The sequence below is a fragment of the Arachis ipaensis genome, chromosome B7, assembly GCF_059453495.1.
Source record: "Arachis ipaensis isolate K30076 ecotype BB chromosome B7, ASM5945349v1, whole genome shotgun sequence".
Classification (NCBI taxonomy): domain Eukaryota; kingdom Viridiplantae; phylum Streptophyta; class Magnoliopsida; order Fabales; family Fabaceae; genus Arachis; species Arachis ipaensis.
The window spans coordinates 6,629,838-6,773,497 of NC_142442.1; the positions used below are offsets into that span (position 1 = coordinate 6,629,838).

General features: G+C 33.8%; 14 protein-coding genes and 1 long non-coding RNA gene across 18 annotated transcripts; all 15 read right to left on the reverse strand.

Annotated features, from left to right (window-relative positions):
* Positions 1-6,593: 6,593 nt before the first annotated feature.
* Positions 6,594-10,370, reverse strand: LOC107606731 (receptor-like protein 6). 2 transcript variants are annotated; one of them, XR_015892264.1, is made up of 2 exons: positions 7,268-10,370; positions 6,594-6,664 (listed from the first exon to the last, which is right to left on the reverse strand). XR_015892264.1 is itself a non-coding variant. In XM_016308760.3 (1 exon), exon 1 carries the CDS (start codon positions 10,325-10,327, stop codon positions 7,334-7,336), a length of 2,994 nt encoding a protein of 997 aa, XP_016164246.1. In that variant the 5' UTR covers positions 10,328-10,370; the 3' UTR covers positions 6,982-7,333. The 2 variants fall into 2 exon arrangements, 1 of the variants encoding a protein (XP_016164246.1); XM_016308760.3 differs by lacking the exon at positions 6,594-6,664 and having other exon boundaries at positions 6,982-10,370.
* A 6,077-nt stretch (positions 10,371-16,447) lies between these two features.
* On the reverse strand, positions 16,448-19,745 carry LOC107608690 (receptor-like protein 6). The gene has a single exon (XM_021107160.2). The coding sequence runs from the start codon at positions 19,666-19,668 to the stop codon at positions 16,666-16,668; it is 3,003 nt and encodes a 1,000-aa protein (XP_020962819.2). The 5' UTR covers positions 19,669-19,745; the 3' UTR covers positions 16,448-16,665.
* A 2,422-nt stretch (positions 19,746-22,167) lies between these two features.
* Positions 22,168-23,733, reverse strand: LOC148550245 (uncharacterized). The gene is made up of 3 exons (XM_088494385.1): positions 23,458-23,733; positions 22,659-23,384; positions 22,168-22,440 (listed from the first exon to the last, which is right to left on the reverse strand). The coding sequence occupies exons 1-3, from the start codon at positions 23,731-23,733 to the stop codon at positions 22,168-22,170; spliced, it is 1,275 nt and encodes a 424-aa protein (XP_088350511.1).
* A 6,548-nt stretch (positions 23,734-30,281) lies between these two features.
* LOC107608693 (uncharacterized) lies at positions 30,282-31,632 on the reverse strand. The gene is made up of 2 exons (XR_015892057.1): positions 31,470-31,632; positions 30,282-30,716 (listed from the first exon to the last, which is right to left on the reverse strand). It is a non-coding gene; the product is annotated as an uncharacterized LOC107608693 (long non-coding RNA).
* A 3,712-nt stretch (positions 31,633-35,344) lies between these two features.
* LOC148550246 (receptor-like protein 7) lies at positions 35,345-38,388 on the reverse strand. Its single transcript, XM_088493839.1, has one exon. It carries the CDS (start codon positions 38,382-38,384, stop codon positions 35,565-35,567), a length of 2,820 nt encoding a protein of 939 aa, XP_088349965.1. The 5' UTR covers positions 38,385-38,388; the 3' UTR covers positions 35,345-35,564.
* Positions 38,389-39,220: 832 nt separating this feature from the next.
* LOC107608692 (Ubiquitin fusion degradation UFD1 family protein) lies at positions 39,221-42,477 on the reverse strand. The gene is made up of 3 exons (XM_016310399.3): positions 42,085-42,477; positions 39,920-41,224; positions 39,221-39,744 (listed from the first exon to the last, which is right to left on the reverse strand). The coding sequence occupies exons 1-3, from the start codon at positions 42,265-42,267 to the stop codon at positions 39,517-39,519; spliced, it is 1,716 nt and encodes a 571-aa protein (XP_016165885.1). The 5' UTR covers positions 42,268-42,477; the 3' UTR covers positions 39,221-39,516.
* A 1,016-nt stretch (positions 42,478-43,493) lies between these two features.
* LOC107606729 (UPF0481 protein At3g47200-like) lies at positions 43,494-47,105 on the reverse strand. Its single transcript, XM_016308758.3, has 3 exons — positions 46,396-47,105; positions 45,108-45,518; positions 43,494-44,199 (listed from the first exon to the last, which is right to left on the reverse strand). The coding sequence occupies exons 1-3, from the start codon at positions 46,969-46,971 to the stop codon at positions 43,765-43,767; spliced, it is 1,422 nt and encodes a 473-aa protein (XP_016164244.1). The 5' UTR covers positions 46,972-47,105; the 3' UTR covers positions 43,494-43,764.
* A 1,312-nt stretch (positions 47,106-48,417) lies between these two features.
* Positions 48,418-52,565, reverse strand: LOC107608707 (lysM domain receptor-like kinase 3). Its single transcript, XM_088493097.1, has 13 exons — positions 51,983-52,565; positions 51,823-51,870; positions 51,482-51,515; positions 51,393-51,397; positions 51,123-51,278; positions 50,754-50,947; positions 50,548-50,637; positions 50,374-50,467; positions 50,090-50,241; positions 49,881-49,975; positions 49,641-49,782; positions 49,004-49,102; positions 48,418-48,676 (listed from the first exon to the last, which is right to left on the reverse strand). The coding sequence occupies exons 1-13, from the start codon at positions 52,563-52,565 to the stop codon at positions 48,476-48,478; spliced, it is 1,893 nt and encodes a 630-aa protein (XP_088349223.1). The 3' UTR covers positions 48,418-48,475.
* A 1,842-nt stretch (positions 52,566-54,407) lies between these two features.
* On the reverse strand, positions 54,408-61,001 carry LOC107606728 (chitin elicitor receptor kinase 1-like). The gene is made up of 6 exons (XM_088494386.1): positions 60,982-61,001; positions 60,333-60,642; positions 55,965-56,067; positions 54,883-55,398; positions 54,722-54,740; positions 54,408-54,480 (listed from the first exon to the last, which is right to left on the reverse strand). The coding sequence occupies exons 1-6, from the start codon at positions 60,999-61,001 to the stop codon at positions 54,408-54,410; spliced, it is 1,041 nt and encodes a 346-aa protein (XP_088350512.1).
* Positions 61,002-73,055: 12,054 nt separating this feature from the next.
* Positions 73,056-74,417, reverse strand: LOC107608706 (lysM domain receptor-like kinase 3). Of its 2 annotated transcripts, XM_016310412.3 has the most exons (4): positions 73,785-74,417; positions 73,622-73,669; positions 73,269-73,308; positions 73,056-73,187 (listed from the first exon to the last, which is right to left on the reverse strand). In XM_016310412.3, exons 1-4 carry the CDS (start codon positions 74,365-74,367, stop codon positions 73,169-73,171), a joined length of 690 nt encoding a protein of 229 aa, XP_016165898.1. In that variant the 5' UTR covers positions 74,368-74,417; the 3' UTR covers positions 73,056-73,168. The 2 variants fall into 2 exon arrangements, with proteins under 2 accessions (XP_016165898.1, XP_020962823.2); XM_021107164.2 differs by having other exon boundaries at positions 73,169-73,308.
* Positions 74,418-75,736: 1,319 nt separating this feature from the next.
* Positions 75,737-79,257, reverse strand: LOC107608703 (lysM domain receptor-like kinase 3). The gene is made up of 12 exons (XM_088493098.1): positions 78,557-79,257; positions 78,149-78,182; positions 78,015-78,022; positions 77,733-77,894; positions 77,501-77,649; positions 77,293-77,382; positions 77,067-77,160; positions 76,841-76,992; positions 76,640-76,734; positions 76,400-76,526; positions 76,182-76,280; positions 75,737-76,099 (listed from the first exon to the last, which is right to left on the reverse strand). The coding sequence occupies exons 1-12, from the start codon at positions 79,194-79,196 to the stop codon at positions 75,977-75,979; spliced, it is 1,773 nt and encodes a 590-aa protein (XP_088349224.1). The 5' UTR covers positions 79,197-79,257; the 3' UTR covers positions 75,737-75,976.
* Positions 79,258-82,407: 3,150 nt separating this feature from the next.
* On the reverse strand, positions 82,408-86,834 carry LOC107608702 (chitin elicitor receptor kinase 1). Its single transcript, XM_016310405.3, has 13 exons — positions 86,503-86,834; positions 85,954-86,310; positions 85,318-85,351; positions 85,221-85,228; positions 84,922-85,074; positions 84,442-84,596; positions 84,190-84,279; positions 83,847-83,940; positions 83,594-83,745; positions 83,408-83,502; positions 83,159-83,285; positions 82,913-83,011; positions 82,408-82,760 (listed from the first exon to the last, which is right to left on the reverse strand). Exons 1-13 carry the CDS (start codon positions 86,810-86,812, stop codon positions 82,596-82,598), a joined length of 1,839 nt encoding a protein of 612 aa, XP_016165891.2. The 5' UTR covers positions 86,813-86,834; the 3' UTR covers positions 82,408-82,595.
* Positions 86,835-98,203: 11,369 nt separating this feature from the next.
* Positions 98,204-101,392, reverse strand: LOC107608704 (chitin elicitor receptor kinase 1-like). Its single transcript, XM_088494388.1, has 11 exons — positions 100,742-101,392; positions 100,542-100,575; positions 100,172-100,398; positions 99,913-100,043; positions 99,710-99,799; positions 99,484-99,577; positions 99,262-99,413; positions 99,065-99,159; positions 98,826-98,952; positions 98,482-98,580; positions 98,204-98,401 (listed from the first exon to the last, which is right to left on the reverse strand). The coding sequence occupies exons 1-11, from the start codon at positions 101,373-101,375 to the stop codon at positions 98,240-98,242; spliced, it is 1,845 nt and encodes a 614-aa protein (XP_088350514.1). The 5' UTR covers positions 101,376-101,392; the 3' UTR covers positions 98,204-98,239.
* A 3,009-nt stretch (positions 101,393-104,401) lies between these two features.
* LOC107608708 (lysM domain receptor-like kinase 3) lies at positions 104,402-108,285 on the reverse strand. The gene is made up of 12 exons (XM_088493442.1): positions 108,036-108,285; positions 107,595-107,951; positions 107,245-107,278; positions 106,842-106,999; positions 106,371-106,525; positions 106,111-106,200; positions 105,798-105,891; positions 105,537-105,688; positions 105,352-105,446; positions 105,105-105,231; positions 104,861-104,959; positions 104,402-104,566 (listed from the first exon to the last, which is right to left on the reverse strand). The coding sequence occupies exons 1-12, from the start codon at positions 108,283-108,285 to the stop codon at positions 104,402-104,404; spliced, it is 1,776 nt and encodes a 591-aa protein (XP_088349568.1).
* A 7,805-nt stretch (positions 108,286-116,090) lies between these two features.
* On the reverse strand, positions 116,091-120,132 carry LOC107608701 (lysM domain receptor-like kinase 3). Of its 2 annotated transcripts, XM_016310404.3 has the most exons (12): positions 119,207-120,132; positions 118,754-118,787; positions 118,650-118,657; positions 118,380-118,541; positions 118,113-118,303; positions 117,791-117,880; positions 117,604-117,697; positions 117,375-117,526; positions 117,187-117,281; positions 116,842-116,980; positions 116,477-116,575; positions 116,091-116,384 (listed from the first exon to the last, which is right to left on the reverse strand). In XM_016310404.3, the coding sequence occupies exons 1-12, from the start codon at positions 119,859-119,861 to the stop codon at positions 116,220-116,222; spliced, it is 1,884 nt and encodes a 627-aa protein (XP_016165890.1). In that variant the 5' UTR covers positions 119,862-120,132; the 3' UTR covers positions 116,091-116,219. The 2 variants fall into 2 exon arrangements, with proteins under 2 accessions (XP_016165890.1, XP_088349786.1); XM_088493660.1 differs by lacking the exon at positions 118,650-118,657 and having other exon boundaries at positions 118,380-118,575; positions 118,771-118,787; positions 119,207-120,002.
* Positions 120,133-143,660: the final 23,528 nt, after the last annotated feature.

The window sequence follows — 143,660 nt, forward strand, 5'->3', positions numbered from 1 at the left end:
ACCCTCCGTTGGTGGCGGGAAAGAGTACCCGAGTTTGAAACTTAGATGAGAAATAAAACCTTAGAATTTGTAAACTGGTAGGAGAAGTACAAAAACAGAAATGAGGGCAAGGGTGCGACCTTTGTAGGTTGGTCTAGGTGTAGTACCGTCGCAAGTTGGCGGCGTTCCATGTTCTCGGGACTTCGTCGCCGTTGAGCCGTTCGAGTTTGTACGCTCCTTTTCCGATTACAGCCTTGATTTTGTATGGTCCTTCCCAGTTGGGGGTGAGCTTCCCTTCTCCCGGAGTCGGGGGACCGATGTCGTTTCGTCGTAAGACGAGGTCGTCGGCCGCGAATGCTCGCCGGATGACTCCGTGATTGTATCTCAGGCTGATTCTTTGCTTTAGGGCTAGCTCCCTGAGATGGGTTATGCTTCTTGTTTCGTCAATGAGGTCTCGTTCTGCTTCTTCGTCGTTTTCTCCGACCGTTTTCCTGGGGCTTGGGTGTCCGATCTCTACCGGGATGACCGCCTCGACCCCGTATGTTAGTCGGAAAGGTGTTTCTCCCGTTGTCGTTTGAGGTGTGGTTCGGTATGACCATAGGACCGACCCGAGTTCGTCGGCCCAAAGCCCTTTGGCTTCGTCGAGCCGCTTTTTAAGTCCTTTGACGATTATTTTGTTTGCGGATTCCACCTGTCCGTTTGTCTGGGGGTGTTCTACCGAGCTGAAACGGTGGGATACACGTAGCCCCTCTAAAAATTCTCTGAATTTTTTGTCGGTGAATTGGGTTCCGTTGTCCGAGATAACGATCTCGGGGATCCCGTATCGGGTGATGATCTGACGCCAGAGGAATTTTCGGCATTGGGTTGCTGTTATGGAGGACAGGGGTTCGGCTTCGATCCATTTAGTGTAGTAGTCTATGGCGACGATGAGGTATCTAAGTTGGCCGGGTGCCGGAGGGAAGGGTCCGACGAGGTCGATGCCCCAAGTGCTGAACGGCCGCTCTGCCGATATGGTGCTGAGCTGGTGCGGTGCGGCTTGGTGGATATTGGCGTGTCTTTGGCATTTGTCGCAGTTTTTAACTATTTGTATGGAATCCCGGATCACCGTGGGCCAGAAGTAGCCTGCTCTGATGACTTTTTGGGCTAAAGTCTTGCCTCCGACGTGGTGACCGCAGCAGCCTTCGTGGATTTCACGAAGTATGTACTCCGTGTTCTCGGGTTCGATGCATTTGAGCAGGGGTTGCGAGAATCCGCGTTTGTATAGCTGTCCTGCGACAATGGTATAGTTGGCGGCTTCCCTTTTTATTCGTTTTTCCTCTTTGGGGTCTGGTGGCAGTGTTCCATCGAGGAGGTATTGCAGGATCGGGTAGGTCCAAGATCCCTGGTTTAAGATTGTCAGGTGAGCGTTGGTCGTTGTTGACACGGAGGGTGTCTTAACGACTTCCTGGATTAACGATTTGTTACTGTGTCCGGGTTTGGTACTGGCTAGCTTGGAGAGTAGGTCAGCTCTGGCATTTCGTTCCCTAGGGACGTGCTGTATGGTGACGTGTTCGAATCCTTCTTTTAGTTTGTTAACCTTGGCGAGGTATTGTTGGAGTAGGGGATCTCGTGTCTGGTAGTCTCCGTTAATTTGGGAACTGACTACCTGTGAATCGGTATTTACTTCTAGGACTTTTGCTCCGACTTCTCGTGCTAAGGATAGGCCCGCCAAGAGGGCCTCATATTCTGCTTGGTTGTTTGATACTGGAAATTCATATCGTACCGACTGTTCGATCGTGATTCCGTCTTGATTTTCGAGTATGACTCCGGCGCCTCCGTAGGTGGAGTTTGATGAGCCGTCGACATGTAGTTTCCATGATTCGGGGGTGAGCTTTCCCGGGGTCATCTCGGCGATGAAGTCGGCCATAGCTTGTGCTTTGATCGCATTTTGGGGTTTGAATTTGATCTGGAATTGAGATAGTTCGATGGACAACGCTAGCATTCTTCCCGCTAGGTCGGGTTTCTGTAACACCTGTTTGACCGCCTGGTCGGTTCGAACTGTCACGGGATGAGCTTGGAAGTATTGTCGTAGGCGTCGGGAGGCTGTAAGGAGTGTGAAAGCTAGCTTTTCTAAGCGTGAGTAGCGAGCTTCCGTATCTTGTAGGACTTTGCTTATGAAGTATATGGGTTTTTGTTCCTTTTTATCGTTTTCGCGGACGAGTGCTGCTGCGAGTGCTTCTTCCGATATGGAGAGGTATAAGTAAAGTGTTTCCCCTGTTTGGGGTTTGGCGAGGATTGGTGGTTCCGCTAGGACACTCTTGAAGTGTTGGAATGCTTCTTCACATTCCGTCTCCCATTTGAAAGGGGCTCCTTTTTTCATTAGTTTGAAGAAAGGGGTCGCTTTTTGGGCCGAAGCCCCGAGAAAGCGCGATAAAGCCGTCAGTCGGCCGGTAAGCTTTTGGATGTCTTTAAGGTTTTTGGGGCTCGTCATCTCGAGGACGGCGCGACATTTCTCTGGGTTTGCTTCAACTCCGCGTTGCGTGATCATGAAGCCGAGGAACTTCCCTGCCTCCATCCCGAAGGCACATTTTGCCGGGTTGAGTCGCATTTGGTGCTTTCGTAGGGTATTCATTATGACCTTGAGGTCGTCGGTTAGTTGTTCGCCGGATTCGGTCTTGGCGAGCATGTCGTCTATGTAGACTTCTAATTTGTTACCGGACAGGTCTCGAAATATCTTGTTGACCAGTCTTTGATAGGTTGCTCCAGCATTTTTCAAACCGAAGGGCATTACTGTGTAGCAGTACGTCCCGTCTGGGGTGATGAAAGCTGTTTTCTCTTCGTCTGGTCGGTGCATCGGAATCTGGTTGTATCCGGAATATGCGTCCATGAAGCTGAGGTATCGGTGACCGGATGCAGCGTCTACCAGTCCGTCGATGTTTTGTAGGGGGAAGGCATCCTTCGGGCAAGCTTTGTTGAGGTCCGTGTAGTCGACGCACATTCGCCATTTCCCGTTAGATTTTTTCACTAGTACGACGTTGGCTAGCCAGGTCGTGTAGGGGAGTTCCCGGATGAAGTTGGCCTCAAGTAGGGCTTTAACTTGTTTTTTGACTTCCGTGGCTCGGTCTGGCGACATTTTTCTTCTCCTTTGTGCTACTGGTTTAGCTTTGGGGTCCACGGCTAGACGGTGAGACATTAGGTCGGGTTTTATTCCCGGCATGTCGGCTGGTGTGAATGCAAACAGGTCTCTATTTTGTTTCAGGAGTTGAGAGAGCTCCTCTTTGAGGTCGTATGGGAGGTTCCTGTTAATGAAGGTGTATTCATCCTTGGTTGGCCCTATTTGTAGTTTTTTCATATCCCCTTCCGGCTCTGGCCTGGGTTGGCCGTCTTGTCGGGCATCCAGATCGGCTAGGAATACTCCAGCCGCATCTCGGGATTTCTTTCTTAGGGCTAGGCTGGTGTTGTCGCATTCGGCTGCGACTTCTCGGTCCCCGTGGATTGTGCCGACGGAGCCGTCGTCGGTTCTGAATTTCATAAGGAGGTATTTGGTAAAGATGACTGCGGAGAAGTCATTGATTGTTTTCCTTCCGAGGATCACGTTATAGGCTGTGGAGTCTTTTAGGACTACGAATTCAGATAGGATTGTCTTCTTCTGGCTGCTCGTTCCTATGGTGATGGGAAGTGTGATTGAGCCATCTGGTTTGAGGAAGTTGTCTCCGAGTCCCGTGACGCCGTGGCGGTGTGTTTGGAGGTTGTCGTTGTGGAGTCCGAGTTTATCGAAGGCTCCTCGAAAAAGGATGTTTGAGTCTGCTCCGGTGTCTACTAGTATCTTTCGTACAAGTCCTGTTCCGATTCTAGCCGAGATGACGAAGGGGGCATCCTCGGCTGAGGTGCCGTGCTGGCAGTCCTCTGGTAAGAACGTTATCGTATTGTCGGTTGCGGAGATTGGGGCTTGGTTCCTTACAGCCATTACCTTGAGGTCCTTTTTCATTGTTAGCTTTGACTTGCTTGATACGTCCTTGCCTGTGATGATGTTTACTATGATGGTCGGGTCTTCCTCTGGGCTTTCCCTGGGGGGTTGCTTTTGGGTTCTCGGGTTACGTCCTTCTCTCTCCGATGACCTGTCTCTCTCCGCGCGTCTCGGTTCTCTGATGATTTTGGCAAATTCTGGGAGTTTGCCGTCTCGTATGGCTTGTTCAAGGGCGTCTTTAAGGTCGAAACAATCTTGTGTTTTGTGACCGTAACCTCGGTGGTATTCGCAGTAGAGGGTTTTGTTGCCTCCTGTCCTTTCTTTGAGTTGTCGGGCTTTCGGAATGATGCCTCGATCTGCTATTTGGTGGTATATCTCGGTAATTGGTGCTGTCAGGGGCGTGTAATTAGAGAATTTGCCTATTCTCGGTGGTTGGCTAGTCGGCTTGGGGTGGTCCCGTTGATTCTCTTTGGGTGTTGGGTTTTGGTGAGAAGCCGAATTGCCGCGCTGGGTGTTGCCGTGCTGCCGCTTGTTGGCGGCGACGACCTGGCTGACTTCTTCGTCGTTGATGTAGTCTTTGGTGATGTTCTGGATCTCGTGCATGGTCCATACCGGTCTGGTGGTGAGGTGTTTGCGAAAATCTTCGTTCATTAGCCCATTGGTCAGGCAAAGGCTTGCGACGGAATCCGTGAGTCCGTCAACCGTTAGGCATTCGTCGTTGAAGCGGTCGAGGTATTTTCTTGTGGATTCTTCTTGTTTTTGCGTGACCCCTAGTAAGCTGATGGGGTGTTTGGTTTTAGTGATCCTAGTAGTGAACTGGGCCATGAACTTTCGTGTAATATCGTGGAAGCTGGCTATGGACCCGTTTGGGAGGGCGTTGAACCATTTGATCGCTGGCCCGGCGAGGGTTACCGGGAAGGCCCTGCATCGGACCGCATCGGCCGCTCCTTCTAGGTTCATTTTGGCCTCAAAAGCCGTTAGGTGTTCTTGGGGATCCTTAGTTCCATCGTATTTTATATCGGTAGGTTTGTCGAAGCCTTTGGGGAGTTTTGCTCTTAGGATTGTTTCTGTGAAGGGTGTAGCTCCCATTATTATATGGTCGTTTCTCGTGCGTTTGGTGTTTCGGTCCCTCCGATCTTCGTCTGAGTAGTGTTGGTAACTCAGATCTCGAGAAGCGCTGCGGTTATGTTTCTTGTTGTATCGCCGTTCTGGCGATTTCTCGTGTCTGTGGTCGCGTGAGGAGCTGCGACCGTCTTTTCTGTCGTGCCGTCGGGTTGGCGACCTACCGCGGCGAGATCTTGATCTGGAGGTTGCATGGCTTCCGTGTTCGTTGTTGTGTTTTCCTTTATTGGTTATCTTGCCTTCGAGTTCCTGAACCCGGAGGCAGAGATCCTGGATGATCTGCGCTGCTTTGTCGCTGGCTTTCTCAGGATGTCGTTGGTCCGTGACGTTGTGATCGTTCGCGTTTTGGATAGTACTCGCTATTCTCGCTTGGTTTGTGACTTCACGGTGCTCGGGGGTTGGATTAATCGGTTGAGAGTCATCCTGACTTGAGGGGATTTCCTCTAGGACGTCCCCCATTGGGCGCAGTTGGCGCAGGGTCCCCACAGACGGCGCCAATGTACGAGATGTCTCCGGTACGGATTTGAAGGGTGGATTGGGAACCCGCGGGCAAGGCTGGAGCCGGATTGCTTGACTGGAGCGATGGGGGGTGGTACCTGCAAAGACACTCCGACGCTCAAGTCAGAATGGATCTGAGAGGTATGAGGTATGTGGAATGGATGATACCTGAGGGGACTTGGGTCCTCCTTATATAGGTGGTGGCCTGTTATCTTATCTTATCTTGTTTGATTAGGATAAGAGAGATATTTGAATTCGGAAGTTGGTTAGGAACCGTGAAGGGCCGGTTCAGGACCTTCGGGTCGAAACGGGTTGTCCCCGGATAACCGGGTATGCGGGATCCGTGGGTCGGATCCGTAACAGATCATATGATGTTATTATTTAAATTTTTTAGGTTTTATGTCAAATCTGAATTTTTAGTGCGTTTGTCCAAAAAAGGGAACTAAGTTATTTTTTGTACCATCTACATAAAGTGAGCTTATTCGAAAACAACATTTTAACCCATTTGGCAAATTTAAAATTCTAAAAGGATCGTGTGTTGTACATTTTGGTATGATTGACGTTTGAATATACGAGTATATATTCTCTAATACATTAGTAAGCTATATAATAACTCAAGCAAGCTATGACAAATTATTTCAAATCAAAACAAAGCAACAGATCAATATATAATAGTTTTCTTATATTTAATTCATAAGTTGAAATAATATATAGGTGACTCATGTATAGTCTATTCATTAATAGAGATGGCATATTTTGGATGAGGGATCTTGCATTAGAATATTAGATAGAGCATGCTAAAAACATTTTTACAAAAAGCACACAAAATGAGTTATAAAAATTAAGCTGGCAATATATATGATGTATTCTATTAAGAATTTGCACATGAAAAATGATTTGGAACAGATTCTCCATAACCATAGAGATAGTTCAAATCATCATTCCGTACATATATTGAGTGCACACAATTTTATATATCCAAACTCCAAAGACCAAAGATCATGGCAACCCGTAGCAAAACAGAAAATTTATGAGTCACAATCTGAGTTACTATTTCTTTGCATTTCTATTTTGCCACTCTTGTGATGTCCCTCTCAAGTTCAAATTCAGCAGCAGAGACTGTGAACACCATAAAAATGAATTAGCCATTTTCATGATAACTTTGGAAGCATAAAAGATGCGCATGATTTTTTTATATTAGAAAAAAATAAAAGCATCTGCAATGCACTTCACAATTTAACTATAATATTTACATTTCACTCAATTCCGCTGTTCATAAAGGAAATTTTTTTACTTTTCATAGTCCAATTTCTTTTCATATTATTTTTACCAAATGCGGTAAGATGTATACCAACATCTTTCTCAAGAGTGTTTCGATTATTTTAAATTGATTTATAGTTTAAAGTATATTAATAAAAGCACAGAACCAGTTAAGAATGAAAAACATGCTTTCATGAGTTAATTATCTTTAATATCAATATCACTCACATAATAACATAAACCACTCATATAACATAATTATACATTTTTCTCTCACTCTCGACACACGCTACAAAAACAGAGGAATAGAGTTTCTTTACTGAATAACTCAATTCATTTCATTCTTAGCATTCATTTCATTACAAGAGTGGTGGTACATCTTGATGAAGCTGTAATGATGTATGCATGGATAAATCACAAACTTGATAACTAACACACATTATTGCACAAACAGAAAATTACCATGACAGAGAAAAGAAGGAAAAACATGATGCTTTACATGGCCTCTGATTTCCTGTGCATGTTTTGTTAAGTATAGCCACAAATAAGTCTGGCAAGCCACAAGGGTTTAGCAGTCTTGATGAACAACTTTCCAAGGAACATTCCAAATACCACTCCGCATCCATATCCCACTGCAACTGACTTCCACCCAAATAATGATTCTTTTGCCTCAGTAAACACTGAAGGTGGTTGTTCTTCATCATTGCCGCATGACTTTGACAAAGGGAATCCACAAAGCATTGGATTATCTTTGTAGGAATCATTTTGGAATGTATTGAACTGTTCTCCTGTTGGTATCATTCCCTCCAATTGATTTTTAGAAAGGTTCAAGACAGATAGAAAATTCAAATTTGTCAAAGCCTTAGGAATCTCACCTTTCAATTGGTTCCATGAGAGGTCTAACCATTCCAAATTCGTCAAATTACATAAAGTTTGTGGAATGATACCACTAATTTTGTTGTGTGAAAGATTAAGCCCTTTGAGAGAATTCAATTCTCCAAGAATTTGTGGGATTTTTCCTTCAAACAAGTTATTTGACAAGTCTATGGTTGTGAAAATAGTTAATATCCTTGATATTTCTATCATTTGACCTTTCATAATGATCACAACAGAGTCATTATATGGTACAATGGTCGTACTAGCATTGGTACCCATATACTCCAAACCGCCAGTTTGAGTATTATCATTCCGAGTCATCATTCCTTGAAACTCTTGAAAGTAATGCATTGGCAAAGGGCCACTAAACTTGTTATTAGACACATCAAAAATTCTCAACTTTGGAAATGGGTGCTTCTTACTCAAACAAGTGATGGTACCATAAAATTTGTTATTTCGTAAACTGAGTACCTGTAGTTCCTGAAGAGCTTCTAGCCTACTGGGAAATACATCTTCTATGTTATTGTCACCAAGGTCTAGAACTTGCAGTTTTGTGCAATGAGCCAACGATTGTGGTATTGGTCCCTCGAATTGGTTGCCATTCAACTTTATAGTCTCAAAATCATTATTCTTGGAGAAGTTTCCAGGAATGCTTCCATAAAAGTTGTTGATTTGCAAATCCAAAACCAGGAGCGAAGGAAAGGATCCCAAACATTGTGGAATATTGCCAGTCAAATTGTTGTGAGACAGGATTAGCACATTGAGGGAGCTTGCATTGCATATTGTTGAAGAAATGCCTCCTGTGAAGTTGTTGTTTGAAACTGAAAAGTAATAGGTGCCATTTGGTGGAATTGGAAGATCTCCCTGCAGCTTGTTGAAACTGAGGTCAATAAAGTCCGCTCTCTTCCATTTGTACAAGAGATTGTCATTAAACCATTTGGGAATCACCCCATCAATTTGGTTATCAGAAAGGTCTAGTTCATGCAGATCTTGAATGCTTCCTAGGAATCTAGGAAATTTTGTAATCTTACACGAGGATAAACGAAACATAGTAAGGTTAGGTAAAAAATAGTCAACATTGTCGTCAAGGTTAATAGAGAGAAAATTATTGTGAGATAGATCAAGAAAATGTAAAGATTTGAGCTTTGAAAGTTGGTGAAAATCTACATGACCACTCAAATTAACTGAAGATAAATACAAACCGGTGAGATTTTCAAATTTAAATATTGAATTTGGAAAAGTACCTTGGAGTTTATTACTAGAGAATGCCAAATAAATCATAGAATAAGTCGAGAATTCTCCTATCTGTCCTACGAGGTTGTTGTGCCCAAGATTTAGATTTATCAATGAAGGCGAAGAATAGCACCAATTTGGAATGGTCCCATTTAATAAATTATTATCCAAAAATAGGGACTTTATTTTTGAGAGTTTTGTATCTTTACTTGGAATTGGGCCTTCTAAGCTATTATATGACAATTGTAAACCATAAAGTTGGGATAGACGAAAAAGTGACGGTGGTAGTTGGCCTCCTAGACTGTTAGAATCAAGTGACAAAGATTCTAATTTGGTGAGGTTGTGGAACACATCTGGGATATGACCATTGAAATTATTAGCACTAAGATCTAAGACGGTGAGATGTTTGAGGTTTGAAAGCAAAGATGGGATTTCACCATGAAGTGTGTTTTCTGCAAGGCCCAACTCAGTTAGTTGAGTGAGGTTCCACAAAGAAAGAGGTACCAATCCATCAAATTGGCAAGACTCTAGCCTTAGTTGGTTAAGAGACTTCAAATGGGAAATGGAATCAGGTATTTCTTCCGAGAAAGCTGTCCAAGAGAGGTCCAAGATCCTTAGAGGAGTGCTCCAATTGGACTTTGGAAGTTCACCTTTCAGCTCTTCATTGCCAATCAAACTTAGTTCTTCAAGATTAGTTAAACCAAGTATACGAGTTGGAAATTTTCCATGCAATCTAGTCTCATCAAGACTCAGGATCAACAAAGAGGATGACAAATTCATTAGCAAAGACAATGATGCATCTCTGATAGAAGACATGTCTACGCCATCTAGAACCAGCTCTTCCAAGTTAGTGGTGTTACCAATGAGTTTGTTCCATGTGGATTCATCAAGTGCCAGGTCATCATTATACGAGAGATGAAGTGAGAGTAATTTAGACAAGTGTGAGATTGTGGACGGAATATAACTGCCAAATGATGAGGATGATAGATTGAGATGGGTGAGACTCACAAGATTACCAATTCCAGAATATATTGGAGAGTTGGAGAAGTAATTGAAGGCAAGGTTGAGTTGTTGAAGATGCGTGAGATGGAAGAGTGTGCTGTTGGGATGAAACTGGCCTTCAAGCATGCTGCAACTCAGGTCAAGCCCAATCACGTGACCTGATGTGGTGTCGCACGTGACACCGTCCCACTCGCAACAATCCGTACCATTGTTCCACGACGCTGTCTTGTTGGAATAAGAAGAGGAGCACGCCCAATGATTGTACGATGAAGGTTTGATGGCAAATGAGTTCTTGAATTGGAGCAGGTTTGAGTTGTCATGGTGGTTGCATAGTGGCAACACCGATGAACAAGTGGAAGATGAAGTATGAAGAAGAAGAAGAAGAAGCAACGAGAGAGTAAAACACCTCATTATTATGATGTCACAATAATAATGTCTAGATTTTTAATGTATATGTAAGGACTCAACTGATGTAACTTGGATCTTTGATGTTCAGAATTAGGTTACCCTATATTTATCTTACGGGCATATATATATATATATATATATATATATAATCAACTTTTAATATAAAATATATGTTGAAATATGAAATATACAAATATTTATACATAAATATACATGGTATTATGGTAACTGTGTGATTGATTTTAGTGACTACTTTTAACATATAAATAAATTTTTTATTATTATATTATACTATCTTCATGACAACTTGAAATAAATCACTGATCACTCACTCAAATGCTGTTTGTTAACAAATTATATCATACACTTTAGTCCATAAACAAAAAGTTCACATTACAGATCATGAAGCTAAATAAGTAATAAGTCATTATATTCTTCTATGATATGCATGACTACATAGAAGTCTGACAAGTCAGACCACAAGGGTTTCTTTTTTTTTTTTGGTGACTAGACCACAAGGGTTTCTTTAATTCCCAGTCAAGACTCAAGATAATATTTTGATTTTTGAAATATTATTCTGGACACTAATTTTCCACAAAGCGCGTTGAATAAGTTATGTCATAATTAGGGAAAGTTGCATGATATGGACTACGGAGCATGAGGAAGCAACAAGCTAATTAAGAGTGATAACCAATGCCTATGGACTATTTCAGGTTAATTAAACAACATTTTAAAAATTGGTTAGGAGTATTTGTAAGGAAGGAAGAAAGAAAAAAGTGGTTAATTAGATTTTTTTTTTTCTGTTTTCTGAAATACATGGATGAAAAAAATAACAAATTATTCAGGAATAAAAAAGAAAATAGATTCTGTCAATTTTTTTTTTTTTATAATTGAGAGAGTAAAGTGATCTTTTACCATTATTTTTATAAGTAGGATTAAAATTAAATATAAAAAAAGTAATAAAAGGCTAAAAATCACACTTTACATTCTCAATTTTTTTAAACAATAGAGAGGATCCATTCCCATCAAAAAGTAAGGATAACGGATGTTATTGAAAAATTGTTTATGAATTATACATAATAAAATAGTGTTGAACCTAATAATTATTGATGACAATACAAAAAATAACTGTGGATTGAGTTCTTTTTTTTATTTGTAAGATTTTTTGTACGTTAACTTTGTACTTTGTGGGTCCACCTTATTGTATTGAGTTCTTTTACTTTAAAAAAATAATAATTAATATAAAATAATATTTTTATTTTTAATTTTTTCAATTTCTTTCAAATTTTCTATCACACTTATCTTAATCAAAGTAACAAATTTTTTTCATGGATACTCAACAAGTGAGAGTTGGACCACCAATAACATGCCAATTGAACAAATTAAAGACTCTTCAGACGTAGTGATAAGAAGAGTTGAACTCTTGAACATGTCTAACTCTTTCTTACCATCTAATTAAAATTTTAAAAGGTGAACACCCAACCCGGTCTTTGTTCTTTTTTTTTATGGACATCACAACCCTTGTCTAAAAAAAAAAAGAGACAAATCGGTCTCTGTCCCATACTTTCATGAGACGTCCCAGTCTTTCCGTTATTTTCCTTGATCAAAACAGACAAAAATTACCTACGTGTTAGTTAACGTTGCTGAGTTGGAGGTTATCACTCTATTAAATTCCACGTTAGCCGTTAGGGAATGGACATGAGTCGATCTATCTCCCTTTAGAGACATAAAACTACATCGTTTATTGGGTTTGAGACATTGCGTTTCGATTAAATAAGGAAACGTGACATTGGGGTTTCCATATAAGCCCCCTGTGTTACTATGGTAATTACTAGAAAATCCTAGTAGAGCAAGAGTCGTCCCCTTGAAGTGATCGTTGACCTCTCAAAGTTGGAGCGACGTGCTGACAGTGTTACTGACAAGGTTGCTGAAAGACCTCCACATATTGTTGCTGACAGTGGTTGGATAGTGTGGTTGACGGAGCTTGGTTTTCTAAAGGGGACGACTCTTGTCACAAACTCCATGCAATCTCTGTCCAGACTTCAACCAAATACCATCTCAAGTTGTATTATTCCAATGCGATTATCTTTTGTAATCATTTACAATGCACCACATCCATCAAATACCATTTCAAGTTGTATTCATTGATTCGGGTTCTAATTATATGCAACTAAGCATCCAACGAAGGGGCAGTAAACTCTATTTTATCGAATGATGGTTGAATTTACTCACATATTATGACTAATTTAATGAAATGTGGGTAAAGTTAGTTTTCTTGGGAGGAGCTCAATTTTTTATTGAGGAATTGTTTTCACGAAATTTTGTAGGCCAAGTTCAAGTTCCATCCCCTCCATACTTTCTACGTTTTCTCGGAAATCTTCGAAGTGAAACACATAATGAGATTGAATTTCCTCAATTTAAGTTCAATTTTGGGGAATTCGCGTCAAACTCGTAGATGCAATTTCAATGAATGGTAATATATTCAAATTTTCTTATTTTAAGCTTTTCGTAATTAAAATAATTTTATAACATATTGTGATTTTTTTTTTAAATTACCAGCTTTCTTTTGCATCAATGCAATGCCATTGAGGGGAATAAAGGTCAGTTTAGTTTCTCGGTGCAGTTATATACCTTGCCGCATTGCATGGATAGCGGATGATGAAGTTTATTTAATACAGGGATGGTCTGAATTTGCATGAATTCTAAATATTTGAACTTATGATGTTGTTTCAGTTGGTTGTCGTTACGAGAATAACTTTAATCTATACGTGTCTAAGTACTATAATAGATTAAATATTATTTAAGTAATTTAGTTCTAATATTGGTATTTAATTAAATTAGTTTAGAGAAATTTAAACTATTGCTTCAATTTATATATCACGGCTATTCTTCTTAGATATATTATTTTTAAAATTTTTAATATAAAATTTCTTTTTTTTCCTAATTTTTAAGTTTATTTTTTTCTTAGATATATGTATCATCTTTTTTTTTTTTTTGTATTTCAAATTAGTAATATAATTATTAAGAGTAGTATAATTTATCAATAGATTAGAATGATAAAAGTTTAATTATATTGTGTGGATATAAGATTAATTAATTAAGATTAAAGCGTGGTAAAAGAAAAAGAATCAAAATACATGATTTTCTTTTCTTACTAACATATGAAGATACGTGAAAAAAAAAAAAAATTAAAACATCACTATTTAAAAAAAATTGTTAATCATGCGTATGAATAGGGATTGCTGGAGAACATACAATTATACATGGATATAAAAAATAAAATATTATTAGAAGATTGTAGAATAAAAAATAATCATATATACATATATATAAAATAAAATAATCATATCAAAAAAATAATTATTAATATATATGATTTAAATATTTTATGTATAATTAATATATATGTATGCATAAACAAAAAAATATTTAAAATTATTTAACAAAATTAATATATACGTATGCATAAATAAAGAAAATACTGTAATTTACGAAGATTACATATACGATAATATTAATAATAAAGAATAAAAAAATTATTAAATGATGGTAGGCTAAAAAAAAGTAATTATAATTAAAAAATAATTAATATATGCGACTTAAATATATTTGTGTATAATTAATATATATGTATAAACTAAATAAGAAAATATTTAAAATTATTTAACAAAATAAATATATTCTAAAAATAAGAAAACTATTAACTAAACAATTAATATATGCATATATATAAATAAAAATTACTATAATTTATGAAGATTATTACGCTTATAATGGTATTAATGGAATAATAAAATCATTGAATGATTGTAGACTCAAAGAAAAATATTCATAATTAGAAAATAAAAAAGTAATTAACAAATGTGATAATTATAAGTTTGGAAAATAAAGATAAGAATTATAAAGTTATAAAAAGTCTCATCCAAATTTGGTAAGAGTAAGACGGCTTTCATAGAAATGGTTCTAATAAATGATAAGGTTAGTTGATTATTTTTTATGATTTTTTTAAGTAATGTTAGGTCCAGTTTATAAATATTTTTAATAATTTTATAAATGTTAATAGCTTTTATATTTAATTTGTTTTACAGTGTGATAAAACTTATTATTCAATCAAGAGTTATTTGGCAAAGATATTTGAGAATGAAGTAATCGAGGAGAGGATCTATGTCTTCTCAAATTTTGTGATTGAGGAATCAAGCAGAATTTATCTTCCAACTGTACACGTGTGTAGAATAACTTTTAAGAAGGAGTCACGTATAGAACAGCCTAACTTATTTGGTACGTAGTTAATTTGTATTAACCTACACAATTTTTTTTAATTTTAATTTTTGTCAAGATGTAAATGGTCTCTCTGTAGATATGATACATAATAGAGTTCAATATATAGCGTCGTTTGATTCATATAGTCAACCCCACTTAGTGAGACAAGGCTTTATTGTTGCTGCCAAAAAATTATATAATAGCATCATTTTATCGATAACATAAATTTTAACATTTAATTTATGCAAATGTTTGAAATTGTATTATGATTTTTTTAAAGGTATATTTTTTATTAATATATTGTTTGTTTTATAGTTTAGTATAAAATAAATTGATAAAATCTCTTTAATTTATAAGTAATTTATTATATTATTTATTTATTTGTCTTTAATTTGATATTTTTAATTTATTCTTTTTTTTAATTAGATATTATTGGTCCCTTGATCGAAAAATGAGAGCTTATATCATGGTCAAAAACAGAGAGAAGTGGCCATTACATTGTGGTCGATAATCTTTAGGATTTGCAGTATGTGAAATTTTAATATTTCACAACGAGATTTTATTTGTAACAATTTTCTATTCATATACAAAAATTTTTATCCTTTTCATGAGATATTACTACTTATTTCTCGCTCTTAATTTTCACTTTTATTTAAAAATGAGAAAAAAATAAAGTGTACACTGTAGGATCAATTTGCAACCCAATTATTTAATTATCTACGTAATCACTAAGCAACCAAATACATACTTATTTCTCCAATTTGCAAAAATTAACAAATGCACTGGTAACTATATTGGTTTACCCTTTTATTTAAATATTTGTTAATGTTATATCTATAATTATATTAGGACAATTTACGTTTTTAAATTGTTTCAACCCCAATTTTACGTAAATACATTGTTTCAAAAACAGATACGTAAATACATTGTTTCACTATTTTATATAAACCGCTACTGCCAGTAGTGGTTTACAATTGCACAGAAACCGCTAGTACCAGTCGCGGATTATGTGTATTTTTGGTTGGTCATAAACCGCTGCTGCCAGCAGCGGTTTATGTAGGTTGGTGTGCGTGCGTAAACCGCTGGTGCCTATAGCGGTTTACGTTTAGTATGTGTCAATAGACTCCCTATATAAACCATGGAGGGGCCAAATGTAGAGAGGTAGAGTTTTATTCACAAATGGATGTGGAGGATAGTATTAAAAAAATACAATACTCAAAGTATTAAATTATATAAATCAAGACTATTTTTTTTATTCTCATCTCTTTTACAATTTATAAATAATAAAATAATTTTTTTAGCCAAAAATTTACTAAATCATATATTTTTCTCCTTAACAATCACTTCATTCTCTTTTATTTATATCAACCATACAAGAGATACTAGAAGAGTTTGAAACATTGGTTGTGTTCTTTGCTGCTGATTTGCATTTGAGATTTAGCTAAATGAATTTTTTTATTTGTGCAACTTTGTTGTTTTATGCCAAAAAATAAAAACTATTTGTATTTTATAGTTGATTGATTGGATAAATAATAGTGATAGCATCATAATTTTGATGAATAAAATAAAAATATAAATATGCATGTAATAATTTTTTATTTATATTTATTATTAAAATGAAACTAAATAGCAAATCAAAGAGGGAGTATTCACAGAGTACTAAAATATATAAACTAAGACTAATTTTTTTTATCTTCATCCCTTCTAAAATTCATGAATAATAAAATAATATTTTAGTAAAAAATAGTGAATTTTTTTATTTGATTTGCTATTTTTAGTGAAAAAATTCACTATTTTTTACTAAAAATAAATTATTTTATCATTAGGATCAAGTAGCTTTAGGATCAAGTAGGAGGAATAGAGTTTCTTTACTAAATAACTCAATTCATTTCATTCTTGGCATTCATTTCAATGCAAGAGTGGTGGTACATCTTGATGAAGCTATAATGATGTATGCATGGATAAATTACAAGCTTGATATCTAACACACTTTATTCCACAAACGTGAAAATTCCCATGACAGAGAAAAGAAGGAAAAACATGATGCTTTGCATGGCCTCTGATCTCCTGTGCAGGTTTTGTTAAGTATAGCGACAAAGAAGTCTGGCAAGCCACAAGGGTTTCGCAGTCTTGATGAACAACTTTCCAAGGAACATTCCAAATACCACTCCGCATCCATATCCCACTGTAACTGACTTCCACCCAAATAATGATTCTGTTGCCTCAGTAAACACTGAAGGTGGTTGTTCTTCATCATTGCCGCATGACTTTGACAAAGGGAATCCACAAAGCATTGGATTATTTTTGTAGGAATCATTTTGGAATGTATTGAACTGTTTTCCCGTTGGTATCATTCCCTCCAATTGATTTTTAGAAAGGTTCAAGACAGATAGAAAATTCAAATTTATCAAAGCCATAGGAATCTCACCTTTCAATTGGTTCCGTGAGAGGTCTAACCATTCCAAACTTGTCAAATTTCCCAAAGTTTGTGGAATGATACCACTGATTTTGTTGTGTGAAAGGTTAAGCCCTTTGAGAGAATTCAATTCTCCAAGAATTTGTGGGATTTTTCCTTCAAATAAGTTATTTGACAAGTCTATGGTTGTGAAGATAGTTAATATCCTTGACATTTCTATCATTTCACCTTTCATAATGATCACAACAGAGTCATTATATGGTACACTGGTCGTATTAGCAACAGTGCTCATATACTCCAAACCACCAGTTTGAGTATTATCATTCCGAGCCATCATTCCTTGAAACTCTTGAAAGTATTGCATTGGCAAAGGGCCACTAAACTTGTTATTAGACACATCAAAAATTCTCAACTTTGGAAATGGGTGCTTCATACTCAAACAAGTAATGGTACCATAAAATTTGTTATTTCGTAAACTGAGTACCTGTAATTCCTGAAGAGCTTCTAGCCTACTGGGAAATACATCTTGTATGTTATTGTCACTCAGGTCTAGAACTTCCAGATTTGTGCAATGAGCCAACGATTGTGGTATTGGTCCCTCTAATTGGTTGCCATTCAACTTTATAGTCTCAAAAGCATTCTTCTTGGAGAAGTTTCCAGGTATGCTTCCATAAAAGTTGTTGATTTGCAAATCCAAAACCTGGAGCAAAGGAATGGTTCCTAAACATTGCGGAATCTTGCCATTCAAATTGTTGTGAGACAGGATTAGCATATTGAGGGAGCTTGCATTGCATATTGTTGAAGAAATGCCTCCTGTAAAGTTGTTCTTTGAAACAGAGAAATAATAAGTGCCATATGATGGAATTGGAATATTTCCTTGCAGCCTGTTGAAACTGAGGTCAATGAACTCCATGTTCTTCCATTTGTACAAGAGCTTATCATTAAACCATTTGGGAATCACCCCTTCAATTTGGTTATCAGAAAGGTCTAGTACTTTTAGATCTTGAATGCTTCCTAGGAATCTAGGAAATTTTGTAATCTTACACGAGGATAAACGAAACCTAGTAAGGTTAGGTAAAAAATAGTCAACATTGTCGTCAAGGTTAATAGAGAGAAAATTATTGTGAGATAGATCAAGAGAAAGTAAAGATTTGAGCTTTGAAAGTTGGCGAAAATCTACATGACCACTCAAATTAACTGAAGATAAATCCAAAGTGTTAAGATTTTTCAATTTAAATATTGAATTTGGAAAACTACCTTGAAATTTGTTATTAGAGAGAACCAACGAATTCAGAGAATAAGTCGAGAATTCCCCTATCAGTCCTACGAGGTTGTTGTGCCCAAGATCTAGATTTGTCAATGAAGGCGAAGAATAACACCAATTTGGAATTGTCCCATTTAATAAATTATTACCCAAAAATAGGTACTTTATTTTTGAGAGTTTAGTATCTTTACCTGGGATTGGGCCTTCTAAGCTATTATATGACAAATCTAAAACAGAAAGTTGGGTTAGACGAAACAATGATGGCGGTACTTGACCTCCTAGACTGTTAAAAGAAAGTAGCAAGGTATCTAATTTAGTGAAGTTGTCGAACACATCTGGGATGTGACCACTGAACGTATTATCACTAAGAGCTAAGTAGGTGAGATGTTTGAGGTTTGAAAGCAAAGATGGAATCTCACCATGAAGTCTATTTCCTGAAAGGTCCAAGTCTGTTAGTTGAGTGAGGTTCCACAAAGACACAGGAATTAATCCATCAAATCGGCAAAACTGTAGCCGTAGTTGGTTAAGAGACTTCAGGTGGCCTATGGAATCAGGTATTTCTCCTGAGAATACTGTGTAAGAGAGATCCAAGATGGTTAGAGGAGTGCTCCAATTGGACTTTGGAAGTTCACCTTTCAGCTCTTCATTCAGTAACAAACTTAGTTCTTCAAGATTAGGAAAACCAAGTACGCCAGTTGGAAATTTTCCATGCAATCCAGTGTCAGAAAGTGTCAAGGACAGCAAAGAGGATGAGAAATTCATGAGCAAAGACAATGAAGTTTCTCTAAGGGAAGACATGTCTACGTAATCTAGAAGTAGCTCATTCAAGTTAGTGGTGTTACCAATGAGTTTGCTCCATGTGGATTCATCAAGTGTCAGTTCATCATTATACGAGAAATCAAGCGAGAGTAATTTAGACAAGTGTGAGATTGTGGACGGAATATCACCACCCAATGCTGAAGTGGATAGATTGAGATGGGTGAGACTCACAAGATTACCGATTCCGGGATATATTGGAGAGTCGGAGAAGTGATTGAAGGCAAGGTTGAGTTGTTGAAGATGCGTCAGATGGAAGAGTGTGCTGTTCGGATGAAACTCACCTTGAAGCATGCTGCAACTCAGGTCAAGCCCAATCACGTGACCTGATGTGGTGTCGCACGTGACACCATCCCACTCGCAACAATCCGTACCATTGTTCCACGACGCTGTCTTGTTGCTGTTGGAATAAGAAGAGGAGCACGCCCAATCATTGTACGATGAAGGTTTGATGGCAAATGAGTTCTTGAATTGGAGTAGGTTTGAGTTGTCATGGCGGTTGCATAGTGGCAACACCGATGAACAAGTGGAAGATGGAGTATCAACAAGAAGAAGAAGAAGCAACGTGAGAGTAAAACACCTCATCATTATGATGTCACAATAATAATGTTTAGATTTTTAATGTATATGCATGTGAGTGGTGCATGGCATCCAATGCAACTCATCAATGCAAATTTATATACATCAGCCAGCACGTGGAATATGCTTGAAACATAGTTTGATCGTGTAGTGTGTGGTACTGGCTATTCGCATTTTTCCACAACGTGTGTACGCTCCAGTTTGATCTTAAGGGCATACATGATCTATATATATATATATATATATATATATTTCAAAGATCAGATCGTGTGTACGCTCCAGTTGATAACTTTACATGGCCGAAATCGTAAATTTTGTTATGCATGATCTATTATGTATTTGTAAGCTAAAACACAGGGTAATAATAATGCAAATCGCCTGAAATCAAAACAAAAGCAACTCTTTAATGAGTTTTATTATGAAAAACTATGCTTCATGAAATATAAAATAGGAAATGTTTGGTAACGAAAGAAAATTAGCAAAAAACAGTCATAACTTGTCTTATTTAGTATTTATTAATTGTTGCAATTAATGAATGTTAAATAAGACAAATTCTGGCTGTATTTTTTGTCTACCTAGCATTACCCATATAAAATATATTTATACATAAATAAACATAGTGAGTATTGACTAATTTTAATGACTAATTTTATACAAATAATATTCTTGTTTTTGTTTATTATATTATACTATCTTCATTACAACTTGAAATAAATCACTGATCACTCACTCATATATGCTGTTCGTTACCAAATTATATCAAACGTACACTTTAGTCCATAAACAACGAAGTTTACATCACAGAACATGAAGCTAATAAGTAATAAGTCATTATATTCTTCTATTATATGCATGGCTACATAGAAGTCTCGCAAGCCAGACCACAAGGGTTTCGTTAATTCCCAGTCAAAATAATACTTTGATTTGAAATATTTGTTTGATTCGATAGTATATTATTCTTGACACTGATTTTCTACAAAGCGCGTTGAATAACAAGTTATGTCATAATCAGGGAAAGTTGCATGATATGGACTATGGAGAATGAAGAAGCAACAAGCGTGATAACCAATGCCTATGGACTATTACAGGTCAATTAAAAAATATTTTGAGAGTTAGTCAGAACTTCCTGCAAAAAAGGAAGAAAGAAAAATATGGTTAATTAGATTTTTGTGTGTTATCTGAAATATATAAATAAAAAGAAATAACAGATTATTCAAGAATAAAAAAAGTATAGTAGATGTGTTATTGAAAGGTTGTTTATGAGTTATACATAATAGAATAATGTTAAATTCAATGATTATTGATGACAATGTAAAAAATGATTATAAATTATTTTTTTTATTTATAAGACTTATTTGTATGTTAGTTTTGTATTTTATTATTCTATGTTATTGTGTTGAGCTCTTTTTATTTAAAAAAAGATGATAACTAATATAAAATAATATTTTTAATTTTAATTTTTTCAATTCCTTTAAAATTTTCTATCACACTTACCTTAATCAAAGTAACAAATCTTTTTCATGGATGCTCAACAAGTGAGAGTTGGACCACCAACAATAACATGCCAATTGAACAAAGACTCTTCAGACATAGTGATAAGAATAGTTGAACACTTGAACATCTCCAACTCTTTCTCACCATCTAATTAAAATTTTAAAACACATTTTCTGTAACTAAAATTCTTACCACAAAGAAGAAGAAGAATCATGCATATAGTGTCATATACAATAATCTTACGATGTTTTCAGTCAAAGTGTCATTCCTACTAAAAATCTAAAAAATATATACATATCAACTGAGAATTAGTTCTATTTACAGTCCAATTTCATTTCATATATATTACCAAATGCGATAAGATGTAGACGAACATCTTTTTTGAAAGTGCTCCGATTATTTTAGATTAATTTAAAAATTAAAATACATTAAATAAAAGCGCATAAAATTAGTTAACCATAATAAGTTGACAACATGATACTTCTTATTAAAAATTTCCACACGAATCATATATAATATAATATGCTAGCAAAGTTTAAAGATCCATAATTTCATGTGATTTAAATCGAAAATAACATAGTAGAATTTAAATCTAGTTTACATAAAACGAACTTAAGCCATGATAATTTCTTAAAAATTGAAAATAACATTCTAACCCATTTGGCACATAAAATTTGTAAAATATATATATATATATATATATATACCAAGGTGAGGGCAAAATTTGCGGCCACATGTCGAATACAGAATGCATGGTATGCAACATGGGTAGCCAACTTCCACCGGGAGTCTCAAGTGCAGTCTTGATACTGTTGTACCTATCTGATATCACCAGGATACCCGGTTGCGAAGTCACGTGCTGGCGGAGATGGGATAGAAAAAACAACCAGGACTCCGCATTCTCACCCTCCACGAGTGCAAATGTAACAGACACGATGTTGGAGTTCCCGTCTTGTGCAATCGCAACGAGTAACGTACCCCCGTATTTATCTTACAAGTGGGTCCCGTCAATACTCACCAACAGCTTGCAATGTCGGAATGCCTCAATACATGGTGGAAACGTCCAGAAAAGCTGGTGAAAATAGGCTTGCGAGCCGTCCACCTGCCCCCCACTAGAACAGGACTCGTCCTCAGCACTGCAACACTACCAGGCATCGTCAGCTGCACTCCTAAGATCCATCGCAACAGCTCGTTGTATGACTCATCCCAATCTCCGTAAATATGGGAGAAGGCCTTCTGCTTGGCCAACCAAACCCTCCTATAAGTCGGCCTGAACCCAAAGTGTGCCTACGTCGCATTCAGCCATAGTAGCTAGAATCTCGATTTAACTCTTAAAATCTTCCGATATTACAATTTTAAATGAGTTTATCGATTTTACGAAATTTATACTAAGTCTGACGATTTTACGATTTAAATCTTGTTAAGATTTTACATTTTACGTTTTTTATTTATTTTTTCGATTTCACGTAAAATCTCGATTTTCTCTACCTTGCATTCAGCAGTACCTTGATGCAGACGGATGCATCAGCTCTAACCTTTGGCATGATGAAGACCGAGATCACATGATAATCAAGACTCCTGTAATCGTTCGAGATCGATGTCGCGAGACAAGTATGAGATCCGTTGTACCGTTTTACCTCCCAAATACCCTTGCACTGCCGGAGACTTAGCCTAATCAACCATGTGCACCCGTTCCCAAATTCAGAACACTTTCCAACGTACCTGCGATAATCGGACTCCACCACTTTGTACCATACCCCACGTCGGATGCTATGCGTCTTCACGCTTAACACAGCCTCCTCTTTATCTTGAAACTGCTGACCAACCTGAAACTCTGTAAGACCTCCAATACCCTGGATATCTCTAGCACCAAATCCAGTGGATTCCGCAGTAACCGCCTCCTGTCTCATGGCATCCAAGTTCAAAGATGAAAAGTGCAGAGGGTACTGTTGAGTCCCAGAGCTAGAACCACCGCTAACCCCAGCTGGATTACTCGCTGTGATGTCATCGCCACTGTCATTAGCAATGAGGTCAGGCTCCACATCATCATCCAGCAATGCATCACCCATCCCAGCCGGTGCCCCACACTGTAAAGAAATTGGCACCCTCTCCACGATACCAACCTCTCCGCCACCACTGCAGTTGAGATCAACGGCGAACAACGGAGACGCGACAGGCTCGTCCCGAGGTGCATTCACGGGTATTCCGATTCGAACCTCCCGAGTTAGATACTACATCAACCAACTTTGCCAACAGGTCAGGTGTCCTGACCTCGGGAAGCTGCCGACGACAATGGAACAGGACCTGCAAATCCTCATCACTCCCTATAATGAAAGAATCGTACTTCACGTCATCTCTAAACACTGAGATCGGAATGCGATAGAATAACTTCTGAACCCGTTTCACGCCTTGTAGCTCAAGTTTCTGTATTATAGAATTCAAGAAGTCATCGAATCTCGTCGTAGGTCTCATAAAAATACTCAGAGGATCTTTATCAGTGAATTTTACACCAGAGCGTATTTTTCTCTTAATCGACCCTCTATAATGCACCAACACTACAAAGCTCTTCTCATTAGCCATTTCGTCTCACTCAAATGAACTCAATTCACGTTCACACTATATTTATACACGTTTAGGGCTTCCTAATTCGAAACAGCCAATTTAGAATTATATATACATAATTCGAATCAGCCAGATTCGAACTGCCTATCGAATTGCTTACGATATAATTCGAATCAGGGTGATTCGAACTGCCCATGCATAATTCGAATCAGTTCAGTTCGAACTACCTAGCATGCATACTCCCTCATAATTCGAACAACATTGATTCGAATTACTACTGTTTTTAGTTCGAGTGAGATTAATTCGAATTACATAGAGACATGCTTTTGGTTGATCCATATCTCATTACTCGGTTTGGCTGAATCATGTAATATCTCATCTAAATTGACTTAATACTGCAATTTGTCCATTTTTTTAATTCTCCAAATTTTTTAATCCATTCAGTCAAAGAATAAAACATAAAAAATTAAAAACAAATGATAAAAAAAATAAAAAAAAAGACATAGTATGATCTTATCAGAAGAAAAATATGTCAGTAGAAAATTAAATATTTTGGTTCAAATATTAAATCTCTAATATATAATTTTACAAAAAACTAATATTTTTTTTCTTTCTTCTGTAATAATTAATTTAGGGTGATGTATATCCAAGCTAAGAAAGTTGAACATAGTCATTCATTTTTCACCTTTCATATGAAGTCACCGGAACGAGAAATTAGACTTTTTTTTTTTTTTGAGCATTTTTTTAACACTTACTAATTTCTTTTGGCAATAATGGATTTAGGAATGAGGTGATTTGAGAAAATAAAAAAGATGCAAAATAAAATTATTTTTAAAATTCTTGTAATTCGTAAAAATAGTTTTAGCAGTACAATTAACTTATTTGTTTTTTTTTAATTAAAGTTACAGAAATAGTTAATATTAACTACAATGACTTAATGTAATTCTCCTATAACAATCAAACATGTCATAGAAGATATCTAATTTTTTATTTATGAGAGAATTGGCTAGAAAATTTGCATCAGATTTTTTGAAATACTTACAAAAATAATATTCATTCTTTATAACGATAAAAATATTCTCAAAATATTATAAACACAATAAAAATAATAAAAAAATAATTTTTATAAGTAACAAGTAACTTTTATATTTGGTAAATTGTTTATGTATTTAATTTAAAATTTTGTAGGAATATTTAAATAAGTATTTAAAAAATATGTACAAAATTAGATAAAAATTCGATTTCTAGAATTTTTTAATTTTTTAAAAGTATTATTTGTTATTGATAAAAAAAAGTCTTTTTAGCGTAAAATTATTATTTTTTAATAATAAAATTGTCCTTTTTTTTTTAAATTGTATTTGTAAAAAAATTATATCAAAATTTAATTTTAAAAATATTTAGATATTTTCATCGTATTTTCAATATTTTAAAAAAAATATCGTTATAAAAAATTAGGGTTATTTTTGTCGGTGTTTCAAAAATTTCATACGTTTTTGGTCATTTATCCTAGACACATTTGAGATTTAGAAAAGAAATAATATAATTTAAAAAAAATTTAAATGCAGTTATTTTTATGTGAAGTTGAGAGTAATTAAATGATAATTTAGTCAAATCTGTTAAATTATTTAATGACTTTTAACTATTCACTTCACACGAAGTTAACTGCACTTAAAATTTTACCTATAATTTATTAGATGAGAAAGTTTAAAAGGCAGCACTTTTATTAAAATCTAGTCAGTATTTATTTGAGTGTATAATCTCACATCATTAAAAATACTAATGATGAGTAAGGGTAGTAAGTAATTGGTGGGTTCACTAATAATGACATTAACCGGATGCTGCATTAAATCTCCAAAAACGGCATCAACCATTTCATCATCATCATGTTCAGCAGCCCCTTAATCGGTACGAATTAAACATGAGGCAGGAAAAGATCAGATCCACTCAAGACTTTTATACTTCAACACAGTAGTTGGGTAAAAACCAAAACTAAATTAAAGCAATGACCCATAGGTACATAACTATTTATAGATGAGAAATAATCTCTCGGATTTTCCAATTTAAATTTTGTAACAACTAATTTATGCTGTAATATGTTTGAGTGTACGAAGAAACATATCCAGCTATTGATTTACTTCTACCTTTCCGCTTAAATCCATGATTAATCAACCTAAGTTACTGTATTAATCAACTTGATTACCCATCACCCTATTTAACTCAGTAAGAACAACAAAGTAAGTAAGATTGATAAGTTACAAGTTACGTTATTCACGCCAACATGAGATGGAATAAAGGGAGAATTCACCGACAACATTATTATCTTCGCAATAAACAGTATCGCTTCCTACTCGTGATTCAGTTAAATGGAAAATTAGTGGATTTTTCTTTCTCCTTTTTTCTGTGACTAGAATCTGCTCCTAATAAGGGCATGCATATACACGTTGGATTTATATTTTCATCAGGAACATATACATAACATTTTAAACGTCTACCTACCTAGCTAAGTTAGTTAGATAAAATTAGTAATCAACAAGATACATATATAAGCCAATTAAATTAATGCGTTTCTTTTTATTCGATAAACATTACAAAACTTACATCAATTTGTATTTGAAATTGCTGAAACTCAGAAATAATACATCATTGAAAATAAGAGACCAAATTTATTCATTAATTAATCATAATAATCAAGGCTAGGCTCTTTCCCTCCATCCATAGAACCCTATTATTATTAAGGTTACTATTTAATGTATTGAAAACTTCAACAAGTGGCTTAATTAGTTTCTCGTGGGAGCTTAATTATTGTGTGGTGGCCTGGCCGGAGATCAAGGTTTGTTTAAGGGTTCAAATTAAAGTATCACATCCAATATTGTACGTACTTAGCATTTATACCTACCCTTATTAATTAACAACGCTTCTTCCACTCACACCTGCATATAATACATACTTAGCATATATATTATATCGGTTCCGCTACGTTACCAACAGCATATTTGCCAACTTCTGCCAACTCTTATTTATAATTGTGTTTCATAGAAGTGTGTTCATGGATGTGTCTAATAAAAATGTCTTTTTTATAGCTGTATTTAATAGAAGTGTCTTTATAGATATATTTTCTGGATGTGTCTCTTTATATATGTATTTAAAATATATTAATTATTAGACACATCCACGAACACACTTCCATAAAACACAATTATAAATAAGAGTTGGCAGAAGTTGGCAGATAATATGTTGGTACCCTATACTTTTCCATATTATATATATCATAATATTTTTTTTTTAATTTTCACATCAAATAAAGAAATATTAATTAAAGTATTTATTTAAAAAACTAAGATATTATTAGATAACTATATATAAGTAATTATACATCTAATAGAAACTCTTACGCTGATTGTGTGCTAGTATTCGAGTAGCTAGAGTTGAAGAAGGAAGGAAGATTAGGGAAGCCAAAAGCAAAAGTGCAACAAAAAAGGGCTTCATCATCTTATGACTATTAGGAATATAATTAATCAGTGAATGATAATACAATATAATAGAACAGTATTAGTGTCATAATATTATTTTTTAAAAAAAAATTGATAAAAAAATATATAAATAGTTATATTTCAAACAATTAAAAAATACTTAAAGAATACACTTTTATCTTGGACTGCTAGCAGTTCACGGGTTGCTAGAGTTGAAGAGGGTAGGACTCTAGCAGAGGGTAGGAAGGTCATGGAAGCCAAAAGTAAGAATGAAATGAAAATGGCCTTCACGGTGATTAATGGAAACTACTATTGTACTGTATTTTTTTTTTTTTTTTTGTGACTACTACTATTGTAGTGTATATGTTGTCATTTATATTCTCTATTCAATTTCTTTTTGTATAAATAGGGTGAACGCGCATTCATATCGAATTGGATACGATTAAAATTTTGTTTTGATCCGCACTAAAATTATTAGATTGCGTCAAATGGGATCTAATATTCACAATTTTTTAACTTAAATTTGCATATTGCAATCGAATTGGATATCGGATATATCTACAAAATATATAAATATTTTAAAAAGATTATTTTTATTAAAAATTAACAAAATACTATTCTTCTATTCTTTTAAATATGTTTACTCTTAAAATATTATTAAACATATTTTTTAAATAACAAAAATAAAATAAAATAATATATATAATAATTATTAGTTGAAATAAAATATAAAAAAAATATTTATTTATTTATTTTTGTAAATTCGCAAATATGCGGATACGTACATAAAATTCATAATCCAATTCTATTAGTGTGCAGATTGAATTTAATTCGATAATCTTGTAGATAAAATTAATATCATAATTTTCAAATTAAATTTAAATAAATACTGCAGATATACGAATTGGATCAATTAAAAAACACTCATGTTGATGGCTATACATGCAATGCTGTTGTGTATTTATATTGTCCGAAAACCGTGTATGAAGAGGGAAGGGAAGAGATTCAGTTATCCAGCCATGTAGATGTTAAAGTCTAAATAAACATAATAAATAAAAGAAAAAGTATAAATAAATAATTTTTAAAGTCTAAATAAACATAATAAATAAAAGAAAAAGTATAAATAAATAATTTTTAATTAGTTAATATCAAATAATTATAATTAATAATTATTTATTTTGTAATTTTAAAAAAAATAAAATTTAAATAATTATTAATTAATAACAATTTAAAAAATTAGAATTATTAATTGTTATTGATAAATTAAGGTTCTATTTGGTTAATGTATATGATGAGACATAGACATAAAGACACAGACGCTAAAAATATGGACATAAAATATTTGTGTTTATATATTGAGTTTGGCAAAAATTAAAGAACAAGACACACATATTTAAAAAAAAAATTGAGTTATCCTTCGACAAATTTTACTACTATTACTGTATATCTATTATTCCAATTCCAAACACTACATATCTTACCATTAATTGAATTTTATTTCTTCTAATATTTTTTATTTTTTTAATATCATCTTAAATTATTATTCAAAAATTAAATATATAATTTTTTAAAAAAAATAAAAAATTAAAGCTCAGGATTTATCAAAGATTGATCAAAATTTAAATAAATAAAAAATTAAATATACAATGTTTTTTTTAGAAAATAAAAAGATAAATTTGATTGTAGAATCTAAAAGAAGAAGAGAAAAAAGAAAGATTTGAAAAGATAAGAGGACAAATTTTAAAAATTTAATAAAGATAAAAGAGTAAAAAATTAGTATCTCATAAATTGTGTCTCAGTATCTCACCAAATTAAAAGTACATAAATTTAGTATCTTTTGTGTCTCACCAAATCAAACAGACATATGTCATCGTGTCTATATTTCTTCAACCAAACACTACCTGACTGATAATTAAATGATTGGGTATTGATTATCTAACTTGAATTCATAAATAAATTAGAACTTAGAAGACTTGTTCAGTAACATACGTGATAGTAGTGAATGATGACATTTTAAGGATAGTGTAGGCTTGGGATTGGACGAAATTTAAACTATATTAATTATTTGAATAATTTTAGAGACATTCACATTATTATTGCTTGCCAACACTGAAATTCTTATACTAATAATCAAACTTTTTATTTCCATTCAGAAATTGAAGTTTCTCTTATTTCCTAGTGATGGTTAAATGGCTGTGATTATTCTCCGGAGTTTTATACTGTACAATAATAATCATTTCTTATTTTTGTGAATCACCATATACGAAACAAAATGATGAGTCACTTTTATAGAAAAAAATTATTATTTATATATTAAAAATAACCACTAAAATTAGTTACTAATATATTTTTATATAAATATATATAATTTATTTTATTTTTAATATTTATTTATATTACAACATATATATATTTTATACAAATAGTTGATTTTAATGTACACATAATATAGTTGTTTATAAAAAGATAATATTCCATGATTTACTTTAATTTTCACCAGATCTGGGTGATTTAATATTTTCGTAATACTAATAACTAAATCACACTACTCACATAATTTTGTTATGTTAGGGTGCGACAGAACTATATATATATAATTGAAACTCAGTGAAAGTTTTTTTTTTAATATTATATTATTTTATATTTATACCGTGTGGAATTTGAAGGTATGATACATATCTGTTACGACAATATTTTATATTTATATTAAAAAGTATATTGACATTGAAATATATATATATATATATATATATATATATATATATATATATATATATATGCTATTTTTAGTAATTTCATATATAGAAGAAGAAAGAATTATTGCAATAATGTAAATGGGACTACCCGGACTAGCTAGCATCAATTTTCTACGACAATTATTCCTTTTTAAGTGATCATCATTTAAGAATTGAAATCTAACTAGCTAGTTGCAGAAAGTAATGCTCTTGGTTTTACGTACCAATTTAAAAGTAAAATTTTGGAACAAATGTAATTTTATTTTATGAATATTTGATGATGACGTAGTTATATATGCTCCAAAGAAAAAAGGAAATCTAATATAAGTAGCAGAAAGTAGCGGTTTTATTTCACAAGCCCTGAAAATTGAAGCAGGCCAATATATGGTTTTATTTCATAAGCACTATTACAACAAACTCAAAGCTGAACGCATATATCAGCACTCTTCCACAGAAATAAAAAACGTACATTGAGTTCGATTATTCTACTGGCTAGTAAAACAAAAACATACACATAATTATATGAATTATTATTGCTTCTTCTTTGACCTCAATTAATTAATGAAGTGTTAGATAATGCTTAATTATTTGGTGGCTGGGGGGCGGCAAGGTTCACCCTGGTATGGATTATTAGCGCTGCATCGTTTATAGGAAGGAACAGGAGTAGGGTTTACAAAAGGACTAGAATGTCCTCCTCCACCTCCTCTTCCCATTCCTTCTGGATAAGCATGTCCTCTTCCATTTGGATTAAGAGCTGTTCTTCCTCCTATTCTATATGCTTCTTTCTCATCACCACCTGCATATTATATATAAGTAATTAACAAAAATTATAAGCGATTAACAATTTTTTTCTCTTTTTTTTTTTATTTTTTTTATAATGGAAGCGTTCATTCTCTAGCATTTTCTAATAACATCATTAATAATTTTTGTTTCGGGCATATTAAGTTTTAATAAAATAAATTAATAAATTGATTTTTGGTTATTTTAGAATATTAGATAAATTATTTTTATTTGTTAAAATTTTATTTGTTACTTTTTAAAAAATGTTAAAAATTAATTTAAGCATATAATACATACTTAGCATATCATATATATATATATATATATATATATATATATATATATATAAAATCATAAGCATTTTTTAGATTTTCACATCAAATAAAAACATATTAATTAAATTATTTATTTAAAAATTTAAGATAGAGAAAAGGAAAAATAGGTCTCTGACATCTTGTCCTGCGGATATTTTCGTCCCTGACCATTGAAAAATACTTTTAAGTCCCTAACCTTCACAAAACTTGGACAAATCAGTTCCTCCGTCCAAATGCCTCCGTCAGGGACTGATCCATCCAAATACCTCCGTTAGGGACTGATCCGTCCAAATTTTGTGAAGGTAAGGAACTTAAAAGTATTTTTCAATGGTTAGAGACGAAAATGTCCGCGGAGCAAAAGGTTAGGGACCTATTTGTCCTTTTCTCTTTAAGATATTAGATAACTATATATATATATATATATATATAATTGTACATCTAATAGAAACTCTTACGCTGATTGTGTGCTAGTATTCGAGCAGCTAAAGTTGAAGAAGGAAGGAAGATTAGGGAAGCCAAAAGCAAAAATGCAACAAAAAAGGGCTTCATCATCTTATGATTATTAGGAATATAATCAGTGAATGAGAGTATAATATGATAGAACAGTTTTGGTTTTGCATAGAGCCACACAATAATCATGTATTTATAGTCACAAAGGTTTGAAGAGTCAAGTAAGACGCCTAGCAAATTAAAAGAAAAAGGTTTCAAGATATGGGTTGGAAAAGTAGATAATGTCCCTAAGAAACTAAAGCAGCAGCACATGCGTCCTACTCAAATTATTGTATCTTTTGATGAAATTATTAAGTGGCAAGTTGACTTGACTAAAAAGATACTTTAGTTAATTTATTCACCTTTTAGTATAATTGGACTCTCCAATTGGGATATTAATCGAGTGACCACAATAACTAACAGAATATTATAAAATTGTTTTTAACTCTTTTTTTTTAATTTACAGTTTAAAATTATAATTTAAAATTTAGAAAATGAGTTTAGAATTTAAAATAAAAATAATTTACTGAATTTACAAAACATTTAATTTCTTAGTTTAACTCTTGTCCTTAATTATTTAGGAACGAATAGAGGAAATTATTACTTCCGTCCAAATGAAATTTTAATCCCAAATTGTTAGATAAAATCATTAATTAAGGATATTTGATTTTTGTCCTGTATTGGCTTGTGATTGAATGATATCATTTGAAGAATTTTCTTAGCTGCTTCTTATGTCATTTTTCTACTTGCGGAATGTTTTTAGTAAGATTTTAAGATAATAATTTTTGATAAAGTAATAATAATATTTTTTAATAAAAATAATATTTTTAAATTATATTATATATAAAAAATTTAATATATAATAAGTTATTTAATAGACAAAATTAAATATTTATATTTAAAAACATTTTAAATGTCTTTATCTAAGTCACGTAATTTAATTTATACCAAATTTAGATAATTTAATTTTTGTAATACTAATAACTAAGTCACACTACTCACAGAATTTTATTATGTTAGAGTGCGACAAGGTAATACAACACAACACTATAAATTAAAATTCAATGAAAGATTTTTTAATCTTATATTATTTTATATTTATACCTTGTGGAATTTGATGGTACGATACAAATATGTTACGACAAAGTGGTCAAATTTGATGGCAAAATGTAGCAGGACTACTATCAATATCAAAACATAGACTCGTATGTATTTAGAAGACTTGATAAAGTACAGCAACATTTATATTAAAAAGTGTATTAACAAATACCAATTAATATAACTAAATTAAATTAATTTAATAATTAATTTATTAGTCTGTTTAAATAAATATAAAAAATTTAAATTATTTTAGTATACTGTATATGAAATGAAAAAAAATGAATATTACAAAAGGAATATATGACAAAAAAAAGAAAAAACAAAACAGAAAGAAAGAAAGAAAAGAAAAACAAGGGAAACGACAAGACTGTGTTCTCATTGATCGGCCATTGGCTTATAAATAAAATGCCAAGGGCGAAGACTTGAAATAAGACCACTAATTATTTGCTTTAGCTATTATATTATGAATTTTTTTTACTTTAAATGAAATTCACGTGTCATCTCTTGCTAAAACATAAAATCCAAAAGGAAATTCATTGACTCATTATTTAAAGAATTTTCTTCTTCTTATGTCATTTTCTGCTATATTTTGAAATCTGACAGCAAAATACATTAGTCAATAAGACACAGATAAACTGTGTAACATGAACATTTAATTAAACTCATCGTCAAGAGAGTTTTATTATTGACAGATTACTATATAAATTAATAATGAAAGCTGCTTCATCACTCCGATCCACCACGAGTGATAAAAGCCAATTTATTTGTCTTCATAGATATGTGTACGTAGTAAATACTCATGTAGAGATATTTTTATGTAAAATTAATAATTGTTAAACGATAATTTAATTAAATTTATTAAATTATTTAATAATTTTTTATTATCAATTTTATATTAAAACAACTCCACGTGAATAATCATTTTATATCAAATGACAACCATATCTTCAAATTAAATGTCACAGCACAATTATGTTGATTAATTCAACAAAAAGAACTTCTTAAGTGCTTCGAGATCAAAATAAATTATAATGCGTGACATCATTTATAAGACTTATATTTTCTGTTATAATTCATGAGTTACATCTTAATCAGAATTACTGTTAATTTTCTTATTAAAATGAGCTTAATCGAAAATAACATTCTAGCTCATTTGGCAAATTTAAAATTCGTAAAAGGATCCTGTGTGTACATTCTATCAACTTCAGTTTCGATTTCTTTTTAAAATTGTAAATTTTGGTATGAAATTGCTGGCGAGGGTAATGAAATCATCCGTGAGGCGAGCTAATGGAGTCCTCAATTAGTTAGGAGCTCTTTCTTTTTTTGCCCCATGTCGTCATTGGGAGGCAAAACAAAAAGAAAGAAAGAGAAGGATGAGGTTTTTCTCGCTTTTGGCATAATACCCCATAGGCTGAGAAGCAAAAGGAGGAATCCGTCCGAGGAGGGCTCGCGTCTGATTAACTAGTTGGTGAGGCAATAGTTTACCAAGGCAATGATCAATAGTTGGAATGATCTTACCTTATTATTTTCTTAAAAAATAAACAAAATTTTCGTAAATAGTAGATATTTCTAAATAAAAAAGTATGTCCTAAGATTTAGTTTTTAATCCGCATATTTTTACCCTTTGTAATTCTTCCTCAGCCAGGTGACATTTGAATATATGAGTATATATTATCTAATACATTAATAAGCTATATAATAACTCAAGCAAGCAATGACAAATTATTTTAAATCAAAACAAAAGCAACAAATCAATATATAATAGGTTTTCTTATCTTTAATTCACAAGAAGTTGAAATAATAGATGACACATGCATAGTCTATTCTCTTCATTAATAGAGATGGCACATTTTTGGATGAGGGATCTTGCATTAGATAGTGCATGCTAAAAACATATTTCGATAAAAAGCACACAAAATGAGTTATAAAAATTAACTTGATAATATGTGTGAACAAAAGCACACAAAATGAGTTATAAAAATCAAGTTGATAATATATATGATGCATTCTATTAAGAATTTGCACATGAAAAATAATTTGGAACAGAAAACAGATTCTCCATAACCATAGGGATAACTCAAATCATCATTCCGTACATATTTTATATATCCAGGGTCCAAACTCCAGAGACCAAAGATCATGGCAACCGTAGCAAAACAGAAAGTTTATGATTCACAATCTGAATTACTATTTCTTTGCATTTTTATTTTGTCACTCGTTTGAAATTCCTCTCAAATTCAAATTCACCATGAACACCATGAAAATGAATGAGCCGTTTTGACGAACAACAATCTGTATATAAAAATTGAGATTACTTTAATGAGAATTAATGTTATGGTGCATAACACCTTTTAACTAAGAATAAAGAATGTGTATGATTTTTGTACAATAGATTCGACTATGTCATGTGTACACCAAAATCAGCGACCAAAATAAAATACATGTTAGAATACAAATACACATCGAAAATAAACTAAACCACACATGTATTTATATTGAAATACATTGGTAGTTGATTTTAGTGTACAAATTGTATTTTTTGTTGAAAAAAAATAATAGCATCTGCAATGCACTTCACAAATTTAACTATAATATTTACATTTCATGAATCATGAAAAACACACTTTCATGAGTTAATTATCTTCAATATCAATATCACTCGCATAAACCACTCATATAACATAATTATACATTTTTCTCTCACTCTCAGGACACTCGCTACAAAAACAGAGAAATAGAGTTTCTTTAGTAAATAACTCAATTCATTTCATTCTTGGCATTCATTTCATTGCAAGAGTGGTGGTACATCTTGATGAAGCTATAATGATGTAAGCATGGATAAATCACAAGCTTGATATCTAACACATTTTATTCCACAAACAGAAAATTCACATGACAGAAAAAAAAGAAGGAAAAAACATGATGCTTTGCATGGCCTCTGATCTTCTGTGCATGTTTTGTTAAGTATAGCCACAAATAAGTCTGGCAAGCCACAAGGGTTTCGCAGTCTTTATAAACAAGCTTCCAAGGAAGGTCCCAAACACCACTCCACATGCATATCCCACTACTACTGACTTCCACCCAAATAATGATTCTTTTGCCTCAGCAAATACTGAAGGTGCTTGTTCTTCACCATTACCGCATGACTTTGACAAAGGGAATTCACAAAGCATTGGGTTTCCTCTGTAGGAATCATTTTGAAATGTATTGAACTGTTTTCCTGTTGGTATCACTCCCTCCAACTGGTTTTTCGAAAGGTTCAAGACAGATAGAAAATTCAAATTTGTCAAAGACATAGGTATTTCACCTTTCAGTCGGTTCCATGAGAGGTCTAACCATTCTAAACTTGTCAAATTACCTAAAGTTTGTGGAATGTTACCACTGATTTTGTTGTGAGAAAGGTTAAGCCCTTTGAGAAAATTCAATTCTCCTAGAATTTGTGGAATTTTTCCTTCAAACAAGTTATTTGACAAGTCTATAGTTGTGAAAATAGTTAATATCCTTGACATTTCTCTCTCTTGACCTTTCATAATGATCACAACAGAGTCATTATATGGTACACTGGTCGTATTAGCATGGGTGCTCATATACTCCAAACTATCAGCTTGAGTATTATCATTCAGAGTCGTCATCATTCCTTGAAACTCTTGAAAGTATTGCATTGGCAAAGGGCCACTAAATTTGTTATTAGACACATCAAAAATTTTCAACTTTGGAAATGGATGCTTCATACTCAAACTAGTGATGGTACCATGAAATTTGTTATTTCGCAAACTGAGTACCTGTAGTTCCTGAAGAGCTTCTAGCCGACTGGGAAATACATCTTCTATGTTATTGTCACCAAGGTCTAGAACTTGCAGTTTTGTGCAATGAGCCAACGATTGTGGTACTGGTCCCTTTAATTGGTTTCCATTCAACTTTATAGTCTCAAAAGCATTATTCTTGGAGAAGTTTCCAGGTATGCTTCCATAAAAGTTGTTGATTTGCAAATCCAAAACCTGGAGCAAAGGAAAGGATCCGAAACATTGTGGAATATTGCCAGTCAAATTGTTGTGAGACAGGATTAGCATATTGAGGAAGCTTGCATTGCATATTGTTGAGGAAATGCCTCCTGTGAAGTTGTTCTTTGAAACTGAAAAATAATAGGTGCCATATGATGGAATTGGAATATTTCCTTGCAGCCTGTTGAGACTGAGATCAATGAACTGCATGTGCTTCCATTTGTACAAGAGCTTGTCATTAAACCATTTGGGAATCACCCCTTCAATTTGGTTATCGGAAAGGTCTAGTACATATAGATCTTGAATGCTTTCTAGGAACTTAGGAAATTTTGTAATCTTACACGAAGATAAACCTACTACAGTAAGGTTAGGTAAAAAATAGTCAACATTGTCGTCAAGGTTAATAGAGAGAAAAGCATTGTGAGATAGATCAAGAAAATCTAAAGATTTGAGCTTTGAAAATTGGTGAAAATCTATATGACCACTCAAATTAGCTGAAGATAAATCCAAAGTGGTAAGATTTTTAAAATTAAATATTGAATTTGGAAAACTACCTTGAAGTTTATTATTAGACAAAACCAAATAATTCATAGAATAAGTCGAGAATTCTCCTATCGGTCCTACGAGGTGGTTATGCCCAAGATCTAGAAATGTCAATGAAGGCAAAGAATAACACCAATTTGGAATTGTCCCATTTAATGAATTATTATACAAAATTAGGGACGTTAGTTTTGAGAGTTTAGTATCCTTACTTGGAATTGGGCCTTCTAAGCTATTCGATGACAAATCTAGAACATTAAGTTGGGATAGACGAAAAAGTGATGGTGGCAGCTGGCCTCCTAGACTGTTAAGGCCAAGTAACAAAATTTCTAATTTGGTGAGGTTGGCGAACACATCTGGGATGTGACCACTGAAACTGTTAGAACTAAGATCTAAGTAGGTGAGATGTTTGAGGTTTGAAAGTAAAGATGGAATTTCACCATGAAGTCTGTTTCCTAAAAGTTCCAAATGAGTTAGTTGAGTGAGATTCCAAAAAGACACAGGAATTAATCCATCAATTTGGCAATTCCGTAGCCGTAGTTGGTTAAGAGAATTCAAGTGGCCTATGGAATCAGGTATTTTTCTGATAGAAGACATGTCTACGCCATCTAGAATCAGCTCTTCCAAGTTAGTGGTGTTACCAATGAGTTTGCTCCATGTTGATTCATCAAGTCTCAGTTCATCATTACACGACGCGAGATCAAGCGAGAGTAATTTAGACAAGCGAGAGATCGTGGAGGGAATATGATTGCCAAATGATGAGCATGATAGATTGAGATGCGTGAGACTCACAAGATCACCAATTCCGGGATGTATTGGAGAGTCAGAGAAGTCATTGGCGGCAAGGTTGAGTTGTTGAAGATGCGTGAGTTGGAAGAGTGTGCTGTTGGGACGAAACTCGCCTTGGAGCATGCTGCAACTCAGGTCAAGCCCAATCACGTGTCCTGACGTAGTGTCGCACGTGACACCATCCCACTCGCAACAATCCGTACCATTCTTCCACGACGCTATCTTGTTGTAACAAGAGGAAAGCCCCGGCCAACCTTTGTACAATGAAGTGTTAATGGAAAATGAGTTCTTGAATTGGAGCAAGTTTGAGTTGTCATGGTGGTTGCATAGTGGCAACACCGATGAGCAACTGGAAGATGGATTATGAAGAAGAAGAAGAAGCAACAAGAGAATATAACACCTCATCATTATGTTTAGAAAACTATATTTGTGTATAAGTGTGTGGCGCATGGCATTCAATAATGCAACTCATGAATGCAAGTTTATATACATCAGCCAGCGCGTGGAATATTCTTCAAACTTAGTTTCTAGTGTAATGTGTGGAGTGTGGTACTTACTAGGTACTCGCAGTCGCAGAGGGAAGACACAAGATTTTTCCACAAAGCGCGTTGAATAACAACTTTTGTCATAATCGGGAAAAGTTGCATGATATGGACTAAGGAGAATGAAGACCCAACAAGCTAATAATTAAAAGTCATAACCAATGCAAAAAGATGTTTTTATTTTCAATTTTCTTCAATTCTTTTCAATTTTTCTATCACACTTATCTTAATTAATCAAAGTAACAAATCTTTTTCGTGGATGCTCAACAAGTGAGAGTTGGACCACCAATAACATAACATGCCAATTGAAAAAAGATTCTTCAGACTTAGTGCTAAGAAGAGTTGAACACTTGAACAACTCCAACTCTTTCTCACCATCTAATTAAAACTTTAAAACATATTTTCTGTAACTAAAATTCTTACCACAAAGAACTAAAGAAGAAGAAGAATCATGCATATGGTGTCATATACAATAATCTTACGATGTTTTCAGTCAAAGTGTCATTCCTACTAGAAGTCTAAAATTATATATAATATATATCATATCAACTGAGAATATATTTTCACAGGCCAATTCAATTTCATAATATTTCTTTATCAAATGCAATAAGATGTAGACTAACATTTTTTCAGGAAGTGCTTAGATTATTTTTTGATTCATTTAAATTTCAAAATAATATTAAATAAATGCACAGAAATGTATTATAATAAGTTGACAATATATATGATGCATTCTATCAAGAATTTGCACATGAAAAATAATTGCACTACGCATGAGGTTCTGTAAAAGTGTCTTGTAAAAGAATTTGGAAGACATTCTCCATAACCATAGATATAGCTCAAATCATCATTCCGTACAATTGAGTGCAAACAATTTTATATATCCAGAGACCAAAGATTATGGCAACCCATAGCAAACTAGAAAGTTTGTGAGTCACAATCTGAGTTACTGTTTCTTTCCATTTCTATTTTGCCACTCAAATGATATCCCTCCCAAGTTCAAATGCAGCAGCAGGGACTCTGAACAACATAAGAATGAATTAGCCTTTTTGATGAACAGCAATTTGGTGTATGTCCATGTCCTTCAGCATCACTGCACGCCCACACGAGTCGCAGGGGGCTGTCCTCGACCCACAAACGCTCTCATGCTCAGACAATCCTCTTAATCTATCACGCGCATCAATGGCAGAATTTCCAGCTTGTACCATATCACCACAAAACCGACATGAAATTAACCGCAAGGGGCAAACTGAAGCTTGGTGCTCAACCTAACAAAAATGTAAAAACATATTTATCAGATAAATTTAAATAAGACGAAGGCATTTGTGATTTGGCACTGCTTTTATAAATAAACATCATATCTAAGCCAATTACAATAGTAATACATTCGTAAGGGCAAAAGGGTATCAAAAGAGAACAATGTGAAGAAGGGAATTAACTTACCATTTGCTGTTTCTCAAGGATTATTCCACAAGGGCAGTGAAGTGGCTCATGAAAAACTTTCATGTGTTTTTCCAATTCTACCTGCTGGAAAGCTTGACCACACCTATCACAGTGAATATGGTTCTTGGACTCTTCCATTCTAAGAACAACTCCACAGCCTGCATGCTGACAGACAACATTGTGCCTGCTACAGTATGCTTCATGCAGCGCGATAGTTCTAGAAGGTATATAATGTTTGCAATTCCTACATTGTTCGGTATCCGTCCCAGCAGATGACATGGAAGATGATGATGCTTGCTGACCCACTTTTTGATTGAAGTCGTCCTGAATTGTGACTGATATATTATACTTAGTCATCCCCTTAAAGCCATAAATACCTATGCTGTAACTCCCTGCTCCTAACTTTTTATCTTTAGAAGTAAGAATCAACGTTTTGGAACCAATATCATGGGAAGACCACTCATGTTGATGCCGTGTAGGGAATATGAGAGGATGTCTAGAAATGAATAGATCAGTATCTCCTCCATCTATTTCTGATTCCAATTTTATCTCTACACTAGAACTCCCACTAGAGATTTTCTCCCATGTGCCATTGTCGATTGAGAATTTGTAATAGACAAACTTTCCTTCATCTACAGTTCCACTTTGTGATGACCCAATCACAAGTGGCAGTAGAACATGCTGATCTATGTTGTCTGAGGTTGTAAAAGGATCAACTATGTCCACTTCAATATCTGTTTCTAAAACAGATACACTTTTGGAAGGTTTCAATTCAAGCACCCTTAATTTGTATACAAGTTCTCCATAGTTTACGGTTAAAATGTCGCCTTGGGAAAGGGTTGCATGCTGCCGAAGACTTGTTTCAAGGATAGCCTTATGATTTGGCAAATCTGAAAATCCAACTCTTTCAGGTTGAAGTTTCGCATAAGTCCCTTTCGGAAGCCAAACATAGCGGACTTCAACTAATGGAGATTTTACCATGCCTTCAGAAAACAAATTACTCCATACATGAGGAGGAAGACCCACTGAACCTTCTTCTGCAGTGAATTCCAAAACTCCGGAATGGGTTGTCCCTTGCTTCTCTTTATCGATATCTTCAATGCTTGAAGAGCCTTCAGTGTGAACTAATGACAACTGGAAGTACATGGGCCCCTTGTCCAGAGCACCCTGATCAGACAATTCTGTGAAGCAAGATGGAGGCAGTTTTATCTTATCTCCATTACCTTGACAAGGCACAGCTTCCAGCAAACGGTAAAACACAATTCCCCTCCCAGCAATAAGGCTTTCTTGCATCTGTTGATCAGCCTGAATTAAGAAACACAAATGAAGAGAAATCACATATTCAGTATTTGATTACAGACGTAAAATAAACAGATATAAAAATAGCAACTGCAGGAAAAGAAAATATTGCACAAGGCATGGTAAACATTCCTATATCATAAGCTCATAACTTCTTAATGAACATAACTACATTATAACAATGAAATGTGAAATTGAATGTACACGAAAAGAAGTACAGAAGTAAAAAAGCACGGAACATTAAATTACATAGACATCGAAAAACAAACAATGAGGTTCCTTCACCACCAGTGTGTTCAGTCAGATAATATCATACTAGAGCAAGATCCAACATCTCCTGATCCTAGCAAAAGGGCGAGAAGAATAAACTTGAAAAGGCAACAACAAAAAAGAAACACTACAATCAAATTTCCATCATAGAGTTGAACCAAATTGTCACTAGTAACTAACTATTAAACTAATAGCAATATCAAAATCCTATACTGGTACATTGCACTTCATGAATCATGATAACTCCATTCCTTGTAAAAAATAACACACAAAAGATAACACCCATCTCCGATGTCCTAAAGCCTAATTCTCCCATAACAGACCCAATATCGAAAACTTTAGCTCACCAAGGTGAGTGCAAAAGGGATACATAACATCAATTTCAAGATTCAATCAATCCATACAAGCCTTTTTAGGGAACAATAAAAAATCATAAATCTCTAATCTTCAACTAGGCTATTCATTCTCAAGGTCAAGGACACAATTATTGAAATTTAACTAAATTACAAAACTAAAGATAAAATTAAGCAACAACATAATTGGATACCAAAAGAAAATTAAAGGGGAAAAAAAGGGGTTTGGGGGAAAAGAGGTACCTTGAGTTGAGCTTCAGCTGCATCGATACGACGAGATCGCTGAGCGGCTTCGATGGCTTCCCTCTGCTTGTGTGCTTCTTCTTTGGCTTTCTTTTCCCTGAGAAGCTTCAACCTGGCTCTCTCTTTCCTCTCCTTCTGCTCTTTCTCGAGCTTCTCTCTGGCTCTTCGCAGCTCAAAATCCATCTCTGTGTTTCTAGTTGTTCTTGGTGAATGATGAATCCGTGTAGATGAAGAAACGAAGGAGCTTTTGATGGTTTTTGTGAATCCAAGAATTTGGCATGCACGATCACGAAGCTGTGTTTGTCTCTCCTTTATATTGTTGTTGGTTTCGTTCAAAGTATTTGGGTGGTTTATTTATTTATTTTTATTTTATTATTTTTGCAGTGGTTGGTTGGTTGAATGGGTGGGTTTAATACTTTAATAAGAAGGGGGCTTGTATTCTAGAAGGATCTGGGCCTTTCACATGAGCCCAAGCCTACTACTACTTTTGCTGTAAGAGTTGAATTGTGATTTTGCTTCACACCAAATAGTTTCTTTATTTTTTTTAATGAATTTTGAGCGTTGGTTAATTTCTTGAATTCATTTTGCTGTTAAATAGATAAACGTGTATATACTCAGAAAGTCACCAAAAAAAATAAATAAATAAATACTCAGAAAATGTGATTAAGCGGGTAATAGTAAAACTCGTCCTTCTTTAATTTAATCAAGTTCATTTTTATGTATTGTATATAAAAGAATTAAATTTTTTAAAATAAAAAAAATAAATAATTTTATTATTATACTCTTAACTAACATGTATGTATCTTTACAATTTATTTTAAACTCAAAAAGATTAAGTTGATTAAGCCGCTAGATGTGAAAAATAAGTGATGATAATATAATGTGCTTGTTTGGGTGTTATTTTTGAAAAAAAAAAATTTTAATGTTAATTTCTTAAAAAAAATTTTATAAAAATAAAAGTCATTTTATGTTTGGATATCTCATATAAAAAGATATTTTTATTTATTAATTATGTTTGAGTAAAATAAGATTAAAGTATTTTTTGTTCATTTATTATGTGAAAATATCTTTTTTTTAAGAAAAAAAATTCTTTTAAAAAAAGATATAAATTGTAGTTTCTCAAAATTAGATATTTTTTTATTTTTTTAATATTTTTATTTTTACTATTAAAAATTTACCAAACACATTAAAAAAATATTTTTTCATTAAAAAAATTTTTTTTTATCGATTTAATGACGCCCAAATAAACACCATATATAATAGTTAATGTGAGATTTTAAACTCAAATTTTTGGGGGAAATAATAATATTATTATTTATCTTCTTAATAAATATTCTTAAACCATTAAATGTTTTTCTTAGGTAAAAAGTGGGTTTTATACTACTTCAAGACATTATTGTAAGTATCTATTTATTTTATTTCATTTAATTAGATTAAGTAAATAAATTTTCAGATGTACAAAATTATATACAATACAAACTTCCTTCTTTTCCTGTTCTTATTATTATTCCAAAAGAACATACAGTAGTGTTCATTAAAATAAAGTGATCTACCTCTACGACATGCATCACTGCATTAATTAATGAAACAATATCACACAAGTAATTAATAATAAGGAGAAAACATGAAAAAATAAAATAAAAAACAAGATTATTTACATGAATTAATGGAGAACATTCACTAGGGAGTAAAGTAGTAGTCTGGATAAGAGCTTAGCCTTGGTAGCCTAGGCGGCTTAGTAGCTGGTGGGGAGCCATCACCATTGTTACTTTGGTAAAAATCAAGAATAGCATACACTGTCTGAACAATGGTGAGTGCAAATAGGAGAATGGCGGCAACAAGTGAGATCATAGCCCAGGGGTTTCGGAAGTAGGTGTGGATGAGATTGGCGCGCCACTTGTTCCATGGCTTCTTGCAGTAGTTGCTCAAGCTCATCTGCACCACATCCAGAACCCCTTGGCGGTCCGCAGTGATGTCCTTGGACAGCGAGTTGAAGAGCTTCGCCACGTCCTTGTGACACCCTAAGGCATTCACTAGGATCCCTCTCCTGTGGAGCAAGGCAACGTCTATCTCATCGTCAATTATAGTGTCAATGAAGAACACATATGATGTTACCTGACGAATTTTAATATATAATTCAACGGTTAGATTCAGACATTTTATTACAAAATATCTAACATTTTTTTTTGAAATTCAGATGAAGTCAACTTCACGTAAAGTTGATAATCGACAGTCATTAGATAAAAATTTAGTTAAATCATTCAAATTATTTAACGGCTCTTAGTCTACGTTTGTTTCCGAGAACAAGATAGGACAAGACAATGAAAACAAGACAAGACAAGACATTGATAAAAAGAGACATAAAATTTTGTGTTCTTGTATTCTGTTTAGTGATAAACTAGAACAAATTATGAAAATTCAATTTATTCTTATTTTTTTTCATTCAAAAAATTTGAGATGAAAAATATAATAATAAAAAATATAATTATAAAAATTAACAAAAAAAATAAAAGAAAAATAAAAAATAAATTGTGTCATTTGTTAATGTCTCCGTGTCCTTCCTGTCAGGATGGACACAAAATACATTAATTCCATGTCTCCTTTGCCAAACACAATTTTGTGTCCTGTAAACAAACGCATCCTTAGCTATTAACTTCACGTGAAGTTAACTGCGACTAAATTTTTATTTTTTTTAAGATAAAAATAAACTACTCTTTAATTATTAAAGAATATTTTCATCAAATAAATTAAAAAATAACTTATTTTAATCCTATAAAAAAATACTAAATAATAGGCAGATTATTAAAAATAATTTTTAAAATTGTCCTTAAAAAATGCACATTTTGTAAATAAAAAAGAGAAAAAGTGTAATTTAAATATTCTTAAGGATAAAAAGTGAGATTTTTTTATATATATATCGCTCAATTATACAAAATTTAATAACTAATAAAAATTAATTTTATATTAAAATTTTAGGGTTTAATATAACTTGAAAATTTTAAAATAAATATAAAATATATTACCTCGTTGCCTGCTCCAACATGGAGTCGCTCGAACGCCATGAGATTAAGGAACATGGGTTCGGTGGTGTCGTCGACCACCATGGTCGGCAGTCGAAGTATGCCGCGGTCGAAAGAAACGTCTTGAAGGCTGTGACTGCTTGATTTCCTAAACCAAATGCCGGCTTCATGGAGCTCGGTGGCAGAACGGATGATCTCATCGGTGGTGCTGTACTCGGAGTCCGCCGTGAACCACCTGTAGCAGCAGTTTCTATGGGTTGTGGATTTTACAATACGTGTTGGGTGGGTTGGTCCTTGCATGACAAGGCCCTTTCTGTATACGTCCAATGCATGCATGCATTTTCCCATTTTACCCCTTATAGTTGTCGTTGGAGACAGGAATCTTAGGATTTGCTTGTTCAATAATTCATCATCCTGTCACATGCATTATATATTATCAATTCTACCTAGTTAATTTAATTTATCATCAACTTTCTTGCAGAGAAGAAAAGGGATAATTCCTTTGGATATATTATATCATAATTTTTTTTAACTTCATTTTTTAATTTACTTTTTATATATTATGAATATTAAAAAAATTTATATAAACAACTAATGTGTATGTATTATTATATTAGAAAAAAATAATTTTTAAAGTTATTCCTTGCAAAGTTATTTAAATGTATGAATCATGTAAAATTTTTTAACTATTAATATATCAAAATTAAATTTTTATTTTATTTAAAAAATGAAATTTAAAAGCATGCATGATTGTAAAAATTACTAACTACCAAGAATCACGCACATACCCAAGAATGTATAGTATATATATGACATATTATTCTACAAAGAATTATTACTTATTAATTACTTTTCTAATATTTCATTTATTTATTAATTACTTAATAATTATTACTGAAGCTAAAGAGATAGATAATCAGCTTGAAGAGCTACTTGATACTTTTGAAGTGAATTAGTAAAATGTGAAAACTCAGGTGAAGTCGATTTTACATAAAATTGATATTTAAGAGTTATAGATGAAAATTTAGTCAAATCAGTTAAATCATCTAATGGCTCTCAAATATCAACTTCACGTAAAGTTGACTGCACCTGAGTTTAATTCCGCCTTACCAAAAACCTTTGGTAAAAGTTTAATTTTTTTTTTATTTTTGTTGGGGGTAAAAATTAATTAACTAATACGCCTATATAATATACATAAAGAGTAGTAATTCATTTGAGTTATATATGGCAAAAAGCAGAATCTAAATAAATTGAGAATCATATATATATATATATGCTAAATATCAATTACCTGGGGTTCGCCATCACTCTCAATCTCAATCAAGGTATGAAGAACCAACATAGGCAATTGATTCTCAAGCATAAGCATGTCACGCTTGATATATGGCATGACATACAATTTCCCATGTTCACTAAACACAGGATCATTCTCAGCATAATCACTTGGAACACAATCATTAGCTCTAAGAATTTCCAACATGAAACACCCATCAACAATCATCAACTGAAGGAACATATTCTTGTCTTCATCCCATATTGGATCAAGTGGCCTATAAGAATCCTTCAACTCTTGAACCACTTGGTCCATTCTTTGGAACACCAATTCAATGGACTTGTTGCATCTCTTGAGGTAATGGATTAGGGCACGGTGCTTGTGTTCTTCCATGGAATTCAAATGATCCTTGCCTTTGTGGTAAGGACCAAATGACACTGCTTGTGGCTCGTAGGCCTTCTTGTTAAGCTCGGTTACACTTTGGGGAATTTTGTAAATTGATGGCCTCTTCCATTGTTCCTTCTCATCACATATTGAAGGACCATTGCCTTTGAGTTCTTCATTGATTTGCACCACCCATTTTGTTTCTTCCATGTTGGTGTGTATGTTTGTTAGATATGACAATAGAGGAACTAATGAATGACATATATACGTGATTTTATAGTGAAATTAAAGTGTACGTTGAATTATATATTTCGAAAAATATTGAAAGTGGAAAGTTTGCATGTATCAAATAAAGATCCAGAGGATATATTAATGGCGTTTTTCCTTAAAATAATTTGCTTATTAAAAAGAAGTTGGAGTTTATTAAATTATATTCCTTCCTTATTATTAGAAGCTTCTTGTAAGTAGTTTACAAATCTACACTTCTCTATGGGAAGAAAAGAATATCAAAGCTTGTATCATCACTTGCCCCCTAAAAGTAGTTGAGGCTATTAAAGTATTAATAATATTACTGAATTAGAAGAACAGGAATCATGCATGGTTGCGACATTGATATAAAAGGAACATGGTTTTAGTACTGACGAAGTAAAGGGGCTTGAATGGTCACATGGTGAAACTTTCATAATGTGGTGCCCGTTGGATTCCATTAATTGACACATGCATGTGACGTAAAAATTAAACAGAATTAAGGTAAAAACTTAGGTAGGTACAGATTAAACAACTTTACATGAAGTTGATAATTGAGAATCGTTAGACAAAGATTTAGTCAAATTATTCAAATTATTTAACGACTTTTAACTATCAATTTCACGTGAAGTTGTATTTTCACCCAGAATTAATTAGTTATTGAAGCCTAAGAAGACTATTAGCAAAACCTAACTTTGATAGGGTAAAAAATATATATACAACTAGGTTTGGATGTTTTAGCAATTTTTATATGTGGTATTATTGTATTGGATTTACCATTCATTTGTTGAAAACAAAATCAAATACGAATTATTTGCTAAATGGGGAATAAATCATCGGATTTTTGTTTTTATTAATTTTAAAATGTTATTAATTAGGGATGTAATAATTTACATGCTTCGATCTACATTAATTGAGTTTGGGATTAAACAATGTAACATCTTCAACTTACTTAATTATTGTTAGGACCTATCCACTATATATGGGCCTATTTTGTGTTTAAACTTATTGATTAATTACTTAGTAGAACTGTAAAAGTTTTTAGATTTATTTAAGGGTAAATGCTATGCTGTTTAAAAAGTGGTGCTTATTTATTAAAAAAGGTTAAAAATCAATATTTAATTTAAAAGATATAAAAATAAATCATTTTTAAAAAATCAAAATTTATCACAAAAAATAAGTTAGGCAAAAGTTAGACAACAATTGATAGACACCATAGAATTCACCTTAAAATACTTAATCAATGTAGTAACAAATTAACAATAATGATTTATTTAAAGCATGTGGCATTATTGCATTAATCAACCGAAGTATTTGTTTCGTAAATTAGTAAACAAAAGTAGGCAATATAATTTAGGTACAAAACTCTAAAGCAAATAGTTAATTAATTAAGAAATAAAAACGAAAAAGGTTTCTTAGTTTTCTCCGAGTCCGCATACAACTCTAACTGTACACACCAAATCATGATTCATCTGACTGACAATTGATCTATGAGAGTTCGATTTTCATAGGAATTATCATCATCATCATCATCATCATCATCATTATCATCACAATCCTCAATGGATGTTGATGATGCGAGTAGTGTCATAAGAGCCACAACCACAGATCTCATACTAGGGCGTAGTAGTGGATTATCTCTTGTGCATGCTCTCCCAAGTTCCGCAACCTGCATGCAAATCAAACTCTCACTTAAACTCAACTTTCTATAATGTATGTATTAGTCCTAACATTTGAATTAAAAATTAATTTTATCTTTAAAAACATCTTATTTTTAGTCTAAATATTTTACTTCGTCATATTAAATTTTAACCAAAATATTAGGAACTAAGATAATATTTTATCCTAAAAAAATAATTAACTTAATATTTAATTCCATAAATAGTAACATTATACTTGTAATAATTTCTCATGCACATGTAACTTATGCAAAACCATTTAATTTTTAATATAGAAGTGAAATTATTGTGTGTGAGAGAGAGAAGTGGTTCCACACCTTGAGAACTGAGTCAATTGGATAGTTCTCACCAAGCCTAGGATCCACCAATTTTCGAATGGCTTTTGAAGGATCACTCTTATTAAGTGCTTCCTCAAACTGCAAAAAAAAAACATACTTGCCATCAAGGGGTAGTAACTTGGTTTAAGAGTATAATTTAATTGCATTCTATATTTGCTTTGCTATAAGAAAAAGTCTAGGGAGCCAATTATAGTATAGGTCAACTAAATCAACTTTCTTTTATTTTTTATTTTAAAATTCGAAAAATTAGAGTATTAGGGTTATTTTTTGTTTTGTTTTACAGTAGACTTATTTTTCAACTAATTAATTAGAGTTGGCTTCATCTCTAATTGGTTTTCTGGTTTTCAAGCAGAATTGTTACTATAAAATATGAACAAATTTCAATTAAGGAATCAGTTCTACTAGAAAACCAACTAGAAAGGTAGCTGATTAGAGCCAACTAGTTGAAAAACAAAAAATCTGTTATAAAAAAGAAAAAACAACCTTCTACTACTCTAATTTTTTGAATTTCAAAATTAAAAATACAAAAAATTAGCTTGAGTTAGCTTAAATTGTAGTTAGCTCCCTAAACTTTTTCTTAAGAAGTATATGTATCTATTATATATTCTAAACTCACCAAAGTTACAAGGCCCTTTGATGATTCAGCAACGGTTTCACCTGTCTTCAGAACAGCATTCTTGGCTGAAATCAATTCATAAAGTACAACTCCAAAAGCATATACATCTACTTTTGGAGAAACATCTCCATATTGTGCATATCTGTGAGAAAAGATTATATTTGAGAATTCTTAGATGATTTGACTAAACTACTTAATATAATACATATTTTTTAAGATAATTAACAACCAAGTTCTTACTCTGGAGGCATGTATCCAAATGTTCCCACAAGACGAGTATGAAGTGATAAAGAGCTTCCAACTTCCCTAAGTTTAGTTAGCCCAAAATCTGCAACCTGATGAATTTCCAAAACCTTATTAGACAGTTTTAAAATATTAGTCTCATCAGAAAAAAGAAAAAAAAAATTGCAAAATAATGATTATTGCCAAGAAAATTACAATAAACTAACCTTTCCACGAAAGTCTTTATCTATTAATATGTTAGCAGGTTTCACATCACGGTGGATATAAACAGGAACAGTGTGTTCATGTATATATTCAAGTCCTCTTGCTGAATCCAGAGCAATTTGCACCCTTGTTGACCATGCCAAAGGTTCTCTCTCTGAAATCATGTTACCAACATTGTTACTAGTATGATAACAAAGATTAAATGTTGAATTTGGATCATAAACATGCTTAATTTTTGGTACATAATGTAATGTGTTATGACATGAAAATATGAAAGTAATCTCACCTGTACCATGCAAATATTGGCCTAAGTTTCCATTTTCAATGTATTCATACACAAGGAAAAGAGATCCCTCGACGCAATATCCAATCAAACGCACCTAAATTGTTCATAGAGTCAAGTTGAGATTCACTGAATGCCATGGAAAGTTGAACTTTTGATGTAGAAGAAAGTAGTTACCAGATTCAAGTGATGAACATGTGTTAAGACCTTCAACTCTGAAAGAAACTCTGTTGATGCTTGAACATCCATCTTCTTAATTGCTGCTTTCTGCATAGAATAAAATTATGCAGATAAAGAACTAAATGGTTAAAGATAATTTATTTTTCCTTTTAATTCTGGAAGATTATATAACATTGTTAAAGATATAATTGGCTTGTTCTTACTTGGCCTCTCAATTCTGCAAAATAGACAGCTCCGAATCCACCCTGACCAATTTTGTTATCAGAGCTGAAGTTATTTGTAGCCTTGGCTAGTTCTTGATAAGAGAATTCCATTGATTTTGCCGCCATAATCGCCGGAAGGCCAGAAGCACTAGCAGCTGTGGATCCTGAAGTTTCATATTCACCACTGCTAGATGCTTTACAAGGATAAGGAAGAAAGAAATAAAAGGTGTTATTATTATGAATTCATGATCACAACATAATTAATTCATTGAACATTTTAACATTGTGTCACAGTTAATATAACTTAATCAACTAGAAAGAAACAAATAGTAGAATAAGAAGCCTAGAATTTCAATAAAATATAGTTACCAACTTGGGTTGAACTTGATATAAAATCTTCTGTTGGCAATTTAATTTTTTCTTCTTCCTTCTTCTGGAAATATCTAACACAAGCACAAATTAATAATAGCAGAACCCCACTTGTTCCAGCTATAGATATTCCAACAGCAACACCCTTAGCTAGACCTGTTTATATATAAAAATAATAAAAAAAATTAATAATTTAAGCTCAGTGGCAATGATTTCTTCTGTTATAGTCATTAATATAGCCAACTTTCTTTGAAGTTCAGAGAGCTAGACCTGTTCTGCAAGAAGAAAAAGAAAAATGAGAGTTAAAAAGGATAGAAACCAAACATGAAGCAAGCAATTCAATGCTATAAGGCACCAACCTAGGATACAAGGGAACATAGACTCCATTTTGATCTGCAAAGTTGAGGAAGAATAAAATGTTAAGCAAATGAAATGCACACAAATTCATACCAACTACTTTGAATAAAATTAAGCAACTAATGAAAAGAATAATTTTTATTTGAAGAACACAAAACATAAAGGATCCCCGATCCCCTATAAGAGGCACCATGATCCGAAATGTTAAGCCTATCGAATCGTCAAACTGACACAAATCAAATAAAACTAACATGTAGCATCTTAATTAAAACCTTACATAATTCACTAATCCTTCAATTTCATCATAATTCACCAAATACTTTGAACTATATAAATAGCATACCTCTTCCTGGAATGAAAACTATCCCTCTAGTTTGGTTGAAGTTCACACCTGTGCTTGAAACAGAAATGGAAAGGCATATGAAACAAATGCAGATAAATTACAACTATGTGATTTCCCTAATACATATTCTAATCACCAAGATTACAAGATTTATAGCTACCTGGATTATAACCCTGAAGCAACTTAGGATCAAGTTTAGTCTGATTTGCAATTTGCAGCAAAGTATTACCTTCACTAAGAGGGAATGTAACAAACAAACCATAATCCTTTGAAACATTGCTGTTCCCACAAGAACAATTGACTGTGACATTAACCTTAGCATTAACAGGTACATGATTAGGATCATAGTTGTTGAACCTTTGCAAAATCTCAACTGTGGTAAGATCAGAATATCTCATGTTTGCAATGAGATCATAGGTGTCACCTTCAATAGCTGAGTATTCAAACACATGCCCCAAGAACTCACCATTGATGCAATCACAAGGGAATGGAATATTGATTCTGGTGAAGGATACTGGTAGATTATTGGGCATTTTGTCCTTATTGTAGCTAATGATAACATTAGAGTTTGGCACAACATTTGAATGCATAAAGGATGCAATGCTACCAAGCATAACTTTAGGGTATACAAAGTATGAAGCTATAGCTAAATCACAACCCTTTAAACACTTTGATTCTAAATTGATGAAACAAGAACACTCCAATAACAAAAAGAACAAAAGAAAACTTTTCTTTAGCTTCATTTTGTTAAGGAGATTGATACCAATATCGAAAGAAAATAAAAAGTGTTGGATGATTCTTATAATTGGAAATCACAATTTGTTCAATTTTAATTATTTCATTTCCTCTATTTGAAGAAAGTGATGTTACATTTTTTTTTTCACTCCTAAGTTATAGCCAGTAGAATTTTATGCAGAGAGTGACCCAAAAGTCAACACATATTGGCTCTTAGGTGCATGCAAAAATATACTATTAATTCATAATTAGTTTTTGTAGTTGAATTGCATACCCTTTATTGAGGCCATGTTTGGTGTATTAGAATAATTAGAAGAAGAGTGTATAGAACAAATTCTACTATAGAATCATGTAGATTGCAAATGTTGGATTATTCAAATGAAATGATCTGCATCCAAGATGCCAAGCTTGTCGGGTAATGTGAAACTTCTTAGCATAATGTGTCCTTCATGGTTCTAACAAAAGCTTACTTTAATTTTTGAGGCACGCCTGTACTAATAATTAATGGCCTGGTGCTACTATATTTCATTGACTTCACCCTCTCATTATTATGATCAAAATAAATAAATAAAAATCTATGATATTTGGACATTTTAGTTTATTTCATTATTGACTTTAAATTATTTTATATACCTGATGAGTTTGATTGAATAAGCATGCTTAGAAGTTAGCAGACCAAAACTAAGTAAATAGGGATACAAAAATGGCCCATGAATGGTGGTCTATGTCTCATGGAGATTTGATTTGGTAGTTTTATTGGGATCACAGTACAGTTGGCTGCTCATTGCTTTCAACTCTCATGTCTCAATCTAAAAGGTGGAAACTCAGGTGCAGTGACTTCACGTAAAGTTGATAGCTAGGAGTCATTAGATGACAATTTAGCCAAACCTGTCAAATCATTTCTTAGCTATCAACTTCACATGAAATTAACTACACCTGAGTTACAAACACAAACTTTTCAAATAATCTTTAAAAATTACTCTTTCATGTAATCATTAACTTATGAGGGTATTGATTGTGATTGCCACGATCAAATAATCCATTTTACAAATAAAACTAGCAATCATCTCTCTGCCAAGATGAAGTGATGATAAAATAATATAGCCAAAGTTTTCTTGCTAAATTATTTGTTGCATGATCAACTAAATTGATAGAAAATTCAAAATTGCAAATGAAATGTATATATTAAGATTAGTTATTTGATTACTTTCTAACTTTTCATTTAATTTGACTAATTATTATTGAAGGATACTTTTGTAAAATGAAATAAAAAGTACCTTATTTTAATCTTGTAAAAAAAGGAAGTGTAGGTCATCTAAGTATCTCTTAAGATGAACAATGTCTTTCAAAGTTGTGAGGAAAATAAAAAAAGACTATCTGTTTATAAGTGTCATATCCAATTACCAAATGCAATATTTGAGAAGCTAACCATAGATGATGTATATAACTCTGTTTCGCAACACGGATTGCTTGTTCAACAAGACCATGAATAAATGAGACAAAAATTGATAGATATATGAGAAATGCAACAGTTGGTGTGAATCTTCCCAAATTAGATTTTGTTTTGCAACAGAAAGAATGATAATGTGACATTTGCCTCATCCTGCATTATTAGTCCTATCTTGCAGACATTATAGACTCACAAGAGCATGATTTTCAACTTCATAGAAGCAATCCCAATTCTCAATGGCTGAACATAGTGTCCCAAGAGCAAGCACAATGGAACAAATAATTAAGTAAAAGACTAAATGGCAGAATCAAACTCTTGTCTTCTTCCATGGCTCCTGGAAATATTTTCTTCCTCCTGCAATATCTAACATAAATACAACATGCTAATAACAGAACTGGTCCTACACTCCTGCAGATATTCCGGCAATAACCCCGCCTCGCAGACCTACTGTGAAGATTGAAGAACAATATATCCTTACCCTGGATCTGGTATTGATATCAAGCTCATGTGTAATCAATTCTCAAAATAGTACTACTTTCTGCTCAGAGAAAATGTCATACCTCTAGTGCTGAAAAGTAAAACAAAAACACACTCATCAAGATTAGCACTAGCAGATTATTAGAGAAGAAAAAAGGTTATTCATCTTCCTGTTCAAATAGCATAGACAGAGTTAGGTTAAATAAAAATAAAACAAAATACCTTGGGTAAAAAGGCACATAGTTACCATTTACATCTGGAAAGTGAAAGGGAAAAAAATTATGAGATTAATTTCAAGGATTAAAGTTCTTTGGATTATTGTCTCCGTAGCATTACTCAAAACAATAAACCAACACTAATTAAGTACCCTATTGAACATCATGAATAAGAACTGATACCTTTCCCAGGAACATAAACAAGGCAACTCCCTTGGCTGAAATTCACACCAGGACTGTATCTCAGCAGCAACAAAGGATCAAGCTTTGTCTGGTTTGCAATTGACTCCAGGGGATCCTCAGGCCTAAGAGGGTATGTGATGAACAAACCATAATCCTTGCTAACATATCTGTCCCCACAGGAACAGTTAACTGTGACATTAACTGTTCCGGTCTCAGGAATTTCATATATTGAATAGCTGTTAAAGGATCTCAACCACTCAGCAGTGACCAAGTTGGAAAAATTCTTCTTGGCAATGGATTCATAGGTGTCACCACTCGAAACCGAATATTGGAATTTGTAGCCAAGAAACTCACCATTGATGCATTCACAAGGGAATGGAACGTTAACCCTTGTGTAGTCTTTGCCATTTTTGTTGTAGTTAGCAATATCTTGTGGCCTTGTAACAAACCGTGATTTAAAAAGTGTTGCAATATGTGTGAGGTTAGAACCTGTGTGAGGATGGTAAGAAGCAAAAGCTAGAGTTTAATTTTGATGCACTTACAATCACATTCGTTCTTTTGGATGAGCATTTACGCCGTCAATGTGAAATATAGTTATTTTTACGGTGAAAACTCAGGTGAAGTCGACTTTACGTGAAGTTGATATTTGAGAGCCGTTAAATGAAAATTTAGTCAAATCAGTCAAATTATCTAACGGCTCTCAGATATCAACTTCACATGAAGTCGACTTCACCTGAATTTCCACCTATCTATCTATTCTTAATATATAAAAGTAGGTACATAGGTTTACCCACATTGCTTTTAAGTTATTTCTCTTCTTCTACTAACGCCATGTCAGCACCAACATTTACTTGGCAAAATTTTAGAATCCACCACTCAAATCTTGCCAAATTAACTTTTATTTTCACATAAAAAAAACACAAAAAACAACTAAAAAACACAATAAAAACCAACAAATTAACTTTTTTCAAATTAATCCTTATTTCTAAAACAACAAAAACACAAATTAACATTTACCCCAACAAAAAGCTCTCAAAATCAAAGAGCTTATTATCTTTCTCAAACCCTCACCCTCTTAGCACCTCTCCGTACCAAGATTCTATTTCCTCCGTCCTCTTCCGGTCCCATGAGCCATTGTTTTTCCTCAAAACAAATTGTACATCGCGATTTCCATCTCCAGCGGAGCTGCATTGCATAAATTGCAGAAACCAGGGCAAACTCCATTCCTCCTTTTGCGGTTTTCCTGCCAGAGCTCAATTCTGGGTCTCAGACCAACGTCACTGATGAGTTTGGAAAACTCCTATTTAATTTTGATGATGAACAAACATTATTGAAATATTTAATTACAAAATTATTAATTTGATCTTAAATCATATTTGCTTAACTAATAATTTTGTTGTGCAGATTTTGAGATGGGCCGAAAATGAAATTTTGGTTTAAGCCCAATTGTGTCAATCAATAAGCCTTGCTATATGTTTCTCATGCTATGAGGCTGAAATATTAATTGGGCCAGAATAAATATTATTGCTGCAAGCCCAAACGAATACTTTCTTATGTGCTCTATGCTTGATCCGAAAAATATACATCAGGAAAGCAAATGTTACTAATTGGGCCAGAATAAAACTCAATGTTACAAAGCCCAATCTTATTGTTGATGAATGTTTCCAAACTTGGTTCGAAACCAAGATGAAGAGAAAGCAAAAATGCTTTCAACGGATCCAAGCACTTCACCATGTGATGGATTCCAAAATTCATTATATTGTCATTTAATGCATGGGAACTATGAGAGAGAAAGTTACAGCTGAATTGATTGATGGCCATAGTGCTACACGCCACTCTAAGCTAGGGAAGTAAAAGCAAACTTTTACCAACTAATTGGTTTATTACATTTGAATTACTTTTCTTTCAAGTTGTTTATTCTCTCTCATCTCCTTCTTCTTTTCGGTCAATATCCAGAAAATAAAGGAAGCCATGGAAGCTACATGGAGCTACCGAAATGAAGCTGCATGCATCAAGACCATCAAGCTAATGATGGCAAGAAAACATACTAAAATAAAAATGAGCTGTGGCTGAGATTTTCACCAAATATGGTTAGATTTGGTGAAGTAATCTTGAGCTCTTCATGCTCAAAAATGGACAATGAAGATTCGGCCAGCAAGGGAGATTCTTGGAGGATGGCTTGTCTTTGATTCTGCTCAACCACCACAGGAAGTAGCTAGAGTGGCGAAGTGATGGTAGAGGCAGAGATTGAAGCAGATAAAGTCATCATCATCATGAAGCATCAAGGGCCAGAAATCCATCTTGGAGAGCAAGCCAAGGATGGAGAGCTCAGATTGATGAAGGGTGATGATTAAGAAAGGACTAGAGGTAATTGCATGTTGGGTTTTGCATGGTTATCTCTTCTCTCTCTATGTGGCCGAACCGGTTCTGTTTGTTGAAGGAGGAAGAAGTTGGTTCGGTTGTTGGCTTCAATAAGTGGAGGCTTCCCTCTTCTATAATAAGAGTGAACAACTACTGTTTGAACCAAGGAGTTAGAAGTAAGCAGTGAGAGTGCAAGGCATAGGATTCTCAGAGCTACCTAAGCTTACAGATTTTCTTCTCCTTCAATGTATTATGTTTAGTATTTTTCTGTTTAATTTTGTCATGTCTTGAGTCTCATGGAAAAAGGCAAACAGTGAGGTTTGTATGAAAAAGCCATAGAGCGAAAAAAGGCAGAGAGTGCAAAATTAAAAGAAAAAGCCATAGATGTCTTAGAGTTCCTTTGTTCATCTATGTTGTGTTTCATGATTTTGTGGGAATCCCCTTGTAAGTTGGGTTAGCACTTTACAGTTTGTAATCAGGTTGATTATAGTGAAATTCCATCATAATTGTGATGGAGACTGGATGTAGGCTGCACTGCACTTAGCAGCTGAACCAGGATATATCTGGGTGTAGTTTTTCTCTCTTCTCTACTCCATTTCTGTTTCTACTGCACAGGAGCAAAAACGAGAAATATCTCGTGCCAAGTGACGAGACAAAACTAAAAGTCTCGTAGCTAAGGACGAGAAAAAAAGAAAAAGTCTCGTGTCCAGTAACGAGATAAAAAGACAAAAAGTTTCCTGAATTGGTCTCACAAGTCAGCAAGGGTTATCAAGCAAAAAAGGGGCTAAGATTCAACCCCCCCTTCTCTTAGCTACTGAAACCATCAGTCACCATTCGGCGCCACCAACGTAGAAAATTTGTCCCAGGTATCTTCCTAAAAATTTTCAACTTTGTCGTTTACTCTTCTCATTGTTCAATATCATTTTCAATAGTCCTATTTATTTGTTATAAATAATAACATTTTAACTGTGAACTCATTGCAAGTAGCACAAGTTTATGTATTCCTCTTTTGTAAACGGTTCTGTCCAACAGTCACAACCAAAATTAATGTGCATTTAAAATTATTGCTCCCTATATACTATCGATTGTAATATTTCATCATCAAATTATAAATTATTATTTTACATGTGGAATACTTCTTCCACAATTTACATTTACGTGTTCCTCTTTTTCAAATTGTTATTCCACATGTGCAGTATTACTTCCACAATTTACTTAGAATGGATTATCATTCTTTGATCATGTCTTATTCTCTTTGTTGTAGAAGGATTTGAAGTGGTAATGACAGGCCGGAAGAGTTAATACCAAAAATTGCTAGATGAAAATCAACCAATCACTATTTAGTAAAATCTTTTAAAAAAATTAAAACAAAAAACTCTTATCTATTATTATTCAATTGAAACATCAAGTACTAATTAAATGCAATAAATATACATTAAAAGTGTCATAATAATAATAATTATAAAAAATTTTAGTTACAAATATCCAAATTCTACAACTTATACATATTAAGACTCTTACTACTCTTCATTTCTTAATCTCTTATACTAATTGTCAAAAATTCTTTAAATTTAATATAACATTTTTATATGTTTTTCATTCTCATTCATTTATTTTTTTCATTATTTACAAACAAAAAAATCGCAAGAAAAGACAAAGTGTAACCATTAATGTAAATTGAAAAAAAAATGCAGTTTTGTATAATTCTAATATAAATAACCTATGTCTTTTTAAAAATAAATAAATTCAAAATCTATTTATAATATGTTTTCTAAAATATTTTTAATATAATATTTATTAAAATATACTATATAATATAAATAATCTACTTCTTTACGTATTGCGCGGATCTCACTCTAATTTTTACTACATTATGTAATTTCTGCATGTGTAAAACTACTTTACATTGACAGCGTATTAAAATTAAATTCTAATTCATAATCTAAACATTTTAGAAGTAGACTTTATACACTTTCAGCCTTACATATGATTGAAGTTGACCCATATCATTGGTTAGCTTCAATTAATTAATTAAATATTTAATCAAAAGTTAATAATTTTAGAAAATTTCTTGTTGCATTGTGCTTAACTGCTTCTATGCATGGTAGTACAAATTAATTGACACGTGTAGAGACCGGGTAAACTCCATCAATATACCGTTTTCTTCTAAGTCAATGGTTTATTTACTCAAACGTTACTTATATACAAAGAGAAATTTTTATGCCTACCAATATTTAACTTGTCATCAATGCAGATCCATTGCATTTTAAAAAGCTGTTACAAGGAAATAAATATATGTAACCTAACAAATGTTTAATTGAAGTGACTCAATTATTCTCCATAAAGAATTGAATATTCCAATATGCACAAGTGTTTGTTAATAAACCACAAAGAACCATGCAGCAAGCTTTTGACAAATGGAATGGATGCTATATTTTGAGAACATCGATAGTTCATCAGTGCTATAATAAATTGATAGACATTCCCCCCAAACAAAACCAACCCCCTTCTTTATCCTTTATCTCGACAGGTTAAAAATTAATCTATCTAAAAATTTATCATTAGTTAATATATATGTTGTTGCATATACTAGGCAAACAAAACAACCCCCCCTCTTTATCTCCTACCTCGACGTTGTAAATATGAGTTTCGTTTAAGAATTTGCCATTAACCAATATGTTGTTGCACACACTAAGCGGGATTAAACCCCTAATACTTATTTAAGCAGACAAGTGAGCTAACTACTTAAACAATCCAAGTAGTTTAAATTGATAGACATTTAAAATGTGTTAATAGAGTGTTTCTTCCTTAAAGAGCTTTAGAATAAAAGTTTAATTATTCTGCAGGTCCCTATAGTTTCACCGAATTTTCAATTAGGTCCCTATACTATTTTTCTTTTCAGTTTAGTCCCTATACGTTAATTTTTTTTCCAATTAAGTCCCTGCCGTGAGAATAACGTTTAAGATAACAGAATATTCTTAGTAAAAAACGAATATTCTTGTCATTTGGTTGGAGTAGCTAGCGGAAGAAATATTAATTTTTCAAAAATACCAAAAGCACCCCTTACATTTTATCCCAAGAAAAAAAACCCTAAGTTGCTCTCTAGAGATCGCGTCCTCTGCCGTCTCCTGCGTCGGTCCGTCGTCGTCATCCGTCTCTGGCGTCATCTGCAATAGACGCTTGGTGGTCTGCTGTCCGTCGCCTCCTTCTCTGCGCTGGTCTGCTCTGCTTTGTTCTATTCGGAGGTCTTCTGCGCCATTTGCCCATCCAAGCTGTCGCCGTCCCTGGCGGTGCTTCGCCTCGCTTGACGTCACTGTGCCGCACGGAGTCGAGCTTCGTAGCGCCTGGCCTCCCGTCTCCGCGTTGTGCCTCTGCTCGATCTCCCTGTACTCGAACTGTCTGTAAATAGGTGACAAAAAAAGTCTCTTTTTTCAGTTTTAAAACTTGATGTTTATGCTAATTTTTTTTTAATATATATGGCATTGGTTGAAATCTATTTGTTAAATTGATTTTTAGATTGTTTTGATATAATGGTTTATTTAGGGTTTACAATATGGATATTTATGTACAATAATTTTTTTAATTGGTGAATTGACATATAAATTAATTTTGCTGATGATGAATTTGGTTTATTCTTGATTGTTGATTGTTGTTGCTGTGATGATGCTATTTTATTAGGATTCTATTTCTGTTTTTTTTAATGTAGTGATGGGGATTCAGATTTTACCATAGACATACATCATGGTGGCAAGTTTCATGATATAGAGTATGGGTTAGAATATTTGGGGGGAAGGGTGTTGGAAGATATGCATTTTCAGCTCGACGAATGGAGTTTGCAAGAAATAGTTAGTGAGCTGCAGAAGTTAGGGTGCAAAAGATATGCTAAGATATGATACTGTGAACCAAGATGTTAATTGAGCTCGGGTCTTAGAGAGTTGATGAGTGATGGAGATGCCATAAGAATTGGTACATTATTAGTGTCACAAATTGTTAAGCATTGCTCGGTGTATGTTGTTGATGGTTGCAAGGAAGGTAATGGTGTTGAGATATGTTCGAATGATAAGGATTATGTGCCAACTGAAGCTGAGTACAGTGGCAGTGGTTTCGTAGAAGTAGAAGTTGAAGGTGAATCAGAGGCATCTAGTGAGGAGGATATATTTGATGATAGTGTTGATGATGGAGATCACAAGGATCATTTTGGATTTGATGTTGAAGATGAAAATGATGGGGGAGTTTCAAATGCCTTTGGGGGATTTGATGGCCCGTTAAATCAACATGACAATATTCAAGCTACTGGTGTTGATGCTGCTGTGAATGATGCCGCTGTTAGGGAGGATGTTGAAGTTGGAGAAATTTTTGAGGGTTGTGAAACTGAAGATATTGATAGTTATGAGGGAGATTCGGATGATATAATTAAGAAGAGAAGATATCCTAAATATAATGAGGCTGAGATGAGCAGGGAATATGAGTTTAAGGTGGGGTTGGAGTTCAAGTCACTTGGTCAGTTTAAGGATGCTATTAGACAGCATGCTTTGTTGAATGGAAGGGACATTAGGTATATCAAGAATGATAAGGTTAGATATAGAGTGGGCTGCAGAAGAAAGAAAGAGAAGTGTAGGTGGATGGCATTTGCATCCAAAGTTAGTAGTTCCGATTGCTTTTGGCTGAAGATCCTTAATGAAAAGCACACTTGTGGATGAAATTACAGCGGTATGCTTGCATCAAGTAGTTGGGTGTCTTAGAAGATTGTTACCAGTATTAATAGGGGAGAGGAGATGAAAATTGCAACAATAATTCAGACCATTCAGGATAAATACATGGATAATATTCTAGTCACAAAGGCTTATTGGGCGAGGGAAGAAGTACATGGCAGGACTATTCTGCATATTTGGTGTGAGGAGGAGTGGGCTAAAGTTAGGAGTAAGGAAGCAAACAAGGGCACCTAGTCTACATATAGATTTAACTAATGACTTAGGTATGATTAAATTTATAGTTAGGGTTGTTGGGATTGCTATTAAATAGTATATGTTGTGATGAATTGTGTTTCTGTGACCAATATTTATTATGTAGATAGGACCACTATTTTAATATTTTGGGATTAAGTTGGACCACTTTTAATTGTTGCACTTCTTGAACCTTTATTTTGGATTAGGTGTGTAACATATTATATGACCACTTATTTTGTGATATTTGTGTACGTATGGTTTACAGGAACACTTATTTAATGGAAATCCTAGATATGTGGCATATTATATAGCCACTTTTTTCTGCAACTTGCTGACCAATTATGGAACTTTAAATATTCACATTGATAAAGTTTCTTTCCAACTATGATTTTATTGTTATACACACACAAAATATATCAAAATGCAAAATTTATTCAAACTAAACATAATTAGCTTTAATTGGATTGAAGCCATAGAATCTCTTACATTAGAATTTCATAACAAAGATAACTTTAAACTCTTACAAACCACATTCCAATTATTAAGACTAGCAAAAACATAAATAGCACATATTGCATTTTACATTGAATTTTTATATTGTCATTGATGCTCGACTTCTTGTACGGTTTAGAATTTCACAAATAAAATTTCGTTGCAAGTATAGTTCTAAACCAACAAAGAATCCTCACATGCAAAAATATTGGTTGTCACAAGTACAAACCCTGATAAAATAACCGAAGTATTTAAACATCGGGTCGTCTCACAAGAAATTGCAATGAAGTGATCAATTATTGGCTATGAAAATGCAAGGGGGTTTGATTTGATAAAAAGGGCAAGAAAAATAAATGACAAGAAAAGTAAAGAGAGCAATTAAAGAAAGCAATTAATAAAGAGAGACATTCATGACAAGGGTTGATATCATAGACTTTCCATCCTAGTCACTAATAATAATAATTAACAAGAGTTTATCTTATTTCGTCATCCCCAATGTTGGAAGAAGGTGTAAGTTATCTTTCATGAGAGAAAGTCAAACAAAACTAGTTAATCTCAATCCAAAATCCTAATCAACTCACTAATTAAATTAGCAAGAGATTCGAGTCAATGGAAATAATATTAACTAACAACTCTAGATCACCAATCTAAATTGGGTATTAATGACTCAAGATTGCCCAATGTCTCTTTTCAAACCAAGAATGCTCAAAAAACTACTCTAACATCCTTCCAAGCATTTTGTCAAACACTTGGAAGGCAAAAAGGAAAGCATAATAAATTGTAAGGAAGAATAAAATCTAACAACTACCAATTGCAAGAAATTAAGATCAACACTCGAATCAACAATAAAAGAACATCAAACATTAAATTGCATTAAAAGAGATCCAAATCCAACAAGAGTTCATTAACATAAAAGAGGCATAAAAAGGAAATTAACATGAAAACTAAGAGAATCAAAGTATAGAAGCATGGAATTGTAAAGAAAACAAGATGAGAACAATAATCAAAACCTAGATTTAAGATGGAAATAATCCTAAGAACCCTAATTTTAGAGAGAAGAGGGAGTTTCTCTCTCTAGAAACTAAACTACATGATGCCAAGCTACAACTAAGTGCTCCCCTTTGCTCAAGCTTGAATTCTGCATGAAATACCCTAAAAAACGAGTTGGATTTGGGTCTGGGCAGCTCAGAAATTGCCCCCAACGATTTCACTTTAAGTGGGTCACGTGCCGAGTATCACGCGTACGCGTGGCTTGCAAATCTTCAATGCACGCGTGCGCGTTGCCCTCAATTCTCCAAATGCTCATTTCTTCATGAATTCTCCCTTTTGTATACTTTTCTCTTCAATTCTTCTATCCAATACTTGCCCTATAAACCTGAATTCACTCAACAAACATATCAAGGCATCGAATGGAATTAAAGTGAATTAAAATCACCAATTTAAGGGCCTAAAAAGCATGTTTTTACACTTAAGCAAAAATTAAGGGAGAAATACAAAACCATGCTATTTCATTGAATAAATATGAGAAAAGTTGATAAAATTCCCTAAATTAAGCACAAGATAAACCACAAAATTGGGGTTTATCAGTCATCCAATCTCCCAACTTGTTCTTGGAAAATATTGAACTCATCACATAATCTACCCACACAAGCATCTATTTCTCTGGCTTTAACAATCAATCTCTCCATCTCCACGTTTAGTCTCTCTATCTTTCTTTTTTATGCATCTAATTTTCACATTTCATCCTCTAACTTAGCATAATTTTGTGTTCCAACAACTCCAATAGCAGCAGCAGACACGTTACTTCTTGCACCAACTTCATCAACCCACTCAAATTTTGCATCTTCTGTTAGGGTAAGAAATAAATCTTCTATTAGGATTCTTTGTTGTTCCTGAAATTTGAAGACTCAGAGTGTCACCATAAAAACAGTGAACCCTCTTTTCCTTTTCCTTTGGCCACCTATTCTTTGCACCGTCATCATCCTCAATCCACTCAAAAAAGTTGCATTTTGGTATCTTCCTACAAGTAACATACCTCCTACCATGGTCAAAAACGGCTGACGAATGGCAGACGGTTACTGCCTCTCCACAGAAACACAGGTGTCTTCTTTCCTTCGGGTTGGAGCTCCTGGAAACACAGCTTCCTGAAGAGAGAATGAATGAGGTTCCTTGACTTTGAGCCATAAGTTTGTGGAAGATGAAAACTAGAAATGGAAAACGGGGAAGAAGATAAACCTCAGATAACTCAGAAATATGGAGTATTTATAGGTGGAAGATAGGGGTAAATAAGTCATTTCACAATTCATTAACATTTTTTTGAACGTTAAACGTTAACAGGGACTTAATTGAAAAAAAATAACGTACAAGGACCCAATTGAAAAGAAAAAAGTATAGGGACCTAATTGAAAATTCGGTAAAATTATAGGGACCTGCAGAGTAATTAAACCTAGAATAAAAAAACTTTCAAAGAGAAAACAGAGAAGAGAGAAGAAGAACTTTGTATTAATTGATTGATTGATACCTTGTTGTGGTTGTTAAATTGATAAGGTATTAACTGGAATTGAACTTGAGAGTTGTTGAAGGATTGAAATTTAAATGCCAAATCGTTTTCTTAAAAATCTAATTTTCTAAAATGATGAAGTAACTTTATAACTGAATAAATAATTCTACAGTGAACAAAATTGTAATGGGATGAATGTTGGATAAACTAGAGTGAGTCTAGTTGATAGAGTTTAATTTTAAAAAGAATTCTATTATTTGTGAAATTAGTTGTGAATTTTTGAAGTTGGACTGCTAAATATGTTTTTCTACATCACTTTAAAATAGGGTAGCAACTTTGAAGGGTTATAACTAATTCCACACTAATCGGAATCGCATAGGATAAAGTTTGGGATGAACATGGGAATGTCTAGGACTAGGATGAAAAGTTGGAAGGTGATTCGTTAAGCATATGATTTATGGTGAATTTTTGAAGTTTGGTGGTCAAGAATCTGTTTGCTATAGAAAATCTGAGTGACACAGCAACTTGTTTGCCTTGCTGCGAATTTTACAAGCTGAATTTTGGAGAAAAACTATGATGAATCTAGTTTATTGCGAATTTTACAAGCTGAATTTTGGAGAAAAACTATGATGAATCTAGTTTATTGCTCTAAATTTTCAGTTTTTTAGGAGATAAGAATTGGAAGATATAAATTTTTTAAAATCAATGGTTTAAGCTGGAATTGAATCTCCTAGAATTGAATAGCTATTGAGTTGCAACTAAGGTATAATTGTTTCTAGGTGAGTCAAGGGTTTTCAAACCAAAATTTAGGTTCGTTGAAGTCTTGTGGTGAGAGTTATGCAATTCGTAAGCAACTATGGTCGCTGGTCAAGTGAGAGAACATAAGATGAGAAGACATCACATCCAACTCAAAACTTTAAAGTGTCAAGTTAATGGGTCTCTCATCTTATAAACTCCTCACTCTTCTTTGCTTTCTTAGATGTGGGACTAACTTTAACACTCCTCACACTTGCAACACTAACAATCTCCCCTTCAAGTGTGAGCCTCCACATCAAGCATCCCGCATCAACTCCCCTCTAGCTCCTCCACCACCATGAGTATTCGTCCATCACACCACCGCAAAACACCGCGGGACACGCCGCCCGGACCACCTTTGCCGGGAAGACTTTCGATGCTTCACCTTGAATACTCCTTAAATCAGACCGATTAAACCATCGGCTCTGATACCACTTTGTTGGGTCACCGTGGAGAGCTGTCGACCACCGGAGAGATTTCGGGGAGGAATCAAGCGAGAGAACATAAGATGAGAAGACATCACATCCAACTCAAAACCTTAAAGTGTCAAGTTAATGGGTCTCTCATCTTATAAACTCCTCATTTTTCTTTGCTTTCTTAGATGTAGGACTAACTTTAACACTCCTCACACTTGCAACACTAACAAAAAAAACATAGGTGAGTCTAGTTGAACTGTATTAATTTTGAAGGTTATTGGATTTGAATTGGATTTTATATGGGATTTTGAAATCTGAGTACCGCTGCTGTTTCTTCTGATTTTTGGTAGAACATGGTAGTTTTTTGTAAAATTATATAAAATTCAATTTAAATTAGATTGGGTCAGGACTAAAAATTAATGAGATATGGTTGTATCTAGTGTTATAATGTGAAGTTTAAGATGATTCCGTTAATTGTAGAATTTAGTACAAATTTTTGAATAAAGGCTGTCTTAATAATTTTTTGATATAGTTTTAAAAGTGTGGCAACATTTTGAAAATTTGTAATAAATTTTACAAGACTCGAATTCATGTAGGATCAAAACTAAAACAAAGCTTAATATCCTTAGGATATCTATATTAAAGAAACAAGTTAATACGTAACCGTTACACGGCATATGAGAACCTTGTAAAGGAACAAAGTGTGGTGCTGCCGAAAAATAGAAAAGTCATGATTTTCTTTTTATTTCTAGAGTTAGAGTGGTCAGAAAAATATGATCTTTAGTTTTTAAAAATCTTATTCCGAGACATTCGCGTGGATATAAAATTTGCATAATTCGAAGTCGTTTACTATTTTTAAGATAGAAGAGAAGTTGAGATGACATGGCTGTTTTGGTAATAAACTTAAGTATGAAACTTGAGAAGGGAATTTAATATTATTTCTAGATAGTTAAAGTTAATAGAAGTTGTGTTGAATATTTAATTGAATATTTGAAAGAATTTGAATGCTTGTAAACTAAATATTTTGATGTTATGACTAAAAAATAGATGATTGAAAAAATGAGTTGAGATTTAAAAGATTGTTTGCTATAGATCAGAGGAAAGAAACTAGAATGATTTTTACAGAAAATAAAAATGAAATTTGAACGATATTTGGGCTTTCGGGTTGGGCCGGAAAAAGGATCATGACGGGGATGCCCGTAGAACAAGAAAGAAAACGAAGCACAAACAATGAACAACGAAAAATTATTGATTGATCATCTGCTGTCCGAGACAGATAGATATATGGTGGTGCGTTCACTGAGAACGCTTTCCAGGAATACACGGCCATGAAGAGCTACACTTGTAAGCTGAGACAAAGATCGCTTACAGTAGATCAGATATCAATACATATACGGTTAGAGTGCCGCACCTGTAAGGCAGAGATTGTTTACAGTAAATATGTGTGCATACGTAGGCTAGAGAAAGTCGCCCTGTAAAACAGGGGTGCTTACAATGGGTATGCCAACTGGAAAACCATATTCGGACTTGAAGCTGGATAACGGCAGGAGCAGGTATGTAACCGACAAGTGAGCTCATGACTTGTATTAGGGTTAGACATGCATCATACTTATTTGCGCATGTTTCTTTGTTATGCATTTGTATGACTTGTTTGAGTGTGCTTGTATTGTTGTGTTGTGTTATTTGTATATGCCTTGCTGTTTGATTTATGTGTGCATTATTTGTATACCTGTATTATGTGTTTTGCTTATGTATGCGTTTTACTTTTATACTATAGTGAGACCCGCGCGATGTGCGAAATGGTAAATTAATAATAGTATATAGTATATTTTAAAAATATTATATTGTTTAAAAATTAATTAAAATATATACAAACTAATATTAAATTTGATGTATTTTTTATTTAAAATATTTTATAATACAAAACTTTTTTATATTAAAGTTGTATAGAGCTATATCTTCATTTGTTATTTTTATTTTCGTATTTGTTTTAATTGGCGGACTTAGTCTTGTTATATGATGTTTGTCCTTTTTTATTTTTTGTTGTTGTTGGAGTTGTTTCTTTCTTCTTCCTATCATATGTTTTTGTGGAGACATATTTTTTCTGAACTGGTAATTTTTTGTATATATTTTCTTATTTGTTATCTTTTTTGTCTATTCTATCTTTGTATATATATTCTTCATTTGAATTTTGAAGATGTGTCTTAGATTCGTTTAGTTTTCTTTCTCCTTAATTTTTTGATTATTATGTCATATAGGTTGTTTTTTCTTTGTGACTGTATGTCATCTAAGTTTGATGAAATTAATGTGGTGAAGTTAATTCCTATAATTAATGAAAAATATAGCAATATAAATAATGTTTTGAATAAATAAAATTTTTGTTATATTACCTATTTTATTTGTTGTAATAAAAGTTGAGTTTTGGTATTTTTTTTTTTGTTGGAATAAATGTCTTTTGTAATAGTGTACTGTTTAAAGCATAATTAAAATTATTTACTTTGTAATTGTGTATATACATGCACTACAATGAAGTTGATCAAGCCTTTGACTAATTGAGTCCTTATAATTAGTTGTGCCTAATAATTTTTTTGCTTCTCTATCAAATAGCACAAAAGTTATTATAGCACTTTGATCTAAAACCTTTATTTTAATTTTGAATTTATAATAATTATTGAGTTAGTAATTTATAATTTGATGAAATTTTGTATGATAGGTATAATTTGATAAATTTGATGAAATTTTTTATAATTTGAATTTGTAATATTTTTTTATGTTGTAACACAAAATTTCATTTTTTTGTATTTTTTGTGAGTTTTTCCTTTAACATCTACTTATTCTTTTTTTTCTAGTGTATACAGTTTTTTAATGATATTTATAATAGCAAGAATAAAAATTTTTAAAATATTTATTGTGTATGTACATATAATATATTAAATAAGCTATTTTTAATAAGAATAATTTAAATGACATAAAGTAAAAATACATGTTAATAATATTTTTTATGTTGTAGCACAAAAATTTTATTTTTTGTATTTTTTATTAGTTTTTCTTTGACATCTATTTATTCTTTTTCTCCTAGTGCATACAGTTTTTAATGATATCTATAATAGTAAGATTAAAAATTTTTAGAATATGTATTTGTTTGTGTGTATAACTATATATATATATATATATATATATATATATATATATATATATATATATAATAAATTATTTCTTAATAAAAATAATTTAAATAGCATAAAATAAAAATATTTGTTAATTTTTTTTAACTTACTCTATCAGACAATGTTTCAAGTGGTACAAACTCAAAATATGATGAAAAATTATTAAAATTAATTCTTTGATTTAAATAACATATTTAAATAAGTATAATTATAAAGATCTTAAAATATAATTATATATAAAGTATTATAAAATAATAAAAAAATATGAACAGTAAAAGTAGTAACAGTATTTTTTTCATAAATTTATTTTAAAAATACAATAAATATTTGTATTTTGTATCTAATTATCTAATAGAATCATTTTTAAATAAATATGTTTTTTTTTTCATTTGTTGGCATAAATACTTCTCGTAGGCGAACCACGAATTGTAAAATGAAGTAATAGCAGTAAGAGTCTTATGTATGATATATAAATATATTAAATAGTATGAAATTTGAATAGTTTGTAACTTAAAATTTGTTGTGATAATATTATTATGACAATTTCAATGTAGTTGTTTATTGTATTTAATTAATTAATTGTGAGAGTTATAATTTTATTTTTTTTTAATTTTTAATTTTCTAAAACTTGATTGTTTGATTTCTAGACTTTGCCAAGTAAGCAAGCCGTAGTATCATTAGGAAAATAAATATGGCTTAAATTTAATGTATAATAAAGATTTTGGTATCAACTTTTATATAATAAAAATAGGCAAAGGATTCGATGGTCCCAAAACGTTTGGACCATTAAATGGTCCTATAACAAAACATATTTTTTAAATTTTTTAATAACTGCTAAATAGTCCTTATTTAATTTTAATTATAAATTAGTCTTTTATATATTATTTAATTATAAAATCTATTTTTTATTTTATAAATTATTTTTTTATTATTCATCTATAATGTTTATTGAGAATAAAAAATTACAACAATAATAAATTAATTCTTCCATTAATTCTAATAAATATTTTGCAATGATCATAATTTTATCATTGATCCAATTACATACGTATTGGGTTGGAAAAATCGTGTTTGTTAGAAATTCAATCGATTGGATGCACAAACCAATCGATTGAATTTCGCGAGGCATGTGGGGTTTTTCTTATTCAATCGATTGGTCATATTATCCAATCGATTGAAATCATCAAAGCAATCTAGGTTTAGTTAATTCAATCGATTGGTTCTGTTACCCCTCACTAAATTATTATTTTCGATAACCACATTTCTCAACTTTAATTCCCCAAATACGAGTTTTTTTTATGCAAAACAAGTTCGTTGCACTATAATTTTTATAGAGTTCGCCTAACGCCCAACGAACTTCACTCCAAATTCTATAAAAAATGGCTAACTCAAATTCTTAAACTTCATAGACAACGGCAACCATTATCATCGTCCAGAGTACATAGGAGTACACAAGAATATTGGAGAAATATTTTTTTTTAATTTATAATGAGAAAAAATTCTTGTTAAATATGGCTTATTCCCGTCTACGAAGCACTGACACTTCACTGAGTTATCGTGTCCACGCGTCGGACACATTTCGGACACGACACTCACCGACACTTGTCCGACACGCGTGTCTGCTGTGTCCAACCGTGTCTTAATAAAAAATAAAAAATTCTTCTCCGAAAACGCCTGGACACACCTAAATACCATCACGTGTCCGCGTGTCCAGTCTTATTCTTAACATATATTCTTAAAATAAATTTAGATATAGTATATATTATTATTTATTAAAACAAAAAATATTTTAAATAATTGATATAATTAAAATAAGACATTAAAAATAATTAAAAATTTTAATTTATATTTTAATATCAATAAAATATCAAAATATCATTACAATTTATTTAAAAAATACTTTATATTTTATATATATGCGTGTCCCCGTGTCATGTAAGATTTTAAAATTCGCGTGTCGGCGTGTCCTGTGTCGTGTCGTGTCCCGTGTCCATGTCAGTGTCCGTGCATCATAGATGTATCTGTGTATTTCTGGAAACGATGATAATGATTGCCATTAATGTTAAAAAAGTCATGCTTATTGTCTGTGTATTTTTGTGTGCTCCTATGTAGTGGACTATGATAATAGCTTAAAAATTCGAGTTTTGTTGATTTTGAAAAAAATTCGAGTGAAGTTTCCTCTATAAAAAAATATAGAGTGCGGCTAACTCGCCCTAAATTAAAAAAAAAAATCAGTAAATTAAACTTGAAAGATGGAGTATTGGAAAATAATATTTTGTAAATGATATTTTTTTTAACAGATCTTTTATAAAAGTAGAAATGATTTTAGTGTTATAGGACGTAGTGTACTAAAAATTTTTTCATTGGTAAATTTTTAAGATATCATGTACATATACGGATGCTGAGATGGATGAGCAATATCATGAGCACGATAACATTAACCAACAAGAAGAGCTAATATATGACCAAGATATGATGGATAAACAATATGAATCCGAACAAGATTTTGGAGATGAATTCACTGAGGGAATAACAGAACCAAGATTGCTTTGATGATTTCAATAGGGTAATATAACCAATTGATTGAATAAAAAAACCCCACATACCTTGCAAAATTCAAATCAATTCCAATCGATTGAAGTTTGGGAAGCCTGAATTTCAATCGATTGGTTTGTGCATCAAATAAATTGAATTTCTAACAAACACAATTTTTTCAACCCAATACATATGTAATTGGATCAATGATAAAATTATGATCGATTACGATTGCAAAATATTTATTAGGATTAATAGAAGATCTAATTTATTATTGTTTTAATTTTTTATTCTCAATAAACATGATAAATAAATGATAAAAAAATAATTTATAAAATAAAAAATAGATTTTATAATTAAATAATATATAAAAGACTAATTTATAATTAAAATTAAATAAGAACTACTTAACAGTTATTAAAAAATTTAAAAAACATGTTTTGTTATATAACCATTCAATGGTCCAAATTCTGGGACCATCGAATCCTTTGCATTGAAAGTTGATGTAAATCGGAATGTATTTGAAGAAATATAACTTGAAGAAGATAGCCAATTTTTTACGTAAAATTCAAAGGATTTTAAAAATTTAATAAAAATAACTATTATTAAGACAGATTAACTATTTGTATTTTTTTTTTTCCCTTACTTTTATGACATTTTCATTCTCTATTGAGAATGAGTAGTTTTGTTCTCACCCCAAATTTCCCAACCCTTTTAGAGACACAAACATAAAAAATTAAAAACTCATTACGAAGTTGCGGAACGAGAGAATAGAGTTCTTTACTAAAACAGTTGTATTTTAATTTGTAGAACTTATTTTTCCCGCGCCTTATTACTTGAATATAAAATCTTCTGTTGGTAATTTAATTTTTTCTCCTTCCTTCTTGAAATATCTAACACAAGCACAAATTAATAATAGCAGAACCCCACTTGTTCCAGCTATAGATATTCCAACAGCAACACCCTTAGCTAGACCTGTTTATATATAAAAATGATTAAAAAAAAATTAATTTAAGGTGAGTGGCAATGATTTCTTGTGTTATAGTCATCAATATAGCCAGCTTTCTTTGAAGTTCAGAGAGCTAGACCTGTTCTGCAAGAAGAAAAAGGAAAATGAGAGTTAAAAAGGATAGAAACCAAACATGAAGCAAGCAATTCAATGCAAGGTACCAACCTAGTACTTGGATACAGGGGAACATAGACTCCATTTTGATCTGCAAAATTGAGGAAGAATAAAATGTTAGGCAAATGAAATGCACACAAATTCATACCAACTACTTTGAATAAAATTAAGCAACTAATGAAAAGAATAATTTTTATTTAAAGCATACAAAACATAAAGGATCCCTGATCTCCTATAAGAGGCACCATGATCCGAAATGTTAAGCCTATCGAATCGTCAAACTGACACAAACCAAATAAAACTAACATGTAGCATCTTAATTAAAACCTTACATAATTCAGTAATCCTTCAATTTCATCATAATTCACCAAATACTTTGAACTATATATATATATATAGCATACCTCTTGCTGGAATGAAAACTATCCCTCTAGTTTGGCTGAAGTTGACACCTGTGTTTGAAACAAAGAAATGGAAAGGCATATGAAACAAATGCAGATAAATTAAAACTATGTGATTTCCTTAAATACATATTCTAATCACCAAGACTACAAGATTTATAGCTACCTGGATTATAACTCTGCAGCAACTTAGGATCAAGTTTAGTCTGATTTGCAATTTGCAGCAAAGTATTACCTACCCTAAGAGGGAATGTAACAAACAAACCATAATCCTTTGAAACATGGCTGTTCCCACAAGAACAATTGACCGTGACATTAACCTTAGCATTAACAGGTACATGATTAGGATCATAGTTGTTGAACCTTTGCAAAATTTCAACTGTGGTAAGATCAGAATATCTCATTTTTGCAATGAGATCATAGGTGTCACCTTCAATAGCTGAGTACTCAAACACATGCCCCAAGAACTCACCATTGATGCAATCACAAGGGAATGGAATATTGATTCTGGAGAAAGATACTGGTAGATTATTGGGCATTTTGTCCTTATTGTAGCTAATGATAACATTAGAATTTGCCACAACATTTGAATGCATAAAGGATGCAATGCTACCAAGCTTAACTCTAGGGTATACAAAGTATGAAGCTATAGCTAAATCACAACCCTTTAAACACTCTGATTCTAAATTGATGAAACAAGAACACTCCAATAACAAAAAGAACAAAAGAAAACTTTTCTTTAGCTTCATTTTGTTAAGGAGATTGATACCAATATAGAAAGAAAATAAAAAGTGTTGGATGATTCTTATAATTGGAAACCACAATTTGATCAATTTTGATTATTTCATTTCCTCTATTTGAAGAAAGTGATGCTACATTTTTTTTTTCACTCCTAAGTTATAGCCAGTAGAATTTTATACAGAGTGTGACTCAAAAGTCAACACATATTGGCTCTTAGGTGCATGCAAAAATATACTATTAATTCATAATTGGATTTTGTAGTTGAATTGCATACCCTTTATTGAGGCCATGTTTGGTGTATTAGAATAATTAGAAGAAGAGTGTATAGAACAAATTCTAGTATGGAATCATGTAGATTGCAAATGTTGGATTATTCAAATGAAATGATCTGCATCCAAGATACCAAGCTTGTCGGGTAATGTGAAACTTCTTAGAATAATGTGTCCTTTCATGGTTCATGGTTCAAACAAAAACCTACTTTAATTTTTGAGGCACGCCTGTACTAAATTAATGGCCTAGTGCTGGTATATTTCATTGACTTCACCCTCTCATTATTATTATCAAAATAAATAAATAAAAATCTATGATATTTGGATTTTTTTAGTTTATTTCATTATTGACTTTAAATTATTTTATATACCTGATGAGTTTGATTGAATAAGCATGCTTAGAAGCTAGAAGACCAAAACTAAGTAAATAGAGATACAAAAATGGCCCATGAACGGTGGTCTATGTCTCATGGAGATTTGATTTGGTAGTTTTATTGGGATCATGATACAGTTGGCTGCTCATTGCTTTCAACTCTCATGTCTCAATCTAAAAAGGTGAAAACTCAGGTGCAGTTGACTTCACGTGAAGTTGATAGCTAAGAGCTGTTAGATGACAATTTAGTCAAACATGTCAAATCATTTCTTAGCTATCAACTTCACATGAAGTTAACTACACCTGAATTTCCACAAATACAAACTTTTCAAATAATCTTTAAAAATTACTCTTTCATGTAATCATTAACTTATGAAGGTATTGATTGTGATTGCCACGATCAAATAATCCATTTTACGATAAAATAATATACCCAAAGTTTTCTTGCTAAATTATTTGTTGCATGATCAACTAAATTGATAGAAAATTGCAAATGAAATGTATGTATTAAGATTAGTTATTTGATTACTTTCTAACTGTTCATTTAATTTGACTAATTATTATTCAAGGATGCTTTTGTAAAATGAAATAAAAAGTACCTTATGTTAATCTTGTAAAAAAAGGAAGTGTAGGTCATCTAAGTATCTCTTAAGATGAGCAATGTCTTTCAAAGTTGTGAGGAAAATAAAAAAGACTATCTGTTTTAAGTGTCATATCAAATTACCAAATGCAATATTTGAGAAGCTAACCATAGATGATGTATATAACTCTGTTTTGTGACATGGATTGTTTGTTTAACAAGACCGTGAATAAATGAGACAATAATTGATAGATATATGAGAAAGGCAACAGTTTGAGTGAATCTTCCCAAATTAGAATATCTTTTGCAAAAGAAAGAATCACAATGTGACATTTAGATCATGCTTCATTGTTAGTCCCATCTTGCTAGATTCACAAATCACAAGAGCTGGACTTTCATAGAATCAGATCCCAATTCTCAGTGGCTGAACTTAATGTCCCAAGAGCAAGCACAACAGATCTCATCTTTGGACGTCGCTGCGGATCTCCCTCAGTACATGCCTTGGCAAGTTGTGCCAACTGGAAGCAGAACAATAGTCATAGCTGTTGAAATCAGAAACAGAATTAAAAAAAAAAACGATGCTATAGCCATAACTAGTACCTTGAAAACTGAATCAATTGAGTAATTATCTCCAAGCCTAGGATCCACCAGATTTTTAAGACCTTCTTTTGGATCTGGCTGCTTAAAAACTTCATCAAACTGCAACACAAGTAATCAAAGAAATTAGAAAACAAGGAAACTACAGTTTGAATTGGTTATGTAAAATCACTAGGCTACCATTGGTAAATAATGAACAAAAGGGTGAGAAAAGAAATCACCAATGCCACAAGGCCTTTAATTTCATCACCATCCTTCATCACAGCTTCTTTTGCAGAAATAAGCTCATAAAGAACAACTCCAAAAGCATAGACATCTACTTTAGGAGAAACTTTGCCAAATACGTACCTGCGAAAAAGGAGAACGGTATAACTGAATTTAACTCCACAAAACAAAGTTCATGTTCTGTTGGAACATGTATTGTGTGAATTTAGAGAGACCAAAAATATGATTCATCATACTCTGGTGGCATGTAACCAAATGTGCCTGCCATTTTATCAGTTGGAACTGATGAACCTCCTACATCAATCAGCTTTGCTAGTCCAAAATCTGCCACCTGAAAACAAAGTAATACAGGATAGATCTTGCAAAATTATTCCGGAGAAGATAAGAGCAACAATTAAGCTAGCATAAGGCAAGCAAAAAAGTTTATTAATTCTTACCTTTCCATGGAAGTATTTGTCTATTAAAATATTTGCTGATTTGATGTCGCGATGTATATATACAGGCATTGTATGTTCATGAATATATTCAATTCCCCTGGCTGAATCCAGGGCTATTTGAATCCGGTTAGACCATGACAAAGGTTTTCTATCTGGAGACAGTTTGATTTTATCATTAACTAATTAAGTTCTTATAAATTTCTATCTGAATATGTACTTATATCACCTGAATCTTGTAGATGTTGGCTCAAGTTTCCGTTGTCAATGAATTCATAAACAAGGAAAAGAGAACCCTTAACGCAATATCCAATCAACCGCACCTACATAAGAAAATAAGAAGATAACATGAGAAAATACTGAAAACAAACCATGAAATATGGCAACTGTGGCTCAGATATGTTCCTTATTTTATTCAAACTTACAAACACAAGGAATTAAGAGAGAAGCATTACCAGGTTTATGTGATGAACACGGGTCATCACTTTCAGTTCTGCAAGAAACTCTTTTGATGCTTTCTTGTCCATCTTTTTTATTGCAGTTCTCTGTGTTATCAAAGAAAACTTCAGCCAAAGTGGAAAAACAGAAACGAGTAACAAGTAACAAGTGCAAAGTTATCCAAACAGAATTATGAAGTACAGTCTAAGAACATGGATCACAAACCTCGCCATTCAGCTCTGCATAATATATTCCCCCAAAACCACCTTGACCTATTTTGTTTGCCAAATTGAAATTATTTGTGGCATTGGCTAGTTCTTGAAAGGAAAACTCAGTTGATTTCTCTACACTGTAACCTATGATGCTACCATAGGCTGCATGAAATTGAATTGAATGAAACAAATCTTTAAGCAAAAGAGTAAATGACAGAATCAAACTCTTTTCTTCTTCGATATACCTTTCATAACCCGAGCAGTTTTCCGACTTGTATGTTCTACTAGCAATTTTTTCTTCCACACCTTCTTCCTTCTGCAATATCTAACATAAGCACAAAATGCAAATAACAGAAGTGCTGCTACAACTCCTGCAGATATTCCGGCAATAACCCCACCTCGCAGACCTGCTTGAAGATTAAAGATCAATATATCCTTACCCTGGATCTGGGTTGGTACCAAGCGCAAGTGTAATCACTATCAACTCTCAAAATAGTACTACTTTCTGCTTGGAGAAAATGTCATACCTCTAGTGCTGAAAAGTAAAACAAAAACACACTCATCAAGATTGGTACCAGCAGATTATTGGAGATGAAACAAAGTTATTCATCTTCCTGTTCAAATAGGATAGACAGTTAAGTTAAATAAATAAATAAAATACCTTGGGTAAAAAGGCACATAGTTACCATTTACATCTGGAAAGTGAAAGAAAAAAAAATTATGAGATTCATTTCAAGGATTAAAGTTCTTCATAAACGAATTTGAAAGATACCATTATGAGCATGCAAATGATAAATTAAGGAGTGATACCCCAAATCAGTTCCTGTAGAGGCTAACAGAGCTCGCCTACATGAGGGACTGATCTGAGAATTTTTTAATCAACGATGGGACTGATATATTTAAACTCGTTAGAAGACTTAATTTGTGTATTACTCTAAATTAAGCATACTCTAGAATGCATAATTCATTTCTTCGTACTGATGAAGATGCTAATAAAACAATAAACCAACACTAATTAAGTACCCTAGTACCCTTTAATCCATTAAACATCATGAATAAGAACTGATACCTTTCCCAGGAATATAGACCAAGCCACTCCCTTGGCTGAAATCGACACCAGGATTGAATCTCAGCAGCAACAAAGGATCAAGTTTTGTCCGGTTTGCAATTGACTCCAAAGAATCCTCAGGCCTAAGAGGGTATGTGATGAACAAACCATAATCCTTGCTGACTTTTCTGTCCCCACAAGAACAGTTAACTGTGACATTAAATATTCCGTTATCAGGAATTTCAGTCGGTGAGTAGCTGTTGAAGGATCTCAACCACTCAGCAGTGGACAAGTTGGAAAATCTCCACTCAGCAATGGATTCATAGGTGTCATGATTGGAAACCGGATATTGGAATGTGTAGCCAAGAAACTCACCATTGATGCATTCACAAGGGAATGGAACATTCACCCTTGTGTAAGCCATGATTGATATGGTTGAGACATCTTTGTTGTAGTTAGCAATATCTTGTGGCCCTGTAACAAACCGTGATTTAAAAAGTGTTGCAATATATGTGAGGTTAGAACCTGGCCAAATATAGTAGGAAGCTAAAGCTAAGCCACAACTATTTCTACACATTGATTCTGCATTGAATGGTATACAAGCCACCAACAACAAGAAGAGTGATAATCTGAATCTGGGTTCCATATTCAAATCAAACATATTATATTAACATGGTTTTGGTACAAAGTGTCTGTTAGATAAAAAAAAAAAAGTGTCTGTCTGTTTAACTTTCTAATCTTTAGAAGTTGACTTAGATACACTTCCAGCCTCACATATGATCGTCGTTGACCCGTGTCATTGGCTTTAATTAATTTTGACCAGCACAACAAAACTTTAATCCACTTAGTGAATTAAATTTATCTAAAATGTTATTTGTATACTAAAATCAATCACTAAAATCACTCACTGATATATTTCTGTATAAATATATATAATTTAATTTATTTTCAATATGTATTTGTATTCCAATATATATTTTATAGTGGTGATTAACTTTGGTGGCTAATTTTGATACGTAACATAACTCTACATTTAATACATATTGTTACTCAATTGAATTAAAAGTAACGTCAAAATATAATTAGAGGAATGTTAGGGCCAGCAACTTTTGTGATTTGTAGCCATTAAATAGCCATCAATGATGATTTTAATGGTATGAGATTGGTGTGAGATTTCATCCAATGACTCATTTTTTTTTACTGGTTACATGCTGGTCAGAATTTAACAAAATTGCTGACCCTTTAGACTTTTCCATATAATTAATATATATACATTAAAAAATTATAATAATAATAATAATATTTTTTTAATTATAAATATTCAAAATATATACTATTTAATTTACTTAAACATGTTTGATAGCACTCTTCCTACTATTACTCCATCTGATATTCTCTCAAACGAATTGCTCAAAACATCTCAACATCTCTAAACAATTCAACCATTACTATATATAAATTCTAATATATCAAGATTAATTAAGTTCATTTATAATTTTTTATTTTAAAGTAAAAAAACTCAACACAATAAGATAGAGCAAAAGAGAAAAAAATAAAAACATAACGTTAAAAATAACAACTCTTAGTTATTTTTGACATTACCATCAACAAATACAGGATTCACCACCAATCTACTTATTGTAACTTGTAAAGAATCTATTAATAATATCCACCACACTTGAACCTTGATTTCTTAAGATTCTATCATTTATGTTTAGCCAAATTGTTTAGATGACCACAAAAAAGCCAACCAATCACTTCTTCCATTCCGTCGATCTCGCTAATAAATCCGTCCAACTTTCATAGAGTTCCTTGAGTATATCTGGAATAGTCCATATCCTTCTAAGAGCAAACAACCAAGCACTCCATACCTGCCAAGTGAGCTCACAACCAATGAACAAGTGAAACACAGTTTCAATAGACTTATGACATAATACACACATGTTATCATTTTTGGCCAATAACACCTAATTTACACCGTTTTTCCTTTGTATTTACTCTATCAATCAGTGCAAAGCAAGTAAACAACTCAACCCTTGGTGGGACGAATCCTCTCCAAATAGTACTAGCAAAGCTATAACTTGTGATATCCGTCGGAAGTACCTTTGCCTGCAACACCTGCACAAATGAGTTAGTTGAATAAACACTTTTGTCTTTATCGAATTTTCAGACCACTATGTCCTCTCTCTCAGTTGTCAGTTTCACTGATTGTAAAGTCGCATGAAGCTGTACCAGTTCCAGCTCCCATTGAAACAACTCTCGTCACGATTGAAAATTCCAAATCCACTCTAACCCATCCCAAAATTCACAATCTCCTATGACAGATCCTTGAAGATTTGAAACCGAGAATAGTCTTGGAAAAATAACTTTCAGAGCACTACACGGTAACCAGCTATCCTCCCAAAACCAGATTATCCCCTTATCATCTTCTCTCTCACTTGTGACTCCTTGATTTGCAGCTGATAAATATTCTTCCAAGGACCCCTCTTGTAGGTACAGGCTGATCACAAATCATCTCAGAAGAATTCATGTTATTATAGGAGCATACAATTTTCTTCCAAAAGGGACAATCTTCTTTCGAAAACTTCCACCACCACTTGAACAGAAGCGCTGTATTGCGAATTACCGTGTCACCAACTCCCAACCCTCCTGCCTTTTTCGGAGCTTATACAACTTCCCGTTTTACTAGCGGCATCCCTTCCCTCTCGTTCTCCTTACTCCACAAGAAGCGTCTTTGTAAGGATATTATCTTTTCTGCTACTACCTTCGGCATTTTGTACAAGCTGAGATAGTAAATAGGCAAGCTATTAAGAACAGATTTAATGAGAACCAACTTATCCGCTTTATTGAGAGACTTTGTTTTCCACAGACTTAGTTTTTTTTCTACCTTGTCAATCACTGGTTTTCATGTCTTGACCAATCTCGGATTCGCTCCCAGAAAAATGCCAAGATATCTGAAAGGAAAAGACGCATCTTTACACCCCAACAGCCGACACATCTGTCGTGTCCAACTTTGCTCACAATTAACCGAAATCAAACTAGACTTGTCAAAAATAATACTCAGCTCTAACATCATCTCAAAGCAACGCAATAACCGCTTATAATTTCTTATTGTCTCTTCTTCAGAAAGACAAAAAAGTATAGTATCATCCACAAACTACAAAAATGACAATTCAATGTTATTCCTTCTAACCAACAACAAAACTATGCGTCCATTTATAATTTTATATTGCATTTTTTGTGTTTCCATTCTCAAGTTAGTATTTGAAAAAGATGCCAAGCAAATTTTGTTGTTGTATATTTTTTCTTGGTAATTTTTTAAATAATTATATTGAATCATATATAAATTACTGAATGAATGTCTTGTACAAACAAACCTTTAAATTTAATATTAATTTACATATTATTAACTAATTCCTAAATAATATAGCACTTTTAACTTTATACTATGTGGTGCGAGTCTTATTTTAGTTAATATAATAAAAGATAAGGGTTTGGGGTAAGGAAGAGGAGGTAGCAGTCAGACGCCCCCATCTTGGCCAACTGCTCCAACAGACACTCAGTAGCCCAGGCTGACTGTGGCCAACCCCAGCATTCGCGGCCAACATTCAGCATCCTCGGCCGACCTCGATTATTGATGGTGATGAAAAATTGTGCGGTAAATAAAGGGTAAAAATATAGAAACCAAATCATTATATCAATTTTAAATCAGATCAATTCATATTTTATATCTCCAAACACAATAATTCATTTCTAATTCAATTCATTTCAAACCAAATCAAATCAACTTCAAAAATATTTTGTTCCTAAACACACCCTTAATGTTTAATTAATTGACTCGTTTTCTCCATAAAGAATTAAATATTTCAATATGCACAAAGTGTTTGTTAATAAACCAGAAAGAACCATGGAAGCTATATCTTGAGAGCATTGATTGTTTATCAATGCCGTAATAAGTTGATAGACAATTGAAATGCATCAATAGAGTGTTTCTTCCCAAATTAGTTTTTGTTTTGCCAAAAAGAACTACAATGTAACACTTGTATATGCATGGTTACTTCTATCTACCAGATACTAGATTCACAAGAGCTGGATTTTCATAGAAGGAAGCAATGTCCCAATTCTCAGTGCTTGAACTAAGTGTCATAAGAGCAACCACCACCGATCTCATCTTCGGACGCCGCTTCGGATCTGCCTCTGTACATGCATTGGCAAGTTGTGCCATCTGCAACCAGAACAAAAAAATATCGACCAAAGCTGTTGAAATCACAAGCATAAAATTGCTTAAAATGCTTGATACATTACTAGTGTACTAGTGGATATTAACATGCCTATATCCTCTTTATATTTGGTAGATTTATATATAGTAGATAATACCTTGAAAACTGAACCAATTGAGTAATTATCTCCAAGCCTAGGATCCACCAGTTCTTTAAGACCTTCTTTAGGTTCTGGCTGATCAAAAACTTCATGAAACTGCCACAAAAATAACCAGAAAAATTGGAAAAAAAGGAACATAAATATAATATGAATTACTTATGTAAAGCCACTAGGCCCTCTAATGTTATCAGTTATCACACACACAAAAGAAGAAGTAATGCATAGTAGGGTATCAAAATTCACCAAAGCTACAAGACCCTTTATTTCAGCACCACCATTGATCACAGCTTCTTTAGCAGAAATAAGCTCATAAAGGACAACCCCAAAAGCAAAGACATCTAATTTAGGAGAAACTCTGCCATATACATACCTGCAAATAAGAGAACAAAATGATTCAATTGTATAATTGCATTTGATCCCTTAAACTAAGTCCATGTTCTGATATGCAATGTGAATGTGTCAATTTAAAGAGATAAACATGATTCATCATACTCTGGTGGCATGTAACCAAATGTGCCTGCCATATTAGCAGTGGGAGCTGAGGAACTTCCAGTATCAATCAGCTTTGCTAGTCCGAAATCTGCAACCTGCAGATTAACTAATACACAGTATCTCACAGAATTATACCACAAAGAAAAAGAGTAACAAGCTCACATAAGTCATCCAAATGTTTCATACCTTTCCATGGAAGGATTTGTCTAATAATATGTTTGCCGACTTTATATCGCGATGGATATATACAGGCTTTGTATGTTCATGAATATATTCAAGTCCCCTGGCTGAATCTAGAGCTATTTGAATCCGGGTAGACCACTGCAAAGGTTCTCTATCTGTAAAAATTCTGTCATTAACTAAGTCCTTACAAAGTACAATCACATTAATGCATCAGCATGAACATGGATATTTGTCTTTTGTCATGTACTCATATCACCTGAATTTCGTAGATGTTCGCTTAAGTTTCCATTGTCAATGTATTCATAAACAAGGAAAAGGAAGTCCTTAACACAATATCCAATCAAATGGACCTACAGGATACCAATAAGTAGAAACAGCATAAGAAAAATAACAAGGTAATATTGAGAAAAAAGAAAATGTTGAAAGCAGTCCACACAATATGGGAACTGCGTCTGAAATTCTGTTTGGGTAGAATGACAAACAACAAATACTGACAGAACTGGTGAAGTTCAAATTTGTCCCCCGAAAAGTTGAATGCTTATTTTATATGAACTTGCAAGGAGAGAAAAGAAAACATGCATTAATATTTGAAAGATTACCAGGTTTAAGTGCTGAACATGTGTCAAAACTTTCAGTTCTGCGAGAAATTCTTTTGATGCTTTCATGTCCATCTTCTTTATTGCAACTTTCTGTGTTATTGGAGAGAATTTCAGTGAAAGTATAAAAGATGGAAACAGTAACAAGTGACAATCTATCCTAATCCTTACAGGTTTATAGCAAATACAACTACAAAAAATATGTGACTTTTCTGTCAAATCTCGTAATAAAATCTAATAACATAGATTATAAACCTTGCCATTCAGCTCTGCATAATAGATTTCTCCAAAACCACCTTGACCAATTTTGTTAGCCAAATTGAAGTTATTTGTGGCATGGGCCAGTTCTTCATATGAAAACTCTGCTGATTTTTCTGCACTTATGTTTGCGAAGCTATTAGGGGCTTTATCTGAAAGAGGGATGATAAGTAAGAGTTACTCGAGTGTTCATGTTCACCATTCTTCTCTTGCATGATATGCAACATAAATTATACTGAAGCCATCAAGAAACTGGAAAGGAAATTTTCTCTAAGCAAAAGAGTTGTCAAATCATTCTTTTAATATTTTTGTTTCAGATGTAAACTAAGTATTTGACTCTCATTTTATATGGTAGCATCATTAAAAACCAACCAAGTCATTAAAAATCTTAACTACCTCCCCATATTCAAATTAAAGGGTTTTCTGAGGGGTTTCAAACTTCAAACAAGTTGTATGAAATATGTCCAAAATCCATACCTTCCCTAGCTCGAGCAGTTTTCCAACCGGAATATTCTGCTCGCAGTTTTTTCTTCCATACCTTCAAACACTTCATATAAACACAAAATGCTGATAACATAATTACTGCTACAACTCCAACAGATATTCCAGCAACAACCCTACGTGGTAGACCTGTTATACAAGAACAAAATATGAGCAGAAAGTACTATTACATTTGTCTTTTAGGATATCCTTACCCTGGATTTGGTAGTGATGTTAAATTCAATGGCAAACAATTATCAATAAGACTACTTTCTTCTGAGTGAGAATTGACAAACCTCCAGAGCTGAAAAGGAAAATGAATGTATTCATAAAGGTTAGCAGGTTATTAGAGAATAGCAGGAAACAATAAGGTTTAACTTTAAAGAACAATACCTTGGGTGAAGAGGCGGATAGTTACCGTTTTCATCTGGAAAGCGAAATGAAAAGAAAATGTGAGGAATTTATCTCAAGTCTACAGTTCCTGATAAACTAATTTGAAATATACATTCATAAGCATGATGCTAATTTATTAGTTATACTCCTGAATGCATTTCTTACCAATGTAAAGATGCCTGTCAAGCAAGGCGAAAATTGATAGACTGTTGGACTGTTTATCATAGCTTTGGAATGACCTTGGTAAGATATATAAAGATTGCCAAATGCAAAATCACCTTGTTTCCGACTGATTAAGATTATACACTTTCAAAGTCCTACTAAATGTCTCGTAACAAACCATTAATCTATGGTCCCATGCCTATCATGGATTCATGGTGGCTTAAAGGGAAGCTATTTTTTCTTTTTTAAATCTATGGAGGGCCTCTGCAAACTAAGCAATTTGAGGTTCAAGTTCAACTGCCAAAAGCCAAACTTCTTAGGAATTAACACAGATATTAGGGACTACTCTACTTTCAGTTCTATCTATAAATGCACCATATACAAAAGACTACTGTCGCAAATCATAACATGTACATAATCCTCATGAATATACATAAGAAGACCTAAGCATGGCATCGAAATCAGAAAGCGAACCTCTGCCGGGAATATAAACTAGACCACTCCCTTTGTTGAAATTTACACCGGGGTTGTATTTCATCAACAACTCAGGATCAAGCTTTGTCTGGTTTGCAATTGACTGCAAAGAATCCTCAGTCCTAAGAGGGTATGTGATGAACAGTCCATAATCTTTGCTAATATTACTGTCTCCACAAGAACAGTTAACAGTCACATTAACCGTTCCTCCAGCAAGAATAGCATCTTTTGGATAATTGTTAGTGTTCTGAAGCCACTCTGTAGTTACTAAGTTGGAAAAGCTCCCACTGGCAATGGCTGAGTAGTTGTCACCTAGAGTAACTGAGTACTGGAATGTGTGGCCCAGAAACTCGCCATCTATATTGCAAATGTTAGAATTTTCTGTGTTAGAACTTCCATAGTTAGGGTTTTATTAATAAAATTATAAAATCTATGAATCAATGGAAGCTCAAACACAAAATTCAAATAATATAGCAAACATTCAAAGATGGCAGATATATACTGAAAAATCAAAGTTTTAATTTGTAAGAAGAGTGTGTGATAGCTCACCATTGATGCAATCACAAGGAATTGGAACGTTTATTCTGGTTTGTGATGGATATGAGTATGAGTATATGCCTTCGTTGTATCTAACAATATCTTCAACTTTGTAAAGAAACTTGGATTGCATGATGTATGAAATATATAGCAGGCTGGAATCATTGTTCCAAAGATAGTAAGAAGCTAAAGCCGAGTCACAGCTCTTGCTACACTTTGATTCTGCACTCAAAGGTAAAGTAATCAGCAACAAGAACAACAATGAAACCATGAAATTGTGTTCCATTGTTAGTGGAACCAAGCTTGTGCAAAGTATGCACATCACACATGCAAAGAGAAATAATAATAATAATAATTTAAAACAAAAAGATTTGTACTCTACGATGTTGGGTCAACGCTGCCCTTGTTGAACTGGTCAAACCCCATCAACATCTATCATTGCTGTTAATGCGAAATCCTCATTTTATTTCAAAACTTCTTTATGGGAGTTGAATATAAACTATTATTATTATTATTATTATTATTATTATTATTATTATTATTATTATTATTATTATTATTATTATTATTATTATTATTATTACAGCAAAGACTGTTAAATACATTACAAAATTCTAAACTCGGATTAACATACAAATGGTTAAGATGCGAGTAATTGGTTGTAAAGGGTAATTTAGTAATCAGAGCTGTTACACATCCAAATATTTTTAGCAACCAAGTTTAGTCAAGTTGGCCAAAACCTAACAAAAATTGTTTTTTATCATAGGTAGTGTGTACAGACGCTTCACTAACGCAAACAAATTTGGCTTCACTTTGCGTCTGTTCTTGGTGCGCCTCCTCCTCCTTCTTTGTTTTTTTTTTTTTTTTTCTCCTCCTCTTTTTCACGTTATTATAGTTATTTATTTATTTTTTATTTGATATTTTATTCTCTTTTTCTTAATTTCCTCTCAAGAGAGCAAATCAAGAAAAATTTTGAAAAAATGAAATAAGGAGGAGAAGATGAAAAAAAAATAAAAAAGAAGAAGATGAAGCGGAAGAAGTTCAGCAAATTCAAGCGAAACGAAACCAAATAAACCTCAATTAAATTAAAAAATAAACCAAAATTATTTAAGAAATAAAAAATTTGGTCAATTCTTAGCAATAGCATCAAGTGAACCTCAGTTAGTTCATAAATGAACCGAAATTAGTTCAGATTTAAACAAGCAGTCAAAAAGACTCAATCATCAACAAAAACAAATCGAATGTACATAGTTGACAAATATCAGAGCTATAACTAACTAAACAAGTTCAGTAAATTCAAACGAAACGAAACCAAATAAACCTAAATTAAACTAAGAAATAAACCAAATTTCTTAAGGAATAAAAAATTTGGTCAATACTTAAAAGTAGCATCAAGTGAACCTCAATTAATTTACAAATGAATTGAAGTTAGTTTAGATTTGAACAAGTAATTAAAAAGGCTTAATCATCAACAAAAACACATCGAATGTATACAACTAACAAATATCAGAATTATAACTAACTAAACAAGCACACATGAACAAGTTCAACTAAATTCAAGTGAAATGAAAACAAATGAATCTCAATGAAACTAAGAAATGAACCAAAATTTCTTAAGGAATAAAAAATTTGGTTAATACTTAACAACAATATCAAGTGAACTTCGGTTAATTCACAAATGAGGCAAAATTAGTTCAGATTTGAAAAAGCAGTAAAAAAGACTCAGTTATTAACAAAAACACATTAAGAAAAAAAGAATGATAAGAAGAAATTCAAATGCAAAAAGAAAGAGGGGGAGGAGGAGGATGAGGTGGTGATGTTGTTGGTGATAACGATAACGAAAGAGAAAAATAACGAAAAAGAAAAATAAAAAGAAGAACCTGCATGCGTGAATTTGAAAGAAGAAGAAGAAGCATGAAGAAGCAATAGCAGCAACAGTGAAATTTGCGCGCATAAATACTTGGTTGGACTTAGTTAGGGTTATGACTTGGACGTAGAGCTTTATTCTTTAGTAATGTGGTTGTAATAATATAAAAGAAAGTCAAAAAGGCCAAAAATTGGCCAATATCAATTAAGTTTTTTAAAATTATTTTATTTATCTTAAATTATAAACCTTAAATTTTCCAATCCTCCAATCAATGAGAATTTGAAAAAAAAAAAATTGACTAATATTAACTAACTAAAAGTTTATTCTTTATACTTTCTTCTAATATAATTAACAAACATGCTACCCCTAGAGTATAGAGGCCATAATATAAAGTTTATCATTTTTAAAGTTGCATTTGTTTATATATACAGAATACTAAAACAGAAAGAAAAAGACATAAAATTATGTGTAAGATATTTTTTCTCTGCCTATAAATAAGAATAAGTTCTAAAGCTTCAATGCATCAATCAAACACAAAACAAGAGAGAAGCAATGAAGCATTTCTTCAATGTTTTGTGTGTAATTTGTTTTGTATGTTAGTTTTCTTAAAAGATAATGAGTATAATAATAGTGTGTGTAATAAAATTATGAGTGATATGAATGATACATATTACAATTTAATTATATTTTTTAATACTAGATACTACAGAGTGTAGTATAAGAATGTCTCACTGTTGTACACTATATTGTAATTATCTTTAAATATAATGAATATTTTTTTGGAGTGTTGGTGGTAGTTTTTTTTGTTCACCAAAAAAAAATTTTACATTAAAATTGTTTATATCCTGACCCAATGCCAAGGCCCAGGACCCAATAAGAGGCACAATCTAAAGAATTGACTCTCGTCCTTCACCGACCTTCCTCCCAAGAAGTCAGTTGTTACTACGACTTACTCTAAAGAAGTCGGGGACTAAGATTAGCTGGCAGATAACACTCATCCAAATAAGTAACTGTCCCTAAAATCTCTCAACCCACTTCCAGGAGGCATATCCCAACTTCCCTGAATAAAGGGACGGTTATTCCCCTCCTAAGGTGGAACTACTCCAACGGTGGTTATTGGTTCACCACTATAAATACACTGACACCCCTCAGGTATTATTAAGTCCCAATACTCTCTAGACTTGCACACACCCTTGCTAACTTAGGCATCGGAGTGTCTTTGCAGGTACCACCCCCCATTACTTCACACTCACAAGTCGGACGGAGGCCCCAAAGCCGCAAACCCGCTCGAAGGCTTCCTTTCTCAGACGATTGGGCCAACCCCACGAGTCCAGCCCATCAATCTTCTGTTACCTATCGTAACAAAAATATTAGTGTTACTCTCTTTTATACCAACATAGGAGCCAGCCTAGAAGAAAACCTAAAGCAAAGATTGACAAAGCTATTACGAGATAATTCCGACCTCTTTGCCTGGAAAGCCTCCGACATGCCAGAGATAAACCCCGAGCTCATGTCCCACAGGCTCTCAGCAGCGAAGGCGTAAGCTCGGTCCAGAAAGGGCTCAGGCGGTGGAAGAATAGATACAAGCGCTCCTAGAGGCCGGCTTCATCAGGGAAGTCAAATATCCGACATGGCTAGCAAACGTAGTACTAGTCAAAAAGCAAAACGGCAAGTGGAGGATGTGCGTTGACTATACCGACCTGAATAAGGCATGTCCCAAAGACCCATATCCACTTCCAAGCATTGATACTCTAGTAGAATCCAGCTTGGGGTATCAATACTTGTCGTTTATGGACGCTTACTCAGGATACAACCAAATCCCGATGTACAAGACGGACCAAGAAAAACATCATTCATCACCCCTAAAGCGAACTATTGCTACGTGGTCATGCCGTTTGGATTAAAGAATGCTGGGGCCACATACCAAAGGCTGATGAATAAGGTGTTTGCTCCCCACCTCGGGAACTTAATGGAAGTCTACGTAGACGACATGTTGGTGAAAACCAAGGAAAAAACCGACCTCTTGATAGACTTCTCGCAAGTTTTCAACACCATAAGATTGCATGGGATGAGGCTAAATCCTGCAAAATGCACCTTCGCGATGGAGGCTGGGAAGTTTCTAGGGTTTATGCTAACCCAAAGGGGGATCGAAGCAAATCCCGACAAGTGCAAAGCCATCCTAGAAATGAAAAGCCCAACTTGCTTAAGAGAGGTTCAACAACTGAATGGCCGACTTGCAGCCCTCTCCAGGTTCTTGGCAGGATCAGCATTAAGATCCCTTCCATTGTTCTCTCTACTAAGAAAAGGATGTCAGTTCGAATGGACTCCAGAGTGCAAAGAAGCATTCCAGGAGTTCAAAAGGTTTTTGAACCAACCCCCAATTCTGACCCGACCTCTAGTTGGGGAAGAACTCATCCTATATTTGTCTGTAGCAGACAAAGCTATAGCATCAGCCCTGATACAAGAAGATGAGGTCGGCCAGCATCCTGTGTACTTCACCAGCAAAGTCCTACAATACCCTGAGCTAAGGTACCACAAACTAGAGAAGTTCGCTTACTCCCTAGTAATAGCCTCACGAAGGTTACGGCCTTACTTCCAAGCTCACACAATAAGAGTCCGAACGAACCAACTCATGAAGCAAATCCTCCAAAAGACGGATGTTGCAGGGAGAATGGTTCAGTGGGCAATAGAGCTCTCCAAGTTTGACTTAAAGTACGAAACCCGGACGGCAATTAAAGCCCAATGCCTCACCGACTTCGTAGCAGAGTATGCGGGAGATCAAGAGGAAAGGCCAACTACATGAGAACTATACGTAGATGGATCCTCAAACAAAACAGGAAGCGGTGCAGGCATAATACTGGTCAATGAAGGGGGAACGCAAATAGAGGTGTCCCTTAAATTCGAATTCCCAGCTTCCAACAATCAGGCAGAATATGAAGCCCTGATCGCAGGTCTAAAGTTGGCAGAAGAAGTCGGTGCGACAAAAGTAAGGATATTCAGTGACTCTCAAGTAGTGACCTCCCAAATAAATGGAGAGTATCAGGCCAAAGACCCAAATATGATTCCACAATCTGTGCGATTAAATAGGCAATTTCAAAGATATTCCAAGTAACAATTATAATGACAGAAATTAAATAATCAGACACCAAAATTTTAGCGTGGGAAAACCCCAAAACAGGGACAAAAAACCCACGGGACCTAGTCTAGAAAAATCTTCCACTATCAGAATAATGGGTACACAAACAGTCTTTTTAATGACACTAGGGTATTTCAACAATCAACAAAATACATAATCAAAACTGATGGAATCAACATAAACCCTCCACAAAGTGGATATCTCAAATCAGGCAAAAGAGAAGGCAATACAACTAGCAAGTTATATCCTAATGTTCATCTCTACACCAGAAATAACATACTAAAATTTCATAAGAAATGGAGCGAATTTACCAAGTCAATGTGATCAAAATGGCAATGCTATTTTCCCCCAATTTTCTTCTTCTCTCGACGCCGAAAACCCCTGTTTCTTTTCTTTCATTCAAAATGAATGAGGCTTTCATTCAAAATGAATGAGGCTTTAATTCTCTCTCTCCCTCTCTCGGTGGCTTAAAGCCACTTTCTTTTATTTTATCCTTTTTTTTTGTTTTAAAAGGTTGTGGGTCCCACTTGAGGTTAGGGACCCACCAACAAATCTCTCCCTCACCAACTCAAGTGGGAATAGGCTATTCCACCAAACCTGCCTTCTCTTTGCAGGAATCAAACTTCACTACAGGTAAACTCTTAGTCAACATATCTGAACCATTATCATCAGTATAGATCTTCTCAAGTGAATATGACTTCATCTCAAGCGCTTGACGTATCCAATGATACATCACCTCTATGTGCTTCGATCTGGAATGAAACATCGGATTCTTACTGAGATGGATAGCACTCTGACTGTCACAAAATAATACAAACTTCTCTTGATTGATGCCTAACTCTTGTAGAAATTTCTTCATCCACAAGGGTTCCTTAGAAGCTTCAACAACAACAATATATTCTGCCTCTGTAGTAGACAAAGCAATACATTTCTGAAGTCGAGATTGCCACGACACAGCTCTCCCTGCAAAAGTCATCATATAACCAAAAGTAGACTTTTTTGAATCAAGATCCCCAGCCATATCTGCATTTGTGTAACCATCCAACATAGGTTGGCCACTCCCAAAGCATAAACAAACTCTGGAAGTACCGTTAAGGTATCTGAGAATCCACTTCACTGCTTGCCAGTGTTCCTTACCAGGATTAGAGAGAAACCGGCTAACAACTCCAACAGCATGAGTAATATCCGGCCTGGTGCAGACCATAGCATACATCAAACTGCAAACTGCGGATGCATATGGAATCTTCTTCATTTATGCTTTCTCTTTCTCACTTGTAGGACATTGCCGTGAACTCAGCTTGAAATGACTAGCAAGTGGAGTACTAATAGGTTTGGAATTACTCATGCTACACCTCTCTAAAACCTTCTCAATATACTTCTGCTGCGACAACCACAGTTTCCCATTCTTCTTGTCACGAGTGATACTCATGCCAAGGATTTTCTTTGCAGGACCCAAATTCTTCATAGGAAATGATCTGTTCAAGTATTTCTTAAGACTTTGAATCTTCTTAGTGTCATGACCAACAATCAACATGTCATCAACATAAAGCAAGAGAACTATAAAATCACCATCAGAGAATTTCTTAACATACACACAATGATCAGAAGAAGTCTTACTATACCCATGACATTCCATAAAGGAATCAAACTTCGTGTACCACTGCCTTGGCGCTTGCTTCAACCCATATAAGCTCTTCTTCAACTTGCATACAAGGTGTTCCTTTCCTTTAACTTCGAAACCCTCTGGTTGCTCCATATAAATTTCTTTATCTTTATCTATGTTACCGTGAAGGAATGCAGTCTTCACATCAAGCTGCTCAACCTCTAAATTCAAACTAGCCGCCAATCCAAGCACAACTCGAATAGAGGATATCTTCACAACCGGAGAGAAAATCTCCTCAAAATCAATACCTTTTGCTCAAAGCCTTTCACAACTAATCGAGCTTTGTACCTTGGCCATGAGACATTTTCATCTGCTTTCAACTTGAACACCCATTTATTTTTGAATGCTCTCTTACCCTTCGGTAACTTCACCAATTCAAACATATGATTCTCATGCAAGGATTTTATTTCTTCTTGCATGGCCTTCAACCAATCTTTCTTATGCTCATCAGACATAGCTTTCTGGTAGCTTTCTGGCTCCCCAGTCTCAGTGTTCATCACATACTCATGAGGAGAGTATTTTTGAGAAGGATGCTGCTCTCTAGTAGATCTTCTCAATTCAAGCTCAACTGGTGGTTCAGGTGAAACTTCAACATCTGGTACCATCATTATCAACTTGTATATCTCCCCCATCAACAAGAGGTCTGGTGGAAGGACCATGTTCATTATCAGCAGAACGTCTAACAGTTACTGTTGACTTATCTGTCTTCTCAAGATCTTCAATAGTTTGGTCTTCAAGAAAAATCACATCTCGGCTTCTAATTATCTTCTTGCTCACCGGATCCCATAATCTGTAACCAAAGTCTTCGTGACCATAACCCATGAAAATACACTGCTTTGACTTTCCATCAAGTTTGGACCTTTCATCTCTTGGAATGTGAACAAAAGTCCTGCAACCAAACACTCGCAAGTGACTATAGGAGACATCTTTTCCTCTCCAAACTTTCTCTGGAACATCACCATTTAGTGGAACTGAAGGAGAAAGATTGACCAGATCTACTGTAGTCCTCGTCGCTTCACTCCAAAAGGATTTAGGCAACTTTGCATGAGAGAGAATACACCTGACTCTATCATTGATAGTGCGATTCATTCTCTCTACAACTCCATTATGTTGAGGAGTCTTAGGAACCGTCTTCTCAAGTTTGATCCCATGTCCTTTACAATACTCTTCAAATGGACCTCTGTATTCACCACCATTATCTGCTTGAACATATTTCAGTTTCTTTCCTGTTTCTCTTTCAACACTTGCATGAAAGTGTTTGAAGATACCGAGCACCTGGTCTTTAGATTTCAAAATAAAAGCTCATACTTTTCGAGAATAATCATCAATAAAAGTAACAAAATATGATGCACTACCTAGTGTCTTAGCATCCATAGTGCAAACATCAGTATGAACTAAATCTAGAACATGTGATCTCCTATGAGGTCTAGAATTATGAAATGATACTCTAGCATGCTTTCCAACAAAACAATGAGTGCAAGTATTTAAAGTTGTACCTTTCACGGGAAGTGAGTGCTTCTTGGCTAAGACACTTAATCCTTTCTCACTCAAGTGACCAAGACGTATATGCCATAAATCAGAAGATGAATCATCAGCTACATTCAGTGACGGATCCAAAAAATTTTGATAGTGGGGGCAATATATATATATATATATATATATATATATATATATATATATATATATTATAATAATAATAATAATAATAATAATAACAATAATAATTTTTATAATAAAAATATTATGTGTACATAAAAATTAGTTATCAAATTATTTATTAATCATTATATATTCGTATATAAATATATGTATTATTTAATTTATTTTTAATGTGTATTTTTTATTTCAATATATATACATAGGTAATTATTTTCGATGTAAATATAACATGATTAATTTTTATAATATCTAATTTTACAAATTAAAACACTAAAATAATCATTTATAAATAGGATAAAGTATATTTTTTGTCCTTTAAGTTTGACAAAAAATTTAAAAATATTCCTAAGTTTTATTTTGTTTTAATTTTGTCCCAGAAGTTTTCGATTTGCATCAAATATACCCCTGATGGCTAATTTTTCAAAAAATTTAAGATTGATTCAACAACAATTTCATAAGAACAACCCCTCAACACAAGCAAATTAAGTATAATTTTCATGCATTATTGTTATATTGGTCTTAAATCTTTTGAAAATTTAGCCTCCGATGGTATATTTGATACAAATCGAAATTTTCTAGGACAAAATTGAAACAAAATAAAACTTAGGGGTATTTTTAAAACTTTTGCCAAATTTCGGAGATAAAAAATATACTTTACCCTTATAAATATCTGTCTTTTTATATAGGATAATGCTACATATTCATCTTTTTTGGTTAACCAAGTCCAATCAAATTTGTCTAAGACAACAAAAATCAGTTATGACTAATATTATTTTAAGTTTTATTGTTTAACTTGATTAGACTTAATTTATAAAAAGACTTGGATGTGTAGTATTTCTTATATATATATATATATATATATAAGTAAATACTTATTTAGAAATTTACTTCTTATACAATTAGAAGTCAATTCTTATTGAGATTCATAGTTGAAAAAGTTCTTTCAATTAATGTAGTTACAGAAAAAAAAATTAAAACTAATATAAAAAAAGATAAATAACACTCTTTCGAGTTGATTTATAAGAAAAAGCACAAATTTCATTTAAATTGAGAATTGATCATTCTAATAACATCTAATATGAAATTTTTAAATTGACTATGAAGTACCAAAAGTTGAGTAAAAAATTGTTGTGGGGTCAAATTTAATAATTTAGTGGAGAAAAATAAATATTATTATCATATATTACTCAAAAAAATTTCAAATCGTAGTGGGGGCGATTGCCCCCACACTGATATACATACATCCGTCCCTGGCTACATTCATCTCTTCTTTGCACAACTTTGCTTGTAGCCGGTGGAGAGTAGTGAGATTATTATCTTCCTTAGCAACAATGAGGGCCCCTTTGATAATCTTGCATTTTCCACTACCAAAGAAAGTACAATACCCCTCTTGATCCAATGCCTTCACTGAAATGAGATTGAACCGCATATATGGCGCATGCCTAACATTCTTCAACTGCAACTTGCATCCCATGTTGGTTTCAAGCCACATATCACCCATAACAATGATATCACACACTCCATTATCTCCCAATTTGATCTTGCCAAATTTTTCAGCAGTATAGGAAGTGAAAAATTCATGCCTCGGAGTGACATGACATGAGGCACCAGAGTCCATAATCTAAGTGGAATTATCAAAGACAATATTAACATAATTTTCATCATATGTGATAAGAACATCTTCATAAATAATAGCAGCAGTTTCTTTATCACTATCTTTACCTTTGTCTTCGTTTCTTCCCCTTGATTGTTCTCTTTTCAAAAATCTACAATACCTCTTGATATGTCCCGGCTTGCCATAATGGTGACAAATGAACTCCTTTCTTGGCTTGTACTTTCCTCTTAACTTGCTTTGACTCTCTGACTTGTCAAAACTGTGAGATTTTCTACTTTGACTTCTCCCCCGTGACTCTGAAACAAGTGCTTCTGACTGGGAGGAGGCATTAGTCAAACCTCACTCTTTTCTTCTGGCTTCTTCATTTAACATGCTCTCTTTCACCATTGCTAACGTCAACTTCTCATTCGGAGCTGAGTTAGTCAGTGTCACAACCAGAACTTCCCAACTATCAGGCAAAGAGCTCAACAACAACAAGACTTGCAACTCATCATTCAAAGTGATTTCATTATTTTTCAGATGGTTCACTGTCTCTTGAAAAATGCTCAAGTGCTCTGGCATTGATTTACCTTCAGTATACTTCATATTGACAAGCTTCCTGATCAAGAATGCTTTGTTTTGCACATTTTTCCTCTCATATAACTCCTTCAATTTGTTCCACATCTTCTCAACATTCGTTTCGGTGTCAACATGTGGATACACGCTAAAATCAAGTCATTGCCTAATCGAAGCAACTGCCTTCCGATTCAATTTCTTCCATTCAGCATCGGATTTAGTACCTTTGGATTTATCCCCCTCCACAGGATTATACAAGTCCTTGTTATACAACATATCTTCCATGAGGGTCTTCCAAATTGAATAATTTTGGAAATTCAATTTGACCATATTCGTTTTATGAGTATTTTCCTCCATTTAATCGGTACAGAGATAAACAACCAAAGCTCTAGATACCACTTTGTTGGAAAAACTCAACAAAGGTTCAAAATAAGAACCTGTCTAACAGCGGAAGCACCAAAAATAAATTTTCCATAACCTGTGCGATTAAATAAGCAATTCCAAAGATACTTCAAGCAACAATTATAATGACAGAAATTAAATAATCAGACACCAGAATTTTAGCGTGGGAAAACCCCCAAAAGAGGGACAAAAAATCCACGAAACCTAGTCCAGAAAAATCTTCCACTATCAGAATAATGGGTACAAAAACAGTTTTTCTAGTGACACTAGGGCATCTCAACAATCAACAAAATACATAATCAAAACTGATGGAATCAACATAAACCCTCCACAAAGTGGGTATCTCAAATCAGGCAAAAGAAAAGACAATACAACTAACAAGTTATATCCTAATATTCATCTCTACACCAGAAATAACATACTAAAATTTCATAAGAAATGAAACGAATTTACCAAGTCAATATGATCAAAATAGCAATGCTCTTTTCCCCCAATTTTCTTCTTCTCTGTACGCCGAAAACCCGTGTTTCTTTCCTTTCATTCAAAATGAATGAGGCTTCAATTCTCTCTCTCCCTCTCTCGTGGCTTAAAGCCACTTTCTTTTATTTTATTCTTTTTTTTTGTTTTAAAAGGTTGTGGATCCCACTTGAGGTTGAGGACCCACCAACAATATCCAATTACCAAATGCAATCTTTGAGAAGCTAACCATATGTTATGTATAAACTCTGTTTTGTGACATTGATAAATATATGAGAAATGCAACAGTTTTGTGAATCTTTCCAAATTAGATTTTATTTTGCAGCAGAAAGAATTACAATGTGACATTTGTATCATTATTCTGCATTGTTAGTCCTATCTTGCAGACAGTATAGATTCAAAAGAGCAGTATTTTTGTAGAAGCAAATCCCAATTCTCAATGTTTGAATTTAGTGTCCCAAGAGCAAGCACAACAGATCTCATCTTCGGACGCTGCCGCGGATCTCTCTCGGTGCATGCCTTGGCAAGTTGTGCCATCTGGAAAGTAGACTAATAGTCATAGCTGTTGAAATCAGAAACACCAAAAGAAGCTTAAATTCTATAATCATAAGTAGTACCTTGAAAACTGAATCAACTGAGTAATTATCTCCAAGCCTAGGATCCACTAGTTTTTTAAGACCACCATTTGGATCTGGCTGCTCAAAAACTTCATTAAACTGCCACACAAGTAATCAAGAAATTACAACACAAGGAATCTATAGTTTTAATTGGTTACATATAATCACTAGGCTATCATTGGTAATACTCCTTCCATTTCAAAATAACTGTAAATTGAAAAATTAAAGTATCTAGACAATCTCGTGATCTAGATACATTAATTTTTCAAATGTCTCAAAAAGTGAAAGTAGTAGTTATTTTGAAACGGAGGGAGTAATGAACAAAAGGGTGAAAAAAAAATCACCAAAGCTACAAGGCTTTTAATTTCATCACCATCCTTGATCACAGCTTCTTTAGCAGAAATAAGCTCATAAAGAACAACTCCAAAAGCATAGACATCTACTTTAGGAGAAACATTCCCAAATATGTACCTGAGAAAAAAGAGAACAGTATAACTGAATTTAATCCCTCAAACCAAGTTCATGTTATGTTCTGACATGTGAGTATGTGAATTTAGAGAGATCAAAATATGATTCATCATACTCTGGTGGCATGTAACCAAATGTGCCTGCCATTTTATCAGTGGGAACTGATGAACTTCCTACATCAATCAACTTTGCTAGTCCAAAATCTGCCACCTGAAAACGAAGTAATACAGGATAGATCTCACAGAATCACTCCGAAAAAGAAAAAACGGTTAAGCTAGCATAAGGCTAGTAAAAAATTTTATTAATTCTTACCTTTCCATGGAAGAATTTGTCTATTAAAATATTTGCTGATTTTATGTCGCGATGTATGTATACAGGCGTTGTACATTCATGAATATATTCAAGTCCTCTGGCTGAATCGAGAGCTATTTGAATCCGGTCTGACCACGACAAAGGTTTTCTATCTGGAGACAGTTTGATTTTATCATTAACTAAGTTCTTATAAATTTCTATCTGAATATGTACTTATATCACCTGAATCTTGTAGATGTTGGCTCAAGTTTCCATTGTCAATGTATTCATAAACAAGGAAAAGAGAGCCCTTAATGCAATATCCAATCAACCGTACCTACATAAGAAAGTAAAGAGATAACATGAGCAAATAATGAAAACAAACTATGAAATATGGCAACTTTGTCTCAAATATGTTCTTTATTTGATCCAAACTTATAAAGAAAAGGAATTAAATGAGAAGGATTACCAGGTTTAAGTGATGAACACGAGTCAACACTTTCAGTTCTGCAAGAAACTCTTTTGATGCTGTCTTGTCCATCTTTTTTATTGCAGCTCTCTGTGTTATCAAAGAAAAATAGAGCCAAAATGGAAAAAACAGAAAATAGTGACAATTGCAAAGTTATCCAAACAGAATTATTGAAGTAAAGTCTAAGAACACGGATCGCAAACCTCGCCATTCAGCTCTGCATAATATATTTCCGCAAAACCACCTTGACCAATTTTGTTTGCCAAACTGAAGTTATCTGTGGCATTGGCTAGTTCTTCATATGAGAACTTTGCTGATTTCTCTACACTGTCACCTATGATATTAATAGGCTTCAATCATATTTTCAATCAAGAAAACAAACTATACTAATGCTTGCATGAAATCAAACTCTTTAAGCAAAAGAGAAAATGAGAGAATCAAACTCTTTTCTTTTCCATATACCTTCCATAACTCGAGTAGTTTTCCGTCTTGTATGTTTTACTGGCAATTTTTTCTTCCTTCTGCAATATCTAACATAAACACAAAATGCTAATATCAGAAGTGATGCTACAACTCCTGCAGATATTCCGGCAATAACCTCACCTCGCAGACCTGCTATGAAGATTGAAGAACAATACATCCTTACCCTGGATCTGGTATTGATATCAAGCTCAAGTGTAATCAATTCTCAAAATAGTACTACTTTCTGCTCACAGAAAATGTCATACCTCTAGTTCTGAAATATAAAACAAAAACACATCATCAAGATTAGCTTTAGCAGGTTATTAGAGATTGAAAAAATGCTATTCATCTTTATATTAAAATAAAATACCTTAGGTGGAAAGGTTCATAGTTACCATTTACATCTGGAAAGTGAAAGGTACAAATAATAATATATGAGATATTAATTTCAACACTAATAATGAAAAATAAATCAACACTAATTATGAACCTTAATACCTACTACCCTTTAATCCATAATCAAACCAATCAAATAACATGCACAAAAACATCTTGAATAAGTACTGATACCTTTCCCAGGAACATAAACCAGGCCACTCCCTTTGCTGAAATTCACACCAGGATTGTATCTCAGCAGCAACAAAGGATCAAGCTTTGTCTGGTTTACAATTGACTCCAAAGAATCCTCAGGCCTAAGAGGGTATGTGATGAACAAACCATAATCCTTGCTAACATTACTGTCCCCACAGGAACAGTTAACTGTGACATTAACCATTCCGTTCTCAGGAATTTCATATCGTGAATAGCTGTTGAGGGATCTCAACCACTTAGCAGTGACCAAGTTGGAAAAACTCTTCCCGGCAATGGATTCATAGGTGTCACCACTCGAAACCGAATATTGGAAAGTATAGCCAAGAAACTCACCATTGATGCATTCACAAGGGAATGGAACATTCACCCTTGTGTAGTCTTTGCCATTTTTGTTGTAGTTAGCAATATCTTGTGGCCTTGTAACAAACCGTGATTCCAAAACTGTTGCAATATATGTGAGGTTAGAACCTGGCCAAAGATAGTAGGAAGCTAAAGCTAAGCCACAACTCTTTCTACACTTTGATTCTGCATTGAATGGTATAAAATCCACCAACAACAAGAAGAAGAGTGATAATAATAATCTGAATCTGGGTTCCATATTCAAACCAAACATATTAGCATGATTTTAGTACCTAGTGTGCTTGTTTGTTTAACTTTCTAATCTTGTTACCTATTAATAATCTCTAAACTTTTAGAAGTTGACTTGATACACTTTCAGTCTTACATATGATTGATGTTGATCCATGTAATTAAATTCAATTAATTAATTAATTACTCAAAAATTTATAATTTTTATAAAAAAAATTTGTTGCCTTGTGCTTAACTGCTTATATACATGGTAGTATTAATTAATTGAAATGTGTAGAGACCGCGTAAACTCCATCATTATACCGTTTTCTTCAAAGTTTATAGTTTGTTTACTCAAATGTTATATCCAAAGAGAAAAATTTTATGCCTTTCCTGTTTTAACTTGTCATGGATGTATATCGATTGTGTTCTTTTCCGTATTGTGTATTTTTAAAAAACTGTTGATGTTTAATTTAGTCGTTTTCTCCATAAAGAATTGAATGTTCCAATGTGGGCTCAATTTTTTCGTTATCGAACCCTTGAATGTGATGTGCTGGATATGAAATTAGGGCGTGCTAGACCAAATGGACAATTTTATGCGAGTAACAGGGATTAGAATTCGGACCGTACGAGTTCTATGTTGCCAAAAGTTGCTAAACAAATTGGAGGGTCCAATTTAGTAGGAGAAATTTGAATTTCACAACATGCAAATCGGACCGTGCGTTATATATATATATATATATATATATATATATATATATATGAATTTTTGTATGAAGCCGAAAATGAATTCGCACGGTCCGAGTTATATTTTTTAAATTTAATTTGAATTAGCTGTGCCTAATTGGTGGGTCCGATTTATGGATATTGTATATATATAAGTGTGTAACTCGTAGAAGAGATCAGATTCCGTCTTCTTCTTTATCTTGCTCGGCTTCTTCCTCTGGTTTCTTGTATTTGTGTTTCTCTCCTTCTTGGTATGTAGCCCAAAAATCTGGTAGTGAAGTTTATGTTCTTGTTTAGGTGAGTGAGAGAAATAGATGACAGAGTTCTTTTAAGAGTGTATTATTTTGGTCAGATTTTGTTACAAACATTTGAAGGAGTAAAATTCATTTGTGAAAATTCACCAATCAGAAGGTGAAAGGTATGTGTGTCTAGGTGCCACTTTTCGATTAGAGCATTCACCAATGCTTTTTGACATTGGACTACCTCAATCTGAGATACATGATAAAAACCAGTTAATCATAAATGCTCCTCCACCTTATCATTGTACCGATCCGGAGGGACTGGATGATTACATGTCAACATCCTTAAACTCTATAAAAATATAACAAATTATTAGTCAACTCATTAACAATTACTAATTTACTACTAAAGGATAATAATTTTCTAACTAGAGCAACTAAAAATCTAAAATATTAAACTCATACTAAACTTTTTTCTAATTACAACATTTAGTAGTTACCATGTACTAACCCACCAATTTATTAAGTCTCATTAGTAAAAAATCTGCACAACTAACTCAACAACACATATTAATTGAAACCACACAACTCTTATAAATTATCTTACTAAATCCAACTAAAACAAATAATTCTAGCTTCTAAATTTAATTAACAATCCTAAAAATTATTCATAACTAACTATTAACAATAACAACTAATACATAATTCCAATTCTTATTAAACTAATAATGCTCTTATTTAATATTAAGATCTCAACTACAACCAAATTAATATTACCAAAAAAACAAATCCACTATATTTAAGTATATTTCACGAAACCGAATCATCATCAATCAAAATTCTCAACAACATTACAAAATCTAGATTAGTTGTTTATTTATTCACGGTTACAAAAAAAATGTTATAATATCTAAAATTATAATCTTTAAAATTAATTATAAAATTTAATTAAATAATTATAACTTTAAAAATTATTACAAAAAATTTTAACTATACATTATTTTTTACTTAGCTATTATATTAGTCTAACTTAAATATTATCATTCATTCAAATATTCTCTAACTACATTTAAACAAATATTCTAACTATTATTTTTACATATATTCTTAAATTTTTAAAAATAATAATAATCATCGGTGAGAAGAGGCTTGAAGGAATGGGAGAAAGCGAAGTCAGTTCGGAAGAGAGACACGAAAACAGCGGCAGCAATGTTAGGCTAAGCGTCAGAGGGCGAGGCGCATCGGGCTGACCGGCGGAGGTGTGGACGGTGTCGGTGGGAGGATGCGGCGGCCTCGGTATGGCCGGCGAGAAATTCAGTGATGCGAGATGCGAACCGGAGAAGATGACGGTGAGTTTTAGACGTGTATTGGAGGTTACGGTAATATTAGAAATAACCGTACATAGTGTGAATGGATTTAAATACTAATTTTAATTTTACCTTTTTTTTAATTCATTGTACAGATTGTATACGATTAATATTGGTTCCCAATGTCAATGAGTTATAGCTCAAATGGCATAATCTCCTCATACTCAATTAAGCGGTTGCCGGTTCGAGTCTCCTATCTTTGGTAAAAAAAAAATATTGGTTCCGAATACTTTCTCATAATATAAAGTTCAAGACGATTAGCATCTTTAGATTTTTTTTTCTTTGACATTTTGATTTTTCTTCCACCATGCAAAGCAAAAACCAATGGAGAAAGGAAGGAGTGGCTGCTCTTTGGTGCGAAGATGATAGTGATATCATATGGTGGGTGTAGGTTCAGCATGCGGTAATGTGGGTAATGTTGGGATTCAGACACCGTTGTGGGGAGACATCTGCGCGCAACACGTGGCTGGGGAACCACAACACGGACCGTCCGTTTTCGTGCCTACAACTCGGACTGTCCGACAAGCTGTGAGGAACTCGCATGGTCAGATTTGTGGTGTTTTGACACCACACAAGTCAAGCACCTCTCTTCTCCATAACCACGTCCAACCCCACCTTTGCTTCCATATTAAAATTAAAAAGCGGCAGCACAAAGTGTTTGTTAATAAACCACAAAGAACCATGGCAGCTATATCTTGTGAACATTGCATGTTCATCAATGTCATAATATATTATTACTTCTATCTACCAGACATTAGATTCACAAGAGCTGGATTTTCATAGAAGGAAGCAATGTCCCAATTCTCAGTGCCTGAACCAAGTGTCATAAGAGCAACCACCACCGATCTCATCTTCGGACGCCGCTTCGGATCCCTCTCTGTACATGCATTGGCTAGTTGTGCCATCTGCAACCAAAAAAAGAAATCAACCAAAGCTGTTGAAATCACAAGCATAAAAATGCTTATATTGCTTTATACATGACTAGTGTACTAGTGGATATTAAAATGCCTATAATCCACCATTTTTTTAAATTCAATCTGTGTAAAAATAATAATATTGAATTAGCTGACTAAGATGATAAGTATTTTACTCTTAATAACAAGTCTTGGGTTGAAGTCTTAGGAATGGCAAAATGCTTTCTACAAATATATCAGAAGGATATTTTAGGGGAAAAATGGACACCAACTAGTAGATAATACCTTGAAAACTGAATCAATTGAGTAATTTTCTCCAAGCCTAGGATCCACCAGTTCTTTAAGACCTTCTTTAGGGTCTGGTTGATCAAAAACTTCATGAAACTGCCACAAAAATCACCAGAAAAATTAGAAAAGAAGGAACATAAATATAGTCTGAATTACTTATGTAAAGCCACTAGGCCCTCTAATGTTATCAGTTATCACACACAAAAGAAGAAGTAATGCATAGTAGGGTATCAAAATTCACCAAAGCTACAAGGCCCTTGATTTCAGCACCACCATTGATCACAGCTTCTTTAGCAGAAATAAGCTCATAAAGGACAACCCCAAAAGCAAAGACATCTAATTTAGGAGAAACTCTGCCATATACATACCTGCAAATAAGATAATATAATATTTCAATGGTATAATTGAATTTGATCCCTTAAACTAAGTCCATGTTCTGTTTTGCAATGTGGATGTTTCAATTTAAAGACAAACATGATTCATCATACTCTGGTGGCATGTAACCAAATGTGCCTGCCATATTAGCAGTGGGAGCTGATGAACTTCCAGTATCAATCAGCTTTGCTAGTCCGAAATCCGCAACCTGCAGATTAACTAATACACGGTATCTCACAGAATTATAGCACAAAGAAAAGAGTAGCAAGCTCACATAAGCCATCAAAATGTTTCATACCTTTCCATGGAAGGATTTGTCTAATAATATATTGGAAGACTTTATATCGCGATGGATATATACAGGCTTTGTATGTTCATGAATATATTCAAGTCCCCTGGCTGAATCCAGAGCTATTTGAATCCGGGTGGACCATGGCAAAGGTTCTCTATCTGGAAAAATTGTCATTAACTAAGTCCTTACAAAATACAATCACATATTCACATCAATGAATCAGCATTGAACATGGATATTTGTCCTTTTTCAATGTACTCATATCACCTGAATTTCGTAGATGTTCACTTAAGTTTCCATTGTCGATATATTCATACACAAGGAAAAGGAAGTCCTTAACACAATATCCAATTAAATGGACCTACATGGATAACAAGGTAATATTGAGAAAAAAGAAAAGAAAAATGAAAGCAGTCTACACAATAGGGAAACTGTGTCTGAAATTCTGTTTGGCTAGAAGAACAAATACTGGCATGACTGATTAACTTCAAATTTGTTCCTCGAGAAGTCGAATGCATATTTACTTTATATGAACATGAAATGAGAAAAAAGAAGCATGCATTAAAATTTGAAATATTACCAGGTTTAAGTGCTGAACATGTGTCAACACTTTCAGTTCTGCAAGAAATTCTTTTGATGCTTTCATGTCCATCTTCTTTATTGCAGCTTTCTAAGTTATTGGAGAGAATTTCAGTGAAAGTAGAAAAGATGGAAAGAAAAACAACTTCAAATCTATCCTACTCCTTACAGTTACAGGTTTATAGCATATACAACTACAAAAAATATGTAACTTTTCTGACAAATCAAGTAATCGAATCTAACAACATAGAGATTACAAACCTTGTCATTCAGCTCTGCATAATAGATTTCTCCAAAACCACCTTGGCCAATTTTGTTAGCCAAACTGAAGTTATTTGTGGCATGGGCCAGTTCTTCATATGAAAACTCTGCTGATTTTTCCACACTTGTGTTTACAAAGCTATCAGAGGCTTTATCTGAAAGAGGGATGATAAGTAAGAGTTACTCGACTGTTCATGTTCACCATTCTTGCATGATACGCAACAGAAATTATACTGAAGCCAAACTATCTCGAAGAAAAAGAGTTGTCAAACCATTCTTTTAACATTTGTTTTTTCAGATGTACAAATTAAGTATTTGACTCTCATTTGATATGGTAGCATCATATTTTTGGAAGTTGTCAAACCAATCAAATCCTTAAAAATTTTAACTACTTCCCCATGTTCAAATTAAAGGGCTATTTGAGGGAGTTTCAAACTTTGAACAAGTATGAAATATGTGCAAAATCCATACCTTCCCTAGCTCGAGTAGTGTTCTGACCGAAATATTCTGTTCTCAGTTTCTTCTTCTTCCTTCCGCAACATTTAATACAAACACAAAATGCTAATAACAGAACTACTGCTACAACTCCAACAGATATTCCAGCAACAATCCTATCTGGTAGACCTGTTCTACAAGAACAAAATATGAGCAGAAAGTAGTACTATTACATTTGTCTTTTAGGATATCCTTACCCTGGATCGGGTATTGATATCAAATTCGAGTGTAAACAATTATCAATAAGACTACTTTCTTCTGATTGAGAATGGACAAACCTCCAGAGCTGAAAATGAAAATGACAATACATTCATAAAGATTAGCAGGTTATTAGAGAATTGCATTAACACAATAAGATTTGAACTTTAAAGAACAATACCTTGGGCGAAGAGGCGCATAGTTGCCGTTTTCATCTGGAAAGTGAAAGCAAAAGAAAATATGAGGAATTTGTCTCAAGGTTTATGGTTCCTGATAAACTAATTTGAAATATACATTCATAAGCATGATGCTAATTTTATTAATTATTATACCCTTGAATGCATTTTAGTTCAACTGCAAAAGGCGAAACTGCTTAGGAATTAGCATAGATATGAGGGACTACTCTACTTTCAGTTCTATCTATAAATGCACCATATGCAAAAAACCAATGTCACAAATTGTAACATGTACATAATCCTCATGAATTTATATAAGTAGACCTAAACATGGCATCGAAATCAGAAAGCGAACCTCTGCCGGGAATATAAACCAGACCATTCCCTTTGCTGAAATTTACACTGGGGTTGTATTTCATCAACAACTCAGGATCAAGCTTTGTCTGGTTTGCAATTGACTGCAAAGAATCCTCAGGCCTAAGAGGGTATGTGATGAACAATCCATAATGTTTGCTAATATTACTGTCTCCACAAGAACAGTTAACTGTCACATTAACCTTTCCACCGGCCGGAATAGCATCTTGTGAATAGCTGTTAGTGTTCTGCAGCCACTCTGCTGTGACCAAGTTGGAAAAAGTCCCATTGGCAATGGTTAAGTAGTCGTCGCCTCGAGTAACTGAGTACTGGAATGTGTGGCCCAGAAACTCTCCATCTATAATGCAAATTGTTAGAATTTTGTGTGTTAGAATCAAAAGTTTTAATTTAAAATAAGAGTGTGTGAATTGTGATAGCTCACCATTGATGCAATCACAAGGTATTGGAACATTAACTCTGGTATGTGATGGATATGAGGTGTCTTTGTTGTATCTAACAATATCTTCAACTTTGTGAAGAAGATTGGATTGCATGATGTGTGAAATATATAGCAGGCTAGAATCATTGTTCCAAAGATAGTAAGAAGCAAAAGCTAAGTCACAGCTCTTGCTACACTTTGATTCTGCACTCAAAGGTAAAGTAATCAGCAACAAGAACAACAATGGAAACATGAAATTGTGTTCCATTGTTAGTGGAATCAAGCTTGTGCAAAGCATGCACATGACACATGCAAAGATAAATAATAATAGTGATAATAATTTAAAACAGTAACAACCTGGAATTGGTAAAAGTGACAAGGATTTGAATTTAGCTTTCTTACTAAAATTTTAACGATATCTCCAAATTAATAAATTCCTAACAAATTTTATTATAAGACAAATTAGTCTTCCTTACGAAGAGATCAATTCGTATCGAGAATCTCTAAAATAATAAAAATTTGTTGAAGAACAAAATGTACTGTTTAAAATTTATTGTTTACTCTAATTCTTAATAAACTTACAAGTTGGGCTGCTAAATTACTTCATGGACTCTACGATGTTGGATCTGGTCATACAAATGGTTAAGATGTGATTTCAACTACAAATATATAATTACGGGATGGCATGTAAGAAGAATATTAATAACATATTTATTGGGTACACCAATCATTCCCGGTTAAAAATATTGGTGTTGAAATTGTGTCTACTGTATGCATAGCAAAATTGTAATAATATAATAATGTATAGACTATACTACTAAAGAGTGTAGAGAGACCATATTATAAAGTCCATCATTCTTAGATGCAAACTCAATTTATCCAGTTTGTCATTGTAAGACTGAGTATTATATTTCTAACTAAGGGTTAGTCAAAATAATTATTAAAGATCAAGTGTGTATTAATTTATTTCTCAAAAGTCAAAATTGAATATCTCAAATTAGGTTCTGAAAAATACAATTGGGATGCTAATTAAACTTATTACTATATTTGTTAAGAATTAATTTCAGACATTTCACCTTTTTGAAATTACACTGATTATTGTTGTGATAAACTCATAAACATGATAACGTGGATGACCATTCAATATTTGGGCGGCTGATTTTTCCTATAAAAGAGTGAAACTCCCAAGTTAAATTGAGCATTAATGAAGTTTGAAAATTCAAAGTTTCACTCATGTATAAATAGAGGCTTAAGCCTCAGGCAATAATACAACAACAACAATTAATACAATATTTTTTCTCTCTCTTTCTTTACATATGAGACTACTTATATTAGTAATATATAAGTTACTTTTATTATATCATAATAATTATATTTGTGAACATTAATACTAGAGTTTTATATTTATATTTCTCCATCTTATATTTATATCTTCCTTATTTATTTATTTACAACACGTTATCAGCACGAAACTCTAACGAAGTTTTAAGAAGACTTCAGGTAACAAATTTTTATTATGTCGAAACTCTTTCATCTTGAATATAATGCTCTTGATATATCTGAGAATAATTATTTATTATGGATACTAGATGTTAAAATCCATCTTGATTCAATGGATCTTAGAGATACCATTAAGACTAAAAATAATGCATCCCAGAAGGATAAAGCCAAGGCCATGATTTTCCTTCGTCGTCATCTTGACGTATGATTGAAAAATGAATATCCCATATTAAAAGATCCTGCAGATCTGTGGAAAGACCTTGAAGAAAGGTACAATCATCAAAAGACGGTGATACTTCCTTAAACTCGATATGTTAGAGAAAATTTTCTCGACCTTCCATGTCTTGAATGTGCTCCTGCAGCAGCAGTATCGAGAAAAAGAATTTAAAAATATTCTGAGTTAATTTCTTGCTTTCTTGTTGCTGAACGCAACAATGAGTTGCTCTTAAGAAATCATGAAGCGCCCAGCTGGCACCGCCCCATTTCCTGAAGCAAATGCGGCAAATTATAACCCCAGAAGAGGTAAATGGCAAGATTTTGATAACAAGAAAAATTATGGAAGAAAAAAGAATTATGTTCAAAACAGAGAATCTCACCAGAAGTGGGATAAAGAAAGAAACAATGGGCAAAGTAAATCAATTGAGGATAAATGCTTCCGTTGTGGTGGAAAGGGCCATTGGTCACGTACCTGTCGTACCCCAAGGCACCTAGTTGATCTTTATCAAGCATCCTTGAAAAAGGATGACAAAGGAAAGGAAACAAATTTTGTTTCAAATGATGAAAATTCCACCACTCATTATAATGTATCTAATTTCTTTAAGGATTCTGAAGGAAATATTGGCTATTTGATCAATGATGGAATAGTTTGATATGTGTATGTGTTTGTTAAGTATTCATGTGAATAATTTTACTGTGCATGTACTTCTACTTATTTTATTATTATTATTATCATTTGTCTTTGAAGAAAAATGGCAAGGACATATTCTGAAGATATTTGTCTTGCGGATAGTGCAAGTTCGCACACCATTCTCAAAAGTGATATATATTTTACCCATCTTGTGCCAAAAGAGGAATATGTTAATACTATTATTGGCTCAGGCAATGTGATAGAAGGCTCCGGAAGAGCTATAATTTTGTTTCCTGGAGGAACAAAATTTATAATAAATAATGCACTGTTGTCTACCAAGTCTCGAAGAAACTTGTTGAGCTTTAAAGATATTCGCCGAAATGATATCATATTGAGACTATGAATGAGGGAAGTCATGAGTACTTATGTATCACAACTCATAATTCAAATAAGAAAGTTATATTAGAAAAATTACCCTCACTTTCATATGGATTGTATTATACCAAGATTAGTGCAATTGAATCACATGCCATTGTAAACCAGAAGTTTACTAGCCCAAATAAATTCATAACTTGGCATGATAGATTGGGTCATCCGGGAACAACCATGATGAGGAGAATTATTGAAAACTCTCATGGACATTCACTAAAGAACTAGAAGATTCTTAAATCTAGTGAATTTTGTTGTGCTGCATGTTCTCAAGGGAAGTTAATTTTAAAGCCATCACCAGTAAAGATTGGATTTGAGTCCCCTGAATTCCTAGAAAGGATTCAAGGTGATATATGTGGACCTATTCATCCACCATGTGGATCTTTTAGATATTTTATGGTCCTAATAGACGCATCTTCGAGATGGTCACATGTGTGCTTATTATCTTCTCGCAACCTGGCGTTTGCGAGATTACTGGCTCAAATTATTCGATTAAAAGCACAATTTCCAGAAAATCCAATCAAAGAAATTCGCCTTGATAATGCTGGTGAATTTACTTCCCAAGCTTTTGATGCTTATTGTATGGCTAATGGAATAACTGTTGAACATCCAGTAGCTTATGTTCACACACAAAATGGGCTAGCAGAATCACTTATTAAACGCCTCCAATTGATTGCTAGACCTTTACTTATGAGAACAAATCTCCCAACTTCAGTTTGGGGGCATGCTATTTTACATGCCGCAGCACTTATTCGTTTGAGGTCGACGAGTTACCATAAGTTCTCTCCTATGCAATTAGCTTTTGGCCAGCAGTCAAATGTTTCCCATTTAAGAATATTTGGATGTGCGATATATGTTCCCATTGCACCACCTAATCGCACCAAAATGGGACCCCAAAGAAAATTGGGGATATATGTTGGATATGATTCTCCCTCTATAGTGAGGTATCTTGAGATACAAACGGGAGATGTATTTAAAGCCCGGTTTGCGGATTGTCATTTTGATGAATCAAAATTTCCAACATTAAGGGGAGAGAATAAGCTTCCTGAAAATGAACTTAATTGGAATGCATCATCATTGATGCATTTAGATCCTCGATCGGGGCAATGTGAACTAGAAGTTCAAAAGATTATACATTTGCAAAGAATAGCGAATGAATTGCCTGATGCATTTTCCGATACAAAGAGGATAACCAAATCTTATATACCAGTGAAAAATGCCCCAATTCGAATTGATGTTCCAGTAGGACAAGTAGCCACTGAAATAAATTCACGCCAGAAATGTGGCAGGGCGAAAAATGCCCCAATTCGAATTGATGTCCTAGTAGAACAAGTAGCCACTGAAGCAAATTCATGCCAGAAGTGTGGCAGGCCTGTCGGTTCCAAAGACAAAAATCCTCGAAAAAGAAAAGAGGTAAATACTATTCCTGTTGAAAAAGACATAGTAAAGACACCTGCAATTGTCCAAAATTCTGATATAACGCCAGAAGACATTCAGGTACCTGAAAATTGTGAAAATGACGAGATCTTGATAAATTATGTCTTTACAGGAGAGAAATGGGACCGAAATAAGACAATTGTCAATGAAATATTTGCATATAATGTGGCATTGAATATCATGCATGAATGTAAGGATCTTGAGCTAAGATCAGTCGAAGAATGTCGATAAAGGAATGATTGGCCAAAATGGAAAGAAGCCATGAAGGCTGAGTTAGACTCACTTGCAAAACGTGAAGTCTTTGGACCTGTAGTCCGTACACCTGAAGATGTAAAACCTGTTGGATACCGATGGGTATTTGTGAGAAAACGAAATGAGAGAAATGAAGTTGTGCGCTACAAAGCCCGACTTGTGGCACAAGATTTTTCACAAAGGCCCGGTATAGATTATGAAGAAACGTATTCCCCTGTAGTGGATGCGATAACATTGCATTATTTGGTCAGCTTATCTACATATCATAAACTGCATATGCATTTAATGGATGTGGTAACAGCCTATTTATACGGCTCATTAGATCGGGATATCTATATGAAAGTCCCTGAAGGACTAAAGATATCTAAACCATCCAATGAATATTCACAAGGGTTATACTCAGTCAAATTGCAAAGATCTTTATATGGTCTAAAGCAATCTGGACGAATGTGGTATAATCGTCTTACTGAGTATCTGGCCAAAAACGGTTTCAGGAATGATGATATATGCCCGTGTGTTTTCATAAAGAAAACTGCATCTGGATTCATTATAATTGCTGTGTATATTGATGATTTAAATATCATGGGACTCCTGAAGAGATTCCAACAATTATAAAAACTCTAAAAGAAGAGTTTGAGATGAAAGATCTTGAAAAGACTAAGTTTTGTCTCGGCCTGCAGATCGAGCATATAAAAAGTGGAATCTTTATTCATCAAACAACATACACAGAAAAGATCTTGAAGAGATTTTATATGGATAAGTCACATCCATTAAGTACCCCAATGATCGTAAGGTCTTTGGATGTGAAAAAGGATCAATTCCGTCCTAAGGAAGAAAATGAAGATATCCTTGGTCCTGAAGTACCATATTTTAGTGCCATTGGAGCGCTAATGTATCTTTCTAATAACACACGACCCGATATATCATTTGCTGTAAACTTACTAGCAAGGTATAGTTCCTCTCCAACCAGAAGACATTGGAGTGGAATCAAGCAAATCTTTCGATATCTTCATGGGACGGTTGATATGAGATTGTTTTATCCCTATAGATCCAAGTCACAATTAGTTGGCTATGCAGATGCTGGATACTTGTCTGATCCACATAAAGGGAGATCTCAAACAGGATACCTGTTCACATATGGTGGAACAGCTATATCATGGAGGTCTACGAAACAGACAATAGCAGCAACCTCCTCTAATCATGATGAAATACTAGCAATTCATGAAGCTAGTCGCGAGTGTTTTTGGCTGAGGAGCCTGGTTCAATATATTCTGGCATCATGTGGATTGATTGACCATAACATAGTTCCAACTGTCCTGTTTGAAGATAATACAACATGTATTGCTCAACTTAAAGGCGGATACATCAAAGGTGATAGAACAAAGCATATTTCTCCAAAATTCTTCTCCACTCATGATCTTCAAAATCAGGGGACAATTGATGTCCAACAGATCCGCTCAAGTGACAATTTGGCTGATTTGTTCACAAAGTCACTCCCAAAATCCTCTTTTGAAAGATTGGTACATGAGATTGGGATGCGCCGATTTCGAGACATTAAATGATGTCCGCAAGAGGGGGAAACTGTACTCTTTTTCCTTAGTCAAGTTTTTTTCCCATTGGATTTTTCTTGACAAGGTTTTTAATGAGGTAGTCCCATCACTAAAGGATATTGTACTCTTTTTCCTTCACTAAGATTTTTTCCCATTGGATTTTTCTTTAGTAAGGTTTTAACGAGGCAATAATCCTAAATGGTCATCTAAGGGGGAGTGTTGTGATAAACATGATAACGTGGATGACCATTCAATACTTGGGCGGCTGATTTTTCCTATGAAAGAGTGAAGCTCCCAAGTTAAATTGAGCATTAATGAAGTTTGAAAATTCAAAGTTTCACTCGTATAAATAGAGGCTTAAGCCTCAGGCAATAATACAACAACAACAATCAATACAATATTCTCTCTCTCTTTCTGTATATACCAAACTACTTATATTAGTAATATATAAGTTATTTTTATTATATCATAATAATTATATTAGTGAACATTAATACTAAAATTTTATATTTATATTTCTCCATCTTATATTTATATCTTTCTTATTTATTTATTTACAATAATTATCATATTACTTTCATGGACTATTTTAATTATTAATTTTTTGAAGAATCCCTTGATGGAGACCAAGGAATCTTTGATCTTCCTTTTCTTACGGACTCAGGAATTTTCATCTATGAACAAAGCATTCAGCGCAAGCGATATTTTTTTTTTTTTTTGTATTATTGTTAAAGTAGGTGTTATTAGGCCCAATTTTCATCCAAAGATAAGAAATACTTTTCCTTTCTACTTATTATTCTAATTTTATTCAATAAACAATAAAGTGAAAGTTGACTGATTTTATTCTAAATTTTATTCTAATTTTATTCATTAGATAATTTGACTGATTTGACTAAATTTTTATCTAACAGCTCTCAACTATCAACTTCACGTAAAGTTGACTGTACTTGAGTTTCTACCGTTTAATAAATATTCTCTTTTCTAATAGATTAACACAACTGGCTCTTATTAGGTCAAATTTAGTGTGGATAGAAGACGCACTTGAGGAAGTGTGCAACTTGGCCTAATTGGACATCATGGTCCCTCTTATTAATTGATAAATATCCACATTTTCTTCAAAAGAGGAATCATGTATGAATGAATACGTTTAATTTTCCTGTATATTTAATTATTTATATATTAATTTACGTATTTTTTTCAATTAAATAATCTACTATCAAAATAATCAAATTTAAAAATAATAGAATAATCAAATATAAAATAGATGATTAATCAAATTTATTAACAATAACATAATAAAAAATTCTGAGATAGCAATATATATTTCTGTATGCAGTGATGGGTGATTGGTGGCTCATCTTTTGGTATACACTATTTATTGAAATATTATTGTATTCTTATATATTTTATGTTAGAGATTAAACAACTAACTTATATATCATATTTGTATATGTTTTTGAATTTTTAATATGAAATTATAAGTTGTAAAGTCAATTGATATCAAACGATATAAAGAGAAATTGTTGCAAAAATATTTAGATTTATTTTAATTCTTCATAATTTATTTTTTTAGATGATTGTAGAATTTTATTCAGCAATAAAAAGCATTTCCAGCGAAACAAAAATTATGAGTTAAACATTGTTTGAATACCAATAAATATATCACTTTTGTATTTACTTGTCACTTATTAATTTAAATATAACTCATTTATCAAAAATAGAATCTTTTTTTATACTTTATCACAAATTCTACTTAAGCAAATACTTTAATATATATAAGTATAAATCAACAAAAATAATTATATTATACTACTATTGTTATTGTATATTATACTATAGAATTTAGTATGATATAATTCTTTATTTTAAAAATAAAAAAAAATCAACTTAAACAAATAGTCAAATACTTCAATATATAATATTTATAGAATTAATTTTTATTGTATTATTATCATTGTATTATATTATAGAATTTATTATGAAACAATTCTTAGTTTTAAGAGTTAAATTATTTTGTAACTAAATTTATTAGTTTTTCACACATTGGGCAAATTTAAATCTAGTTTTATATACATTTGAAATTCAGCAATATGAGTGTTTATTTCCAAATTAGTTTTAGCTTTTTGCAACAAAAATAATTAAAATGTTACATTTCTCTGCTGCATGATACTCCTATCTACCAGACATAAGATTTACAAGAGCTGGATTTTCATAAAAGGAAGCAATGTCCCAATTCTCAGTGGTTGAACTTAGTGTCATAAGAGCAACCACCACCGATCTCATCTTCGGCCGCCGCTGCGGATCTCCCTCTGTACATGCCTTGGCAAGTTGTGCCATCTGCAACCAGAACAAAGTTAGCCAAAGCTATTGAAATCTGCAACATTAAAAACTAAAGAAAGAGTTTAAAAATGATATATGAAAATGTATACCTTATAAACTGATTCAATTGAATAGTTATCTCCAAGCCTAGGATCCACCATTTCTTTAAGACCTTCTTTGGGGTCTGGCTGGATAAAAACTTCCTCAAACTGCCACATAAATTGCCAAAAATTGAATTAGGAAACAAGGAAGGAAAATGTTAAGAGTGCGTTTGGTTTGTGTTTTGGTTTTCTGTTTTTATTTTCAGTGTTTTCTCATATTTTCTCATGTTTTCTCTTTTTTCTTTACAAAATTCTAAAAACAGAAAATACTGAAAATGAAAACAGAAAATAAAAACACAAACCAATCGCGCCCATGATTTACATTACTAAGTCAACATTTCAAAACAATGCACAGAAGGATCATTAATAATCACCAAAGCCACAAGGCCCTTCAATTCAGCACCAGATGCACCACCACTCCTCATCAGAGCTTCTTTTGCAGAAATAAGCTCATAAAGAACTACTCCAAAAGCATATACATCTATTTTGGGAGAAACACTTCCATATACATATCTGCAAATAAGAGAATCCTACTATTAAATCTAAAAAAGCTCACTTTCCCTTCTAGAATGTGAATGTGAATGTGTGAAGTTAATACTGAAAAACTTCTATTTTTAGTGCTTCTAATTGGAAACAAGGAGATGAAGATCAACTATACTCTTCTCTAATCCTTAGAAAGCAAAAAAAAATGAATAGAGAGAAAACACAGTTCATCATACTCTGGTGGCATGTAGCCGAATGTGCCGGCCATATTAGCAGTTGGAGCTGATGAATTTCCAACATCAATCAGCTTGGTCAGTCCAAAATCCGCAACCTGCAAAACAATGCAATGCAGTATCTCACAGAATTATACAAGAAAACAAAAAAAGAGTAACAAGTTCATTGAATTTATTGAGATGTATCTTACCTTTCCACGGAAGTTTCTGTCTAATAAAATATTTTCCGACTTTACATCGCGATGGATATATACAGGCATCGTATGCTCATGAATGTATTCAAGTCCTCTGGCCGAGTCCAGAGCAATTTGAACCCGGGTAGACCATGGTAAAGGCTCACTATCTGGTAAATGATAACAGTTTATCATTAAGCACTGAATTCTGAACATAGATATGTATCATATCATGTGCTTATATTACCTGAATTTCGCAGATGCTGGCTTAAGTTTCCATTTTCGATATATTCATACACAAGGAAAAGAGAGCCCTCGACACAATATCCAATCAAGCGTACCTATATTGTTATCGAAACATAGTGAAACATTGAAACAGAAATATCATATGAACATAGTTGAAAACAATCTATGGAATATGTGAGAAAGATTACCAAGTTTAAGTGATGAACACGCGTCAACACTTTCAGTTCCGCGAGAAATTCTTTTGATGCTTTCATGTCCATCTTCTTAATTGCAGCTCTCTGTGTTATCAGAGAAAACTTCAGCCAAAGTGGAAAGATAGAAGAAAGTAACAATTGAAATGTTAGTTATCTTAAGTCCTAACAGTATTATCATACATAAAACTTGACTATGCTTTGTAGCATCTATTCAACTAAAAGAACTGCAATTTAGTTTCTCATTAACTAAAAAATATATGCAACTTTTCTTTCAAATACTTGTAATCAAAGCTAGTAAGACAGAGAAATTATGAACCTCGCCATTGAGCTCTCCATAATAGACTTCACCAAAACCACCTTGACCAATCTTTTTAGCCAAACTGAAGTTATTTGTGGCATTGGCTAGTTCTTCATACGAAAACTCTGCTGATTTTTCTACCTTAACACCTATAATACTAGTATCATCAGAAGCTGAAGTTGTGTTTTCAGCATTATGAGAGGTTTCGCCTGAAAGAGGGACAATGTATAAGAGTTACTAATCCAAGCATGCTATTAGATAAAATATAAGTCGAAATCCATATACCTTGGCGAACAAAGTTCTCGCTGGAATCTTTAGCTACCAATTTTTTGTTCCAAATCTTCTTTCTTCTGTAACATTTAACATAAACACCAAATACCAATAACAGAAGTGCTGCTACTATTCCAACAGATATTCCACCAATAACGCCACCGGATAGACCCTTCCCTGCAGAAACAATAGAACAGCAGAAAGTCCTTACCTTCACTGTCTTGATATCAAACTTAAATGAAAAGAATTATCAATGATAGAAAAACTGTGCTGAGATTGTCAAACCTCCATTGCTGAAAAGGAAAATGAAAACATGGTCATTAAGTTTAGGAGATCACTGAAAAATGAAATTTAAATAGCTTGGAGAGTGAGGTTAAGAGAAAAGTTACCTTAGTTTAAAGGGCACATAGTTGCCATTTTCATCTGTAAAAAAGCGAAATGAAAGGAGAATGTGAGATATTATTCACTTCAAAATTTTGAAGCTCCTCAGAAACCACCAATTTGAAAGATCCAACTATAAGAATGATGCTAATAAGTTAAAGCATACTCTTGACAGTATTAGAGAGGAAGAACAATATGGACATGTTATAGGGATTTCATGAGTGACTTCAAATTTTCATCACTACTGTCACAGTTAACAATTTTTTTTTCTCCTTTAATTCAACATTACTCACACTAACTATATATGATTTCATATATACGATACTATTCTCTCTATAAGAAGTCATACTTAACAAACACACCCTAATAAAACCAACCACATAACATGCACACACAAAAAAAAATCATGAATTCATATCAGAAACACAAAAAAAACATTGCATCAAAACAAGAATTCACACCTTTCCCAGGAATATAAACCAGACCACTCCCTTTGCTGAAATTCACACCAGGGTTATATCCCTGCAGCAACTTAGCATCAATCTTTGTCTTGTTTGCAATTGACTCCAAAGAATCCTCAGGTCTAAGAGGGTAAGTGATGAACAACCCATAATCCTTGCTAACATCACCATTCCCACAGGAACAGTTAACAGTGACATTAACAGTTGCAGGATAAGGAATATTATTTGGTGAATAAGTATTGGTATTCTGCAACCACTCAGCAGTGACCAAGTTTGAATAGCTCCAATTTGCAATGGTATCATAGGTGTCACTGCTCAAAACTGAGTATTGAAATACATGGCCAAGAAACTCACCATTGATGCATTCACAAGGGAATGGAACATTGATTCTGGTGGAGGATGTGACTGAATCTTTGCTTTTTATGGTGCCATTGTTGTAGCTCACAATATCTTCACCTTGTGATCTTGTAACATATTCTGATTTCATCACAGTTGCAATATATGTGAGGTTAGAATTATCCCAAAGATAGTAGGAAGCTAAAGCTAAGCCACAACTCTCACTACACTTTGACTCTGCATTGATGGGTAGAATTACAAAATCTACCACCACCAAGAGGAAGAAAAATGATGAAAATATGAATCTGGGTTGTTTCATTTTGGTGGTGGAGAAAAGAAAATATTTTGTAAAATTATTCAGATGACAACATGGGTATGTTAAATAATCAAAAGGGTGGTGGAGAATCAAAGAAAGTTTTAAACTTGGATGGGATTTATACAATGAATTGTGTTGTGAATTGTGATGTTGGAAGAGGAAAAAATTGAACTTGTTTTCTAGTGTGTTAGTGCAAATTAGATAACTTCAGATTAATTAATGTGTTAAAATTAGTCGGCAAAAGATATCTATAATGTTGAATGAGGGAGTTCCCACTTCAATTCATTCATAAAGAGGAAGTAACGGGGGTATCTATACTCATGCTGGCAATTCATATCCTACCCGCAGGTATCTAATCTGGTCCAATCCGTTCAGATAGGGTAGGCTACCCAATTCGCTGTGGGTAAGATAGGATACGGTCCGGGTATGTTTGTGGGTAGTGTACTTTATCCTATCTTATCCGTACCTCATATATAACATATATTTTATAAAAATTAGATATATATTGAAGAAGGTAAGAGTTAAACCCACAATATTTTATATGTAATGACTTACAATAAATAAACAACCACTAAAACTAGTTCGTTAATTTAATAATTTAGAGAATTAGTTTTTTATTTTTTATGTTATTAATATGTATAAAATTCGAAAAGATTAAATTTTATATTTACTTTGAAAAAATTTGATATTTCTGCGGGTAGGATAGAGTAGGGTAGGTAGGGTAGAGTAGGGTAGGGTTTAGAATTTTAGGGTGCGGATAGAGTTAAGGTTGATAAATTCTCAACCTGCGGATAGAGTAGGGTAGAATTTTAATAAAATTTTCAACCCGTGAATAGGATTAGGATAGAGTCCAAATCCTACCCTACCCTATCAATTACCAGTCCTAATCTATACAATATGTACAATGAATATAAAGATATTTGATTCAGTAAGATATCAAATATTTATTATTCTTAGTATTCGAATAATTATTTTAAATAATATAAATATATTGTGTTTAAAAAATTAATAATATTTTATCTTAAATATTTATTTTTTAACCCATATTAAATTAAATAAATAACTCATTATATTCCATTCACTCCTTAGCGAAATTCATTCATAAATCATAACTCAACTCATAACTTAGGTTGTGCCGTGTTTAGTTGTGTTTTGTTCAGCCGCCACATATCAAATGAACCAAGTTTGACTTTGACTTTATAAATCACATTCATATGCCGCATTGGACAAGTTGTTTTTTTTTACTGTGTTTCGTATCATTAAATTTATTTTTATATTTAATTTTCTCAGTCTAGAGTCAGATCAAATTTCTTATATATATATATATATATACACAAATTATTTGTTATTATCAATAGTAAAATCTAAAATTTATTCCTAAATTATAAGAAAATAGAGAATAAGACTTACTAAATGAATAACAATATTGAAAGAAAAAAATTTATTTTTTGATTTTTTTTAATTTAAAATTAGTATTAGAATTTAGGATATAAAATTTATAATTTGAATTAAAAATTAAAAAAGATTAGTTGATGTTAGCTGTAAAAAATTAACTCCTTAATTAAACTCATCTTAAAAATGTATTACATGATATATTTTATTATTACAACAATAAATATATATTGATTAGGCTTAAACAACATTATCAACCGAGATTTAATAGATTTTGGATCTAATATCTTAATAATAATATATTAAATTAGATAATATATATTTAGAAAATTTTAACAAATATTACTATGACCCACACGACAATGCAAGTTGAGGAGCACCGTTATTCCTCATGACAATGACATGTCTATCTTCATCAACAAAGTTTAAACAAACAAAGCACCCTTGTTTGATGGCTATGTCATATGCTAATTTACTAATTAAAAGCTAAGGTAAGACGTTAATCTAATATTAAATTACATGAACTAGAATAATTTATCCTGCAACAATAATGCAACGTGTGGAGACCATTATAAAAAATTCCATCATTCTAGCGTGCACGTTCCGCCTAGTTTTTTATTTGAAATAATTTTAATGTTAATTTAATTCTAACACTTTGAACTTTAACATCAATTCTAAAATTTGGATGAATTTATTTGTAGTTATTTTTTTTATTATATTTCATCTTAATTAGTTCGTTGTAACTTTATATATAGTGTAATATTATGTATTTGTCTTTCTAACTGAAAAATAAAGATATACTTTATATTTTATTAACTTCAAAAATAAAATTATTGATAATAAGAATGGATACTACTAACATATTTCAACAATGAAAAAAATTGATGTAAAAAATTAAAATATTAGAACTAAACTGATGTCTGACTTTTTTTTAGGACCCAACTGATGTCAAGTTATCAAGCGTCAACTATACTACTATACTATTTGTGTTTTTTGGTCTGAAACTTCAAATTTCAAAATGCTGAGACTATTAAGCTGTAACGACTAACGACTAAACGACTAACGACTAACGACGATGATTTTTTTTTTCCTTCCTTTGTTTTATCCGGTATTTTTCAACCCGTCAGGTCAATGACTACTAATTAATCGCGGATTTAAACTTTATTTAAAGGTCGGCCGCTGGCCAATAGATTGTTTCATGCAAAAGACGGGATTCGAACCGCCGACACTTATTTAAGAGAACGAGTGAGTTGACTATTTGACCAATCCAAGTTGGTCCCCTTCCTTTTACTTATTAAGCGAACGAGTGAGTTGACCACTCAACCAATGCAAGTTAGTCCCCGTCCTTCCACTTATTACCGCAATAGCCATTACTCCTGATAGTTTCCAATTTATTGTTTTTGAACATATGAAAACTCAAGTACAGTCAATTTCACGTGAAGTTGATAACTGAGAGTGATTAAATAATTTTATTGATTTGACTAAATTTTTATCTAATAACTTTTAATTATCAACTTTTGATTATACCTGAGTTTCCACTCTTATTTCTTTTTTTTTTTTTTTTTTGGGTTTAGAAACAGGGTAAAGAAACCCAAAAGAAGAGAGCCCTAGTTACAAACTAAACGGGGCAAAGCTATCCCTTGTTCATCATCAGACAAAAAAGCTACTACCTCATTTGGAGGAGTATCCCAAAAGTGGAACCCAATATCTAATTCTAAACTTTTATGCGCCAGGCAATCAGCACATCTATTGCCTTCTCTGTAAATATTTACAAAAAGGATGTTCCATTTCCTGTTCTTCCAATTCTGAATGTTTCTGATCAACACATTTGGGTGATTTTTTCTAATTTTGGGGCTGTTGATACTCTCTATGACAGCCTTTGAGTCACATTCCACTCTAACTTTCTTCAATCCCATAGTCCAAGCCAATTTGAGACCCTGATCTATTCCCCACAACTCTACTTTGAAGGCAGTGCAGCTACCTATGTTGAACGAAAATCCTCCTATCCATTTACTATTCTCATTTCTTAATAAACCTCCACAGCCAGCCTTTTTGGTGAACCCATTCATAGACCCATCAGTGTTGAGAGTGATCCAATCACAAGGAGGGGGTGCCATCTGATAAGTTGTTCTTCTCTGGATCTTCTGTGAATTCTTCTTTGCTTCTTGTCAAAAGCTTCCCTAATCTCTTCTACTTCCTTCAAAATCTGCAAGCGAGGGTGGGGCGGCCTCCGATAGTTCTGCTCGTGGACCTCCCGATTTCTCCAAATCCAAATCTTCCAAGCGGCGACGATGAAGATGTCTTTCCACTTGAGGTTAGGGTTTATATTCAATTGATTGAATAAGTTGAATTGTGTCCATTCTTCAAAATTGAGGGCAAAGAATTTAGGTATTTCTTTTGGGTTTAACAAATTCACCCGAATCTGCGTAACTCTGGTGCAATTTCTTAAAGCATGAAGAGCGTCTTCTTGTTTTCCGGCACAAAAGGGGCAATCTCCTTGTCCTCCATACATTCTAGCTTTTCTAGCGTTAGTGAGCAGTCTGTTATGACACATTTTTCAGGCAAAAACTTTTGCTTTTTGCGGCCCCCTCCAATCCCATATGGTCATCCAACTCGATTGGTATAGTTTTGACCACCTTGCCAATGCCTTGTAGGTCGCACCAGTGGAGAATTCGCTATCCTCCGAATGAATCAAACCTAGTCTGTCTTCTCCATTTCACAATCCTTGGTGGGGGTGTGCTAAGATCTTCTTGATGATATCTTCAGGTAGGTATCTCTGGAGTTCTGTTAAGTTCCATTCTTCGCTTGCATTGCTCCATTCCCAAACTGTGCTCTCCATGTCTAAATTGTTCTGTGTTGCAAATGATAGCAGGTGGGTCTCACCTCTTCAACCCAATAATCAGTCCATAATTTAGTGGAAAGTCCATCCCCAATAAGGGAGAAAGACATCTCGCTGAATCCGGGCCATAACTTGACTAACTCTCTCCACATGTATGAATCTGAGCTTTTGGTGCTTGGTCGAGCACTTTGGTTATCTTTATATTTGTACTTGTGTTGGAAGACTTTTACCCATAAAAGTTCTGTACTTGTGTTGGAAGACTTTTACTCATAAAAGTTCTGGTTCCTGGTTCAGCTGCCAAATTAGCTTGTAAAGGAGAGCTTCGTTCATTAAATTTAAGTTTCGAAACCCAAGGCCCCCTCATGTTTGGGACAGCATAGAGTTTTCCAATTCAGTGCATGGTAATTTCTTTTTCTTTTATCATCTTCCCAAATGAAGCTTCTTTGAACTTTCTCTATTTTATTGCATATAGACTTGAGAATTCTCTCATGCTACATTTCAAAATTTACACTTGCTTTATTCAAAATTTAAAATTATTCTTTGATTTTTTTTTAAAAAAAAATTAAGATTAGTATTAGAATTAAGGATATAAAATTTATAATTTGAATTAAGAATTAAAAAAGATTAGTTGATGTTAGCTGTAAAAAATTAACTCCTTAATTAAACTCATATTAAAAATGTATTACATGATATATTTTATTATTACAACAATAAATATATATTGATTAGGCTTAAACAACATTATCAACCGAGATTTAATAGATTTTGGATCTAATATCTTAATGATAATATATTAAATTAGATAATATATTTAGATAAATTTAACAAATATTACTATGACCCACACGACAATGCAAGTTGAGGAGCACCGTTATTCCTCATGACAATGACATGTCTATCTTCATCAACAAAATTTAAACAAACAAAGCACCCTTGTTTGATGGCTAATATCATATGCTAATTTACTAATTAAAAGCTAAGGTAAGACGTTAATCTAATATTAAATTACATGAACTAGAATAATTTATCCTGCAACAATAATGCAACGTGTGGAGACCATTATAAAAAATTCCATCATTCTAGCGTGCACGTTCCGCCTAGTTTTTTATTTGAAATAATTTTAATGTTAATTTAATTCTAACACTTTGAACTTTAACATCAATTCTAAAATTTGGATGAATTTATTTGTAGTTATTTTTTTTATTATATTTCATCTTAATTAGTTCGTTGTAACTTTATATATAGTGTAATATTATGTATTTGTCTTTCTAACTGAAAAATAAAGATATACTTTATATTTTATTAACTTAAAATAAAATTATTGATAATAAGAATGGATACTACTAACATATTTCAACAATGAAAAAAATTGATGTAAAAAATTAAAATATTAGAACTAAACTGATGTCTGACTTTTTTTTAGGACCCAACTGATGTCAAGTTATCAAGCGTCAACTATACTACTATACTATTTGTGTTTTTTGGTCTGAAACTTCAAATTTCAAAATGCTAAGACTATTAAGCTGTAACGACTAACGACTAACGACCTTGATTTTTTTTTTTCCTTCCTTTGTTTTATTTGTTACCCGGGTACTTTCCAAGCCGACAGGTCAACGACTAATTAATCGCGGATTTAAACTCTATTTAGAAGTCGGCCACTGGCCAATGGATTGTTTCATGCAAAAGACGGAATTCGAACCCCCGACACTTATTTAAGCAAACGAGTGAGTTGACTACTTGACCAATCCAAGTTGGTCCCCTTCCTTCCACTTATTAAGCGAACGAGTGAGTTGATCACTCAACCAATCCAAGTTAGTCTCCATCCTTCCACTTATTACCGCAATAGCCATTAACTCTCGATAGTTTCTGTTCATACCCTGACCCAATGCTATGACCCAGGTCCAAACGAAAAGGCCCAACCCAAAGGATTGAGCCTCGCCCTACGCCGACCTTCCCCCGTAGAAGTCGGCTCTCGACACGACCTGCTCTAAAGAAGTCGGAGATGAAGATAGGCTGGCAGATAAATACTCATTCAAATGAGTAATTGTCCCTAGAATCTTTCAACCCACTTCCAGGAGCCATATCCCAACTTCCCTAAGATAAAGGGACGGTTATCCACCTTAAAAGGTGAAACTACTTCAACGGTGGTTATTGGTTCACCACTATAAATACCCTGACATCCCTCAGGTATCTCCAAGTCCCAATACTCTCTAGACCTGCTTGTTCCCTTGCTGACTTAGGCATCGGAGTGTCTTTGCAGGTACCACCCTCCATTCGCTCACATTCACAAGTCGGACGGAGGCCCAGGAACGTGATTCCCTACGAAGGCTTCCCTCCTCAGACGATTGGACCAGCCTAACGAGTCCAGCCCATTAATCTCCGGTTACCCATCGTAACATTGGCGCTATTGCCGGGGACCCGAGAGATCAACCATTGATGGCGGACAATTCACCCGAAGATGGTCATACAGCGTCTGATTCCGAACAAGAAAACCTAGATACCGGAAACAACGACGCGGACCTAACTCTTCACCAGGGAGCCAACGACCAACAAAGAGAAGGCACCTCCGGGTTAAAAAATCTGAAGGTAAACTCCTCAGAGGGACACGAATCAGGAAAGGAAGGGCCACCCCATGCAGCCGAGCTACTGGGGTTGGTCCATGGCTACCAAGGTCGTTTGGAACAGCTGGAACAGGAGTTAGAGCGACAGCGAGAGGCGGACCAAAATCTCAGAGAAGAGATAGAGCGACGAAAAGAGTTACAAGAAAAACTCTTAAAGCTAGAATCTTCTCTTAAAAGTCGGAACTCCCATGGCGACCGTGAAGAGTCGCCCTCAGGAGGAAAGGATCCATTTAGTGAGGACATAATGAGGGCGAAAGTTCCAAGAAACTTCAAAAGCCCTGATATGAACCTCTATGACGGAACCACTGACCCAAAACATCATATGAGCAACTTCAAAAGTTGGATGTACCTCGCCGATGCCTCCGATGCAACTCGCTGTAAAGCTTTTCCGACCACCCTGTCAAAAGCAGCGATGAAGTGGTTCGACAGCCTCCCACCAAGGTCAGTTACCAGCTTTGAGGACCTCTCGAGAAAGTTCTTGATGAGGTTCTCCATCCAAAAGGATAAAGTAAAGCACGCACCGAGCCTCCTGGGAGTAAAACAGGAGGTCGGAGAACCTCTACGAGACTACATGGAAAGGTTCAACAAAGCGTGCTTGGAAATTCAAGACCTGCCCACTGAGGCAGTCATCATGGGACTAGTAAATGGACTTAGAGAAGGTCCATTCTCACAATCCATATCAAAAAGGCACCCCGCCTCCTTGAGTGATGTACAAGAAAGAGCAGAAAAGTACATCAACATGGAGGAGAATGCCAAACTACGAGAGCCGAGTTAGCAACTTGGGCACCCCCACGCGGTAAAGGAGAGAGAAAGGGAGCCCAAGAAAAAAGAAGAGGCCGGTCTCGACAAACCAAAAAAATATCACTCTTATACTCCTCTAAAAGTTTCCATAGTGGATGTATACAAAGAAGTCTGCAACACTGAAAGATTGCCGCCTCCCAGGCCCATCAAAAATCAAAAGGGAGGAAGCCGCAGCGATTATTGTGAGTACTATAAACTGTATGGTCATTCAACAAATGATTGCTACGACCTCAAAAATGTGATAGAAAAGCTGGTCCGAGAAGGCCGACTTGATAGATATCTCATGGAAAGGTCGGATTATCATGGAAAAAGAAAGCGAGATGATGGAGACAGAAGAGACCCACCACCACAAACCCCCGAGAGACACATACACATGATCTCGGGAGGCTTTGCGGGAGGAGGACTCACCAAGTCATCCTGCAAAAGACACCTCAAGCGAGTCTATCAGGTCGGGAGCGAATCACCCGACCTTCCTACTATCTCATTTACAAAGGAGGATGGGCAAGGAGTAATCCCTGGACACGATGATCCAGTGGTGATAATCATGATCCTAGCCAATGCCCATCTCCACAGAACTCTAGTAGACCAAGGAAGTTCAGCAGACATCCTTTTCAAGCCCGCGTTCGACAAACTAAGACTGGAAGAAAAGGAGCTAAAAGCCTACCCTGATACCTTGTATGGACTAGGCGACACGCCAATAAATCACTGGAATTTCTACCCCTCCACACGACCTTTGGAAAAGGTAAAAAATCCAAAACTCTGAGCATAGACTTTATAGTCATCGACGTGGGGTCAGCCTATAATGCCTTAATTGGCAGAGCTACCCTAAATCGACTCGGAGCAGTGGTGTCTACCCCTCATCTTTGCATGAAATTCCCTACATATGCGGGGATAGCAACGGTACGGGGAGACTAGAAATTGGCAAGAAAATGCTACAATGAAAGCCTGAACCTAAGAGGAAAAGGCAAAGAAGTCCATACCATTGAGCTCGGTGGCACGAGAGCCAGAGAAGAGCTACGGCCACAACCAGGAGGAAAAACTGAAGAAGTACAGGTCGGCGAAGAGGAAGGAAAAAATACCAACATAGGAGCCAACCTAGAAGAAAACCTAAAGCAAAGGTTGATAGAGCTTTTAAGAGATAATTCTGACCTCTTCGCCTGGAAAGCTTCCGACATGCCAGGGATAGACCCCGAGCTCATGTCTCACAAACTCTCGGTATATCCAGGATCCCGACCTGTACAGCAGCGAAGGCGTAAGCTCGGCCCGGAACGAGCCCAAGCGGTGGAAGAGCAGGTACAAGCACTCCTAGAAGCCGGCTTCATCAGAGAAGTTAAATATCCAACATGGCTAGCGAATGTAGTGCTAGTCAAGAAGCAAAACGGCCAGTGGAGGATGTGCGTCGACTACACCGACCTGAATAAGGCATGTCCCAAGGACCCATATCCGCTCCCAAGCATTGATACTCTGGTGGACTCCAGCTCGGGGTACCAATACTTGTCGTTTATGGATGCCTACTCGGGATACAACCAGATCCCGATGTACAGGTCGGATAAAAAAAAAACATCATTCATCACGCCTAGAGCAAACTACTGCTACGTGGTCATGCCGTTTGGATTAAAAAACGCAGGGGCCACATACCAAAGGCTGATGAACAAAGTGTTCGCTCCTCACCTCGGGAACTCAATGGAGGTCTACGTAGACGATATGCTGGTGAAAACCCAGGAGGAGACCGACCTCTTGACAGACCTCTCGCGAGTTTTCAATACCATAAGGTTACATGGGATGAGGCTAAATCCCGCAAAATGTACCTTCGCGGTGGAGGCTGGAAAATTTCTAGGATTTATGCTAACCCAAAGAGGGATCGAAGCAAAACCCGGTAAGTGCAAAGCCATCCTAGAAATGAAAAGCCCGACCTGCTTAAGAGAGGTTCAACAGCTAAATGGCCGACTTGCAGCCCTCTCCAAGTTCTTGGCAGGGTCGGCATTAAAATCCCTTCCACTATTCTCTCTACTAAGAAAGGGATGCCAGTTCGAATGGACTCCAGAATGCGAAGAAGCATTCCAAGAGTTCAAAAGGTTCTTGAGCCAGCCACCAATCCTAACCCGACCTCTAGTTGGGGAAGACCTTGTCCTATACTTGTCTGTAGCAGACAAAGCTGTCGCATCAGCCCTGATAAGAGAGGACGAAGTCGGACAGCACCTAGTGTACTTCATCAGCAAAGTTCTACAGGGCCCCAAACTAAGGTACCACAAACTAGAGAAGTTTGCTTACTCCTTAGTAATAGCCTCACGGAGGTTACGACCTTACTTCCAAGCCCACACAATAAGAGTCCGAATGAATCAACCCATGAAGCAAATCCTCCAAAAAACGGATGTTGCAGGGAGAATGGTTCAGTGGGCGATAGAGCTCTCCGAGTTTGACTTAAAGTACGAAACTCGGACTGCAGTCAAAGCACAATGCCTCACCGACTTCATAGCGGAATATGCGGGAGACCAAGAGGAAAAGCCAACTATGTGGGAACTATACGTAGATGGATCCTCAAACAAGACAGGAAGTGGTGCAAGCATAATACTGGTTAATGAAAGGGAAACCCAAATAGAGGTCTCCCTCAAATTTGAATTCCCAGCTTCAAATAATCAGACAGAATATGAAGCCCTTATTGCAGGATTGAAGCTGGCAGAATAAGTCAACGCAACAAAAGTACTGATATTCAGTGACTCTCAAGTAGTGACCTCCCAGATAAATGGAGAGTATCAGGCCAAAGACCCAAATATGAATAGATACTTGGAAAAAACTTTGGAACACCTTGGGTGCTTTGCAGAAACCGAGATCAGGCATATAACTCGGGATCTTAATAGCAGAGCAGACGCCCTCTCCAAGTTAGCAAGTACTAAACCAGGGGAGAATAACAAAAGCTTGATCCAGGAAACTCTCCAAGAACCCTCTGTGGTGAAAGCAGAGGACAAACAGGATGTCCTTGAAATAACCGGGCTAAACCTCTGATGGATGAATCCCTTGGTCGAATATCTAAAATTCGACATCCTCCCCAAAGAGGAAAAAGAGGCCAAGAAAATCCGGAGGGAAGCACAATACCACACTCTGGTAAAAAATATCCTCTATAAAAGAGGAATATCAACGACATTGCTGAAGTGCGTACCGACCTCAAGGACCACTGAAGTACTAGAGGAGGTCCATAATGGGATCTGTGGAAACCATCTCGGAGTCAGGTCGCTAGCCAGAAAAGTAATCCGAGTTGGATTCTACTGGCCGACCTTGCAGAAAGATGCCACAGAATTTGTGAAAAAGTGCCAACCATGCCAGATGCATGCAAATTTCCACGTGGCTCCCCCCGAGGAGCTCATCAGTATAACTTCTCCATGGCCCTTCGCAAAATGGGGAATGGATCTGTTAGGCCCTTTTTTCCAGGCCCCAGGACAAGTCAAGTACTTAATCGTGGGAATAGACTACTTCACAATGTGGATAGAAGCAGAACCATTAGCCACCATCACAGCCCAGAGAAGTCGGAGGTTCCTCTACAAAAATATCATCACAAGGTATGGGATACTCTATTCCATTACTACGGATAATGGAACCCAGTTCACCGACTCTACCTTTAGAAGCCTAGTGGCCAGTATGAAGATCAAACACCAGTTCACCTCGGTGGAACATCCACAAGCAAATGGACAAGTCGAGGCAGCTAACAAAGTCATACTGGCAGAATTAAAGAAAAGATTATAAGATGCAAAAGGAGCTTGGGTTGAGGAGCTCCCACAAGTGTTATGGGCTTACCGGACGACGCCACAATCTGCCACAGGAGAAACACCCTTCCGACTTGTCTATGGCGTAGAAGCCATGATACCAGTAGAAATCAGTGAACAAAGTCCAAGGGTGATCCTCCATGATGAGATCGAAAACATACAGGGGTACAAAGAGGAGCTTGAATTACTCTCCGAAGTCCGAGAGCAAGCCCAGATAAGAGAAGCAGCGTTGAAACAAAGGATGACTACCAGGTACAACAAAAAGGTCATTCGAAGGAGCTTCACCCTAGACGACTTGGTCTTGATCAGAAACGACATTGGAGTCAACAAATCTGGGGAAGGAAAGCTCGCTGCTAATTGGAAGGGACCATACAAAATTAGTGAGGTCTTAGGAAAAGGTTATTACAAGGTGACCAAGTTAAACGGCACCGAGTTACCGAGGTCGTGGCATGCTTGTAACATGAAAAGGTACTATAGTTAAAAGCGAACTCTACTCCCTGATGTACTCTTTTCCCAATTTTGTGATTTTTTCCCAAAAAGGGTTTTTTCTGTAAGGGGGTTTTTAACGAGGCATTATAGTAGAGACTAAGGGATCATAGATAATAAAAAACCCTTAGTAGCAGTAAAAGTACCTTCGCAAATAAATAAAGATCTTTTATCTCTTATAAATTTCTTCTCATTTTTTTTCTACGAAACGCGCCGACTTAAGCTCGACAAAGCGTGAAAACCCCATGAACCGACCTAGATGGTCGTTAGGATGAAACGACGAGGTACAAGTCAGTGTAAAGAGGTTATAAAAGTTTATCGTGATAAACTCGGGAAATCCGACTCATAACTCAGAAAAACCGAGAAGCAAAGAAAAACGCATCACAAAAGTGACCTAAGTCATAAAAACTCAATAAATCAAAAAATTGAGAATAAGGAATACCGAAAAAGAGATCAAGAAACCTAGTAAAAGCATTAAGGCAAAAGACTGTCCCAAGTTACTAAGGAAAACTTGAAGAAAGGGACAGTCAGCCAAGAAAAAGGTTTTTTCAAAACAAAGATCCAAAAATATTTCTCTTCGAAATCCAAAACAGAAAAGCATGCACACAACAAACAGAAAGGTAACTTAAACCCTTATCCAAAAAAGGGTATTTTTTGTTAACGGCCATAAAAGGCCAAAAGAGAATGTCAGCAGAGTACCACCACAAATATAAAAATAAATAGTTTAAAAAAGAGGGGACCCACAGGCCGGGCCCCATATAGCCACAATCAATTTTTTTCAAAGAACATCACCACCAGAGCCGAGGGGAGTAGTCGGAGCAGCACCAGAGTCAGGAAGAGTAGTCGGAGCGCCATTAGGACCAGGGAAAGAAGTGTCCATAGGAGACGGAGAGGAGGTTCCGGGAGCCTTCGAGGAACTCGGAGCATCCTTTGGTCGGGGAGGAGACTCCATTATCCTCTGCCCCCGAGTTTTTAAATCTGACTCGGTGACATATTGGGGAGAAAGAGGAAAGACTATAGCTCCGTCAATGAAGACCTTGTCCGGATCCAAGGGAGAGAGATCCAGGTCGGGAGCAAGAACTCCGACCTGTTCCTTAAAGATCCTCCATGCTTCCTCGGCCCCGTTAGCAATGGAGTACTCCAACTCGATATAGGCATTCCGAGCCGTCAACAAATCCTTCTTCACTGACACGAGGTCCTCGAACAAGCTCGAATAACTTTCCTGCGCCCTCAACCTCAGGCCCTCCTCCATGTTGCACTGGGCCTGCAACTTCCTTTTCCTCTCCTGGAGGCCATCCCTCTCTTCCTTCAATTTGGCGAACTCCTCCCTCAGCACCTTCTCTTGCTCCTGATATAAGAGAAGCCTCCCCTCTAACTCTTCAACCCTCGAGGTTGAACCCAAAGAACTGAGGAGAGCCTTCTCAAAAATATCTAGGAACTTTGTACACACCCCAGCCGCCCTGATACTCTCCTGAGTCAGAATAGTGAGGTGGTTTCGAACAGAAGCATCATCCATACTTATGCGAGTATGAGGATAGATATACTTCCGAACAAACTGAGGCGCATCCACTTTAGCCTCACCTTCAAAAGAAGAGCCAGACTCTAAAGTCTTGCGCTTCTTCTTTTCTGGCTCAGGAGAAGATCGGGGAGGAGGGGACGGCTGAGAAGAAGCCGAGGAAGAGATAACAATAGGACGGGCAGGGGTCCCCAAATTGTGGGAAGGAGGGGGAGGAGAAGGAAGAGAAGAGCTAGTTACCCTAGCGCCACCAACTCTGGCACGGGATCTTGCCTTGGCCTCCTGAACTCGCTGGTATGACTCCCTGGAATTCTTCTTCGCCATCTCTGTAAAAAACAATGAGGCAGTTAAAATCGGAAAAACAAGTCAGTAAAAACAAGTCGGAAACAAGGCTAAATAAAAGGCTACCTAGTTGTGTCTGGACAAAGGTCGGCGACCCCTGGAAAAATTTTTTGGTATCCAGATAGGGGGCCTCCCCCATACTTCTCGGAGGAACCCCACAATGGCTGCCTCCACTTCATCCAAGTCATCCAAACTATATTTCTCACAGGGGGAGGCTTCTAACCAGTACAGAGGAAAGTGAGGAGAAGAACTCTCATCCAAGAAAAAGGGGTGGTGACCCTCTACAGCTTGAACTTTGAAAAAATAATTTTTGAAGTCGTGAAAAGATTCATCAAAAAGGGTAAAGACTCTCCGACCTTGTATAGCTCGGAAAGACACCCACTGTTGTTTGTTATTTTGCCCACTAAAAGGCTTAGTCATGTGGAAGAGGAAAAAGAAAATCCTCAAGGAAGTCGGAAAGTCTAAAGCATAGCTAATGAACTGGTAAATTTTTAGAAAACCCCAAGAGTTTGGGTAAAGTTGGGTAGGAGCAACACAGCAGTGACGTAAGACGGCCATTTCAAAATCAGAAAAAGGAAGAAAAACACCCAAACGGGTAATCATGCTCTTATACATATAGAAAAAATGAGGGACTGCCTCAGCAGCCCTCGCGAAGCAAACCCGGTCTTCAGGACCCGGGACCACCAACTCATACTTCGGCTCATCCTCCTCAGAAGTACAAATTCGGTGATGAGCGCGGAGATTGGTGATGAAGTCAGTATCTACAAAGGGTTCCTCCCCAAGAACAGTAACATCCACCCATTGAGCAAGTGTTTCTACAGAAGACATTCTTTCCTAAAAAGGTATGGTGAAACCTACAAAAGAAAAAGGAAAAAGGATAAAAAAAATAGGGTCTCTAAAGGGCCTGGAATCAAACAGAAACAGAATCACTAGAAGCCTACAAGCCAATCCTCCTCTCTAAAATAAAAACATGCAAACGAAAGCATTTGTAAAAAAAGAGTAGAGGTAAACTAACCTTTACTTGAAAAAGGATAGGAGCAGAGAAAGGTGAATTCCTTCGAACAAAAGCTTCTTCCGAACAGAGAAGAGGAAGTGTGAAAGTTTTCAGAAACGAAACAAGGAAAGAGAGGGAATGTATTTATAAGAACGTTGGGGGCATAATGGTAAAAACAAAAGCCGTCATTTAAAGATAGGCACCGTTTTCAACGTAACTGATCCCCGCGTATGAATACACAAATTCCTAACGGACGCGACGTTTGATTATATGCGACTGTTGAGAATTTTTAAACACGTCGGTTCCTTATCAGGTCGGCTACGGCCCTGAGTTAAATACTCGACCCCAACTCTTAAAAGAAATTGGGCTCGAGTAGGGGCACTGTTCATACCCTGGCCCAATGCTATGGCCCAGGTCCAAACGAAAAGGCCCAACCCAAAAGATTGAGCCTCCCCCTACGCCGACCTTCCCCCATAGAAGTTGGCTCTCGACACGACCTGCTCTAAAGAAGTCGGAGACGAAGATAGGCTGGTAGATAAATACTCATTCAAATGAGTGACTGCCCCTATAATCTCTCAACCCACTTCCAGGAGCCATATCCCAACTTCCCTAAGATAAAGGGACGGTTATCCACCTTAAAAGGTGGAACTACTTCAACGGTGGTTATTGGTTCACCACTATAAATACCCTGACATCCCTCAGGTATCTCCAAGTCCCAATACTCTCTAGACCTGCTTGTTCCCTTGCTAACTTAGGCATTGGAGTGTCTTTGCAGGTACCACCGCTCATTCGCTCACATTCACAAGTCGGACGGAGGCCCATGAACGTGAATCCCTACGAAGGCTTCCCTCCTCAGACGATTGGGCCAGCCTAACGAGTCCAGCCCATTAATCTCCAGTTACCCATCGTAACAGTTTCCAATTTATTATTTTTGAACAGGTGAAAACTCAAGTATAGTCAACTTTACGTGAAGTTGATAACTGATAGTGATTAAATAATTTTATTGATTTGACTAAATTTTTATCTAACAACTTTTAATTATCAACTTTACATGAAGTTGATTATACCTGAGTTTCCCCTCTTATTTCCTAAATATTCCTCAATATTTTTTTTTGGGAGAAAAGTCCTCAATAATTTTGGCATAGTAATTTTTTTTTTTTGTATTTAAATGGGGCTAAAGCCCAAAATTACAAGACACTAATCAACCGAGGTAAGGAAGTCCCTCTACAATCATCAAACAAAATTTGTCTCAAAGGTGCTGGTGACACATCAACAAAATTGAAACCTGGGTTACACTTTAATTCTTCTCTAACTAAAAAATCAGCAGCTCTGTTTCTTTCTCTATAAGTATGACTTACTCTAACTTTCCAGTTCTTTTTCAGCCACATAGAGATAATTCTGATCAAATTATTGGGGTGTTTGGCATGGTGATTATCACTTCAGCCTGGTTTCTTGCCTTTTATCGAAATGGGTCAAGGCCCAACACTCGACCCCTTTATTTTAATTCATTAGCCCAAAGAAAGTATTATTTTCACTCCAGAACCAAAAATCAATCACTTTTATTCAATATTCAAAAATAAAAAAACAAAAACTTTAACAGTGATCAAGTGGTTAATTTATTGTCTATGAATTTAGATTTGAGTCTTATAAATTAAGACCTTATTCTGTTCAATCAGGTTAATCAGATTCTTAATAATAAAGTTCAAATAATGTTGAATTGGTTCAAATAATATATTCTAATTAATATTGAAAGAAAGAGAATCAGATAAGCGATGAGTTCCAAAGAAGAGTCATGGCAAAGAGACGTTTAGGTTAAGAAATTAAATCAATCAACAAGAAGAAAAAAGAAGAAGGAAAATAAGTGATATATATTGTGGAGAATTGGAGATAGAAATATTTTGATTTTCACTGTTTTTCAAATATATATTGTGGAGACTTGGAATACAGTGTCAAAATTTGATAAGTGAAACAGTTTATAGGTTTTTGTTGTGCAGTTTTTTTAGATTGAATTTTAACTAGATATTAATTCGATCTAAATTATATATAAAAAAAATGTTTTTCTTTGGAAATAATAAGCTAATAAAGCTTAAACTGAATGAAAAAAATTATTCTTAAAAAAGAACTATTTAGTTTATTAACATCTAATTTTTAAACCAAAATTAATAATTTTTCTATCTTTTAACTACTTTTCGTTGTCCACTTAATTTTGTTAAGTGAGTTTTATGGTGTCTTTGTTATGGTACTTAAATTATCTAACTTCTCTTTTAAAATAAAAAATAAATTATATAAATTTTATTAAATATTATTTATTTACTTTTTTTTAATAACTTAAATACAAAGTAGTAAACACGGTAGCATCCACAATTTTGTTAATGGAAATGGTAAATGGCTACCACCATAGCTAATAGCTATTTTCGGTATTTGGAGAATATAAGAACGTGGCATGCATTTAGTTTTTTGGGTAATGAAAGTGCACTCCATATTATTATCATACACTCATGAAACCATGGAAATTCATTCATTCATTCATTTTTTACCTTTTTGCCTAACCGAAAATTAACTACCACCAACTTCCTATATGTAAAAATGATGAGAAATGTGAATTAACCGTGCACTTAATTAATTAATTACATTGTTTAAAATTTACTATGTAGTTCGACAACTACTTTGAAATCCTCTAATTAAATTACCTTTTAGCGTTTAAAGAATTCCAACTAAACTAATCGACATATAGTTTTATTATATTTGCATTTTTATCACCAACTTTTTTCTCTCTTTAGTCTTTTATTTTTTTATTATAAGATAACTTAATTAGTAATAAACTAATAATAAAAAAATTTAATTTTAATACACTATCAATATAAAATAATTTTATACATACATTTAATTATATAATCAAGAGCGGAGCTTAGTTAAGACAAGGGCCACGGCCCCCCAAACTTTTGTTAAAAAAATTAGTAGTATTTTTTTAAAAAATAAAAAATAGTTCACTTGGCTCAAATACTTTACTATGACTTAAAATATCAAAGTTCAATATTCATCTCTTGCTTTTATTGCACAATAGTTTTTAGTTTTAAACATTAAAAACTTGTTAGATTTGGACTGAACTGAGTGTATTCGCATTTCGCAGCTCTCTATTCAATAAGTAACACTCCCTCTATCTTTGAGTTCAAATATAAAAAAAGGTATTTTTTATTTATGTAATTTAATATTATTTTATATTTTACTTTTTATTTAATTTAATTTTTATATGATAAAAAATATTAGAATATTCAATAAGTATTGATATTATTGTATTTGTATAAATGGATAAAAAAATTCAATAAATATTATAAATTTTAATATTTATCCTTCTAATTTCTTTTTTACATATTTTACAGGATATATATTCAAATTTTTATATAAAATAATCATGAAAAATCAAAGAATTGATGTATTTTTAAGAGGAAGGCTAATATTTAAGAAGGAAAACATATAATTTTTACAATATCAACCCCTGTAGATAGTTCTTCTACTTTAATGAATCACGAAAAAAGTGAGATACAACCTTCAAATGTTTAAAGAGTTGCATCTGATAAGTTTGACCTTAATTCTTTAGAACGAGACACTGAAAAACGGCTTCAAATTTGGCAATATCATCTAAATCAGAGAAATAAGGTTAGATGAACTTATTTTAAATGGAATTCATATCAAAAATATCTTAACAATTATCTACTATCCAACCCCTCCAAAATTTTATTTCAAGCTCTGCCTGTATGTAATACTAAAATACATAAAAATATATATAATAAGGTCATAGGAATTTTGAACATGCCAAAATATCCTTATCCTTATCTTTTCAGCTCTAATATAATGGATGACTTGATGCCACACCTAAAAGTTACTAGACACCAATCATAGATCTTCTTTATGCCGCTATTAATTTACGAAAAATGTTATTTATTTTTTAAAATATTATTTTTTAAATTTAATTATTTAATTATAATAATTTTTTAATCGCTAATTTTTTAATTTTTTAAAAAACTGTATTCAATAAAATTTAATTTAATTTTATACTTTTAATTTTTTTTATTTTTAAACTTTATATTATTAAAATTTTATTAGTTATTTTATCTTAAAATATTAAAAATACATTTAAAAAAATATTCTAAACCAATTAAACACAGACTACTACTTTTTTTATATGTACTTGACTTTATAAAATTTTTTTCGTTAAATATTGTTAGGTTTATTGACACTAATTCTAATAGTCAATCCAACTTAAGAGGCAAAGACAAAAAAATAAAATAAAAAATGAAAAAATAGACAATTAATTCTACCACGGTCACATTCATTATTTAATGATGTTTATTTTAAAAATAAATAATTATTTGTAATTTTTTAATGATGTCTTTTGAAAAAGTGATTTGATTTATAATATAATTTTTTAATTATATTCAAGATACATCCAAAATAAATAATAATAAATAAAGTATTTTTAAAATATATCCAAAAAAATATATATTTTTTTTTAATAAAATTAAGTAAATACATCTAAAATAACAAATAACAAACTAAATCTTTTGTAAACACATTTAAAATTATCAAAAATCATAAAAAGATGGATACTATCAAGTGTAAAGATAACAGTTACTATGTTTATTTAGTTATGATAGTTTCAAAATTATTCTTCAAGAATGAAGCTTTCTCCTTCAAATATAAACAAAAACATAAATTTAAAAAGATTGAATCTTTTATCACAAGAGGCCGAAAAATGTTATTTATAGTTTTTTAGTGGTGTCTTACGAAAAAAGTGATTTGATTTATGATATAATTTTTAATTATATTCAAGACACATCTAAAATAATAAATAATAAAAAAATATTTTTAAAATATATCTGAAAAATGTATAAATTTCTTTGGTAAAATTGAATAAACACATCTAAAATTATCAAAAATCATAAAAAGATGGATGTGAAGATAGTCGTTACTATGTTTATTTAGCTATGATAACTTCAAAGTCATTCTTATAAGAATAAAGTTTTCTCCCTCAAAAACAAACAAAAACATATATTAGAAAGATATAATCTTTTACTAGAGGAAGCTGAGGAAGACGAAGAGTGCGTTATACATTCAAATTCTGGCAGAGGATCGGAGCGCAGCGAAGATAGGAGGAGCACGGGATGGGAAAATTAAAGAGCGCGGCGCGAGGAGCACGACAAGGGAAGAGCGTGGGGCGGGTGAGGAGCACAGGGCGGTGAAGCAGTGAGGCGCAGGGGAGGAGTGCGGCAACGGAAGAAGAGAAGTGTGAGGCACTGCGGATCTAGATTTTACAAGTAGATGAAAGGTTTAATGAAGTGAAACATGCGACGGAAAAATTAAAGAGCGTGGCGCGAGGAGCACGGCTCGAAGGAGGAGCACGGCGAGGGAATAGCGCGGGGCGGGTGAGGAGTGCGGCGCAGGGGAGGAGGAGGAGTGTGAGGCACTGAAGATCCAGATTTTACGAGTGGGTTAAAAGTTTAATAGAGTGAAACTTGTGTTTTGAGATATTTTAGGGTTGTTTTGGGATGTGTTAGGATTTAGAAGGTTTAAAATTGAATTGTTGAATTTTAGTTTTACTTAAACTGTTTTTGAATTGTATTTTAAATTAAAAAGTCATTAAATCTATTTGAATGTGTTTGTTTTAATTTTTTTAAATTAGCGTAATAAAAAGCTTATTAAAAGATAAATTTAAAAGATACCTAGTTATATTGTTACTTTATATGTATACAGTTTTGGAAAGTATCAAATATACCTAAAATACTAGTATTCAGTAATTTTAACCGTTAATTTTAATTAATATATATTTTTATAATTGAGATGAACGGTTAAAATTGTTAAAATATCAATATACTTGGTATACATGAAAATCTTTTCTTTTGACACTCCGTTTAAACTTTAAACCTTAAAATGATACATGTATAGTCAAAATAATATAGGCTGTGTTTGTTTTGTAGATAGCACAGGACATGACACTGAGACAGAGATACTAAAAATTACTTTTTATGTATTGTGTTTGGATACAATGGATAAGACACTAATATAAGGTCTATTATTATATTTGGATAAATATAAATAAGACTAAAATATAATGTAAAATTACTAAAATAGGCCTATCTAATAAAATGGATAGTGATCTTGGTGACTAACCTAGACGTAACTCGGTGTCTGAGAGTCAACGCCGAGTTATAGACTTGAAAGATCCGAGCTCTTCGTCCAGAGAGATATCACGTCACGGAGAGTATGAACAAAGGGGGAGTGTACCTGCAAAAGGCACTCCGATGCTTAAGTTAATATTGAGAATCCAGCGTATCGTTTGAAAATAAAATATCATACCTTTATAGGTGAGATAGAATAGGTCGATTACGTTTCTATTGATTATCTGAATTGAAGAGTAGTTAATAGGTTTTAATAAGTGATAATGTCTGGTCGGACGTTTTTATTCCAGGATGTAGTCCGTTGAGTCTGATTGTAATGTATAACGCCGAGTTATAACGTAAAGTGCCGAGTTATGGTGCATAATGCCGAGTTATTGTATATAATGCTGAATTATGACATCAGATTTGTAACGGCTGTATCATAGCCCCCAAGCTTGGCCTGGGAATGTATTTTAATGATGCAGGTTGAGCTTTTGATGAGCCATAACTCGGCCATTGAGTTAGCGTTGGAGCTCCCAGTTCAAGATGCTTTATTAAAACAAGGAATAAAATCTTTTGAATTTCAGACGTTATTTGAAGTTAACATGTATTGGAAAGTGTAGTAGTATTTGTCATTGATTGTGCCTTGGTTTTTTTCAATGTAATTTTGAACCGTTGATTTAATAGATGCAACGGTTAGGGTTTTTCATGGAACTGAATAGTTAATTTGAATAGTTGCTGAGACAATTTTGATAAAAATGAATTGGTAAGGCAAGAATATTGCGTTAGTTCACCTTTGTTTGGTGATTTGATTGAAGATTGAGTTTGATTGCGCATGTGTAAACGATGCGACTTTGAATTGAAGAATTATCGTTTGTTTACCTTTGTTTGGTGATTTGATTGAAGATTGAGTTTGATTGCACATGTGTAAACGATGCGACTTTGAATTGATTTTATTGAAGATTGAGTTTGATTGCACATGTGTAAACGATGCGACTTTGAATTGAAGAATTATCGTTAGTTCACCTTTGTTTGGTGATTTGATTGAAAATTGAGTTTGATTGCGCATGTGTAAATGATGCGACTTTGAATTGAAGAATTATCGTTAGTTGCGCATGTGTAAACGATGCAACTTTGAATTGAAGAATTATCGTTAGTTCACCTTTGTTTGGTGATTTGATTGAAGATTGAGTTTGATGACTGTTGATAGTCATAGTTTGGGAGATAGTTGATATAGATCTGATGATAGTTGATATAGATTTGACAATAATGATTGATATAGAACCGATAATGATTGATATAGCTCGGATAATGATTGATATAAATCTGAAAACAGAGATAATAAATATAGATTTGAAAATAAAAAAACAGATATAGATCGGCAAATAGAGATAACAGATATAAATCGAAAATAGAGATATCAGATATAGATCAGAGAATAGAGATAACAGATATAAATCGACAAATTAATAGATATAAATCAGAAAAATAGAGATGACAGATATAGATCAGAAAATAGAGATATCAGATATAGATCGGAGAATAGAGATAACAAATATAAATCAATAAATTAATAGATATAAATCGAAAAAATAGAGATGACAGATATAGATCAGAAAATAGAGATATCAGATATAGATCGGCAAATAGAGATAACAGATATAAATCGAAAAATAGAGATGACTGATATAGATCGACAAATAGAGATATCAGATATAGATCGGAAAATAGAGATGATTGATATAGATCGGCAAATAGAGATATTAGATATAGATCAGAGAATAGAGATAACAGTTATAAATTAAAAAATAGATATAAAAGATATAGATTGAAAAATAGAGATAACTGATATAAATTGAAAAATAGAGATGACAGATATAGATCAGAAAATAGAGATAACAGGTATAAATCGGCAAATAGAGATAGTAGATATGGATCGAAAAATAGATATAACAGATATATATCGGCAATTAGAGATAACTGATATAAACTGGCAAATAGAGATGATAGATATAGATCGGAAAATAGAGATTACTGATATAAATTAGCAAATAGAGATGACAGATATAGATCGACAAATAGAGATAACTGATATAGATCGGCAAATAGAGATGATAGATATAAACTAGCAAATAGAGATGACAGATATAGATCGGTAAATAAAGATGATTGATATAAATCAGAAAATAGAGATGACTGATATAGATCGGCAAATAGAGATGATAGATATAAATTGGCAAATAGAGATAACAGATATAGATCGGCAAATAGAGATGACTGATATAAATTAGCAAATAAAGATGTCAGATATAGATTGGCAAATAGAGATAACTGATATAGATCGGCAAATAGAGATGATAGATATAAATTAGCAAATAGAGATGATAGATATAGATCGGCAAATAGAGATGATTGATATAAATCGAAAAATAGAGATAACAGATATAGATTAGAAAACAGAGATAACAGATATAAATCGGCAAATAGAGATAATAGATATGGATCGAAAAATAGATATAACAGATATATATGGGCAATTAGAGATAACTGATATAAACTGGCAAATAGGGATCATAGATATAGATCGGCAAATAGAGATGACTGATATAAATTGGCAAATAGAGATATCAGATATAGATCGAAAAATAGAGATGACTAATATAGATCGGCAAATAGAGATATCAGATATAGATCAGAGAATAGAGATAACAGATATAAATTTAAAAATATATATAAAAGATATAGATTGGAAAATAGATATAACAAACATAAATTGAAAAATAGAGATGGCAGAAATAGATTGGTAAATAGATATAACAGATATAGGGGCAAATAGAGATAGCAGATATAAGTTGAAAAATAGAGATGACAGATATAGATCAGAAAAACAGATATAGA

Coding starts and splice junctions, on each gene's coding strand:
- LOC107606731 (XM_016308760.3), bottom strand. CDS start 10,327: ATGAGGTGTTTTACTCTCTCGTTGCTTCTTCTTCTTCTTCTTCATACT.
- LOC107608690 (XM_021107160.2), bottom strand. CDS start 19,668: ATGATGAGGTGTTTTACTCTCACGTTGCTTCTTCTTCTTCTTGTTGAT.
- LOC148550245 (XM_088494385.1), bottom strand. CDS start 23,733: ATGGCTAATGAGAAGAGCTTTGTAGTGTTGGTGCATTATAGAGGGTCG. Junction 23,385..23,457: donor GGAGTGATGAGGATTTGCAG/GTCCTGTTCCAT, acceptor TGGTTGATGTAG/TATCTAACTCGGGAGGTTCG. Junction 22,441..22,658: donor ATGCATCCGTCTGCATCAAG/GTACTGCTGAAT, acceptor AATGCGACGTAG/GCACACTTTGGGTTCAGGCC.
- LOC148550246 (XM_088493839.1), bottom strand. CDS start 38,384: ATGCGCCACACACTTATACACAAATATAGTTTTCTAAACATAATGATG.
- LOC107608692 (XM_016310399.3), bottom strand. CDS start 42,267: ATGGATTTTGAGCTGCGAAGAGCCAGAGAGAAGCTCGAGAAAGAGCAG. Junction 41,225..42,084: donor CAGCTGAAGCTCAACTCAAG/GTACCTCTTTTC, acceptor TTCTTAATTCAG/GCTGATCAACAGATGCAAGA. Junction 39,745..39,919: donor TCCTTGAGAAACAGCAAATG/GTAAGTTAATTC, acceptor CATTTTTGTTAG/GTTGAGCACCAAGCTTCAGT.
- LOC107606729 (XM_016308758.3), bottom strand. CDS start 46,971: ATGGAAGAAACAAAATGGGTGGTGCAAATCAATGAAGAACTCAAAGGC. Junction 45,519..46,395: donor AGAGTGATGGCGAACCCCAG/GTAATTGATATT, acceptor TGCATGTGACAG/GATGATGAATTATTGAACAA. Junction 44,200..45,107: donor ATGTTGGAGCAGGCAACGAG/GTAATATATTTT, acceptor AAAATTCGTCAG/GTAACATCATATGTGTTCTT.
- LOC107608707 (XM_088493097.1), bottom strand. CDS start 52,565: ATGAAGCTAAAGAAAAGTTTTCTTTTGTTCTTTTTGTTATTGGAGTGT. Junction 51,871..51,982: donor GCTTCAGGGTTATAATCCAG/GTAGCTATAAAT, acceptor TTTCAAGCACAG/GTGTGAACTTCAACCAAACT. Junction 50,242..50,373: donor CCAATATTTGCATGGTACAG/GTGAGATTACTT, acceptor ACATGATTTCAG/AGAGAGAACCTTTGGCATGG.
- LOC107606728 (XM_088494386.1), bottom strand. CDS start 61,001: ATGAAACTTGCCACCATGAT. Junction 60,643..60,981: donor ATGAAACTTGCCACCATGAT/GTATGTCTATGG, acceptor ACCTATTTACAG/ACAGTTCGAGTACAGGGAGA. Junction 56,068..60,332: donor TCTCTAGAGAGCAACTTAGG/GTTTTTTTTCTT, acceptor TATGCAATGCAG/CTCCGCTGGAGATGGAAATC.
- LOC107608706 (XM_021107164.2), bottom strand. CDS start 74,367: ATGAAGCTAAAGAAAAGTTTTCTTTTGTTCTTTTTGTTATTGGAGTGT. Junction 73,670..73,784: donor GCTGCAGAGTTATAATCCAG/GTAGCTATAAAT, acceptor TTTCAAACACAG/GTGTCAACTTCAGCCAAACT. Junction 73,309..73,621: donor AGTTTTCATTCCAGCAAGAG/GTATGCTATATA, acceptor TCAATTTTGCAG/ATCAAAATGGAGTCTATGTT.
- LOC107608703 (XM_088493098.1), bottom strand. CDS start 79,196: ATGTTTGATTTGAATATGGAACCCAGATTCAGATTATCACTCTTCTTG. Junction 76,735..76,840: donor ACAAATACTTCCATGGAAAG/GTAAGAATTAAT, acceptor CTTTGTTTTCAG/GTGGCAGATTTTGGACTAGC. Junction 76,281..76,399: donor TTAAAGGCCTTGTGGCATTG/GTGATTTCTTTT, acceptor CTTGTGTTGCAG/TTTGATGAAGTTTTTAAGCA.
- LOC107608702 (XM_016310405.3), bottom strand. CDS start 86,812: ATGTGCATACTTTGCACAAGCTTGGTTCCACTAACAATGGAACACAAT. Junction 86,311..86,502: donor TCCTTGTGATTGCATCAATG/GTGAGCTATCAC, acceptor TTTGCAATATAG/ATGGCGAGTTTCTGGGCCAC. Junction 83,012..83,158: donor TAAAGGGTCTTGTAGCTTTG/GTGAATTTTGAT, acceptor TTTTTGTGGCAG/TTTCATGAAGTTTTTGATCA.
- LOC107608704 (XM_088494388.1), bottom strand. CDS start 101,375: ATGTTTGGTTTGAATATGGAACCCAGATTCAGATTATTATTATCACTC. Junction 99,160..99,261: donor ACAAATTCTTCCATGGAAAG/GTAAGAATTAAT, acceptor CTTCGTTTTCAG/GTGGCAGATTTTGGACTAGC. Junction 98,953..99,064: donor TTTGGTTACATGCCACCAGA/GTATGATGAATC, acceptor CTTTTTTCTCAG/GTACATATTTGGGAATGTTT.
- LOC107608708 (XM_088493442.1), bottom strand. CDS start 108,285: ATGTTTCCATTGTTGTTCTTGTTGCTGATTACTTTACCTTTGAGTGCA. Junction 107,279..107,594: donor GGTTTATATTCCCGGCAGAG/GTTCGCTTTCTG, acceptor TTCACTTTCCAG/ATGAAAACGGCAACTATGCG. Junction 104,567..104,860: donor CAATTGATTCAGTTTTCAAG/GTATTATCTACT, acceptor TTTTGGTTGCAG/ATGGCACAACTAGCCAATGC.
- LOC107608701 (XM_088493660.1), bottom strand. CDS start 119,861: ATGAAACAACCCAGATTCATATTTTCATCATTTTTCTTCCTCTTGGTG. Junction 117,698..117,790: donor GTGTTCATCACTTAAACTTG/GTAATCTTTCTC, acceptor ATAACAATATAG/GTACGCTTGATTGGATATTG. Junction 117,527..117,603: donor CCAGCATCTGCGAAATTCAG/GTAATATAAGCA, acceptor ATCATTTACCAG/ATAGTGAGCCTTTACCATGG.